This window comes from Canis lupus, chromosome 11, assembly GCF_011100685.1.
Source record: "Canis lupus familiaris isolate Mischka breed German Shepherd chromosome 11, alternate assembly UU_Cfam_GSD_1.0, whole genome shotgun sequence".
NCBI lineage: Eukaryota > Metazoa > Chordata > Mammalia > Carnivora > Canidae > Canis > Canis lupus.
In genome coordinates, this window is record NC_049232.1 from 65,913,194 (window position 1) to 66,046,363 (window position 133,170).

General features: G+C 39.2%; 1 protein-coding gene across 1 annotated transcript; it reads left to right on the forward strand.

Moving 5' to 3' along the window:
* The first annotated feature begins 634 nt into the window (after window positions 1–634).
* On the forward strand, window positions 635–90,385 carry MUSK (muscle associated receptor tyrosine kinase). The gene is made up of 16 exons (XM_038553299.1): window positions 635–936; window positions 10,115–10,241; window positions 14,903–15,054; window positions 20,099–20,226; window positions 21,734–21,875; window positions 41,179–41,208; window positions 48,027–48,151; window positions 58,196–58,355; window positions 68,329–68,335; window positions 74,223–74,486; window positions 79,477–79,652; window positions 80,321–80,344; window positions 86,068–86,269; window positions 86,787–86,978; window positions 88,152–88,300; window positions 89,604–90,385. Exons 1-16 carry the CDS (start codon window positions 858–860, stop codon window positions 90,383–90,385), a joined length of 2,739 nt encoding a protein of 912 aa, XP_038409227.1. The 5' UTR covers window positions 635–857.
* Window positions 90,386–133,170: the final 42,785 nt, after the last annotated feature.

Genomic DNA, 133,170 nt, shown 5'->3' on the forward strand with positions numbered 1-133,170 from the left:
CTGTGCAGAGAGGAGGAAAGCATTGCAAGCAGCAGAACAGCTTGAGCAATTCATGGAGAGAAGAGAGCTGCACCTCGGGAACTTACGACAGGTTTCTAATAGAGGCTTGGACTGTAACAGGTGAGGCGAAGGAGATGGGCAGCATCGGGCGAGGCCTCCTTGGTCGAATTAGAAAAGTCTGAGTAGGTTTATGTGGTGAGGAGCCACGGGAAGCTCTTGAGCAGGAGGGTTCATCTGAGAAGAGGTTAGAGGATAGCAAGCCCTAGGCGAGGACAGACAGGATGCTATCGCCATCGTGCCGAGAAGGTGAATGTCTGGAAAGGAGCCTGGGATCGCCTTAGATGAGTCGGCATCAATGGAGGGGAAGAAATCCAGGAATACGGAGTTGGTACCATGTGTAGGAATGGGGAGCGGGCTGGAAGTAGGCGGTGGGGTGAGACATGGGGAGGAGCCCAATTAGATAGACCCAGGTTCTGGCAGAAGGGCGGAGAGGTGGGGAACTGAATCAGATCAGGAAGCCTACACCTCAGGGAACACGGTGATGGTTGCAAAGGCATCTGGTATTGTCCTTCTGCCACTGTCTTAAAAGGGATTCTAAAGGGATTTTCTTTCCCTTGTTCCTCCAGCACTACACTTGCATTACTGGCCTAAGTGGATACTCACCAGCTGGCCGTGTCCATCACTACAGCCAAGTCGGAGAATTCCTGATTATACTTAGAGCCTGTGGAGCTGCTGACACAAACAGTCATTAGCAGACAACCCTTTTGTATCAAAGTATGCTTTAAAATGTAAACTGTGGGCGCATTTTCCTTGCATTGTCCAGAAGGAACTTTCTCCTGCCTGAGCCTGGATTAATCATGAGAGAGCTGGTCAACATTCCACTGGTACATATCCTTACTTTGGTTGCCTTCAGCGGGACTGAGAAACTTCCAAAAGGTTTGTTTCAGGAATCTTGTCTTCATGTTGCCTTGTCACAGTTCTAAGTGCATGTGTGTGTGTGCGTGTGTGTGCTCTGATCACGACTGCTTTGTGTTCTGGGGGCCTGAGTTCTACTTGGTGAAGTAGGGGTGCAATGTACGGAGAGGGAGAAAACTGTATAAATAAGCATCTGATTGATGGTCTCATTTCTACCGGTATCCCTCCCCCGCTTAAGTTCCGCAATACAAAGTTGAGCTGCACAGTGTGCATGAGGAGCTCTGGCTTGGAGGGAAACGTCAGCAGGTAGACTGCAAGTTATCAAGGTCCGTGCTGTTTATGTGTGTGTCAAACTTCAGGGTGGTCTAAACGGATGATGAAAACCTTTTCACGTTGGGGTTGCCGGGAATATAATCAACCCTACTCCCAGATGTCCACAGTGTTTGCTTCTGAACCAAAATCATTTCTATTTTCAGTTTCAGTTTTGCAAAATTTTTAGTATTTTAGGTCCTAAAAACCAGAATTACAGAGGGACTCGCACGATTTGCCTATATAATCAAAGGCTGAAGACAATGAGCTCTCAATAACGTTGAGGTTGGAGGCATGATTGGGCTTGGCAAGAGACTGTGAAAGTTTTTTTTCAGAGCCTTTGGAATGTACCGGAAATAACACCACCTCAGGGAAAGGAAAGGAACTTAAGAAACTGACAGACACCTGTTGCCGCAGCAAGAATGTCCACAGTGATATGGTTTCTGGCCAGTGTATTATGAAACTGAGGCTGGTGTATTTCAAATCAGGAAGAAAGACAGGAAAATATGTGAATTGTAAAGTGACTGAGGGCTTCTTTGAAATGTTTTTAAAGATCCAAGTAAGATGGAATGATATCAATTAAAGAGTCTTCAGATTAAATGTAGTAGAGTAAAAAAGAGTTCTGTGTTTCATGACACTTGGAATTAATTATTTTCCCTTTACGTTACCTTCCCAAAGAACCGAACATGTTTGTGTTGTGTAGATAAGTGAAGGTAGTGTCTGTATGTAGGTGGGCAATGTAGCTGGAGATATTGTGGTTCGCTAGAATTTCGGGAGTCACACGGGCAAGGCTGCTAATAAGATACAGCTTTCCTCACAAACAATCTGATTTCACAGTTTTATGTTGTTTTGTTTTCCTTTTCTATCTTACATTGGGCAGAGTGATATCTTCAGATGTACTTAAACGTTTAATTGCCAATTAATACTTTAGGGTATCTCCAGATAAAGAAGAATCTAGATCTTTTCAAACAGCTAATAATAGACAGAAAGACTTAACATTGGCTTCAGATTATTTTAATACTTCCTGGTCATACAACGGATGTCCGGGAAGATGGCACCTGAATGTTCACACTTATGGATTATGAGAAGTCTTATTTGCGCTATTCTAAACTACTAAGTTACATAAAAACAACATGGTTAAATGCTAAAATTTACTAAAATTCAATTTACTAAATTGCATAAAGAGCAAAACAATTGATTTTGATGGTTAACATCAGGATTCGGTGCATTAGAAAAAACCCCCAAAACCCACCCCTCTATATAAACAACTTCTAATTTATATTCTAGAAAGAAATGATTTATAGTTCCCAAACTTTATAGGTAAGGCCCTTAATTCAAATGCACACTATCTCTCTTTTGAAAAATTCAAAATATGGTGACATAAGGATAATAAAGCCAAACATCTTGGCTTTTAAATAAAATGATCAGATTGTCAATCCAACTTTGTTTGTTTACTGCTATAATTTCTTATAAAATGAAAATTTTAAAAGAATATTTTTGCCCAGTCCACTCTATTTATGGTAAAATATAAGCTAGTATGAACTTAACACCAACCTTAGCCAAGAACGCCAGGCCTAGTAGAATAAACATCCATTAAACTACACACACCAGCTCTGAGAATAGACATTTTCATAAAAACACAGTCCCTTAGAGTTCATGGAATATATCAGCACAAAACCCCCCAAAATATGCTATTATTTTAATACTACTAAAAGTAATAAAGATGTTCTACACAAACTATCTCATAGTTATTTTCTCTGTTCTTGACAGAGAATAAAAAGAATTTTTTAGATGAATACCTTTGTCCTAAGTCCTTTATCATGAACGGATCAAGGAATCTCCACAATACTGTGTTATGAAATAGACTGACAGATTTTAAATAGTGCAAGAGTATTTAGTGGATTCTTTTCTAACTGTCCACATATCATTTCCTCAATAAAATTAATTGTAGCTATTAATTGTAGCATTAATAGTTTGTTGTTTTCATTTTAGTTTGAGATTCCTAATGTTCAAAGACAAGGGGAAAAGACACTCGTTCTGACTCATTATGACTAGTGATACTTTCAGCGATGAGCTCAATATCATAACCCATAAGTAGGAGAGATTTACAAACCTTCATATATGAAAGTAACCAACGTTTCATTGAATACGCATCCAAACCACACACTTCCATAGTATTTAGTGCTTTATCAAGGAGTATGAAGTCTGCAGTGGGAGTTAAAATCTGTAGGAGTATAGGAGTTCAGGTAAGCAGCACTAAGTTTGTTTAATACGTACAAAGAACTCCTGTCCAAACTCCACTTTCTAAATTATTCCATTTACCCCCATCCCTAGAAGTTTCTGAGTCTAAGTGATTTCTCTTCAGATATATTTGAGTAACTTCCTCTTCTAAATCGTACGTATACAAAGATAGGATTCACAGATTCAACATATGACTAAGTCAGAGCAGGCACAGCTGTCATTGAAATCCGGGACACCGAGTCCTGGATGAATATTGACGTGCTTTGAAAGAGCAACTCATTGCGTGTTTGGGGAAACACAGTTGCTTTAAATATTATTGACCTTAAAGAACAGAAAAAAGGAGCAGAAGTGTCAAGATTTCTGTCACATTTCCAGAGCAGGAGGCAACGTCTCAGTGAAATAGGACTTAAGGTGTGGGGGAAAGGGACAAGAGAGGGGTGAGGACCAGCCCCAAAGGATGTGGCCCTATTCAGGAAAGTCAGCAAAGGAGCAGACCAGAGAATGCAGAAGAACAACATGGGTTGTGCTGAGGACCCAGCTGGGGTTTGGGAGTGAGACTTTGTCGTGGCCTTGATTTACACCACCATTTCACTGCATCTAACAATACCATTAGCACATAGGGGCAGCAAGGACAGCTGGCTGGATTAGTTCAAGGTTGGTGCTTCCCAGGGTCAGTGCAGCTAAAGGACTAGAGGGTATGGGAGCTGAGATTATATGGCAGCATGCCGGGCAGTCAAGGCTGAATAGCGAAGGCAGTGAAGTGAGGACATTTAAAGCCTGGAAGAGAATGTTAAGATCGAGTTCCTTTTCCTAGTCTCTAATGTCTTTCCGTGTGTCTTTAGGGACAGCACATGGTCTCCGTTAGCCTCTGTTTCCTTGTAAAACGACGAAGTGCACACTCGTGCTCAACGTATAATGCTATGTACCGTGCTAAGGACTGTCAGTGATTGGGGAAATACATGTTCACTCTTGGGTAACATGCCCATTTTAGATGGGTCTCTATGAGACCATGTCTTAACCCAAATGAATTCCCTCAGGAGAGGCAATTTCAGAGATTCTAACAGGCTACCAGCCTATGCCCCACACCAGTCTCGAAGGCAAAGACCAAAAGTGTGTTCTGTAACAAAGAATGAATGATACAGCATTAATAAGTGATTGAGATTATCGATGAAGTTTACAAACTCCAAAGGCATCATAATCAAAGAACTTACATTTTATTATATCAACAGGAGAGTGAATGTGTCAGTTTCTAAGCTAAGCCAAATGATGAGCAATACTGAATATCCTCTTTCTTTGGGGAATCTGAAAAAATTTCTAGCACCAGAGTGTTTTTTCATACTGAAAAAACAATACTGTATTTATGATATTAGGAAAAAAAACATGAATACATCCCAAGTCTGAGCTCTAATTTTATTAAAACAGAAAGAGGCAAATACACTTGGCTTCTTGGTTTTTTCAGTCATTTGGTCGTGTTAATCAACAACTATTCAATCAGAAGCTAGCACGTCAATGGCCATGCGGTAGAGCCCATAAAAGGGTAATGTCATGTCCTTCAAGTTAAGCTACTCTTTGGGTACAGGAAGTGTTGCGCTCATTTTCATGTATTTGTTATTCATGTGGTCCTTGGATTGAGGGAAGAAATAGTGCCCTAGTTTAAACAAACTCCAGCTGAGATGAAAGCTGGATAAGAGAATGAAAGTAAACATGAGACAATCTGCTGAGTCAACAGATATCATTAAATACAACAATGTGATTTTGTCACGATTTGAAAGTGGATTTGTTTGGATAATTTTCAAAATTTGAAAGATAGGCAAAGTGAACTTAACCAACTATATCCTGCCTATATAAGTTAATATTAATGTAAACCTTATTCTTCCCCTCTGTCTGTAACTAGTATTATGTTGAAGACATGGAATAGCTTAGAGTTAAAAGAGAAACTTTAAACCAAACTTCACTTTGACATTCAGTTCTAACACTTCATACTTTCATTATGTTTAGACAAGTTATTTAACCATTCTTAGCCTCCATTCCTTATCTGCGAGTGAGAATATAGTATCTGCCTTTATGTTTGTTGTGGTAAATGAGATAATGAATAAAAAGTATAATGCATGGCCCATGGCAGGTTCTTAATTTTGGATGCTAAAATTATTTTTTTTAATATTTTATTTATTTATTCATGAGAAACACAGAGAGAGAGAGGCAGATACACAGGCAGAGGGAAAAGCAGGTTCCCCACAGGGAGCCTGATGTGGGACTCGATCCCAAGACTCCGGGATCATGCCCTGACCCGTAGGTATATGCTCAACCACTAAGCCACCCAGGCGTCCCTAAAATTATTTTTAAAAAGAGTCAAACATGACACAAGACTGCCGTGCCACTGTACATAATGGGAAGGTGTTAATCTAATAAATTTCTTCATAACACCTCATGTATGTCTCCGTAAGCATCAGGACATTGTAACATTACTTCCTTCATCCTAACTGGTCTCTCAACAGTTTGTAAAAATATTAATAGTATGTCTGTTACCTCTGTCACTTTGAAAGTATCAAGTGAGAAGCTGATGAATCAAGTTTATTTTCTTGTAATAGATGGCCATGAAGAATGATTTTGAAAATACAAAATATAGAAAAGCTTAAAATAGAAAAAGTCATCCTGACTTCCAAGACTTTTAACATGTTGGTATATTTTTTTCCATTTTTTCCTAGGTATCATAAAAAACTGTTTATAAAATTCTGCTACCTGCCATTTCTACTCAACATGAATGCATGAGCATATTCTATATTATCTATACTCTTTAACATACCACTTACAGTGACTGTGTAAATAATGTCCTGTTTAGATAAGAGTTGCTGATACATGTTTAATATCCACCTCTCTGATACAAAAAAAAGGCCCTCATTTGTTGTATTTGTTGTATTTGTTGATTTCTGTACTGTAAATACTCCAACCACACCCAATTTCAAGCTAACGATGAATACTGAATTGAGAAGAGATGGGCAGTAGCATGCCTTTATATACTATTTCTACTGCACAGATACATTGACTGTAAATTACTCCAAGAGTGTAGATAACAGTAAAATATAGTAAAATAATTAGGAAGTAATAAATTTTGAGGATTAATACTCTTTGACATGATTTATTTAATTATTATTTTATTTTAATTTGTTAACTTGGGTCTTGTTAACACACAATGTTAGTGTTAGGTTCTGGTGTACAACACAGTGATTCAACTTTTCTATACGTTATGCTACAAGTGGAGCCACCAACTGTCACCTAAATTTATATAATTTAATTTTTACTAGTGGCTCTATTTAACAACTGTCTCACAAAATTCTTGAAAAATTAACACTTGGCTCTATCTAGCAAGCCAATACTAGCCAGCACTAGCAGAGCACAGTCAGAAAGCAGAACCGTATGCTGGAACTTCGTTCCACTGCAGCACAATTAGTACAATTTAGTACAATTAATCTGTTTTGCACAGTGAAAGTCATCTATGTGCCTTTCCACCTTGAGATTATTTCCTTGGGATAGATTCCCAGAAGTAAATATTAATAATAAGTTTGCAAGTCATCCAGAAACCAGCAGAACAACTGAGCTGTTCAGGCTCCCTTTTCTAAATTACCAAGTCAAATAACACACAGTGTTCCATATGGGCAAAGGTCAATTTTAAATGCTTCGCCTATATTCGTTTAATGAGTCCTCCTGACAAGCCTCTGTCGTGGTTTTATTATCATCTCCATCTACAGCTGACAATGCCGAGACACTAGCTGGGTGAGTTGGTGGATTGGGAAGTGATGGAACAAAGATTTAAACTCAAGCCCTGTGCTAGCACCTTCCACTGTCCGGCTGCTTAATGGTCCTTCCTTTCAAACAATGGAAGCATTCAGTATTATTAATTCAGCTTTGGGCCCATCATCATCCGCATCCCACAAGCTTAATACAATATCACTGTTTTTATTTCTTAACATCTCTATTCCTATAGAACTCGTAGCTTATTTTATCCATGGGAGCCTTAACACCTATGTAGAAAAGCTGTTATTTCACCTACAAATTCTGCTTTTTTATTTCAGCTATTCTCTTTCAACCTTTTAAAAAGTATATGCCTTTCATAAAGGCCTCAGAAACACAGTTCATTTAAACATCACATCAGTCAATGTGCCCATGTTAGGGATAGAAGAAGGTGTAAGACATGGTCCCTGGCTCCAAGTTCAAGGTTTTTTATAATTGAGTAATGGGAAAAAGACATAAACCAATCATCCTAACAGCGTCTGTGTGACAAGTGCTGTAAGAATGACATTTACAGCATGAGCTAAGGTTAAGGAAAAGGGCATTTGGCTCTGTCTAGCAAGTCTGGAAAATTGAGAGGAGATGCTGCTTTAACTGGATCTTAAGAAAAGAACAACATTAAAGAGGAAGATGTGGGCTAAGTGGGATGCTCCCAAAGGTACCATGTTCCCTTATTCTCAGCCCACAAATGTGTCTCTAAGTTTACTGAAAAAATAAGGTTCATTTAGACAGCGGATGCATGTTTCATGGCCAATGTGCCAGTTTGTTCCAGGTGTTTCATGAGGCTATCACCCTCTACCCTGCATCTAAAATATGGTTCACACTACTTACTTGGCCGTCCTGTGTGCCTTGCATTTTAACAAAAGCAAACATATAAATTTATTATCCAAGTCAGGTACTTGCAGAGTACAGAAAGCACTAGTAATAATTATGTCAGGATAGCAGGCACAACTATTATAGCTGATCATTTTATGTATCTACCCATCCTCATTATCTAGATTGTAGCAGAGATGGGTTTTACACATCTTGTTCCTTCTAGTCAACCTGGTGCTTGCTACATGGAAAACAGTAAATAGATCTCTGATAAATAATAACAATATAGTAATGATGATAATTATTATATTTTTAAAGATTTTATTTATTTATTCATGAGAGACACAGAGAGAGAGAGAGAGAGAGAGAGAGAGAGAGAGAGAGGCAGAGGGAGGAATAGGCTCCATGCAGGGAGCCTGACGTGGGACTCGATCCCAGGTCTCCAGGATCACACCCTGGGTTGAAGGCGGTGCTAAACCGCTGAGCCACCCGGGCTGCCTGATAATTATTTTAAATAAGATTATGCAACGCGGTAGATTTCTGGACTCACCCAAATACAAGTGTGGGCACTGGCCCACACCATCCAGCCCGTGAGATGCCCAGGACCCCACCTTGTTTGCTTCGGTGTATTCATAGGTTTCCTTAAGCATTAAAGAAGGGTGTATCCTACTACCAATAACTTCTCATCCTTCTTAAATTCTTTATCCTTCAAACTTTTATAATCCAAGTGACCCTCATTTCATGGGGGGGGGGGAGGAGGAAAAAAGTCACCGTGTCACAGCTTGTCCTCTTGTTGTCTTTCTTTTTGTAGAATAAACAAATACACACGCATGCGCACATAGAGGTACATACACACACAAACAAAACAATAACAAAACACAAAAACAAAAAACAAAACCAGCTTTGGGATATAACTCCCATACCACGCACTTCACCCATTTAAAGTATACAATTCACAGAGCTGTGCATTTATCATCAAAATCAAGCTTAGGAAATGTTCATTACACCTAAAAGAAATCCTGTGTCCTTTAGCCATTGATCACCCCCGATCCCTCCACCCTCTGTCCCAGTCCTAGGCAGTAACTAATGCATTTTCTGACTACAGATTGGCCCATGTGGGCATTTCACATAAATGGGATCATACAATATATTGTGCTTGTGATTGGCTTCTTTAACTTAGCTTATTATTTCCAAGGTCTATCCATGTTGTGGTATGTATTGGTACTTCATTCCTTTTTATTGTCAAATAATATTCCATTGTGTAGATATATCAATTTTGTTGACCCTTTAATCTTTTTTTGACACTTGGGTTGCTTCGACCATTTAGCTATTATGAATAACACTGCTATGAACGCAGTTGTGTAAGTATCTGAGGCCCTCCTATAATAGTTTGGGGTACATACCCAGCAGTAGAACTGTTGGATCATATGGTAATCCTAGGCTTAATTTTTTTGAGGTACTACCATACTGTTTTCAACGGTGGCTGCACCATTTCACATTCCCACTAGCAATGCACAAGGGTTCTAATTTTTCCACATCCTCGCCAAGATTTGTTGTGAATGTGGAGTGGATCTAATTGTGGTTTTGGTTTGCATTTCCTTAATGGCTAATGATATTGAGCATCTTTTCACATGCTTGTGTCTCCAACACAAATGAAATTCATATAAAATTTTTGAAGAAATGTCTGCTTGGATCCTTGCCCATTTGTTATTTGGGTTTTTTTTTTCTTTTTTATGTATTGAGTCTTTTTCTCATCTAATCACATGCAGATCTGATTCCTTTGTAAATCTGGGTAAGCTTAAACTGTAAAGTCTTTCGTTTGCAGGAGCCCCCTTTTCAAAGCACTCAGTGGGCTCTAGCACTGTGTCCATATGGACGTATATTATTATGAAATTTGGAAAAAATTGTTTTTAAACAATTGTTAAGACCTCTTTCCTTTCTGATTCCCTGAAGTCACACTTCCCTTCACATTGATTTGTGTTGGGTGGCCACAGAGGATTAGTGAACAGTATTCTAGAAGGTTCTCATCTGATTTCTCTTTTTCTTGTAGCTCCTGTCATCACTACTCCTCTAGAAACAGTGGATGCCTTAGTTGAAGAAGTGGCTACGTTCATGTGTGCAGTGGAATCCTATCCCCAGCCTGAAATTTCCTGGACCAGAAATAAAATTCTCATTAAGTAAGTGTTCTGCCTTTTTTCTGGTAAGAATGCCCACTGCTACCTTGCAATTTAACTGTGTCACAAATGTAATCACAGCTCTTTGGAATATAAAAGCTCAGCTTCTAGAATATGAAAAATGCCAAATCCCTCATTTTATAAATGTAAGATCTGAATATCAGTGAGGTTAAGAGAATTTCCCAAGGCAAAACAGAGATTTAATTGACTTGGAGACATCAGGGTTATTTCATGGACCCTGGGTTAGGACCCAGAGGAAATTTCAAGTAATTAGGAAACACCATGACATCCTAGGTCTGGGGGCATACGGCACATGTCTCAGGACATGCTGGGGAATTAATAGGGACCAGATTTATCTCCTCTATTTCTACTATCCCAGTAAAGTCTGTTGTCTAGAAACCTGACCTCTAGGTCACCATAATTTTGTCTTTTGAGCGTCAGAAGGGCCTCCTGATGTATAATGAGGCAGCCTCTCAAACAGATAAAATTCCCATTTGACATGAAAAGGTCATGCTATCTTTTCCTCATTTACAGTAGTTATCTGATCAAAAATACTCTTTAAAAAATCTGTAATGAAGGCAACCACTGGCTTCCCAGCAGGCAATATAGCTTGCATTAGGGCTGGAGTCCTTAAACTGGGATCCAAAGACAGAGGTCTGTGAACTTGCATGCAGAAAAATTATGCCATTATTTGCACCAAACGTTAATGAAATTTAGTGTTTCCTTCTATTATACATGTTGTAATGTGGGAAATCACCCTGTGCCATGGTCACCTTCAGGTTGTCTACCAGGCAAGTTATTCCAAAACTAGAATAGGAAGGCTCAAAATAAGGTGCTTGAAATAGTTTATCAAATCCATTTAGGGATCCCTGGGTGGCGCAGCGGTTTAGCGCCTGCCTTTGGCCCAGGGCGCGATCCTGGAGACCCGGGATCGAATCCCACGTCGGGCTCCCGGTGCATGGAGCCTGCTTCTCCCTCTGCCTATGTCTCTGCCTCTCTCTCTCTCTCTCTCTCTCTGTGACTATCATAAATAAAAAAAAAATCCATTTAAAATATATAGATAGAAATAAGGGGAGAGAAACGGGATAAGTTAATGTACTTAGGAACCTTGGTTCACCTCATGTTTATATGTCCAGTCTCTCTTGTGCCTCAGACATCCCCGCTGCAGTGTTCTTACAAGGACCCACGTGGTGGCTGAGCCCACAGACAGAAGGTACCTGAAGCTAATAACATATACTTTCTCTATTGGACAGATGCAAGCACACCTGGCCATGACTCTAGCTTGCCAAATAGCCAGTTGAACAGCCATGGATTTTAAGGGTTTTTCTTGGGTAGAGTGATGGGGTCATCCATAAAGGGACAATTTTTTTTTTGAGAGAGAGAGAGAGAAAGCGAGCAAGCAGGGAGGGGAAGAGGGAGAGAGAGAGAATCTCAAGCAGGTCCCATGCCCAGATGCAGAGCCTGATGTGGGGCTCACTCCCACAACCCCAAGATCATGACCTGAGCTGAAATCAAGAATCAGATGCCCAACTGACTGAGCCACCCAGGCACCCCAAGGGACATTTTATGTCACCAATGGGTGGTTGATTTAGGGACGACAGAGCTGTCAGTCTAGAGGCGGCATGATTATAGACTTGCCTTTCCATCCCTTTCCACTTGAAGCGATACTCTTCTCTGTTCCAACATATTTTTGATTTATTACATCAATCTTTGGCAGGCTGCTATTTTATTTACTGCCTATATTCAACACACCTTATCAGCTCTTCCTGTGTTTCACAAGTCACTCTCCAGTCTCCATTCAACACGAGTCATTGTGCCAATATCTCCTAAGCTATTGGCTTTATAATTTATATGCTTGATATTCATGAGTTTTCTCTTTTATATGTCTTTGTCTTCTATAACAAGATAAATAAAATAATCTCTTTAAATAATACAGAAAAACTTCATTGTAAATATGGACCATGAATAACAGTGGTCATTAAAGAACCTGTGAAGTTATCACAGAAGTTAGATAGCTCTGTATTACATTACAGTTGTTGCATATATCTTGACATATTTATACTCTTCCCTACTTTGAAATTATAATAGTTGTTAGATACTCAACATTCAGTATTCAAAGGTCAATGTTCAAAGACTACTCTCCCCATCACAGCCCTCCAACTAGTCTGGGAAGGAAGTTTGATGCCTGTATTGTAAATTGCTTTGAAAAATATGGCCCTATGTCCTCTCATGGTTTATCTCTCAATATTATAAGGAGATGAAGAAATGAACAGTGAGAGAGTTTTTAATTACACAAAGAAAAATCATTATAAGTCTACCTCAGAAAACCATAAATATAAGCTCAGCTAACTTGGCTTGTAACACTATGAATAAAATCACTTAATACATTTGAATCTTCCCTTTGTTATAAGGTAAAAATATTACAAATAAATAAGCAAGTGGAGCTATAGGTTTGATTAGTTAGTTGTTAGTCAAAGGATCTGTGAAATAGGAAAAAATGACATTTAGACAACATATTTGAGTGCTCTCTGAGGAATAATGAATAACTGGACACAGGAGAAACCTGACAAGCACTAGCTCAGCCTGGTGATAAAGGTCAATATCAACAGTGAGAAATGACATCGATAGCGTATCCTTTTTATGATGTGATGTGACACTCTGTTTTTGTGATCTTCTTCCCCAAAGCCACAAACCCACTTTTATTGTAATAAAAACATAAGGCAAATTCCAATAGAGGGACCTCCTACAAAATACTTAACAAGGACTCCTCAAAACTGTCAAGGTTATCAAACACAAGGAAAGTCCTAGAAATTATCACAGCCAAAAAGAGCCTAAGAAGATATGACAAATAAACGTAGTGTCCTGGATGAGACTATGGAACAGACAAAGACATCAGATAAAAACTAAACAAATCTGAATAAACAAAGACTTATATAAACTAGTTAATACTATATCAATATTGGCTCATTAATTTAACAAACGTACTGCACTAATCCAAGATGTTCACAACAGGGGAGACTGGATGAGGGAGGTATAGAGAAAGTACTATCTTTTCAATTTTTCTACAAATCTAAAACTGTTCTAAAAAAAATTCTGGTTTAAAAATTACTAATATTTGAGTGTTCCTCACAACCCATAAGCAATTTAGCAACAATGATGCAACAGCTTCTAAGTCTTGAAAATTTTCTATTTCACAGGGTGGTTGGACTCTTAGTCCACAAGTCCATCTGCAAAATATTCCAATGTTCATATTTTTCCATGAACACTTAAACCTGGTAAAACAAAACAAAATACAACAGAATTACATGAGAGTGAGTATCGTGGCTTGCCACAGTTATTTATTGTGATTTAGTAAACTACCCAGTGACTCCATTATTCTTAGTTACATTTGACCAAAATTTTTCCTCTTCAGGATCGGTGTATGATGGTAGTCACCTGTTGAGATTAGAACATCAAGAATCCACTTCCTTTTCCATTTTTCTTTTCACATGAGTTCCTTGTTTCTACTGTAACATATTACCAAAAACTTAGTGGCCTAAAACAATACAGATTCATTATCTTACAGATTGGGGGGGTCAGAAGTCTGAAATAGGTCTCCCTGGGCTAAAATCAAGGTATTGACAGGGCTGTATTCTTTCTGGTGGCACCAAAGAAATTCTTGCCTTTCCCAACTTAGAGAGGGCTACCTGCCTTCCTTGCTCCTTCCTCCACTTTCTATCACTTTGCCCTCTGCCACCACTGTGTCATCTCCTCTCATTTTTCAGCTTCCTTCTACCATCTTTTAATGGCTGTCATGATTACATTGGACCAATCTGGATAAGCTGTGATACTCTATTTTAAGATCCTTGGTATCTGTAAAATCCCTTTTGCCACATAAGATAACATATTCACAGGTTCTGGAGATTAATACGTGGATTTTGGGGGGGGGGGACATGTTTCGGCCTAATGCACATTTTGCATAAAGAATCTAAAAAAAAACAAAAACAAAAAAAAGAATCTTTATTTGGTCCTAAAACCCACTTTTATGTTGATGCTTCCCCTCAAATCTGTTTCCCTAATTCCCTTTTCAACTGATGGCATGTAATTTAATGAGATAATGTATATAAAACATCTACTTCTACAGTTTGAAGCTGTTCTGCTTCCTTATATATTACAAAAAAAAAAAACAGAACTATGCTTGACACTGGTTAGGCACTCAACAAATATTTGTTTAATAAATGAATACTCAGATAATTGTTAGTTGCTTCCAAAAATATTTAATTCTCCCTGCTGGTCACACATTTACGTGTGTGTGTTCATTCCCTGGCTGTTACTTTGCAATAATTATGGGGAGAAGACTCATATATCTTGGTAATCATAGACTTTCCTGAGTAAACTTCATGTTTGGTCTAATCGACAGACATCACCTTTTGAAAGCATTTTGGAGGGACTCAGTGATGCTTTGATTATTGGAGCATAGGGAAGATTAGAATGCATTGTTAGCATTATATTGCCAACTAAGGTTACTCTAGAATTCTGAACTCATTCAACTTTCCTTTTGCTTTTGATCAGCTTCCTCCATTGACAAGTCATCTTTTTTGATCAGTTTACCACAGCTGGAAAAAAAAAAAAAAAAAAGATCACACTGGGGTTCCTAACCTGCCATTGCTGTCTGTGACCTGCAGGCTCTTTGATACCCGGTACAGCATTCGAGAGAACGGACAGCTCCTCACCATCCTGAGTGTGGAAGACAGTGACGATGGCATCTACTGCTGCACCGCCAACAACGGCGTGGGGGGCGCCGCGGAGAGCTGCGGGGCTCTGCAAGTGAAGATGAGTGAGTGGGAGAGGGCCTCTGCTCGTGATGTTAAAAGGCTGGCTTGGTGCACCCTGGAGCAGGCAGTAAATAGGGCCTCCCGCACACCTGGAGGCTTAGCAGCCGGCTGAGTTCAAGTTCAAAACACAACCTTGCCGCAGTGAATTCTACACCTTGTATTCCTGTCCTCAACCACAGGCAAGCCCCTTAGTTCTCTAGCTTCTCCTGTTTTCTGGCCTGTCCACAGCTCCTTGTCTGCTGCCCCCTTGCCCTCTTGTCACCAGGGAACTTTCCTCTAAAATCTTCTCCCTGTACCTTTAAAACAGTTCCCTTACGACCAGGTGTGCTTTTTATCTCCAACCTCTTTGCAGACACTTCTGCTCTTTTGCCTTATTTGAAACTTGATGTTCTTGGATGACTTTTCAAACTTGAGTGGTTTATCTTCTTTATTGGAGGCTGCTTATTTTCCCCCCACTTTTCCTGTCTACAAGGCTAGCAAGGACTCCTCACCCCCCTTTCGGTCATTATTGCTGTGCAAAGCCTTTCCTCTCATGAGGGCATGTGCCATTCTACCATTCTCTTTCTATTCAAGTCACCTCCCCATTTTTAAGTCCCTCCCCCCTCATGCACACACACATATACAATATCTGCCAAAGACTTTGATTCCAGACTCATTATCTTTCTATCCAACCTAAGTCCAGGCACCATCCTAATGGATTATAACAACCATGAAACAGCCTCTACGCATTTCAACCTTTCAACTCCTGACCTCCACAAGTCCAGTGATATTTGCCTTTTTATCAGCCAACCCCATCAACGACCTTGTCACCCCTAGGAAATGGTCTGTGTTTAAAATCTTAAGCTCCGGGATCCCTGGGTGGTGCAGCGGTTTAGCGCCTGCCTTTGGCCCAGGGCGCGATCCTGGAGACCCCGGATCGAATCCCACATCGGGCTCCCGGTGCGTGGAGCCTGCTTCTCCCTCTGCCTGTGTCTCTGCCTCTCTCTCTCTCTCTCTGTGACTATCATAAATAAATACAAATTAAAAAAAAAATAAAATCTTAAGCTCCAGGATGTCATACTCTGAACATGGGCACTTCTATTTCTAGCTCTGTCCCATGAAGAAAACACTTTCCCACACTCATGATGTGCCTCCAGAGAGAAGGCTCTTAACTCCATCTGTCTCTTTCTCAGCTAAGAACAGAGTCCAGCTCTCTTGCTCCCCTACTCCCACCACACGGCCATCACCAGCATGCTCACATTCTCCTGCCCTGACTCCCCTGCTCTCCCTTCCACTGACCCCCCAAGTCAAGACTTACTCAGTTCTTGGTCCACTTGGTTTTCTCTCCTACCTGGTGTTCTATCATCAAGCACTCTTACCAGTACCCTGAAATCTCATGACCTCCTGTGCTAGAAGCACTATCTGCTTCCAAACTGTCCACCTGATAATAATGCAATCTTTATTTTCTTCTGACACCAGGCTGCTGATGGCAAAAATCGCATCAAAATCCATGTGGGTGCCATACCAATCAGCAGGGGCCAGTTCTACCTGGGAATTTTATTGCAAGCTTTGTGGTTATTCCTGATTGTCCTCACTGTTTATCTTTTATCTTTTATCTTTCTACTTTGTTGTCATTGTTTTACTGAAGGGAGTCATTTGCTGCTTCTTTTCAAAGCGTGAGCATGTGATCACATAAAATCTGAGGATGTATCTTCTGAATCATTGCATCGCTGGAAGTCTTTACTTTGCCTTTACTCCTAGATAACAATTTGTCTAGGTACAGATGAGAGTTTAAAAAGGCTCTTCCCTTAGCTTGTATTAAATAACTATTCATCTCACATGGCATTCCATGATTCAGCTGAGAAATCTTTTTCTTATTCCTGTAGGTAAGCCTAGTGTTTTTCTTAAAAATTATAGTACTTTCTCTTCATTTCTGGAATTCATAAATTTCTCAAACTCCCAAGAATATGTTAGGTGGGTTTTCTTTTATTATTCCTACTTAGTTTTAGGTGGGCCTTTTGAATTTAAAACCAACCTTTTTTTTTTTTTAATGAGATATACTCTTTTCTATTTCTCTTCTCTTCATTTTATCTCGTTCTTAAACTTTTAACAAATATTAGATCTCTTTCTTTTTCCATTTTTCATGACCTCAATATTTTCTCCTCATATTTTCTAGCTATCTATCCTGATATTCTTCCTTCTTGGAGATTTTTAAAATTTTTCCTTCCCTATCGCGAACTCACTCTTCAATATGACCATTCTATTTTTCTGCCCTTATACTGAGTACTTTGATCTTAAAAACCCATATTTTTAATTCCTGGGAATTACTTCTCTGCTCCTTTTTTTCCCCAGAGCAAACTCTGTGTGTTATATGATGCAGTATTTGCTCAAGTCCCTGTAAGGATATCACTATTGCATTTTTAAAATATAGTCTTCCTTTCCTTGCTTTATTTCTGTTTTCTCCATGATTAAGTTTTGGATTTCTTTTGTTTTGTCTTTTTTCATGTTCGTGTTTTTTTTTTCTCTCAATCATCTACTAATCTTTTATTTTTGATCACACTTATAAATGAAGTTGTAGATTCATTAGAATAGGAATGTTGAGGGGCTAATGGGGCATTGTGGGGAAGTTGATCTGGAGGTTTTGTGAGAAGGGGGTAGGGACATACCCACAAGAAAGCTTTCTTTTAGCATGTGGGGCAGTGAGGAAATCAAGTAAGGAAACTGGGATGTGCTCCTTTGCTAAATAATAAAGGCTTGATTCTGAAGGCAGAGCACATTTAAGTATTTCACTATTTTGTGGTTCTATCTTTCCTTTGAACATTTCTCATATTCTCTGTGGTACTAAATTTTCTTTATTATGGATTTATCCTAAATATTCTTCTCTTCTTTTCTCCACCTTCTCCTTAGGAAAGCTCACACAGTCATGTGGGTATATACTGGTATGGCCATCCCAGTTGCTAACATTTTAGAATGCTCCCACACCGCTTGGTAGAGACCTTCTTCCTGAGATCCCTAAGACCCTGGCCTCCATCACTACTCCAGTTACCCTAGGATCTCTCCCAGGAGCTCCCTCCTCCAAGTTCCTTTTGGTCCATCAACTAAGGGTTTCATGCTGGCATAGCACGATGCTTCTAGCATCCTGCTATAACATGATAAACAGCTCACATTAGCCAATGCTTGTGGCTCCACCTGAAGAGTGTTCCATTACAGTGGGGAATCCATGACTCAACATCAATGCTTAACTCATTCCCAGCTCACTTTATATTCAAGTTCCCATAAGAATTCTCTTCCCTCTCATCCAAAAGATGACCAAGGCTTCTATTTCACTGAAAAAGATGGGAGTTATTTGCTTTGAACAAAGGTTATCTTGGCAGAGGGATGAGTTCAAGGAACCCAAGGGAAGGAATAGGTAATGCTCTTTGACTAGGTCATAGGAATATCAATTCTTAAGCTAAGCTTTTGCCAGCAGTCATATGACAACCCAATCCACAATTGAGGTGCCTGGCCATCATCTAAATGTAGGTGTTCACTGATGTTGATTAGGAAAGTTATGAGCTTTAAGAAGGCAGGCCAAGTAACTAAGTTGATATTTTCCTATAACATGTTTAAAGCCTGTCATGGGGCAGCCTGGGTGGCTCAGTGGTTTAGCGTCACTTTTGGCCCAGGGCATGATCCTGGAGACCTGGGATCAAGTCCCGCATCCGGCTCCCTGCATGGAGCCTGCTTCTCCCTCTGCCTGTGTCTCTGCCTCTCCCTCTCTTTGTGTCTCTCATGAATAAATAAATAAAATATTTTTTAAAAGCCTGTCTTGTAATTTTGCCATAATCCAAGATCATACCAACTCTAAATGGCAATAAATGCCTAGATTAAACATCAAAAGACCATGCAGTCTTTGCAAATACCATTTCCAACCACCACTAACTCCTAGAAACACAATTAAAACAGGAGGGAAAAGTGCTTATGAAATAAGCTTTTTTTTTTTCATGCTTTTCTCCATCAAAGTAACACACTGATTATATAGCATATGACCTGAGGGAAATAAAATGTATCCATTTCTCAGTAGTCTCTCCTGAAAAGACAGTCCTCTGTTTTATATCTGTAACATGAGATCACTAAGGAAATGAATGTAGTTTTCATTATTATGAATGTTTCTAGTAAAATAATAGGCATCCTGAACTTGTCAATTCTTCTACACATTAGATTTAATAACTTGTTCTGAAAGTTTACTATCAGAGAATAAACAGTAGGTGGCATAAATTATTTCTTCTGATAGAATTAATTTAAGAGAGTTTCACAGAACAGTAAATTTAAAAGTTTGCCTCACAGAGTACAGTTACTCTAAATTGTATGACCAAATTTCTCCAATTACTAATATAATAATGTCGAGTTTGGGGGATCCCTGGGTGGCTCAGTGGTTCAGCACCTGCCTTCAGCCCAGGGCATGATCCTGGAGTCCCAGGATCGAGTCCCACGTCAGGCTCCCAACATGGAGCCTGCTTCTCCCTCTGCCTGTGTCTCTGCCTCTCTCTCTGTGTCTATCATGAATAAATTTTTAAAAAATCTTAAAAAAATAATGTCGAGTTTACTTTCTACAAATATACCTAATTCTTAATCACTAAAATTAAGAGTCAAAGTTAGATGAAACTAAAGGGAGAGGGAAAGCAAAATTCAGAATTATATTAAAAGTAGATAAAAAAAACTAATAAAAAATAAAAATAGATTAGAAATGTCCCTTCAAATGTTTTCGTGTTTTTTGGTATGAATTGAATACTGTTGAGTTGTTAAGGTAACAGTTTATTTTAATCAACTTTTTATTAACTATCTTTTAAAGTGAAGAATACTAGGACTTCAAACTCCTAATATGTTTCATGAATTTGTGGTTTTCAAATAAGATATGAATAAAACAGATAACCAAAACTTTGAAAAATGGTTTTTGTTTGATATCCCCTCAAAACCTGTCTTAGCATTTGGCATATCTTATAATGTAACAAACTATTCTTAGAGTGGATATTTAGACTTAATGCAGCCATATTGCCTTTTTAATTTTGAATTTTTGTTTCCCTTTAGAGCCGAAAATAACTCGTCCTCCCATAAACGTAAAAATAATAGAAGGATTAAAGGCAGTTCTCCCGTGTACTACAATGGGCAATCCTAAACCATCAGTGTCGTGGATTAAGGGGGACAGTGCTCTCAGGGTAAGTGATTATTATGAAAACATGTCTATACAACTAGTTTTCAAATACAACAAATCTTTGCAAAGTGAGTTACATGAACAAATTTCTAACATGAAAAATTTTCCCATATATAACATTTTAACCAACCTTAAATATTCCTGTTCCCATACATACAAACCGTAAGGCATTCCAGTTGGGACTGGTTAGAGAGAGAGAGAAAAAAAAAAAGAGAGATGGGAACCAGTAGTTCTTTTTAGGGATGAAAAAGGAAGCAAAACAAAAGCAAAGCTAGAATGTTTCTTTGTTGATCAGTTGGTTAGTGGAATTATTTTATTTTTTTAACATTGAAACTTTGAGACACAGGAGATGAAAAAGATGAAACTAAAATCCAGGTTTTAGACCCGACAAACAGTTTCTGGGAGGAGAGTTGACAAAAGAGGTTTGCTTTTCTTTCTTTTCTTTTTTTTTTTTTTTAACATTTTATTTATTTATTTGAGAGAGAGAAAGAGCAAGTGCAAGCAGAGAGAGGGGTGGAGGGAGAGGGAGAAACAGGCCCCCTGCTGAGCAGGGAGCCTGGCATAGGCCTCCATCCCAGGATCCTGGGATCATGACCTGAGCCAAAGGCAGGTGCTTAACCCACTAAGTCACCCAGGTGCCCAGAGAAAGGAGGTTTGGAAGAAAAGTAATGAGAACCTCTGGAGTGAAGTTACAGCACAGACATCAAGACTGGTGAAACTCTCCCTAGCAGAGTTTATCTCAGTCACAGAGCAGCCAAATTAAAAATCTATTATGTACATGCTTTTAATGCTTTTGTATCTCATACCTACATTTACTGGTAAATGATTACACTACATCATTGTTGTCACCTACTAAGTGTAAACTCAGGGAGGTTTTTCATTTTACTATGCTGAGAATATTCCACAGAGAAAATGTAGGTGTTGATACACGTCAATTAACTGAAATGAAGTATAATATCAATTAGCTTTATTTAAAATAAAACAAAAATGTTAAATTGTTTATGGTAATTATATAATTTCTGACTTTCCTTTTGTTATAAATATTGGTGGATTTCCTAAAATTAAAAATGCAGGAATTTTTGTATAATACTGAATTTAGAGTACTCAAAGGGAAAGCAATTGTGATGTTTTAACTTCCAACACCAAATTTATGTATTATTGGTAGAAATTTCTAATTTTTCAAAAGACATATATCCCCCTAAGGATACCATATAGAATGTTTTAACTCAAACAGACATGGATGTGACTTTTAGGAAATCAAATAAACGTTTGGTGTCCTCATGTGATGAAAGAAAATGAAAATAAACTCTTACAGAATCATTATTAAAATTAACTTAGGTAATCTTATACTGTCTCATTTAATATTGTGTATTATACCATCTAAATGCCAAATAAGTGTTCCAATGATATTTTTGATGATAGCAGCAATGATGATGACCTGATAAAGTAAGGCAAGTGATTTCTTGATAAAGCCATGGACATTTTAAAATTCCTGTCCCTATCCCTGGCAGGAAAATTCCCGCATCGCAGTTCTTGAATCTGGGAGTTTAAGGATTCATAATGTGCAAAAGGAAGATGCAGGACATTATCGATGCGTGGCAAAAAACAGCCTCGGGACGGCATATTCCAAATTGGTGAAGCTGGAAGTTGAGGGTAAGGAGTTGCATTCCTTCCCATTATGGTGCTATTGGAAGGGCCTCACATTCTACTGTGAAGGCTGGATATTAATTTGCAAAGGCAGAGATGTGGGTAGACCAGTTCCCTCAACTGTTCCCAGATACTAAACCATAAGGTCAAAACTCTGAAAAGAAAAACTGAAAAGAGAAAGAGGCATTTGCTACTATAATAGCTTATATTCCATCTATTGCCCACAATCACTGGCAATTTTGACAAACCCAGACTAAATTCAGACTAAAATACTAAAACAAGAGGATATCAGTTCAGAACTTATGTCTGGTTTGCACAATTCTCTCTTGCTTATAAATTTGAAAACCCTCATTTTACCTTTTTCAGCATATGGACATGACTTTTAAAAAGAGCAAAAGAAAAAAAAAGTAACTTTTCAGATTGTATTCCACCACACAGGGTTGAAAAAAATAAAATACTCAAAATGTATAACTAAAAATGCTCCTACTTCTCTGACTTACATTGCCAAAGTATTTTTTCATTCTTTAAAATGTTCTTTTAAAGCCAACCAATTCGGCAATTAGTTGTAAAGGTCTTCACTGAGAAATCAGAATCCAGATAGGACTAGGTGTTGTACCCATTTGATTGTCAGATCCTTCTTGACCTAAAATTACATCACATTTTGCTTAAAAATAGAAACTACCAGCATGCCTGTGCTCAGTGAGCAAACTGGGTACAAAACTCTTCCCAGCTCTTCCTGTAATATGCTGTAGAATTAATCTCTGGCTCCCAGTTTTCTCATCTGAAAAGTGGGATTTTTTATGAGTATTCAGTGAGGTAAGGTGTTGATATTATCTAGCTGAGTGGCTGGCCCTTTGTAAACACTCAATAAATGTTGACTATAAGAATCATCACCTGTTTTTCTGATTTTCTCTTTTCTGGTTGATAAAATATTTGGGCTTTCTTACACTGGCCCATATTATAGTTCAATTGAGATTTCAGGAGTTCCCCATAGCTTACTTTGATTCCATCCTACTCGCTTAAGCCCATATCTCTTCCTTCTCAGTCATACAGTGTTTTATTAGCTTCTTTTAGATTATTTTTATTTCCTAGCTAGGCCTTCCTCTCACAGTATTAATAATCTCATATCCCACATCTGCTTCTAATTGAGGTAACATCTTTATTACATCATTACATTGTTCATAAATCTCCACTAACTCCTCATGGAAAAGAATGAGGCTGATGGGAATAATGGCTGTCAGATGTAAAATATATATATATTTTCAGCATAGTTGCTATAATTTAGTATCTTCTACATTAGCAATGGCATTTAAAACTCAGTATGCAATAACCAGTTGATGTGACATATTCAGGGAAAAATAAACATAAAAACACAATCACACATTTAGACACTGACTAGCTGCCTGGATTCAGTGTTTCCTTGAGCTATACATGGAATAATACATAATGAATGTTATCCATTTGTATATAATATCATAAAGATTTTCCTCTTCAAGATTTAAATATAAGACCTATGTATTATAATATAGAATGCAGATTGATTAGGTCCCTATCCACATAGATGCTGAAATTATTTGCTTTAACACTGTCCCAGAGAAAATGAACACAAATCACAATTAGTTGGAGTCCAGTTACAGTTTTGTTTAGGCTTGTCATTTAATTCTGTGTCCCACCTATCACACCTATATCACACCTATCTATATCACACATGAATACAGTCTTCTTTCCTCTTAACACTAAACTGGTCATGCTCATTGCTTTAACAGTTAACGTAGAGAGAGGTTTTATTAAACTTGCTAGTATCAAGAGCTCATAATATTTAAAGTTACTCTAACAATAGGTAGGATGGCCATTATAGCACACATCTATTTCTACTCCATTTTAGTCCCTATTAAAGCAGCCAATATTTGTGAAAATTTGTGACACGCTTAGCATGGTGGCTGGTACATAATAAACATTTAATAAATGGCATCAAGTATAATTATTGCTATTATAGCATAAAAATTGTAGCAAATCTGTGTGGCTTGTCTTGAAGTTCTGAAAGATTGGCTTCCACTTAAAGAAATAGTTAAGGCATTTTCACAAGATATAATGCAGACATGATCTATTTAAAGGAAGGACCAAGTTAACCGACAATTCAGAACAGGTGAAAAACCAACTGAAAAGCAACTGGCACAATTCCGAATGTGTCTGTAAATATCTACTAACTGGGCAATAATGAGGGCTGAAGATAAAGCTGTGCCATAGTCACTGAGGCAGATGAGTATTTGTTATATATTGTGTCTGTCACTCTGAAAATTAGCTTGAGCAAATTAGAATGAGAACTCCATAATGTCATTCAGTGCTGGGCTACACATCCTGCACATGATCGTCATGGAACAGTTGTATAAAATCTTTAAAAACTAAAATAAAATCTTTAAAAGTGGGGAGGCGCCTAACTGTGTCAGTTAGTTAAGTGGCTGACTTCAGCTCAGGTCCTGATCTCGGGGTCCCGAGATCGAGTCCTACGTCTGGCTCCATGTTCAGCAGGGAGTCTGCTTCTTCCCTTCCTTCACCTTCTCCCGCTGCCTCTCCCCACTTCTCATGCCTGTGCTTTCTCCCCCCTCCTCTCAAATAGATAACTAAAATATTAAAAAAAGAAAAAGTAAAGTTGTTTGCCATTTCTAGCTTCTAAAAAAGGAGAGGCATACTAATTGTAGATCTGGTAGCGTGTTTTCGCTAAATCTTAGCTGCCGTAACAAACACGGAACAGTCTTCAACACAAAAGTTAAGCTCCCTCTAGAGACTGCCATCCTCAGGCTGCTGGATCTTTGGAGTGGCAACAGGAAGATATTCCGCTTTTCTGTCTTAACTTAAATGGTTCAAACAGTGACATATAAAATTACTAATGAAACCTTCTAACTCAAGCATAGCCAAACATGGATGTCCTTCCAAAAGGATGAGCAATGGCTAACATTTTTAAATGCTGTTTACATGGATCATTTTATTGAAACCTCACTAACAGTCAGTGAGGAACATCCTATCATGGCACCATAATAAGAAACTAAGGAACAGAGAGGACAACTAACTTAGGTGTCTAAGAGATTGAATAATGCTAAATACTGTGTGTTCTATTAAAGAACAGATGATCACATGTGACATTGCCAAGAGTAGTGACGGGAGGGGAAGCCAAGATTCTATAAATGACAGAGAATGGGAGCTGACAAAAAGAGACAGTGGGTGTCAGCAAATTTTTAGATAAATTTGGTAGAGAAAAGGGAAAAGTCAAGAAAGTGAGCAGTAGCTGGAGGTATATGGTATAGAGGTAAGGTTGCTTTGCAAGATTTCTCTTGTAACAAGATTAAAATGTTAAACAATAGTGAAAATGTTAAAATATGAATGAGAAGAGGCTCAGAGAAAAGGATATTTGAACATAAAAGAGAAGTAGGATGTTCAAGGGAATGTCATGCTTGAGAAAGCCAAAACAGTGTATTCAGGGGACAAGTAGAGTGATATATCCTATACAGAGGGTGACCATTTGTCCCAGTTTGCCCAGGATAGTTCTGGTTTACACCTGTTGTCCTGGAATAATTATTAATAGAGTCCTCCTTGTACCTTCGAAAGTATCCAGGCTTCCATGATAAATTATATGATCACTGTACTTAGGAAGAAGGAACTTCCTTCCTTGTAATAGGAAGGAGAAAGGGGAGGTATATTCTAGTATAAACGAGTTAATGAGCTTGGTAGATGGAATTTGAGAAAGCTCTGTTGGTTTCTATTTCCTTTGGGAAGTAGAAAGTAAGTTTATCTTCTGAAAATACTTCTGTAAAGGGAGGTAGAGGGCTGTGGAAGAGTGGAAAGGTTTTAAAATAGCTGTGGGGAATGGGAGAGATGACTCACAAGGGGAACTAGGATTGCTAGGTAACATTAAAGCTTTCATAGAGAATGGGACTGTGAATATGAATAACATCAATGTGCTTCATCGCAGAAAAAGTAGAAGTTCAGAAAAAGTAGAATGCCAAGTCCAAAGGCAAGATACATGCATTGTAGTTTGCCAGGAAGGAAAACAGGGAAGAGGATTTGAGAATAATTGCAAAAGAATGGTTGAAACAATTAATCAATATTTGTACCAAATATACAAATGTAGGATTAAACACTTATAGCTCCCACAAAATGACAGACAAGATAACATGAACATCTTCCTACTACAAACACCCAGAATTGCTGCGTTAGTCATACAACCCACAGAATAAAATTATATTTCCAGAGGCCATGAATAAATAGGAATTGAAAAAACAGCAGTAAGCTCATGAACTGGTTCTGTATTGTCCTGGAGGTAATGGCACAAGTGTCCATCTCTGTAACTTAGAATACCAGTATTAAGACTCTTAAGCAGATGGGAGACAATGTCTTGAGCCCCTGTTAAGGAAGGTTAGCATTGAGAACTTTCTATAAAGCTGAGAATCATAGAAGTGAAAAGATGGACCAGAAAAATTCCATCTGATGGTACAGAAAGACAATGCAGAGGCTTGTCTCTTCATGAATTCTAGGTGTGAGAAAGAAGAAAACAAGTTTTCCTAGGAATGAATCTATGTTCAATGCTCAGGACTATATCTCATGTAGGTTTGATATTAAATTCACACTGCCAGTACAGTCTGGGGCTCTCAAGCTGGAGAAATTAACATAAAAGTTGACCGCCAACGATTTAACAACAAAAAAACTTTTAAAAATACCTTACCTTACCTTACCTTACAGGATTTTCATGATAAAGTCTCAACCTCAGAGGATTCAACCTCAACACTGAGGATGAATTCACAATGCAAAATTATAACACCCATAGGAAACAAACTGCCATTAGTGAGAGTTAGCTGATATATTTATACAAAGGGATCAAAACCCAGGAAATTCAACTAACACAATATAATAGAGACTTGAAAATAAATATGTTTAAACAAATTAAAGACATAAAAGGAGAAAAAAAGAAAAATACATTAGAAGAAGAAAGGCAGTTCTGATAAATAATCGAATAATTTTGACAAATGAAAGACATGACTATAATTAAAATTCAATGGATGAATAAGGATATGTTAGAGATACTAAAAGTCATCTCAGAATTCAGTGCAGAGAGATGGGAAAGATAAAATTGAATTAAAGAAATAATTAAGTATGTGCATTACAAAAAGAAAGAATAGAGAAAATATGAGAGACTATACTCAGAAGCTTAATGACTGAGAACTTGCCAAAATTAATGAAAGACTTCAATCTTCAAGAACTAGATACACGAGTCTCAATCAGTAAAAACGAAGAGGAAGGACATAAATAGTTTTACACCCAGATTCACCATAATAAACACCACAGAGGTGATCTTAAATCATTGAAGAGAAAAGAGATTACTTATAAAGGACAACAACTAGGGTGATAGCAACAAAGAAAATCAAGACTTTCAACAATTCCTATTATTTGCTATAGTCTAATGGAGGTGTTTTCCTTTGTTCTTTGCATAAAACAAAATAAAATAAATTTGCACCAAAAGAACACTGATAAAAGTATGTGAAAAAAATCCCATGCAGCTATTAAGAATGCGATCAATCTATATCCTTTAACTTTTACAATTACACACCATATATGTGATTTGGGTCTGTTTTCCATCAATGAGCCTCAGTTTCATCATCTCTAAGAAAGAGGTTAAAAAAAACTAGCACCTACCTCTTAGGTTGTTGCAATGATTACATGAATTAATACAGGTACAGAGCAAACACTATATAATTATTTGCTGTATTATTATTCATTTAATAAGTACCTATGAAGTACTGACTTTGTACAAGGTTCTGTTCTATCTTGCTAGAAATATTAATTCATTAGAAATATCAGTGTGTTCACAAGTGAAAAAGAATGAAAGAATTTTTTTTTAAGAATTAAAGAATTATTTAAAGAATTAAGTAATTAAAGAATAGTATGTTTTATATATTCAATATTAGAGTGTATAAATTAAATGCTAATAGTCATCATCTCTCCATGTAGAATTACATAGGAGGTTAACACCTATCATACATTTTACATAGCTCTATACTTTATGAATTTTTATAGAGACTTTCATAATTAGAAAGAATACATGTATTTATGTTTTAGAAAAAACATCATTTCTTCCAAACATTATACTACTTTGATAAAGTGACATCAATCTTTCTGTTCATTGGTTTGACATACTATTTTTGCAGTTCTTCTGCTCTAGAACAAACTAAGGGATGAGAAGGTTTTGTCAAAGGCAACTGGTTCCGATGTTGATTAGATATTCACAACATTTAGCCATTGGCTGAAGAACTGAGGTTGAGGGTGAGGTCCTGAAGAACAGAACATGAAACATGCCAGTTCCTTAGGGAAGGAATCAATCCATAAAGACAGAAAGTTCGAGGCCTGCAGGAGGAAGGGAGCCCCTAGGATGGAATGGGAAGTAAAAGAGTTAAGAGGGCAGCATCTGCTAGTGGATTCTCCCTCTATTTGACTCTTCTTTCTTACTTATGGACAGACCTGGAATCTATGATTCCTTAGTGGCTCAGAGGATCCAACACTAAAATTCAATTTGGGTTCTGATTTCTCAGTGAGCATTTTCTACATGGGGTTGGGTGCTATTGACTCAAGGTAAACAAAAGTAAGTTCCCATGGGAAAGTGAAGCCCTACTCCTAGGTGGGGACTATACAGGTATACTAATTTAACATTGGTGGGAAAGTATCTATGGCTTCCCAAATTCCACGGTCACTTGAAATGCAGAAAAGAATTGTCCATCTCATAACTGTGGAGGCTCTTCCTTGGGAAAGTTCAGCCCCTATCTCATGTACCTCTGTGACAATGGCCTTTAGGATAGGTTTCATGGCAGGATGTGATGAGGGCAAGAGAAATCTCCATATCATATTCCATAGATTCTATAATGTTCATTTTTAAATATTTCACCATTTCTGAGGTGAATCCCAGAGACATTCATTTCTTACAATCACCATTGGCTCACTTTTTTTCTTTGCTGTGTATTTTAGTATCTCTGAAATTGAGATTTGTCTTACTGATCTTAAAGGCAATCACACTTGGTTTGTGGTTTCTACCCTCAAGCTGAGACCATTCCTTAGTTCCTTAGCCGTCTCCAAATACAAGAATGAATATATAATGATAAAACAAAAATAAAGCAATCATATGGGCTCATAAAGATTTCCTAATATTTAACTAGAAATATTCCTTCCTCTTGAGATGATTTTTTTAAATCAGTTCCTCACAGAGATGAAAGCATAATTTTCAGTGGCATGATTCCATGTAGTACCCCCAACCTCACCACCACCAATTATATTTGCTGCTTATTTGTTTTGTTAGGTTGAAAACACAGACTTAGAGACTCTTCAGTGCCCTCTAGAAGGTATTTTAAGTCAAGAGATAATCTTGTCTGTTTCTCCAATCTGCCTCATGTTCTACTTAGTTATGGAGTGTATCCAAAGAATGATCCATACGGTCTCTCTTATGTATCTTTACTGAAATGGTTTTCTCCAACTACTCTAAAGGCCAGGAAGTCAGACACTCAGGGGCACAGGGATGTGGCAAAGGAATGGGATGATGTGGATAGCAGGGCTGGAGTTTTTAAGGAGGGGCTGCATCATAGAGGCTTTAGATAACCTCTGAAGTACAAGATTCTGATTTTTTACTTTCCTGTTTCTGATCAGAGGAATATTCTCCCTTTAAAAAATCATGTTGAGGAATCCCTGGGTGGCTCAGCGGTTTAACGCCTGCCTTCAGCCCAGGGAGTGATCCTGGAGACCCAGGATCGAGTCCCACATCAGGCTCCCTGCATGGAGCCTGCTTCTCCTTCTGCCTGTGTCTCTACCTCTCTCTCTCTCTCTCTCTCTGTGTGTCTCTCATGAATAAATAAATCTTTAAAAAAACATGTTGAAAAACACTACACCACAGAAACTGAAGACTTTTTTTTAACTTTTAATTTTTTATTTTTTATTTATTTATGATAGTCACAGAGAGAGAGAGAGAGAGTCAGAGACACAGGCAGAGGGAGAAGCAGGCTCCATGCACCGGGAGCCCGACATGGGATTCGATCCCGGGTCTCCAGGATCGCGCCCTGGGCCAAAGGCAGGCGCTAAACCGCTGCGCCACCCAGGGATCCCCAAGACTTTTAATATGATATATATAATGTAATTCTTTTTTTTATAGCTGGAGTGGAGAGGTCATTGTTGAGTTTTTAAATCATTGGAAAAGATCTACTTAAAAAATTAGAAATATCTCATTTTCTTACATCCTTACATATTTCCCTTACACTCTTTGACTTAACTATTATGAAATGACATATTTGGAACTGAGTGTCAATTTTATTACATTCTGTGAATTTCACATTCAGACAAATTCTGCTTTGTATATAGAAACTGGTTGAGTGTAGAATACTTGAAACTCCATTCAAAATAGATGCACATTGGAATGTACTGGGTGCCCTGTCCAGTGCATTTTCTGTTATTACCTTCTTTACCCTTGGAAGTTTAAACCATGGAGGAGAAGATTAGACAGAAGAAGAGCTGGAACCAGGGGAGGGTTCTCTGTCAGCAATCACTAGTGGGAAGACGTGGCTTAGCACCAGGGCAAAGCTGTAGATGAGAGCCCTTGAAGCAGAACAAGACCAAGAACAGAACCCTTTGAGGTATAAGGTTATTGTAGGCTTCCCAAATATTTAAACAATACCTCATTTGCAGGAGGCCTCAAAAAAGCAGAACCCTGTCTCGGGCCTTTTGAGAGAGGCATTTTGGGGAGTGAGGAGGGAAGGTGAGCCACCTGGTGAATGTAAGTGGCCTCAGTGCATGAGCTTCTATGACTTGTCAAGGCCCTTGAGTGTTGTCAGTCTGTTTTTCTGCAGTCTGAAAGGCTTTTCCATGTATCCTTAGGGCTGATTTGGTTGATCAAAACCTTTTTCTGGAAGATTTTTTATAGATATATGCAGTATATCAGACAACAATTGAATCCCCAAAGATAAAAACAAATCATTATATATACACACATATATATACACACACATTTTATATATATACATTATATATGTATATATACACATAAACATATTTACATACATAAACACACACACACACACAATGTCCCAGAGGCAAATATCAGTAGATCTAACTATAAGAGATCAGCCCTGTTTTCAAAACTGTTAGACTTCTGGCTGCCCTCTTCCCTAGAGATCAGATTTCCTTATTGCATCTAGAAAAGTGGAAGCGATCATATAATGTTTACACAACATTTGATTTGCTTTTTCCTTTGTTTATGCCACAGCTCTTAATATGACAAATGCCACAGAGAGAGGTATTTAAAACCCAACGTGTGCTGTGCTCTCAGTGATTGCAGTTTTAATAAAATTTGCGGTGGTCCTGTTCCCGGCATCAATTCTACTTGCTTGATGCCACTAACAGGTTTGATTTGCTGTTATGAGTACATTGTGTATCTAAAAACCAAACCAAAGAAAAAGGCATAAGCCTTCGGTATCCCTGGAGGCTATGTGGGGGGGGAATTAAACCTGCATGATTAATAAGGTGCATGCTCTAAAAGAAGAGTACTATCCACTGATTTCAACTTTAAGGGCTGTTATGTTGCATTCCCATCTAAAAAGTTCCATAGCGCCTTCAAGAAACAATGGTACAGTGGTCCTTTAGTTGAAGAGTTGTCACTAAAGTTGTCTAAGGAAAGAAAAAGATATATAATGATTATTGCCCCCAAAATATAACTACCTCAAGTTAAAAAACAGGTATGCCCTCTTCAATTGCAGGTTTAAAGAAAAAAAGCTATGCCTCAAAGATTTGTCTTAAATTGTTTAATAATGTGGACATTATATTATTTGAAGTGAAAAGTTACTGTGACCCAAAATATGCATACTCTAATTAGAGTAAGCTTTGATTTTCATTTTTTAGGTATTAAAATGAGATGCACCAGTTCAAGCATACATACACAAAAAAGGAAACATTCTTTCTCTTTAATGCATTGATTCACAGAGACTCCTCTTACACTGTGCAGGATGGAACACCATGCCTTCCTTCGTTGGCCTTGATTTCAAAATATAACAACTTTGAATCATGTAAGGATATAATCGAAAGCTATTAGACTGCTGTGGCAATATGGAATTCAAATGCTATTACTTAAATTATTCCTTTCAGGAATCAAAAATATGACTTTCAAATTGTAATTAGTATGTTCACTGCCATGAATGATAAACTAGGCAAGACATGATTTTTAGAGGGAACTTAACGTACTGGCTAATAACATGGGCTCCTGAGTCTAGAGTAAACTCCTGAGTTCAGATCCTGGCTCTACCACTTGCGTAATGTCAGGTAGGTCACTTAGTCTCTTTGTGCCTCAGTTTCCCCACCTGTACAATGAGATTAATAATGCTCTGCGTCTCATCTCTTATAAAAAGGATAAACTGGGGCAGCCTGGGTAGCTCAGCGGTTTAGCACCGCCTTCAGCCCAGGTTGTGATCCTGGAGTCCCCGGGATTGAATCCCACGTCGGGCTCCCTGCAATGGAGCCTGCTTCTCCCTCTGCCTGTGTCTCTGCCTCTCTCGCACGCGCTCTGTGTTTCTCATGAATAAATAAATAAAATCTTTAGAAAAAAAAAAAAGGATAAACTGGGACGCCTGCATGGCTCAGTGGTTGAGCATCTGCCTTGGGCTCAGGGAGTGATCCTGGAGTCCTGGGATCGAGTCCCACATCAGGCTCCCTGCATGGAGCCTGCTTCTCCCTCTGCCTAGGTCTCTGCCTCTCTCTCTCTCTCTCTGTGTCTTTCATGAGTAAATAAATAAAATCTTTAAAAAAACTTTTTAAAAAAATTAAAAGGATAAACGAAGATAACATATTTAAAGCTCTTACAGGACTGTACAGTCATTCAGATAACAGTTACCAGTATTAGTTCTAGGACTAATGTAATGTCTGTGCAGCAGAAGCAATGATTTAAAAACACTTGCAGAGAGAGAATCACAGCTCTTTATTCCGTGTGTCATCTTTATCTTTGAGGTAGAAGCAATCGAGTTCAATGACAAAAAAAAAGTATATGTTTCTTTAAAAGAGAGTTGATTTTTATTAACTTTGGTTCCATCAGAAGAGTAATCATAGGTTTTCAATCTGAAATTGCAATTCTATCCCTCATTCTACAGAACAGGAAATTTGAGACTAGAAAAGACGGCGCTTTGTCCAAGTTAGCAAGGAGCTCAGAATTCTCAGTTCCCAGGCCAGGACATCTTCCATTACCCCGTTCTTGAGTTTTCCCTTTCTCTGTGTTTATGTTTCATAGGCCAGCACGCTGCAGAGCTCACATGCTTTAGCATCAGATAGATCTGGGTGCTAATCCTGACCCTGCCACTTGCTAGTTATGTAAGGTCGGATATTTTAACTCAACCTTTGCAAGTTATTTCCTCATTTGTGAAATGGGGGTGGTATTACTTAGAGCGTAGATTTTTTGAAATGGACTAAGCCTGCATATATACCGTGTCTACACGGAGGCTCCTTGATAAAGACTGGTTGTTGTTGCCTGTTGTTTACATTATTTACATTCTACCCAAGAGAATAGCGTTGGTTAAGGCTCTCAGATTTCATAAATAGAATGTCAACATTACCAACTGCTCCTCTTGTTTCCAAAGAACATAAATCTATCCTCAATCAACAATGCTTTATACCTGCATGCTTGGTACTTGTTAGAGATTATAACTTTGGTTTGGCCCCACTGGCACAAGTCAGTGGGGGAGAAAGCTGATCTAAGAAGCTGTATGAAGATGTGCCTTTACTGGCAAACTGGAAGGGGGCTATTTAGAGTCAACCTGTACAAAAAATATGGTATACACAATAGGAAATCAAACGAACCTTAGTGCACATCCTGAACTTACTACATATTTTACTCACTACAGAAATAGCCCTTTGCCTAAAAATCTTGTTGAAAATGTCAATCATTCCATCACTCACTGCATTAAGGTAAATCATAAGTGAGAAATTGCTTTAAAAATCTAGCGCCTATGGGTGGTGGGAAGGTGATCTCTCCTGAAAAAGTGGCCTTTTGTTTCCCTTCTTATAGCAAGAATGGTGTGCTTTATTTTTACTTTGTTTTTTTGCCCTACCTGGCATGTATTTCAGAATCCAAGTCATAGTATCTATTACACTAAACCAACCAGAAGTCTCCTTTTCCCTGATACTAATGGGTTTGTTATTTCATTTAATTTGCTGTCACATCATTGATTATATTCACTTCAAAACTTCTTTGGAAAGAGATGGAAATAACAAAGTTGATGGATTAATATAATTCTTCCTCCAAGGCGGTGATTCTCAAACTTCAATGCACATTAAAAGCCTCTGCAAATCTTATTAAAAGTTATAGCTCTAGGATGCATTCCTCATAGATTCAGATCTGATAGGTCTGTGTTAGGGCCTTTTAACAACTTCCCAAATGACTTTTACCTGAGTAGACTACGAACCCACACATTTAGAAACATTGACTTGAGGATTTCTACTTGGAAGGTCTTTATTGGGATCCCTGGGTGGCGCAGCGGTTTGGCGCCTGCCTTTGGCCCAGGGCGCGATCCTGGAGACCCGGGATCGAATCCCACGTCAGGCTCCCGGTGCATGGAGCCTGCTTCTCCCTCTGCCTGCATCTCTGCCTTCTCTCTCTCTCTGTGACTATCATAAATAAATAAAAAAAAAAAAATTAAAAAAAAAAAAGGAAGGTCTTTATTCCAGGCAAAGCTTAAACATTTAAGGAAAAAGTTAGCTTATCCATAATTCGTAGGTTAAAAATTAGAAGAAGCTTCAAATTTATTCACTTGTTGAGTGCCTACTGCATTTCATAGAATGAGGTTATTCCCAAGGATACAGAGATAAAAAACATGACTTATTTCTTGAAAAGTTTTCAATTCAGTGAGGAAAGTAAGATGAGCATGCAACAAGTAATTATAAAGATTAAAGTTCAATTATTTGCAATGATAGAAGTTTGTGTAGGATACACACAACAGGACAGGGGATATGGTGGGAGATCAGGGAAAGCTTCAGAGACGTGAGGTCCAACAAGGCTTTGATTGATGAACAGCAGCCCCTGTTACAGATCATATCACAGTGATTGGGTGGGAGGAGCAGATTTATCATGAGAGCTCAGGTTGCTATGGAGTCAGGGAGTAAAAGACGGACTAGAGATTATGAGACAGTATCTATTCGGGTGCCCTAAAAACCAGAATGGGCTGCAATTTGACTCACAGACTAACACTGAGATTATAACATGTGGTATTCTTTCTTAGACATAGTTTTCAAATGTCATCTCGTTCACATGGGGACCTACAGTTTGGAGTCCTGTGGTCCTATCTGGGCATCTGGAACTCCATCTCAAAGACCACAGCCATGTTCTCAGGCCAAGCCACTTGAGACAATCAGGGTACTATGGTGCCACTTATGCCTAAGGTTATGGCTCCTGTTTCTTTTTCCAGCTAAAATTTCTGGTGAGCTAAAATAACAATAATAATAATATTTTAAAAACAAAAAACATTCTTGGGGCACCTGGGTGGGTCAGTGGTTAAGCATCTGTCTTTGGCTCAGGTCGTGATCCCAGGGTCCCACACTGGGCTCCCCGCAGGGAGCCTGCTTCTCCCTCTGCCTATGTTGCTACCTCTCTCTGTGTGTCTCTCATGAATAAATAAATAAAATATTTAAAAATAAATAAATTCTTATTTTTCATAAACCTTACTTTCTTTGATTGCTGTCACAGCTCAAGTATCTTTATTTTCATGAGATTAGGTCCAAAATGTTATTTAAAAGTAAATTAAGATTTTGATAAATGTACTATATTTATATAATATGTTAGCATTAGAGGAACTTGGGTGAAGGGTACTTGGAGACCCTCTATATTATCTTTGCAACTCTTCTGGAACCCTAAAGTTATCTCAAAATTAAAACCTTCAAAAAGGTTAACCAAAAAAGGCTTCTGTCCTGGCAATTAAGCAGCTTCACATCTCTTCCCATTAAAACCAAAATATACACTGTTTTAAAGAAGGAGAAACATGAATCACAACTGAAGTCCAATTTCTTCATTGGCTTATGCTTAAACTTCTAATACATTTTCAGAATCATTTCAACAAAAATATTCTTAATCGTTGTTCTCTCTACATCTAGTACTGAACTAAAACCAAGTTAACTTTGTGTGGCTCTTATCTGATTTACTTGATAAACACTTCTTGCGCGTAGTCATTATTCACCATCCATATTTACAAGCTAGGAAAATGTTATTATCTCAAAGGCCACAGAAACGTTCCCAGCCCAAGCCACTTTAGAGAATCGTGATGACACGGAGCCAGGCCAGCCTTACTTTGAAGATGCGAAGGAAGGCTGTTTGTGAGGGTGCTGTGTATATTTTCTAAAGGAGCTTGCATTCTGATTCCTTCAGAGATGGAGCCACAGTGGATAAACCTCATGCATTGCTCTGCTTCAAAGGAAGCAGAAATGTAAACAGTGGCAGCACACTAGGGTCGGGTTTCTTTGCTTTAGCTACCAAGAAGTCAGCAAAGAAAATCCAGGTATTTACTTAAGTTTATTATTATTATTGTCACATGCTCTTCTTTTTTTTTTAATTTTTATTTATTTATGATAGTCACACACACACACACACACACACACACACACACACACACAGAGGCAGAGACATAGGCAGAGGGATAAGCAGGCTCCATGCACCGGGAGCCCGATGTGGGACTTGATCCCGGGTCTCCAGGATCGCGCCCTGGGCCAAAGGCAGGCACTAAACCGCTGCGCCACCCAGGGATCCCGTCACATGCTCTTCTGATGATTGGAAAACAAAAGGAGAATGTATTCAGAAACAGAGTACCACAGAGTCTCAATATGATTACTTTTCAACAATCCTCTAAGCCAATTCTTTTCAAGTAAATAATAAAACAACTAAAATGACTCTTTTTTTGCTGCCTGTGGTGCTTATCTTCTACTAGGCATTTCCAACGCATTAATATTTTTTGAAAATTTTATTTATTTATTCATGAGAGACACACAGAGAGGCAGAGACATAGGCAGAGGGAGAAGCAGGCTCCCTGCAGGGAGCCCGATGTGGGACTCGATCCCAGACCCTGGGATCACGACCTGAGCCAAAGGCAGGCGCTCAACCGCTGAGCCACTGAGGCATCCCTTTTTTTTAAAAAAGATTTTATTTATTCAATGCAATAACTCTTAAAATGCAATGCTAGATGAGACAAATGTAGCCTATTTAAGAATGGATTCAAATAATCTAGCACCCATGTTTTAATAATAAGGTCTGAACAATGGACTTCTCTTTCTACAGAATGCTGCCTCTCTTCTCAGATAAGTGAGGAATGGACTTAAGGACTTAAGTACGCTTTCAACACCTACAAAAGGGGTACTCAGCACGATCAATATCTGGAATGTAGCTTGCTAAGGCAGACTGAAATTTAAAAATAAAATAAACCCACTCTCTTCAAAGGCAGTTGGAGAAACAGCTTTCATCAGTCAGGAAGATACCATGCGCTAGAAATAGCTCTGAAAAAAAAAATAAATGAAAGAAAGAAAGAGCTAGAAGATCTGGCTTCAAAATTAGCCTCCAGTCCTTTCTAGCTGTGTGTTAGTTGCTATATTAACTGCTTTGTGCAAATCATTTAAAAATGAAAAAGTCCTAGAATGGTGTTCTGACAGTACCAGATGATCAGAGATTTCTTTAATGTTTTGCCTACAAAGAAAATTATAAACAATGCCAACCTACAAAGAGCAAGAATGTGCAAGAACAGCTTCCATTGAGACTTTGGCCTAGGTGGCCAGATCTCTGTTATCTTCTTGGCTCTCCTAACTCTTTCAGTCTGAAGAATGGGAGAGATCCCACAGTTATGCCTGTTTTCTCTTCTAGTCTGTTTCTTTCTCTCCACAAAATCTACGTGACCTACATGGTCTTCCTAAATAAGTTCATTTCAGCCAGGGAACTTTGATGGCTTTCCCTCTTCCTACATGATAGATTTCCCCTTCCAAATTTTTTCTCCAATCAACTAATACAGTGAATTGAGTAGGAAAAACTTAATTTATCTTTCTTAGAATCAAAGCATATTCTCACACACACACACAAACACTCACATTCAAAATTGAAGAGCAAGTATAAAAACAAGTGGTAGGTATTCATGATTCTCAATGGAATATGACCTCACTGTATTTTTATATAAATGCACATAAAAATGTATGCAAATTTCTAGTCATAGAAGTAGAATATTAGAGTCTTACTATTCTGTGACTTTGTGAGACTCTCTATGTGTGTGTCAGTTTTAGTTCTGGGGTAAATTAAGATAAGAAGGTAAGGTAAGAAAGTTCAAAAGTGAGCAATCAGCATGGTAAACTGGGGCTATAGCAAGCTTGGAAAAATGAAAATATTTGAAGGCCTTCTTTTTTTTGTCCAGTGGTTAGGAGTAGAAACTAAGCCTTGTGGGTATTAATTCTAAGGAGACTGATTTTGGTTTGATTTAAAATATATTCCTTTTTTTAAACAGTATTTTAAATAGGTTGCTATGATAGTACTGAGTTCCCCATAAATCAAAGTATTCAAGAAAACGATACAGATACCATTTAACTCGGATGTTGATTATATCTCAGAATACTCCAACAGAGATTATCTCTTTTAAATGTCTTATTGAGCAATTCCAGGACAGTAGAAAAGGAAAATGAATTGCTACCCAACTCCTTTTTGAAGTATCTTCTTTTTTCTATAAGAGACTGTGCCAAACTTTAGGGGTTAAAGGAAACATAACAAAAGTAAATATGCTATACTGCTCCCTGCCTCCACCCCCTCAACAGAGATTCCACATCAGTTTGGAAGATGAGACTGATGCATAACACATAGAGCAATTAAATGGGAATAAAGACCATAGAGCCAAATATTTAAAAGTTGATAGGTGGTAAAACAGTAAGTTCTGAAGTCAAGAGGGATCATAGGCTAAGCAAGCAGGATACGTGGAAAAAACTAGAACTATAGACTGACTCAGAATGACCAATAATCTAATACACCGAATGGGTGTACTAAAGTTTAAATAGGTTTTGCAGATTATTCTTGCATCATTTTCTCTAATTTAAAGTAATCTTAATTGTGTGTGTATGTGGTATACATGTGTATAAATCTATAAGCAACTGTAAATACATATGTACAGAGCTGTATATCTGCACTTGTGCCTAGAAAGAAACTTTGAGAGTCTCTATATGAAGATATAATTTCTGGTAGAACTTTGACCCTCCTCCTAGGAAAATGGCAGATCTTGGACAATCTCTCATCTCTCGAGTCAGTTCTGTAGATCTGCAGTGGAGAAAATGGGTGCATTCTTTCAAAACTTCACATTGCTCCCAATTCCAAAGAAATCAAGCAAAATGAACAGCAGTAATAACAATAGTTACAAAGTGAAAGGTAGCAAAGGGAAGTCAGCACGGTCTTCATGGTACACTCTCAAGGGTGGTCCAGTCAAAGACCACTGGAGCAAAAGTAAAAGGAGACTCAGAATGTACCTGCACTTGCTCCAGAACCCAAAAAAGAATATTGTAAGAGAAAAAACAAAAATTATAATTTTTTTTTAAAAAACGAAGAAATAGGATTCTCAAAATGTATGGAGGCCTTTTAACTTGGGTGGAAAAAATTGGGGCAACGACAGCAGCCAGGGAATGAAGACACTTAATATTCCCATAGGAGTCCCATACCCATCTCAGTCACTCATAGATAGTTACTTGGCTGATGGAAAACAAAAATAGTAAGATCTGGAAATAAGTACAACTGCGTTAGGGAGCTAGGAAAACATGCCCAGCCTAAAGGCGTCCAAATGCAATTTTTCATTTGGGCTAATCTGGTCCAAACATGGACCTCCGTGTTATTTTTCCTGATTAATGTCTGTGTTGGAAACCAGGGAACTCGGCAGTTTCAAGTGTCCACATGACCAGTTTTCAGTATGAAAAATACCAGGCACTGTTGGGGGTGTTGTAAAAAATGATTTTCTTTGTGTAGGTACATTTCTAACTCTCCTTTTAACCATAAATGTATTCAAATATAACAACTTTCATGTAGTCTTTGACCTTCAAAAAATAAAACAGGAATGTGCCACGGACTTGGTTGGTGGAGATAGGGAACATTTAGTCAGTACAATTTAAAAGGGAAATTATAAGTTCGCTTACATTTAAGAGGGTTGAGCATTAAGTGCAAAATGAGGATTTCTTACTATGAAGCACCTTAGAAGGGGGAATTGATGTCTGGAGGGGCATTTCTGGCTCTGACCCTGCAGCAAGGCTCTGAATCTCAGATTCCTCGTCTGGAAAATGGGCTGAATAATATCAGTTATGTTTAATCACAGGTATATGATCAGGGTTAAAGGAGATAATGTGTGCAAATATCCATAACCTGGGAAGAACTATGCAAATACATCCTTAGCATTCAAAGTCGTTAACAATAGCATAGTTATTTTATACTTATAAACAAATGCTACAGTCAGCTTGTCTAAATTGACATAAATAAACTTTCAGGAAAGAGAAACAGAGCTCCATGTGGGATCTACATCTGATACAGTTATTATATTAAACATTTTGGAACAATCAATTTGATGGTTGTCTCTTTTCTAGGATTTAAAAAAAATCACAAATTCTCGATTCTGCACACACCGCATAGACATTTTTACATTTTCCTTTGGAGCCTGCTTCACTGGTAGTTTCCTGCAAGATAGTGATTTGCTCCTCTCTGCTCTGGGAGCAGCCTTAGGGAGTGGGTAAGAGGAGAGAATCTCTGTTGGTGGTAGGCTCTGTTCTGCAGAAACCCCCTAATCCTCTGTTTACCACAACATGAGTCTATTGCCATAGAAATGATAGTTGAGATCCCAGAGTCAACCTCACTGACTTCACAGCAGGACCTTGTAAAAGGAGAAGCCATGCTAACAAAGGGAAAACACAATTTATCAGAATAGTAGGCAGCCTGTTGCCTTGAAAGAAAGGGGGATTGTCAACATTCAAATAAAAATGCATGAATGAGCTATGCTGTTGGGTATGCTGTAGTTGATTATCTGTGTCGTACTGCCCGACTAAAAGTAGTCATTTGAAATTTTATGTCATTTAATAGTTTGCTTGAAGAGGTCAGGAATTTCCCTTGATTGCACTTGTTTCTTATTGAAATAAGAAACAAGCAGATTCTAATTAATCTTGTTGTGCAACTGATGTTTCTGTGGTCAAAGATTTTCCCTTTTCATGATGTGTTGTTTTTGTTTGTATGTTTGTTGTGTGTGTTGTGTGTGTTTTGTCTTGTTTCTATTAATAGAAGAAAGTGAACCTGAACAAGATACTAAAGGTATTTTTTTTCTTTCTGCCCTTCTTTTTAAATATATGGTTCTATTCAATTGTTTATTTTTTGCTGACCTTATAGACAATTCTAGGTGCCTATTTTTTTATTTTTATTTATTTTATTTTATTTTATTTTATTTTATTTTAATTTTATTTTATTTTATTTTATTTTATTATTTTTAGGAAATAACAAATGATGGACCAGGAATATTGTCAGCATTTGACTGAGTGTTATTAGATAGGCTGCTTTGTTTTATAATGTACTTATTGACCACTTACTTTTATTAAGTAAACTCTGAAAATGCAAACAAAATGACATAAATCAGCTTGAGACTATAAATCTCACACTGGTTGTAACAGAAAGTTACCTTTTGACTGAAAGCCTTTTTGGCGGAAGGGGATGTAGTGGGAAGGGAAGGTGTTACAAGTTTTGGAGAAATGTAAAAATGTCAAGATGCCAGCTTAGGTTCTTATTGTTATTATTCCAAGAAGACAAGTATTATGAAACTGCTTGAAACAAAATCAAATCAATCAAATTTAAATTAATTTTAATTGTAGATATATACATCTATTTAGTGGAATATGTTTAGAAGAAAGTAGATGGATTTGTTTGGGGGGAAAAATTCTACTTTGTAGAATAAGAGTTTTTCTTCCAAGTGAGCACCTTCTATCTTGATTAAGATTCAAGCTTTGTGTTGTTCTAACCTAAACTTTTATGTATTTTGGATAAGATTCACAAGTTCTCATATGATACCATTTGGCTCTAGAAATAAACTTTAGGCTGATAGTAATTGAAACAGCACCTCCTTAGGATCTCAAATAAGGTATTTGAAATGCTTTTCTATTTCCAAACATCAGGCTGTATACAATCAAACTTAGATAAAATCATTTCACCTGCTCCTGTGTGATTCTTTTTTTTTTTTTTTTTTTTATTTGCTTTCACTTCATTTCCAGCAGTCACTGCTGGTTAGAATCAAGTAACCTTTAAAAAATCTCCTTAAGGCACACTAGAATTAAATGAAGAAAGGGAAAAAATGACAGAAAATAAAATCCATGTGAGCTCATTGTGTCCTTTGAAATAATTGCTCAGGAACAGAATTTATAAGGGATTTAAGTATTCCTCTGGTCCTACCAAGAAAGGAGAGGCAATTCATCTCAAGCCAAACTGCTTGTGCATTTCGAGACTTCATTTGGGTCCCCTGCCCTAGGCTTTCCATTGCACCATCCGGGCAATTTCAGACTGAGTAATAGCTCTATCTCCCTATTACAAATTCAAATTATACCTTAAAATGACAATCAGTAATAAGATTTATTATGTATCTGAAAGTGCTTTGGAAAATGGAAAGAGAAAGGGAAGGAGGGAGGGATGAATGAGAATGAGAACATAATATGGTTATGTTTTTATATAGGATTTTGGAATCACTGGCTGCTTACGCCCAGTTTTGAAAGTATGATTCTCAATCTGCAGTTAGTGCTGTAGATTTACGCACAAGAAATTAAAGCCCCAAACTCATGAATGAATACCACAACAGAAAATCCAGGGATAAACAGATCGCCTATGTCTATTTCCCATGATGCAGATGAACAGTAATTTGCTTGCCCCCACAAGAAAGCAAGTGGGATAGGGCTTACAGCAAATTGGAGAATAATGGATAAGACTATAGAAAGAAGAGTTGCACCGTGTTTTTTCTTAAAATCCATACCAAAACAGTTGTAAACATTCTCTAAATTACTAAGTAATGCTGTACCTCTTCTATTAAGCAACTAGTTTAGGTAACAAAAACACTTTTATACTGTTTTTGGATGCAAATAAAATGCAAGATAGGGATATTCAGTGGATATTTTACTTGATATGAAATATACCACATTACTTTTAAAATGGATGACCTAAAGTGCATTGTCAGTTTGGGGCTACCACCAAAATAATGGGAGTGTATTACTGCATGACATCTAAGTTTATTATTACCAGCGCATTATTATCCATGAAAGTCAGCATTCGTTTTTAATTGCAACTGGCCTTACTGTTTTTCAACGTTTGATAAATACGGTGGAATTTTTTCATCCCTCCTTCACCTCTTCTGCTTGAAGCTAGTAACAAATACAGATGGGTATAAAAATATCAGTTTTATTGCTGATAAAGCTGGATTGAAAAATAAAACTTTCTACTTTTCCATCCAAGAATTAGACTAACATCTGTCTCCTCATCCTTCTCAGCCCCTCCCCGCTCTTTAACCTTTCACCCTAAGTTGTAAGACAGAGAAGCCCTGAGCTGGGATGGTTACTGCACCTTAACCCCATACCCTTCTTGTTTGAGGGTAGCTGGGAGACTGATGGTCCCATGGGAGCTGTGATACTCATAACAGACAAGTCCCTTTCTCCAATATCACCAAGCAGAAGAGTCATTCATTCATTGATTCATTCACTGATTCAACAAATATTTATTGAATGGCTGCTATGTACCATGCAGAGCTCTATCTACTTATCAATTGGCCTGTGTTAGTGAACAAAGCAAGCTCTGCCCTTATGGTGCTTACATTCCAGAGGAGGAGACTGCCAACAAACAAACAAGTCAATAGTTATGACCTGGTGATAAGTGCTATGAAGAAACACAAACAAGGGTAAGGGACTGTGTTGAGAAACATTTTGATAAGGAGACATCTGTGACCTTCTTTGGGGGTGGGGAGGGGGAAACCGGCAGGAAGGGTGGAAGACATCTTTCAATACTGGAAAAAGGAGACAAGTTCTATTTTATCTTTTGGCAAGAATGTGGGTGCGCAAAAAACAGCTTCCCTTTTATTCCTGGCCTTTTTCCCCTCTTAACCCACTAGACTTAACAATGCATGTGGAGAAGCGGGAGCTGGTTAATTGAATAAAGAGCACTGAGGGGACACAAGCTACCCACATGGGGTCAGCAAGGAGCTCCCTCAGCATCCCAGCTCCCACTTTGGGGAAGTGAAACCCATGGGTTCACTGTGATTGAAGGCGTAGTTTCAACACACCCACAGAAAGGAAATGGAATCACAAGATTTATTATTTACAAATCCCAGAAGCCAGGGTCTCAGGAACATCCTGTGAGCCCAGGGAAGGGCAGTCCTCTGACCCAGGTCACAGAGAAGAGAGTGGGACAGCAAGAAGCTATACTTACAAGGTTATTGGGACAGAAGATACTCACTTTTTTAGGGCTTCCCTCTAAGTGATCATTTTAAAAGGTGCCCAGGAAAAGCAAAGTGGGGATTTATGACAGACATCTGAAACTCAAGTCCCTATCTAAATGTCTAGATTCTGGGTGTGGTAAGGTTATCATATTTTAGAATGCTGAGGCAGCAACTCAGGAAAACAAAGTTGTTTTTTTCAAAAGTTGTTTTTCTCAACACACAATGAAATATACCCTGGCTCAGAGGAGGGTATATCTATCTGCTCTTTTGGAGGAGGAGACCAGAAGTTTATCAGCACCATCACACCTTCATGAAGCCACTGAAAATGCCAATCCCGCTCTTTTTTGTACCATCCTGTGCCCCACTGGACCCCCTAGAAGGTTCTGATATGGGACAGAGCATTATATTAAGTAAATTCACTACAAGGCCATGTTGACTCTATCTTATTTACCATCTCACATTATGCTTAGCTATGTTGTGCAATATAGATCATCAAAAGTTTGCGGTGAGCCCAAATGATATTCTAAATAATATAATACCAGCCAAAAGTAAAAAAAAAAAAAAAGCTGTAAATTAGAACAAAATAAATCCTCCCTTATTACTGCATTTCCAGGAAGAATTTACAGTCCCTAAGTGAAAACTTTTGTCTCTATAAATTAAAGCAGAAGTATCTAGATTTCATTCTTATCCATCTTTTTATTTTGCTCTTTAGCCAGACGGCTCTCATTCAGGTTCAAGGGTACAGAGTTACCTGCAGTAGCTGCTGGTTACACTTTTCTAGTACCTATGGGATTGAGATAATCCCACTCTCAATCTCTCAAGGATCCTGCTTTTTTCAGAATCTGAGAGGTAATTCGATCCATAAAATGATGAATACAGTAGTTTCACACTCAAAAAATGTAAGACACACAAGCATAACCTCAACCCCAAAAAGCTATTTCAACCAAATGATGAACATGGACTCAGATATGTTGTACAATCTATGTCTCTACTATTATAGTCAGAAAACATTAGAAAAGAAGCAAATATCGGAGAGCACCCTTGCTAGGATGCCTTCTTTGGGGGTGGGAAGGGGGAAACTGGCAGGAAGGGTGGAAGACATCTTTCAATACTGGAAAAAGGGGAAAGTTCTATTTTTATCTTTTGGCAAGAATGTGGGTGCGCAAAAAACAGCTTCCCTTTTATTCCTGGCCTTTTCCCCCTCTTAACCCACTAGACTTAACAATGCAGTGGATGCCAGCCAGTCTGTTGTCAAGAGTACACAACCTGTGAGTTTGGACTGAGTTGGGAGAAATCTCCCATCGGGTGGTCAGATGGGTCACCGTGTGTCACTGCGGTACATCCGGAAGAAGTGTGCACTGCCTCCAAGCTGGCTGGTCTTGAGAAATTTAGTATTTCCAGGGAGGACAGCCTGTCACTTAATCTTGATTGACACTTGATCCTTCCGAGTCATTCATTATGCAACTTTTTAATTTCCTATTTCACCTTGGAGTCCTGCTTTTCTGGAACTTCAGTAGAGGTACAGACTTCACGCCTTCTTTTAAGGTGACATGTTTATCCCTGACTACCAGGACTGGCTCCATAACCTGTGGGCCAGGTGCAAATGACAATGATTTTAATCCAAAAATCGCTAGTAAGTTCAAGACACAGACAGCAGATAATTAAACCAAGCATGGGGCACTCGTAGCAACGTGCCCCATGAAACCCCACAGGGTCACTCACTTTTCCAGCCAACTCTGCTGATCACTATGGCTACTGCCACTCATTGTGCTATGGAATCTTTCAGGCTCTATAACTCACCTGGTAGGGAAAATTTTCCCCACATTTCGTTTCAATTTAGGATTATCCCTCATAGAATTTTGATCTAAAACTATGGTAGATATTTCTGAGGCTTTTAGGATTGCTGCCTCTGCCAAATGTTCCTCCTCAGAGCCTTACTTGCCTTCAGTTTCAGAGTTTTCTAAAACTTGATACTATTTGAATGGCAGAAGAAGTGTAGGTCTCATCACATGTTCTCTGGAGCTGTGGAGTAGGCTCCACAGCAATATTTTAAAATGTTATTGTAAGATTTCCAATCTTACAGAAAAGTAGGTACAGTAATATAGTGAACTCCCATGTTCCCATTACCCACTAGCAACAACGATCAACAGTCTACTGATTTTGTTTCTTTGATTCTACTGCTATTTTATTGCTGTTGGTTTCTTTTAAAGCAAATCCCAGACATAGATTCAATCAACCAATACGTACCTTAGTGTAGGGATTTTTTAAAAAAATACAATTGCATTATCATTTTTATTATTCCACCCATCCGCAATTAGCACTAATTTCTTAGTACCATTTACTATCAGGACTGCACAGTTTTAATCCAATTATCTCAAAATATCTTTCTTCATCTAATCTATTGAGTAAGAATCCAAATAACATCCACACATTGCATATGAGTTTATGCCTCCTAAGTCTTTTTGACTCTATAATATTTCTCTTTTTCTTTATCCCCTGATACAAGTTATTTATTGAGAAAATTATAATTTGTCCTATTGAATTGTCTATATTCTGAATTTGAATGAGTTGTATCCCTGTAACGTTGCTTAACATGTTCCTTAACCTCTATGTTTTGTCAGATGGGAATTAGACTACACGATTTATTAAAAGCAGTCTCAGTTTTGTTTCAGGGGTCAGATTCAGCTGTATTTTAAACATTTGATGCCTTTTTTAACCACCTGTTCCCTTAAAGATGGAGCCTTCCTTGCTTTTCCTTTCTTCTGGCTTTTGTGCCTAACATTGTATTTCTAACATGCTCTTCTAGATTCCATCTCTTACAGTCCTCAATATCAAAAAGTTGGGAGTTGAATTAATCTGAACCTGCAAATCTAAAATTAGAATCTGCAAAAAGGATTCAGTTGTCAAATCATATCTTCCTCAGATGTTCTCTTCATTAATCAGTAGGGATTCAGTCTCAGAATAGAATATTAATGATCTATTCTCCTGCTCACACTTGGCCTAAAATATTTCTTTCTTTTTTGGCACAATGTGCTCATTTCATTCTCTAAAACATTTGACAAATTTTGTGTGTCCTCCCACTGTGATATAGTTGAAGATATAAATCATTCATTAATTATTTAATTAATTCAATTAAATACTATTACTTTGGTCAGGCACTCTTCTGAACAAAACAAACTAGGTTTTTGGTTGCTGAAAACTCACAATCTACAGAGGGGGAGAGGGGCAGACAATAGACAAATAAAAAATAACTTATGATAGTGGTAAGATATGTAAAGGCAATAAAACAGGATGACGAAAAAGTGAATGGAAGCAGGCTATACCTTATGTTGGGTGGTCAAGGAAGGCCTTTCTGAGGAAATTCCACTTAACCAGAGACTGGATGATACAATGAATGTGCCACATGAAGATCTGGGATGAGTGCTCTAGGCCGAGGGAAAGCATAGACAAGCTCCTAAAGAAGGAAGAAGCTTGGACAGTGGTGAGAAACGTAGAGTTATAGCATTAAGTGGCTTAGAAGCCACAGTATGGCATTTGGTCTTACCTTAATATAGAGGGAACATAGAAGGAGTTTACACAGGAGAACACAATTTGATCTGCATTTTTAAAAGACCACTCCAGTTTGAGCATTCCCTTTAGGAGTCACTCACCACTTCTGTTTTCCTAACAGTTTTTGCCAGAATCCTGAGGGCTCCTGAATCCCACAATGTCACATTTGGCTCCTTTGTGACCCTGCGCTGTACAGCAACAGGCATCCCTGTGCCCACCATCAGCTGGATTGAAAACGGAAATGCTGTGAGTGCCATCTGTACGGGGACTTGTCTGGGGAAGACTCAGTGGAGAGGAATTTCAGGATAGACCACATAAGTGTGAAGTTGCCTTGATCTCTGTTACTGATCCCACCTGCACCTCCATTTTTCAAAGTCTTTCAGGATTTTCATCCTAGAAGTCATTGCCCTAAAAATTATACTCCATGGGTTTGCCTCTTTCCTTGTATCGTAGAGTAGAAAAATCAAAAAAAAAATTTATGCTTTTATATAAAAGTGAAGAGGTAAAATTCCTTCCCACACAGGTAAAATAATTTTCACAAAACTCATCAGCATAAAAATTAGTTCACTGGAACTAGAGGTACTTTGATGAAAAACAATCCAGAATTAGAACCCGTAACTGTCAGTTTAATATCCTTTAATTCATTTTTATACTGATAATAATAACATATATTAAGTGATACTGTGTACCAGGCTCTGTTCTAAGCACTTTACATATAAATGTTCATTTACTCATTCTACAAATATCTACTGAGAATCTCCCAGGTATCAGGCAATATTTTAGACATTATGGATACAGGAACAAATAAAACAAGTAAACTAAGTCAGTCAGAGAAAGACAAATACCCTATTATTTCACTCATATGTGGAATTTAAGAAACAAAACAGATGAACATAGGGAAAGGAAAGGAAAAATAAAATAAGATAAAAATTGAGAGGGAGGCATATCATAAGAGACAGTGAACTCTAGGAAACAAACTGAGGGTTGCTGGAGGGGAGATGGGGGCAGGAAGGGACAAGAGGGTGAAGGGTATTAAGGAGGGCACTAGATGTAACAATCACTGAGCATATATGCAACTGGTGAATCACTAAATTCTACCTCTGAAACTAATAAAATAAAAAAATAAAGTCATATTTTCAAAAAGAAAAACTAAAAAAAAAAAAAAAAAAAAAGTGAAGTTCCCTGCCTCAAAGAGCTTACATTATGACAGGGAAAGACAAACAAAATAAAACAAATAGCAGAATATTCTATGCAGACAGTGTCGAATACTATGGAGAAAAATAATGCAGGAAAATGAGACAGAATATGCAACCTTAGGAGAAAGATTCCATTTTCAATAGAGTGGTCAAGGAAGCCTCATTTAGATGAAGACATTTGAGCTAAGATGTGAAGACTGAGGATGAGACTATGTCAATAATCATGGGAAGAAAACTGGGGAGAGTCAGATAAACTTGCAGAAAGTATGTCAAAGGAGGGATCCCTGGGTGGCGCAGCGGTTTGGCGCCTGCCTTTGGCCCAGGGCGCGATCCTGGAGACCCGGGATCGAATCCCACGTCGGGCTCCCAGTGCATGGAGCCTGCTTCTCCCTCTGCCTATGTCTCTGCCCCTCTCTCTCTCTCTCTCTCTGTGACTATCATAAATAAATAAAAAATAAACAAATATATTAAAAAAAAGAAAGTATGTCAAAGGAATAGCAAGTAGTCAATGTGACTGGAGGTGAGTGAGCAAAGAGGAAAGAAATAAGGGGTGTAATTTAGGAATCATGGATCATATAAGCTCATGTAGGGCATTGAAAGAACTTTGGCTTTTGAGTGAGATGGGATGCCATTTTAGGTGTCTTTCTGTTACCTGTTTTCCTGCTGACTCTTGTTCATTGTGCTTTGTTTCCTTGTGTGCCTAGTTATCTTTGACTAAGTGCTGTTCACTATTTAGGGGAGAGGAAGCCAGGAATTAATTTGAAGTCTAGATAAAGGTACCTTTCTCCAGAAAGAATTTTTTGTTTATTTCTGCCAAGGACCGGAAGCAACTACTTATCTTGGACCATCTTAAACCTAATTCAAGGTTTGAGGCTTCTTGGTTATCCCAGATAATTATCCCAGCCTGCAATTCTACATGGGCTATTTCACTTGTAGTTATTATTGACACCTCCCTGATACTTGATTCTTTGAGACATTAGTTTCTTGTATCTCTTATTAGACTCCTAACCCTTATGAAACCCAGAGTTTTGATTTCTCTCTCCTCACTCCTCAAAGGAAACACATTTTTCTGGGTTGGAAAAATGTCTTAAGGAGAATGAAAGTTTCTAAGTTTGTTATATTTTTAAAAGTATCTTTCCAGAATTTTAATTTTTTTCAGTGTGAGAGCTGGTTTGATAACCCAGCTTACCAATATCGGAAATAAGAATCTATCATGAATTATCATAATTATATTTTATAGATTTTAATCACTTCATGTTTGGTTTGCATTCAGTCTCTAGTTTCTGATATTCTTTATGAGGTTAAAGATATTTATTTTAATCTTAATCTAACAAATGTTTTTAACATAAATATGTTGTAAACTCAATGAAATGCCTTGTCATTATTTTAACTTTGTGATGAACATGTCATTTTTCACTTTAAATTGGAAAGTTTTTTCATTCTTTAAACACATTGCTCTTTTTTTGTTTGTTTAATTGTGTGGTTTCAAATTTGCTGTAATTTCTTTAGGATTATTGCATATATTTTCAAAAATGGAAATAGCCTAGTTTTTAAGAACTCTCCTGCTCAGGTTTTGTTAACAATATTATGCCAGCCCTACAGAATCAATTGGTAAATTGATGTATTTTCTTTCGACACAGAATTTAAAGGGAAGAACTTGAGATGCAAATCTCTCTTAAACTCAGGGACATTTTCCTCTATTGTATCCTTAACAATTGTTTTTCTCTTCTCTACATTTTATCTCTGCAGAGCGTAAGATTAGAAAGAATGTAGTTGTAATAGAAATTCATTAGACTTCTAGTAAATAAATTTATTTTAAACCCACAATCTTTCTAATCTTTATGCTCTGCATATTTTTGTGGAGAGATACATAATCTGTCAACTTTTTCTCAGGCTCTAGTGCTTAACATAAATGTCCCCCACAAACACCCATGAAAGAGGCTCTAGCCCATAGATAGATGCCTCAGCCTAGTGCTATATGCACTCCTAATAGTTCATAACGTTCTTCCACTACTCTACTCACTCTCTCAAAGTCTGCCCCTACTTACAGCCTTGTTATCTGAACTCTGGAATTTTCCATGACTTTATAGGGAGATGTATCCATTCTCCTCTCAGTGAAATTTAGGTTTCAGCGACTTGGTTGATACTAATTTTTCTATGAAGCCAGTCACATCTCTTTGTATCTTCCAGAAATTGCTGAGTATTTCTGGCCCTTTGATTATGATACCCTTCTGCCCTTCTATAGATTTATTTTTCTTAATTTTAGGCTTGATTTATCTTTTGGGATTTGGGGGTAGAAAAAGGAGAGTTAAACATATGGGCTGAGATTATCTTTGTAAACCGGGTGCTGAGCAAGCATGACTTGCAAGCAATATGACCTCATTTAATATCTTCTTTTTTCTTCGAAGTTTCTTCAGCAGGGTAAGTTCTTTTCTCACCATAAAGTCCTGCCCCAAGCAGGTTCTGTGACTTTCCCAGTTGCTTTTAGGTGATTTTACATTACTAACACCATCCCAATTTAGTAATTCTAAGTACCTAACCCTAAGTAATGACCAAAGTTTCCAACTGCAATTCACAAATGGGAACTTTCTCTTTCTCCCTTTCTTTCCTTTCCTTTCCTTTCCTTTCAGATTTAAAAAAAACAAAACAAAACAAAACAAAAAAAACTCCCCACTCAACGTGGGGCTCAAACTCACTACCCTGAGATCAATTATTGCACACTCTACAGAGAGAGCCAGCCTCCCTTTCTTAAAACTACAGATTGCATGCCACCTGCCTTCCACAACAGTCCTGCGGTTGGCTTCTTCTCTCACACTCATTCACTCTTCCTCTACTTCCTAACTGCTATTTAAGACTCCTACAGGTTTAGGGTTGGAAGAAGGGAGGAGCAGTAATTGAAATGGAAAAGTTCTAATTTAACTGACACTGTTTTCGGCTGGTTTTCCACCACTGTTCCAGACAAGTATTTAAAATGACTCTTTCCATCATGGACACATTCATGATTCTTCAGAAATCAAGGCCTATTCAAGATGACCTTAGTGACTCCTTTTCCTCAGAGCAGCCATCTTCCTCTTAGCTTCCAGTTTGTTAGTTGATGAGAAGTCTTTCTGTTGGGATCCCATCAATGTCTCAAAAATACCTTTGGGGAAGATTGAAAATAATTCCAAACCAGATCTTCTATAAAACCTGTATATCCACAGTGATCCAGATCACTGAGCAGAGCTGCCCCTCTTTGCTCCTTCCGTTGGAGCTGCTAGGCAGCCTGGCTCTGCCCTTCAGACTTTACAGGTGGGTATCAGATACATCTCTGCTGTGTCAACAAATTGCAAGTGTGTCAGAGTCCCCAAGACCACCTTCAAATTTGATGATTCACTAGAAGGATTCAGAGAACTCAGAAAAGCCATTATTCTTATGGTTATTGTTTATTACAGTGAAAGGACACAGACTAAACTCAGTAGTGGGCAATCAGTTGTTCTCTCCATGTGGAGTCCCATGGAGAGCTCCTAATTCTCCCAGCAATGATGTCAACATGTATGGTGTCTTGTAAGGAAGCTCAGCCAGCCATGGTGTCCAGAGTTTTTCCTGAGGGTCAGTTACAAAAGCATGGAGGTTTCACATGACTGACCTTAGTTAGCCTCTGACCTTTCCAAAGGTCAAACTGATACAGTATAGCCTAGAGTCCCTGCTGAACAAATAGAGCTATTCACCATAATTTGCACTGTAACACAAACTATCTGGCATGGCTCATGGTCTCAGATATACAAAGACCCTCTTATGAGGCAGGATTTTCCAAGGGATGAGAGGTTATCTCTTAGAAGCAAGTCAAAGGCCAGTCCTTTCTTTCAAATGTTCAGGGTCTGAGCATCTTGAGTCTACTTTAACGTTAACCCTTTACTACACGGCAGGGGACATATGCCAACCCTTCAGGTGGTCCTACTGAAGATCCTCTTTCATACCTTAAGGAGATGGGGTGCTTTTTGAACCAGTCCAGTGGGTGGAGTGAGGATGGTTCTCACTACAACTCAAACCTTGATGAATCATCTAAGGGATTCTCAATTATTTTCATTTTTCATGTCCTCCAGTATGGTCTCTCTCCAACTTTTTGGGATCTTGGTTTCAAGGTCCACATGTTGTCATATTACAATATATTAACATTTAAAAGCATTTTAAAGTCAAAGGAACGTTGTAAATGAGGAGAAAAAAAGAAACAGAAGGAAAGAAAGGAAGGAAGGGAAAGTGCAGTCTGAGACAAGACATGGGAAGGGAAGGAGGGCAAGGAGAGAAGTGTGTGGGAAACAAAGCACATCCCTGTGTGAAATTCTGGTGGATGTTGTTAACACCAGGAAAAAGATGCCAAATTCTAAGCCCACCTCAACTAATGAAGAGTGTTATTCTGCAATAGCAGCCACTTTAGGGCTTAAATTCATTTATTATTTTTGTTTTCACTATTATTTTTGCTAAAGGGGTCTTTTTCCTGATACATGCACAAAACTGTTTTCGCAAAAATTATGTTTAAAACTAATTTAGCTTGTCTAAATTGCCTACTATCCATCTCTTCAAAATATAGTCAGTAAGGAAAATAATGTCACTCTATGAGCTTGCTACTTGAGGTATGATAAATAAGAACAGGTGAAGGGTTAGCAGACATAAGCAAGAAATGACTCTCTTCAGCAAATATAATTGTAGGGAAGCTCACTCACCTCTCAGACACTGATTTTCTCATGTTTGTAATGACAGAAGTGTCAGGTGGCTGGAGAAAATGATCCCTAATATGACATCAGGGGTACGTTCTCCAATGCTGTTAAGTTACAATCAAGAAACTAGTAGTTCCTATTCTTCTCTAGCTCTCTAATTAAACTTCAAGTGTCATTTAAAATTCAAATCTTATTTGGCAGTTGGTTTTGTGGCTCTCCTGTGGAAGCTGCTGGTGTTGTCTTTGGCCTCTCAAGGTAGTGTAAAGTTATGTCCTAAGAAAGCAGGTGGACTGATGATAGGACTTTACTGATTTGACTTCCTCTGTGAAAACAGGAATAAAGAAAATGGAAAGACACATGCTTTTAAAAAAAATTCAATGTTTTCAGAGGCTCACATGAGTGTAGAACTGGAAGATGCAAGATTAGTCTCTGTTGGAGTTGAGAAGTAATAAAAAAAAGTCAGATAATTTGAATTAGTTTTGGTCTTATTGAGAGCCCAACTTAATCATTCAAGATGTGATTCGCAAAAAGCAGGAAGTAAAATAGACCCATTGCTTCAGATTCTAAAAGAGGAACTAATAGTGACTTTCAGGAAGAAAGCAAAAGTACATCTGTGGTTCTCATGGCCAGAGAGAGGGTTGCTCTTACAGCCAACTTTTGTTCATGGTGCTACTACCCACGTCCAAATAGAAACTGAGATGATCTTGCTTGTGCTGACACAAATTACAGGAAATGGAGGCAATCTCAGGCATTTAATAACCAAGCAGCAAACCAGAAAAGTCTATTGAGAACAGGGAAGGGCCCACAGCCCTGGTATTATTTTGGGTGGACTGAACAAACATGAATGCAGAGCTGGGAGCTAATTGGCACAGAATAAAACAGAGTTTGAACTGTAGCTCTTCACTAACTACAAATCAGTGAACTAATTTCACTAACACACTAGTCAGAATAATGGGAATTCTAAAGGATGTGGCGGCTCCTTTCCTCCCTGCCTCTATGAATCCATCAATAACCTGAAACCCTGAGCAGTTAGAAGAGAAAGGCTAGCCATGTGTCCCAAAGCAATCAAGAATTATTTTGTTTTCTTCCTACGGAAATGTCATTCATTTCTCATGAAAATTTGTAGTCTGAGATGAATTTCAGAATAAGTAGTAATATTCCTTTCGTTTCATAATATTGAAAGTAGTAGTTTCATGTGGATAGAACAGAGATTACTTTTCTAAAAGAAAATAAACTTGTATTTTGATGACCAGGTTTATGTCAAGTTACATTGATGATATCTCCATTATTTTGGCATTCAAATAAAAAATGTAGAATTACATGTCTCTCTTGTTTTTCCAATAAATACACTTCCTAAAATATTTTAAAAGTTGAATCACTTTAATTTGCTAAAAGAATTTCATAAAACAATGAAATTATCTGTGTCGGAGATTGTGCTTTTGAATTTTCTTAAAGGGAGGCTTTTATTTTATACACATTTTTTAAGAGGTAGTATTTTGGGTTCAAAGTATATGAACTTTGGAGTTATCTTATTAGCTGTGTAAATGAAAATAATTACATATATCAACTGGGATATATCATATGGAATATTGTAGCAGCCAGATTGAAAGAGGTCACTATGGTGATGTTGATCAGAAACAATATGGAAAATTTTCTCAGTCTGTTATCCCTTTTTTAGGATGTGTAGACAGACATTATTATATCTCCCTAAACATGGACCCTTCTGGGCCATACCCTACAGCTCCATGAGGTATTCTCAGCAAGCTGGAACTACATGTAAGACCAAGCCATCGAAGCCAGAATACCTTTCAGAGGTCTTCCTGCACCAAGGTCAAGTCATGAAGTTACGACATTATCCATAACTTCGAGGAAATTCTCTCAAACCAGCATCATTAATGTATTGATGATATATAAAAATATTCCACAGGTCAATACTAGTTTGCTGCTTTCAAAAAGCTTTGCCACACATTATCTCAAGTGTAAACATATTTGCATATGCATATTTATGATCAAGTTTCCTATTTGCCTCTTCATGAGGTCACTGTCTCAGAAAGAGAACCCCACATACAGAGCAGAGACCTGTTTATCCATCTCCTTCAGGTCAGTATGTCTGAGTGACTTGGAGAAAATCACATGTTTACTGTAAATACCAGCTATCGTCATCTCAATTAAGTACTCAGTTTTGCCTCAGCACACCTTGCTCAAAACTCAGTAATAATTGGAAACTTAGGGACAAAAAAGAGATCAGAATGGAGGGCAAAGGGTTGTTTTTATTTTGAGGCCATCAAAAAATACTTAACGGTTGGTCAGGATGATCCATGAAGAAAGAAAAACAAATTCAAACTATGACTAACAAGGCTTGCTGTGCATGAGTCACAAACTGAATCAGGCAAAGCCTCTGGAAACAGGAGGAAAAGCCTTTAGGAGCCACATCATAACTGAGCAATGAGCCTTGTAACCTGTTGGTCTCCTTGCTGAACTATTTCCATACCTGGCTGAAGTCCAGGAGAAGAGAGGCCAGCCAGTTTAAAACTCATCCTCTTTCCCACCAAGAATGTTCTCAGGGACCTTGAGGAGGAGTTTAAGGAATGACTTTCTTAGGTGTGAACATGAAAATAGTGCTAGTTCAGTCAACTCTGGGGGATGACTCGTTCCCAACTTGTCTCCAAGGCCTGTGCGCTGACCTCCTTTCTGAAGGGGGGATTAACCTCGTGAAGGAGCAGGGGCGGGGGGGAAGTAATTGTTCTGTAGATTTCACTTCTACAAACTGGGAAGGGGTTATATTTATAAATGAAATACCCCAATAGCATAAAGCGTGTTGATTGAGCACAGACGTTTGAGGCCTGTAGCCTTTTTCTCCATTGTTGCTCTGTTGCTAAAATTCAGAGAGCAAAATTGTATTTCAAGTTACTCCATCTTCTCTATCTAACTTGGAGATTCAAATCCATAAGACGTTGCGCTTCCGCTAAATATGATAATGATGCATCCTATCTTAATTCCCAACTGAGTCTGTCTCTTAAAGATATTTTTTTCTCTGCCTTGTCAATTTCTCACAAAGTTCTAGCTATTTATCCGGGGAATCTGCCATAAGACTTGATCTGACTTAAATTGATACTCACCTGGAATTTTTATCATAAGGATTGAATCCAGTAGTACAGAGAAGGAATACAAAGACAAAGAAGCTAATTGGACCAACTTCCCTGCTTAATAACTACAGAGAGAGCTTGGATCCAAAGCCAGCCAGCCACCTGGCAGCAAAAAAAGGAAGCTGGTTTCCCCCCAGGGTTTCCCCTCCCCCTTGTTAGTCTAACTGTTGAAACAGGCAAAATAGCAAAATAACTGGTTCTAATTTTCTTATTTCCAGCCCTGTTCCCTACCATGGGACAAAGAGAGAGAGCTTTCAAGGCCACTCCTCCGAGATGAGGCCAAGGTGAATCATGGCCTGATTCCTTGGTTGTCTTTCCATTCAAATTTCCCTCAGAGACAGAACATAAAGACTCCTAACTAAACTGGCATCTTCCCCTCATACAAACAGTGACGATTAAAGAATAATTATCATAACAAGGGTACAGATTCTAACTCTGCAACCTCATAGAAAGTGCTGGGCAACTGTCTTTCTCACAGAGCTGAAAAGGTGATGACTAATGAGCACTTACATATATTAACCCGCCAGTTGGGGACCAATACTGCATTGATATCCTGGCGCTTCAAAGACATTTGCTTTTCTGATTTAAATAGTATGGCATGGTGTATGTCATGCCTCGGAAACAGAATTGGTTTTTATAACCTTTTCATAACCATCTATCTATCTGGTGTGCATTTGTGGGGAACTGAATAGGAGTTAACAATTATGTAATGCTCACAAGTCTGTGGGTCGACAGGGTGGTTTTGCTGATCTGGGCCATGATTTCATGATCTTGGCTGATCTAGTTCCTAAGACTGGCACATTGACTGGGGGCTAGTTGATCCAGAATGGCCTCGCTTGTATATCTAGTGGTTGTTCTTGGCTCTCAGCTGGGGCAGTGCAGAAAACTGGGCCATGTGTGCCTCCTCCTCTAGCAGGCTAGCTCTGGGTTGGTCATAGGAGGTCATGGGTTCCAAGAGCAACAAGAAAGTAAGCCACAATGTGCAAGAATTTTACGAGTCTGTTTCTGATTTTCTCCGACAAGTACAAGGCCAAGTTTAGATTCAAAGCACAGAGAGAGATGCTACCTCTTGGGGGAAGAGCTACGTTACAAGGTCACAGGCATAGAGAAAGAAAAGGTTTTGGCTATTTTTGCGATCTACCACATGTCTTTTGATCATAATTTTGATGCTGTCTCTTCCAAGTCAACTGATGCAGTATATCAGGAAGTCCTTGACCTAATTTTATCTGTTTTTTTTTCCCTCTACTCCATCAGGTTTCTTCTGGGTCCATTCAAGAAAGTGTGAAAGACCGAGTGATTGACTCAAGACTGCAGCTGTTCATTACTAAGCCAGGACTCTTCACATGCATAGCTACTAATAAGCATGGAGAGAAATTCAGCACCGCAAAGGCTGCAGCCACCATCAGCATAGCAGGTAGGATGGATTTTCGTAATCACATTGCTCCAAGAGGAGAGAGTTGGCACTATTCCGTATCTCATTTGGGGCAAAATCTTTTTTCTTTTATTTCTTACTTTAGTCCCCTTTGGGCAATTTCTTTCTCCTTGGAGGGCACTCCAGAGGTTGATCTAGATAATTGATCTTGAGTGATTTATTGCCTCAGAAATGAAATCCTCTGATAACTCTCCACATGATGGGTAACAAGCATCCAGGAGTTCATTTCTCTTCCATCTCATTTCTTTTCTTTCCCTCCCTTTCTTCTTCTTTATTACCTTCCTCCTGCCTTTCTTCCTTTTTTTCTGTTTTGCCTTTTCTTTTCTTTCCTTCCTCTCTCTTTCTTTCCTCTTCATCTCTCTCTCTCTCTTTTTTTTTTTCTTTTGTGGGGCTAATCACACTTTTCAGGGCTCTCAAAGAGTAACTTGGCAGATCCTTCACACGGTTGTGCCAATTTCTGCATGGCTATTTCTTGAGGGCATTTTTACTTATGAGTATTTGATCTACTTTGTGGTCTTTCCCTTTCCTGTTTCATGAAAATGATAGCAGGACTTACAGGTGTTTTCAAGGAAAAGAGCTGACATACAGATTTCTAGGATATTTTGTTGAGTTATAAAGGTTTATTTTTAAAATGTAAATGCCCCAAAGGCTCCTGAGAACATTTGTGGAATTCCTAAAGATGGAAATAATCCCTGTATCAGGAAATGCCAGGCATGTTATACTCCTAATGTGTCTACTTCCCAAGGGTCAGCAGAGATGCTTGGCCTCACATGTAAGGCAAGCACTGCTAGAACCTGTGCTCAAAGCCAGCTCTCCAGATCCTGCTATTTCTTATTACCATGGCACTTCTTTGATCTTCCATGATGGGGAAATTCCTGGTAATGTTTGTGATTTTAATATGACATGAATAGAGACCACAGAGAGATATACAGGGAGCGCTGGACAAGGCTGGCCTTCTAAAGCATGCCTAGGAAGGAAGGAGAAAATTCTAAAACCAAGGATTCCTTCTGCCTTCCTCTCCAGAGTAAAATCTGCTTATAGCACCTTGAGCTAGCATATCAATTATTCTAGAATTTCCACTGATGGGAAATCATTTCTCCTAGAGAATGATGAGAATTCTAAAAATGAATTTGACTCAATTTAACAAACAATAATAAAACAATTATTGCTTATACAGTATCTTGTTGTTTGTAAAATATTCTTATTTATTAAGCATTTATTAAACACTAGATTCAGGCCATCATTATGTAGACTAAAGGATGCAAACTTAAGTAACAAATGGGATAATTAACAATGGAGTCCCTGCCTTTTGGGGACTCTCAATCTAGAAAGGAAGTCAGCCAGCCATATATATTACGATGCAGACTAGGTTCTACTGCAGAAGCACAGACAAAGAAAACAGCAAATTGGTTGGCAAAGCTTAGAGCATGATGGAGACTGGGAGCAAGATAGAGAATGGGAAGAAAGGCTTGAAATGTGGGCTCTCGGGATCCCTGGGTGGCGCAGTGGTTTGGCACCTGCCTTTGGCCCAGGGTGCAATCCTGGAGACCCGGGATCAAATCCCATGTCAGGCTCCTGGTGCATGGAGCCTGCTTCTCCCTCTGCCTATGTCTCTGCCTCTCTTTCTCTCTCTGTGACTATCATAAATAAATTAATTAATTAATTAAAAAAAAAAAGAAATGTGGGCTCTGGCCAGGTTATGAATAGCCTGAATAGGTTGATGTATTCTTCAATTACTGGGAAGTCATCTAATTATTTTAGAGGAGATTAGTAATATCAGAGATACCATTGACAAATTAACAGATGTTGGGTGTAAAATATTGGGAGATATGGCACACAGTCAGGAGGCTATTCAAAGAATCTAGAAAAGTAATGAAGGTCTGAAAGACAACTGCAATAATTGGTACAGAGAGAAGAGGAGAGATACAGAAGACCTATTAGGATAAAAAATGATAGGATTTGAGGGGTGCCTAGGTGGCTCTGTCAGTTAAATAACCAACTCTTGATTTTAGCTCAGGTCACGATCTCAGTGTTGTAAGATTGAGCCCTGTGGGATCTCAGGGTTGTGGGATTCTCTCTTTCTCTCTCCTCCCTCTGCCCCTTCCCCCTCTTCTCTCCCCTAAAAACAAACAAACAAACAAACAAACAAACCCAAGAGGATTTGAATGTGCTAGAATGTAGCAGTGTAGTAGAACGAGTTAATAGTGTAGTAGATGTAAGAGCTTAAGAAAGGTGTCTAGGACAAATAGTAATTTATAAAACAAAACAAAATAAAAATATAAGAACATGAGGAGGTCCAGGAGATTAAAAAAATAATTAAAATTATAATGCCTTTGAATAACCTGGAATTAGTCTCAATATCTTATGTTTTATTTGATATTTGATCAAGAACCAACATTAAGTAAATAAATAAATAAATAGCAATTTACAGTACCTATCCTCTATCCATCCATTTATATCATGTGCATGTGTGGAGGGGGGGGAGGGAGGGAGAGAGAGAGAGAAAGAGAGAAATATTTACATATGAATACTCAAATCCAAGAAAATAAACTGATTTAATCTACTTTAACCTATGCCTTTTCAGGGTGAAAGAGAAAAATTAGTGTTGCTAATCTTAAGAGCATTTCATTTGAGGTAATTAATTCAGTCATTCACATATTAATTCTCTGCTGGGGCTCTTCCTAGATGGCGGGGGGAAAAGGGACTTGGAACCAGGCAGTAGTGCCCCTCTGGAACAAACCTCTACCCCATTCTCTAGTGAAGTCTATAGCTGGAGATCTTGGGATCTCATCTCTTGGCTTTGTTAGGATGTAGAAGACCCTCTCCCCTCTGGCTGGCTCAGCACCATTGAAGCTCCTCCTGTAACAGCACAGTCCTCTCCATCTTTGTCACATCCTTCATCAAGCCCCTCTCTAGAGTCTACTTTCCAACCTTTGGAACTAGGTCACCCTGTCTCTCCCTATGAAGCCAGGCCTGTTGAGTTCTAATTCAGCTCCTTCTTTATCCCTGTGGGGCCTAAAGTAACTTCTGGATCACTTGCATGTTATACAAAATCCAAGAGAGATTTAGACCTATTGACCCAGTTCCGTTGTCTACCCAACCATGTCATGCTACCATTTTTACACTAATGTGGCCATTTTATATCAGAGTAAGGGATGCCTAATAAGGTTCCTTGCTTCTAGAGTTCCAAATAAGAAGTAGAGAAAAGTCCCCCTGCTTTGGCTTTTTCCTTTATTTATATCTCTCTTCGAGGATTTTGGTCTACAGCAAGGACTCTATAAAATGTATATCTGAATTCTTAATTCCTCTACCTTCCTCCTTTCCATAACACACCAAGCTGGAGACAATCCCTTTAGCACAGCAACTTTCAGGGTCTACCATCTTAAGTACAAAGATGAGTATGAAGGCAGTACTATGGAAATAAGTAAGGAGAACTAATATAATGGGTATATCTTCATCACACCAAGGCAGACTCATTGCACAGACATGATCTTTAAGATGCTAAAATGACTACAAAGCATGATTACCGCCATATTGTATACAGCAACTTCACCCCTTCATCCCTGACCTGGCTGATCCAACTCTATTAACAAATGGAATATACCTGATGAGAGCCTGATCCGACTGCATTAATAAATGGAATATACCAACAGAGAAGGCTAAAATACTAAAACACTAATGGTGTCTTCTGGTGGTAGAAAGAACCTTCAGTTGTGGCAAGCAGCATAGAAGATAAATGGAGAAATGGTCTTGGGCATCAATGCTGAGAGAAGACCAGAGTGAGGACGGAGGTAATCAGCAATGGTAGGCTGGGGGAGAACAGCAGTAGCATTTGTATGGGGAAAAAGATGGTAGAAGCAATGCATGGACTGGTATATAGCGGCAGAGGACTTGAAATCTCTTGCAGCAGCAGAGTTGAATGCAGATGAGGAGCAGTGACCTCAGTAAGTGTAATGGTCATGTTGACTGGAACCAGCAATGACTTGACTTTAGCCAATGGGCCTGGCAGTGCACGTTTAGCAAGTGTTAGGTGCTGTATGTTAACCAATAAGTGTGAATCCTTCTGCACTGCAGGGAAAAAAAATGTTACTAAGATGAGTAAAGAGAGACTCCCTTAAGGAGCTAATTCATAAAAAGCTACAGTATCCTTTTGTTCATCCCCTGATCTGCTTTTCCTGTTGTATCTCATGGACTATGAGGCCTGAAGCTCCTCTAGTTTTCCTAAAATTTCCCCAGGCAGATCTAATGAGAGTGTCTCATGAGTGCAGTGGAATAAGACCTCTGAACCCCATAAGACATCTGCCATTTTCTCTTCCTCTCCTTGACCCCATTCTTTTCCATTAAATCTACTAGATGCCTCAAAATGTTCGCAGTGTTATCAATGAGGAAACTGCCTCCCAATCCTGAGGTGCTCCCTTAGGTAATATTCCAGGAAAGTGAAGCCACATTGGTGAAAATAAGATCCATGGAGCCACTTAATTCAGAATCATTTTAAAGAACCATGGTCTTATGCTCCCCAGACCTCCCAGAGCTTGAATGTGGCATCCGCTTTCTCCAGTCCTGCTTTCAGCCCCTTTCTCCTTTGGCCTCTGATGGCCTCAGAGGTCCAGAGTTTTGAGTCAGGCGTGGTGACTCCTCTTGACATTCTGGCAATGCTTCCTTACCCCAAACTCTCCTTTCTCTCATTTCAGCCATTCCCATCCTCCCCTAGTGTTCTGTAGTCAACAGCCTCCTTTGTCACATTCTCTGTTTCCCTTTGAAGCTTTTCCTCCATCGGTTTATTTACTCATCCCAGCAGGAAAACTGGAAATGGAAAAATCTGGTCTAGTGTTTAGGATTATCTCTAATGATATTTCTAGTGTTTGAAGGAATATAAAAAATAAAGATCAGTCTTCATTTTCCCACAACTCTTCCATGTGTATGCCCCAATCCTTATGCATTGTTTGAGAAATGTGATATACTTCTTTCTGACTCATTTACATTTGCTGTTAGTCATCAAAAGGAGTCAGGAAAATTTTGGAACCTCTCCCTATGAACCAGGAAGTTGCATTTCCTTCCAGCCACAACCTTGAAAGGCTCAAGTTGCAATTTAAAATCACCAGGATGCTGGGTATTTGGCCAGGTGCCTTCTCTTTGTCATTAGAACCCTCGGCTCTGTGACAGAGACCAACAAGACAGCCCACGATCCCTATACTGAGCACAACTCTGAAAGAGCCAGATGCCACCAAATAGGCACTGATACTAAATCTACCAAACATTTAAAGAATTATACCAATTCTTCTCAAACTCTTCCAAAAACTGAACAGGGGGGAACATTCCCAAACTCATTTTATGAGGCCAGCATTACTCTGATATCAAAGCCAGATAAAGACATGACAAGAAAAGAAAACCACTTTCCCTGATGAACACTGATGCAAAAATTCTCAACAAAATTTTAGCAAGTCAAATTCAACATCATATAAAAGAGGACTTATCATGATCAAGTGGGATTGATCCCTGGGATGCAAGGATGGTTCAACATACACAGATAAATGTGATACACCACATTAACAGAATGAAAGATAAAAATCACATGATCACCTCAATAGATGCAGAAAAGCATTTGAAAAAATGCAATATCCTTTCACGATAAAAATGCTCAACAAACTGGGTTTAGAAGGAACATTCCTCAACACAATAAAAGCTATATATGACCAACCCACAGCCAACATTATACTCAATGGTGATCTTCCTCTAAGATCAGGAACAAGAAAAGGATGCCTACTCTCTCTACTCCTATTTTTTTTGAAGGTTTCAAATGTACTTTATTTCTTAAATCATGCCATATTTTAGTGGGTGGGTGCACAGTGCTTTCACTTGGCATCAATTATGAGTTGGTTTTGAAACAATTCATTATTACACCAGCTGGGATTACTGATCCCTCCATTCCTTTGGGGTGACTCTGCCAACAGGGGGCCAACAGAGTGCCTACTCTCACTACTCCTATTCAACATAGTACTAGAAGTCCTAGCCAGAGCAATTAGGCAATAAAAAGAAATAAAAGCCATCCAAATTGAAAAGGAAGAAGTAAAATTGTCTGTTTGCAGATGATATGATCTTTATATAGGAAAATCCTAAAGACTCTACCAAAAAAACATTAGAATGAATCAACAAAACCAGTAAAGTTGCAGCATACAAAATCAACATACAGAAATCAGTTGTATTTTTATACACTAACAACAAAACATTGGAAAAAGAAATAAAGAAAACCATTCCACTTACAATAGCATCAAAAATAATAAGATACTTAGGAATAAGTTTCACTGTGAAGGTAAAAGATCTGTATGCTGAAAACAAAAAGATTTTGATGAAAGAAATTGAAGACACAAATAAATGAAAAGATACCATGTTTCATGGATCACAAGAATTAATATTGCTAAAATTCCCGTATCACTCAAAGCAAGCTACGGATTCAATGCAATACCTATTAATATTTCCATGGCATTTTTCATAGAAATAGAGCAAACCATCTTAAAATGTGTATGGGACCACAAAAATTGTGAACAACCAAAGCAATCCTGAGAATGAAGAATAAAGCTAGAGACATCACACTTCCTGATTTCAAACTATATTATAAAACTATAAGTAAGAATCAAAATAGTATGGAATTGGCATGAAAACAGATTCATACACCAATGAAACTGGATCAAGTCCCTCATGAGGCTCCCCGTGGGCAGCCTGCTTCTTCCTCTGCCTGTGTCTCTACCTCTCTGTGTCTCTCATGAATAAATAAATAAAATATTAAAAAAAGAAACCATCAACAAAATGGAAAGGTTTCCTATGAAATGGGGGAAAGATAGTCTCAAATCACATATCTGAGAAGGAGTTAATATCCAAAATATATAAAGAGCTCATACAACTCAACAGCAAAAAAGCAACCTAGTGTTTTCAGAAAAACATACAGAGAATCTGAGCAGAAATTTTTCCAAAGAAGACATAAACAGATGGCCAGCAGGTACATGAAAAGATGCTCAACATCACTAATTATCAGGCAAATCAAAACCACAATGAGATACTACCTTACACATGTTTGAATGACTATCAAAAAAAAAAAAAAAAAGATGAGTTAAGTGTGATGCAGAGAAAATAAGATCCTTGTGCACTGTGGTGGGGATGTAAATTGGTTCAGCCACTATGGAAAACAGTATGGAAGTTTCTCAAGAAATTAAAAACAAACAAACAAAAAAAAGAAATTAAAAACAGAGGTACTATATGATCCAGCAATTCCACTTCTGGATATTTAGCCAAAGGAAATGAAAACAGGATATTGAAGAAGTATCTACATCATCATGTTTGTTGCAGCATTATTCACAATTTGTCAAAACAGCAGATAAGTTATAAGATATGGAAACAACCTAACTTTCTGTCGATAAACAAAAGGATAAATATGTGATATATGTATTTATAAAATATCTCAACGTATATCTCATAGTGCCTCATGTATACATACAATGTGATATCATTCAACCATGATGAAGAAGGAAATCTGGCCATTTGTACATGGATGAAACTTGAGGGCATTATAGTATGTGAGAGAAGTCAGAGAAAGACAGAGATGTAGGTTATCACTTCTACATGGTATCTGAAAAGTCTTACTCATAGAAAGAGTACAGTGGTCGTTACCCCGAGCTGGGTGGTAGGGGAAATGAAGAGATGTTGGTCAAAGGGTACAAACTTCCAGTTATATGATGAATAAGTTCCGGGAATCTTTGCACATATGATAATTATACTGTACTATACTTGAAAGTTGCCATGAGAATAGATCTTAAATGTTCTCACCACAAAAAAGAAATGGTAATTATGTGACATGATGGAGGTGTTAGCTAATGGTAAGGTGGTAATTATTTTGCATTATATAAGTGTATACCTTAAACTTACACAACGTTATAATTAGATCTGAGTAAAACTGGCCAAAAAAAAAAAAAAAACAACAAAAAACAACAACAACAAAAAAAACAGACAAAGGGATTCAGTAGAGGAAAAGTTTGTATTTCCTATTCTTGGTGGCATTAATAGTCCTTCCTGGAAGGCTGAGGTTCAGAGACCCGTCTATCCTTACCCAGTCTTACCAGTACAGGAATGAGCTGTGTTCCCATCCTTCTTCTAACGTAAGCCACTCCTCACTCTACCAACACCCCCACCACCTGCAATACTCCTTCTTCAGACTGACCTCAGGATCTGGGGCTTCCGGTCGCTAAATTCAAAACTCAAATGAATATATGTAGCATAACCAAAATTGGGCGTAGGGAGAAATCTGATGTGATAGCATGGGAGTTCCCCACCCCTCCAATGGACCACGTATTTATATTACACGTATTTAAGTGCTGACATTTCACACTTTATCAAAAAAAAAAAGAGAGAGAGAGAGAGAAGTTTGAATTCTATTTTCACAATCGATATAGCTGATTGAATGTACTACCCTGTTTCATGGCCCCTCTCATGTCTGATAGTCACACTCCTTCCAGTGTCTTTCCAGTGTTCTTCCCAATTATGAGACACAGGGGGTGAGGTGGGGGGGCTGGATCAGAAGCACACGACCACCTTTGCCACTCAGTGCTTCAGCCAGGAGATGTAGCGTGCTCTTACCAACAAACCAGACACCGTCCCCTGGTGTTTCATGGCGGCTTTATCTAGTTTCAAATTGATTAAAGGTATTTGTTTTTGTTTTAAATGAAAGGGAAAAGAATAAATGAGTAACAGCCAGTAGCCACACTAAATTGCTACCAGCTGTTCTGCAGTTAGGCAGAAGAGGCAAGCATTCTTTTCACAATCAGGCAGCTTTCTCACATTAAAGTTACTGTGTGTTTTAGAAGACAGCCAAGGTTTTACTGACTTTTCCAGATACTTTTAAGGACACTACACGTATTGATGACTGCTGGAAATTTCTGGAATCTTAAAAAATCTTGAGATCAAAGCACTTGCTTATAATGGCAACATTCTTGGACCTTCCCCTGCTCCCCACCCTCCCTCCAAAAGGAAATGCGACTGGAGGAATTTCTGTAAGAAACCCATGGAAGCCCTCTGATTCTCTTACTATTCTTGACACATCCAAGCACCCTTAAATTAGTTTCCTTTTTCTTTCCTTCCTCATCCTTGAAATAGAAGCCTATCTAAGCTTATTATCTCCTCCCAAATACTGTGGCTGGGTTCTCTTTGGCATTGGCAAGATCTTCAGGGCCTTGGGTCCTCCTTTCACAGCTTAAATTGAGGGCTCTTTCATATGCATAACCTTGGCCTCCCGGTATTTCAGCAGGGTTCTCTGCTCAGCTGCTATTAGAACCTGCCTTTGCCCCTCCAAATTACCATTTTCTCTAGAAGAATTTCCTGATGTCTCCTTTTCCTTTTTCTAAAGATCTTATTTATTCATTCATGAGACAGAGAGAGAGGCAGAGACATAGGCAGAAGCAGACTTCCTATGGGGAGCCCGATGTGGAACTCCAGCCCAGGACCCCAAGATCATGACCTGAGCCAAAGGCAGATGTTCAACCACCGAGCCACCCAGGTGCCCCCTGATGTCTCCTTTACTATCTGTACGGTGGTAGAACTGTCTTGTGGCTTGGGTCCTGTAGGTGCTTTATAGAGGTTGGTTTCTCATCTTTAGGCTTGTTTTTGTAATACTGAGTCCCTTGGTGGCTAATGGAGGGGAATTTGGAGTGATGACTCTGCCTGGGCTGATGATGCCACGGTGGTGGACCCAGAGTGAAAAGAATATAGCTCCTGGGACTCTCAGTTTTCTCTTAATTTCCTCCAAATCTGCCTGTTAATGCAGTGTCTGGCCTAATTGAAGAGAACTTTCCAGAAACTTAGTGCTATCAAAGCTATCTCTTGCAAATCTTAAGATCAAAATATACTAACTTTTGTTTCTTTTCCCCCTTTTCATGTGATTTCCTGTGGGAACTTCCTTTCCTGTTAATAGAATGGAGGTAAGATATATCACTGCCACATCGAGGTTTTGTTGTGTTTTTTGTTTGACCTGCTATTATTGCTATTTGCTAAGTACTGTAAAACTTTCAGAATCCTTCTAATTTCTAATCCTTTTAATACTCTTATGAGATGATAATGAAAATGAAGATAGGTAACAACTATTATATATTTAGTGTTTATCAGACACCGTGCTAAGAGCTTTACATGCATTATTTAGATTTATCCTCAGGACATCCCTATGAAACAGATACTACTATTATCCTGATTGTACAGAAAAGAAACTAAGAGAATTTCTTTGAGCTGGAGAGTTCCAGTGACTTGCACAAACATTAAGTGATAGACTTAGAAATTACTATTCTTATTTTTTAAAGAATACCTTTTTTTAAAGATTTTTTTTATTTATTTATCCATGAGAGACACAGAGAGAGAGGCAGAGACACAGGCAGAGGGAGAAGCAGGACCCTGGGATCACAACCTGAAAGACAGATGCCCAACCACTGAGCCACCCAGGCATCCCTGGACTTGGAAATTAAACCCAGACCTGACTCCCCAATTCTCCCTCATAGCTTTATCTTGCAGATAAGAAAGTGTGACCTTGTAATATAACATTTTGCAATGTACAGTGTTTTATTTTCAGGAAAATTGACTTTCATAAAAATTCTATGAAGCTTCATAACTGTTTTTTATCTAATTTTACAAATAACAAAACTAAGATTCAGAATGATTAATTAATAATAGTAATAATAATAACAGCTAAGTTCTGTGGTACATTTACGATCACCACTTTTCTCATATTAACATTACAGTGACTTTATGGGGCCAGACCTATTATGATCCCTCTTTTTTAATATGAGGAACCTGATGCAATAGGAGTTGCCCAGACCACATAGCTTGTAAACCATAAACCCTCAATCTGAGCTCAGGTAGACAGACTCAAGAACTTAGGTTTGATAACTACCACACTAACCCAGATAGCATGATAACTCAGCAGGACCAAGAATTCCAACTACTGATTCTAATTCCGTGGAATTATTATATTCTTAATAATGCTTATTAAAATCATGCTAAATAAAAATGCAGGATACAAAAATGCTTTTACAGAATAATTCTAAATAAACTGTATATATAACCATATGTGTATACACTATATTTAGTATATATGACACTGTATATATTATGCTTACATATAGACTGATTTAACTGACATGTGCACAAATATATACAGTGTTTATATATTTGGCTAATATAATTTTCAAATTTTTGAAATTAAAATTTTCTTCTTTACATCATTTTTTACATCTTTATTTTACACAAAAACTAGGTGCTAATTTTAGTCAGAAGAACTACAACAGGTGTTTTTCAAAGGAAACCATATCCATTTTAGAAAAATGACATTTGATCTATGTCTTAGAGTAGGGGTTAGCAAACCCTTTTTCTGTAAAGGGCCAGATAGTAAATAGATTTGGCTTCGTGGCCATACAGTCTCTGTTGCAACTGCTCAGCTCTGCTGTTGCAGGACTAGAGCAACCACAGACACTTCATAAATGCTTGAACGTGGCTCTGTTCCAATAAAATGTTACTTATGGACACTGACATTTAAATTTCATATAATTTTCACTTCTTTTGATTTTTTTCAATCCCTTAAAAATGTAAACACCATTCTTAGCTCATGTGCAGTATAAAAAAAACAGGCAGAGGGCCTGTGGATTATATTTGCTGCCCACTGCCTTAGAAAACGAACCATCTACAAAGACACTAGGCATGAAAGAATAAAATAATTCCAGTTTGCTCTAGAGAATGGAAGTGGGGTAGAACCCTGTCATCACACTTGTTGAGAAAGTACAGTTGCTGTAGGCAGTTGCTATATAAGGAAAGTTCCTTTATCCACAGGTGGTATGTTCCAAGACCCACGGTAGATACCTGAAACCCTGGGTGGTACTGAACTCTACATATATTATGGTTTTTTCCTATATATCCATATCTATGATAAACGTTTTTTAAAAGATTTTATTTATTTATTCATTCATGATAGACAGAGAGAGAGAGAGAGAGAGAGAGGCAGAGGGCAGAGAAGCAGGCTCCATGCCGGGAGCCTGATGCGGGACTCGATTCCGGAACTCTAGGATCACGCCCTGGGCCAAAGGCAGGTGCTGAACCACAGAGACACCCAGGGATCCCTTATGAAAAAGTTTAATTTATAAATTAGGCATAGTAAGAGACTGACGACAGTAATAATGCAATAGAACGATGATAGTGATATACTGTAATAAAGTTATGAATGTGGTCTCTCAAAATATCCTACTGTACTGTACTCACCCCTCTTGTCATGATTTGAGATGATCAAATGCTAATGAGATGACACAAAACGAGGTGAGTGATAAGACAGTGTGAGGCTACCTGTGATCTTCTGATGCTACGTCAGGAGGCGCATCTGCCTCTGGACTGTGGTTGACTGAGAACAACTGACACGAGAGAGAGGGAAACCATGGATAAGGAGGAAATTCTGTGCCAGGAGACAGGAATAGCTCTCAGGTGTGCCACCTCTCAGGAGGTTGGGGAAAGATGTGGGAGTTTCCACTGGAGGAGTGGGATTGCTTTAACCCAAACTAGCCTCAGCTGGTCTTCTAGATAAGTCCTTGTTTCTATGGGACAGCTCATAGAAACTGCAAGATCACATTTAAAAATCCTCTATTGGGGGGCACCTGGGTGGCTCAGTGGTTGAGCGTCTGCCTTTGGCTCAGGTCGTGATCCTGGGGTCCTGGGATTGAGTCCCTGCAGGGAGCCTGCTTCTCCCTCTGCCTGTGTCTCTGCCTCTCTCTGTGTCTCTCATGAATAAATAAAGAAAATATTTAAAAAATAAAAAATAAAAATGCTTTATTGTATGTGGTTCATGTCTGTTAAAGCAGAGAGAAATAAAAGATATAGTGAGAATCCTTCAAATATTCAATTTGACCAAGGAGAGTTGTCTGTTACACGTTAGAGGGACTTGAGATCATATATCCATTGTTGCCTCTAAAGAGAAAAACTTTACAGAAAGGGAGGTCAGCCAGGTTTCATTTGTCAGGAGGCAAGAGAGGGACTGGCTCGATGCGCAATATGAACTAGCATTTTTGGAGCTTGTCCGGCAGACCATTCCAAAATAACCAGCATTCTGTGAACAGATCCCTGTGACCTCTGCCCCACTGTTTCGAAGGACCAACAGGACCAGCTGCTTCTGGTGTTGCTCCAATGGCGGTTCCAAGAGCTATGAGCAGAGGAACAGAACTTCAGTTGGACAGGTCTCATTCAAAAGATAGCAAAAGACATCAGTGGAAATTCTTTGCATTCATCTTGTCTCCCCTATTTTTGCTGTGACCCTCATTTAAATTTTTTAAGGGATAGGGTTAGGAGGATGAGGCACAATGGCCTTACATGCCTCCATGTCTTGCCTCTAAAATTTGACCAATCCAAAAAAAAAAAATTAGAGGTGTATAAATCTGCAAAAGTGGAGAGGAAAGGGAAGTGGTTTAAACTCTGAAAGTGTGACTGGGCAGTCTGTATATATGTATATGTGTGTGCGTGTATATATGCGTGTGTGTATGTAATACGTATGTATTTGATCCTGTATCTCCTTTACCTTGTAGAGCTGATCTTAGCATAGCTACATTTCCAAAGCTAAGTCTTTTAAGGCTCCTAGGAACATCACAGAGGCATAGAAAATTAGTAAGAACCATACACTTTATGTTTTATGTCTTTCCTCAGCATGCAGAGGGTTTCCCCAGGCTACTTCTCTGCAGGCTGGCAGAAAGAACCAAAATTATAAGGTCTCATTTCTATTCAAAACCAATTCTGCTTTTTTTTTCTTTTCTTTTTTTACATTATACAGCTAATAAATAAATGAGGACCCAGTACTAGCAGGCCAAAGATTGTTGTTGTTTCAAAGATTTTTCCTGGGCTCCTATTAAGAAAGGCAGTAGACATACACAGAGAGGGACTGATTATTAATTGTCAATAATCCTTATTTTTGAGGCTATTTTTATTAATTTTTCTTCTATGTTTTCTGGATTTTCTTTTTTGCTTGTATAATTAAAGGAACGATCACGAATGCTGTTTGATTTCAATAATACTTATGAAAAAATAAAGACAGAGTCAGTTGATGGTTGATACATGAGAGCAGAACCTGAGTGAGTAATTCTCAGCTCAGAGGCACTTGGGGAAATAGTTAACTTACATGATGCGGTTTTTGTGTTAAGTGAAAAGAATCCTACCTGCTTTTATCTATCCCCCTTTTATATTAATATGTGAGACCATTTAGTAAACCAGTTTGAAGTACTTCTTGTTATTAGGTATTATTCTTCAGTTTTTTAAAGCACAACATTCTTACCTCTCTTGAACTTTCTTAATACTATCACAGACCAGGTTTCCCTGAGAAGCTGGAAAACTATTTTTCTGGGTGTTTGCTCAACCCTACCTGGCCCAAGTTTTCATGAGAGCTTTGTTTTTTCTTATTCAAGTCCTTCATTTTAAAAAATGAACTACAAACTATAAGTAATACAATAAGATCTGTTTTGGCTAACAGTAAAAGGCTAGTCTGAATTAGAGAAAGATTCTATATTATAAAACATCATTTCAAAGTCTGGTATTTCTTGGAAGTTCATGGATTCACTGGAATGAGCTGTATGTTGTTTAACAGATTTGCTTTGAACACCAGTCAGTCATGGTTTCTAATTCAGATATCAATTGTTCAAATTTAAATGGAGTCTCTTCACAATTTAAAAATTTCCCACAAATTCCAATTTGTTTAATTTTCTTACCTTATAAGTCCTTTATATAAAGATAATGAAATGTGAAATTCCAACAACTGTACAAATGTACGTAAGAATACAACTTAGTTTTTTTGTCATTGTTAACAATATAGATCTGATGGAAGGCATAAGAATATGTTGAGACCATCACAGTGCCTACACATAATTAGTGCTCAATAAATATTTGTCAGGTGAGCATAGGAGTTATTATAATTCCCAGCATTCCATTAGGGGACAGTGGATATGTGCAGAGAGTACCAGCAGTATTTTCCATTCTCCCTCTCATTCTCTTCAGTTGCTATAGCCGATAAGCTTTTAATCTTATTTTTGTGCTAGCACCATGCAATTTAGGTTTCTTCCTCATATAGTATCCATTAACACATAATCTGAGTTGAGATTAATTACTAACATCACTCAACAGATTAGGACCTCAGCACTCTGAGGGACCAGATGACTTGCCCCAAGCCATGTGATGAGAAAACAGCAAAACTGAAGATCTGTTTTGCTCCTCTGAGAGCCTGATCCCAAGCCTCCTCCTCCCTATGTGGCTTTCTTTTTAGTCTTTAATGAAACGCTGGGAAGATGTGTGAGTGAGAGAATCTGGGTATGGAAGGTATCGCAAAGATGTATGTGTTCTACAAAATTCAGGAACTTAACTATCACGACATATAAATAAACTACATCCACCACGACTGTTATGCTCAGTCATTTGTTAATCGTCACCGTGCGTATGTTCTTTAGATGTATTTTACTTGCTGACATCAGCCCCATTCGTAAGGAGCAAATGAAGTGGCTTAACCCAGGATAGTTAAATTCTATTTATAATGTGAAATGATAAAAAATACTCCAATCTACCCAGTCCTTGATTGTTCTCAAAGCTTTCCACATCCCTTATCCCATATGATGATCCTTCTAATAACTCTCCAGAGTAGCTGGAGGGTGACAGAATTATAGCTGGAAAGCTGGGAAGATTATAGCACAATCTTCTCCTATTTCTGTGACAACACAGAGGTGGAAATCGAAAAAATAAAAAAAAATACAAGCTAGACTGAATGCTAAGGAATAGCATGGGATGGAGAACGCTGTTCATTTCTTGTTTCAGTAAGCTACAGAAAGACAACAAAGGCTACTGCGCCCAGTACAGAGGGGAGGTATGTAATGCTGTCCTGGCCAAAGACGCTCTTGTTTTCTTCAACAACTCCTACGCAGACCCTGAGGAGGCCCAAGAACTGCTGGTTCACACCGCCTGGAATGAACTGAAGGCAGTGAGCCCATTTTGCCGGCCGGCTGCTGAGGCTTTGCTGTGTAATCACATCTTCCAAGGCTGCAACCCTGGGGTAGTGCCCACGCCTACACCTATTTGCAGGTAAAATAAAAGAAGAAACAGATGGGAAAATTCTCTTGAAGGCAAACAGGAAGAGCTTTTCAAAAGAGGTTGTCATGTGCTACGATAAAGGCAAAAGGTGGCTTTTGTCCAAAACAGAAAATAATTAATTGGACAGAATTCCTACCATGTAAATCACTGATGACATCCTATAATCCGAGGGCTCTGAGCTTCTAGAAAATGTCATAAAAGCTATCATACTCTACTTGTTATTGTTTGCATTATCATATTCATAAATATTCTAGCTTTCTAGGAAATTTTTTAAAAATCCTTAAAAAAAAAAAAGGCCTAAACAAACATGGACCTCAATAGTAAGCAAAAATAGAGAAAAGGCCCATTTCAAATGTTTTAGCACTATCTGCCCATGATTATGAGACCCTGGTGAGCATTTCAGAATATTACTTTCTATAATATGCATATTATTTTAAGATACATTCCACCTGATGTTCTAATTTAAATACTAACATTCTTTCTCACGGTGGTAGTGGTGATGGTGGTAGTAAATAGTGATTTCCTTAAAACCCCCATACTCTTTAAACATGGAAATTCATAAATCAACGTTTGATAGAACTATTTTGCCTTTATTTACTTCTTATGTAGGAAAGACAGGAATCAAACTGGCTTTTGAGCCAAATAGAACAAAGTTGAAATACTATTTGTACTGCTTTCTAGATACATGTGATCTTGGCTAACCTTCAGTTTCCTCATCTGCAAAACAGAGAGGATTAAAGGATAAATTGTTCCCGTGGAATATGTTAGAAACCAGACAGATACTGTTTTCTTCTGAAGAAAACACATGAAATCTACCAGCACAGCACATTTCCACCTCTGTTTTGATAAAACCAGAAACTATTTAAATATTGATATAATTGTAGGGCAGTGAGGTCATTAAAACAGAATGCTCTATTCCTCAACACACTGCAAATTTTGAGGGTTTGGAGAAATTGTAAGAGGAATATAGTTTGTTTGTTCCTTCACCCAAGAAGATTATATTTTTATCACACAGGACATCTAAGTATCTCTTGAGAAGCAACCAGAATTAAAATTGATCGCAACTTTGTATACTAGCACAAAATAAATTTACTGAGTAACTTTCCAACATGTATATCCCTAGGCCAGTTTACATGCAAGAGCCACAGATGTTGTTTTTAAGATTGAGAATAATTTACCTCTTTTGGTCTTTTTAGGGAAAAAAATCCCTTTCAATGAGATTTCAAATTTATTAGAATAGTATAATCATCTCCTAAATCTTTAAGTCAATGGTAGCATAAAGAGATTTCTTTCCTAATTCCAATTGTTATTTCAATAGTACTTGTTATCTGAAAATTGTTTCTATTTTTTTAAATCCTTGTGGTTGAACATTTCATTCACAATGAAAATATATAGTCTAAAATTTTAGTCTAAAATATAGTCAGAAAATATAGTCTAAAAATTTTCACGTTAATATCATATTGAGGTCTTCTTTTGTCTGACATATAATTGTAAAATAAATTAGACACTTAAAAAAAGACTCTCTACTTTTAAGCTACAAAATTCAAATTTATTATGTAGATATTACTATAAACAGTAATTAAATTGTCCAATGCTTTCTGCCCCTAAGGAAGTTTCATCTATTTGATTCAATAATTTGGTAGTGATACAGTAAACCTTTTCACAGGAAGTGTTTATTCTAAGGATGCTTCCTTCCAGTTCTGGCATCTTCTGCTTTTTGCACCAACAGCATTCAACTAAAATTGAACTTATTGTTAATAACTAGTAAGTCTGCTCTTCAGAGATTCTCATTTTATGCTTCCTTGCTGTTTTGGTAATGGCTTTTATGATAGCTTTTGTTTGCCTTATCCTTCCAAGGGGTTCAAAGGTGTTCAACCAATTTGCATTTCTAGTTATTTCTAGTTTTTTTGTGAGATTTTTAAAAGCATTTTATTATTCATGGTTTTCTTCTCTTCTTCTTCTTCTTCTTCTTCTTCTTCTTCTTCTTCTTTTGGTTTCAGGAGTAGAATTCTATGATTCATTATTTACATACAACACTCATCACAAGTGCCCTCCTTAATCCCCATCACGGATCTAGCCCATCCCCCACCCACCTCCCTCCATCACCCCTCAGTTTGTTCTCGATCTTTTTAAGAGATTCTTATGGTTTGTTTCCCTTTTTATTTCCCCCCTCCCATATGTTCACCTGTTTCTTAAATTCCACATACACTCATGGTTTTCTAATCATAAATAGTAATTAAATAATTTGTGCAACTTTCCATGAATGACAAAGAATTTCTTTTATTCAACAAATATTTATTGAGCTTCTACTGGTCTCCAAGCACTATGCTAGGGCATTTGTTCATGAGGCTTACATTCTAGCAGAAGAAGAAAATGAGCAAGAGATATAATAAATAAATAACTTCTATATTACCTTAGGAGGTCTCTTGTATCATCAGAAAAGAAAAAATGAACACTAGGTTAAGGGAGATCAGGAGTGCCAAGGATGGCAGATAAGTTGTGATTTTAAAAACATGGTGTTGAAGGTAGGCCTAATTAAGTATAATTTGACTGAATACACTTGATCTTTAAATTTTATCTGGAATTGTAAATCAGGTTAGTATTATTCAACTGTTTTCTCTGCCAATGTTCAATTTTTAGACCATTATTTTAGCTTTTATATTTGATAACATAATCATATATACAACTACCTGATACAGACCTCTTATGTATCCTTGATGCTCACTTTCATTCATATCATAGAAAATCTTTGTTTTTATTAAATTCATCTCTTGTTCAGCTAGAGTAAGTATTTTTTTTAGAAGATTGTATGTAAAAAACTCTTTACCATAATCTTGTGTGTTTGTGTTTTTCTTTTGTGTGGGGGGGTGGTTTTAACTATTTAAGTCTTGTGTTACATTCAGTTTTCCTCAAAATCTTATGCCCTCTTAATTGTTTTTTGGCTGTGTTGCCATGAAGAACATATAGAGCAATCCCGAATCTTGTTCCTTTATAGGGAATATTTTTCTCTTGCCAAATGGTAGGGGGATTTTTTTTTAATCTTTGAGATTCAAATATTTGTGAAATTCATCTGGGAGTAATTCTATTTTAATTATTTTCTTTCTTATCAATAATATAATGTGCCTTAATGATCAGGTTTACATCCTATCTGTCCTAAGAATGTTTTCTTTTAGTATATCTTCGAGTATTTTCTTTTTCTTTTTTTTTTTTTTTTTACATGTTCTAGTTTTCTTATTGGGAAACATTATCTGTACTCTGGATTTCTTGCTGGCTCTTCCTCCTCAGCTGTCTCTGCACACAACAGTTTCACTGTTCCTTCTTTCTCTCTGCATTCAGTTCAGACTTGCCAAATTCTCCTCTGTTATTTGTCCAATGTCTTGCAGTCCATTTCCTTACAAATTTTAATGACAATTTTAAGTCGTTTGGTGTCACTTTCACTTCTTTGTGGTCTTTATTTTCTTCGGTTACTACTATGTTCAAGTTAACTTGGTCTTCAGTTTATTTTCCATTTCATCCTTATTTTTTTTCCTTGTGAAAAACTCTTCTATAGAGGTCATCTTTAATACATGTCAATGAAACAAAGCAAAACAAATAAAAATTTTTCTAATGTGTTCTTCTGTTTAGAGCAAAAAAAATAACTCTCCAGGGTATTGGCTTCCTCCACGTAATGTGGGCTACAGAATTTTTTTCACCTGCCACGAATTATTTTTGCCCAGTTTAACAGTGCTGTCTGAATGCAGAAAGTTGTGTTTGTGTGACCCACAGGTGGGACCCAGCATAAGGAACAGCAAACTAAGCAATGCTCCTCTGGTTCTTCAAGTTCTCAGAAGCCTGGAAAGCCTCATTGCTCTCCTTTCCATTACAGACACTTCAAGAATTCTAAATCCTATTGTTGTTCCCAGGACCTCATTGTATCCCATCACATTCATATGCACGGCCCTTTCATTCCACACATGTTCAGTTGGTGCACATTGACAGGTGGTTGCCCAGAAAAGTGGCAGTGTAGGCATGAGTATTTTTAAAAGACACCATTGTGACATATATATGTATATGTATACACACATATACATATACACACGCACACATAATTTCCTCCTCTCTGAATCCTGTAGATACTGAAGGGGCAATATTGTTAGTAACTCTAATTTCTTTAATAATCTTTCCTTTTATTTTTAATCCCAAACATCTTAATTTGGAGTTAACCAGGTTTCTCCGATGTAGTCTATCCTATTTTCTATAGGATGAGCTTAAACAAAATATACAAAAAATATACACAAAATTCTAATTAGTCCAACTAGTCTTTCTTCAGCCTCTTCACTCATAATAAAACACATGGATGAACATAACATTTCATATTTAAATAGATTAAATTACTCTGGCTTTTTCAGATGGAAGCACACACAACAATGGGATAGCGGCAGCTTCCCCAAGGCTTAGGTGGGTAAGGACCCAAAAGCCCTCCTGTAACCTGCCAGAAAGGTGGCGCTCTTCTGTTCTGGTGGACAACACATGGAGAGGCACCAACTGTGCCCTTCAGTCCTTTGCCCAGTAGCCTTGAGATTATAGGGAAATCTCTCAGGCTGGAAACTGATTGACGATGATCTATGACTTTTATTACGTGTGTTTCTTAAACTCTATATAATTTGTTTCTGTCACTCTGATTTATTTTAACATGAATTTGAGAGAATGCATACTAGGGATGCCTAATCTGTTACTTTTTGAACTTCAAAATTCTTTTCCCCCAGGAACATGAACTAGGCTTTCAAAACAAAACACGATAGCATTTCATCTCAGGGATAATATGCTATATTTCATAAAGTCGCACGTTATTTACAATGAAAGGATCCTTTCAAAAACACTTTTGCAAGAACAGACAATGTACTCTAATGATGTTTTGAAAATACAGAATCTAGGCTCTGCCACAAATTTGGCCTTAATATGCTATGATTCATCAAGTTTCGTTCTCCATAAAATATTTTAGAGAGTACTGCCTGGCAGTAAAGGAGCTTTTCTGTGCAAAAGAATGGCTGGCAATGGAAGAAAAGGCTCACAGAGGACTCTACCGATCTGGGATGCACCTGCTCTCCGTGCCAGAATGCAACAAGCTCCCCAGCATGCACTGGGACCCCACGGCCTGCACCAGACTGCCATATTTAGGTAACAGAGTTCTCTCAAGACTTCAGAGGTTAAAACAAATATACTATTTTGAAGAAACTAAGTTGTGAACTTAAATCTCCTAATATTTCTAGGCATTTCTAAATTATTTTTTTGAGTTCTGCCCTTTTTAGATACCTAATCACAGAATCCTACCACCTATCCTAATTGCACAAATTAGCATTAGGGTTTAATTTCATTTGTTCAAAAAGAAATTAAGGAGCACTTTTAACTGCTGCTTAAGATCTTATTTCATAAGGGGATCTGATGAGAGCTTGTAACATCTTTTGGAATGTGCAGAGAACTGGCTAAGAAACCTCCTATTATGTCAGATGAGTGGAATAAAAGAATAAAGTCCCCCTTCTTAGCCGACAAAGCAGATTTCCAAGCATGCAAAAATAAGCCACATGGTTGAAAATGCTGATCTCACAAAACAAAGCTGAGTTGCTGCATGTTGTTTAATGAACTTCATTTGTAAGGAACTATGTTGTTAGCCCTAATAGCTGGTTTAACTTCAATGACACAATCCTTTCTCATTCGAATGCAAAGAATGTTTTCTGGTTGTATACTGAAAAACTGAAAGAGAACTTGCATTTCTTAGCACTCTCTCACAGAATATGTGAGGTATCTGGATGCTCATTTAAAACAAATTTTTATCCTTTCCCCCTCAGATTATAAAAAAGAAAACTTAACAAGTAAGTAATTTTGTTTGTGCCCTTCAACCCTTATGTGTATGTAATTGGATTCGTGCATGCGTATTTACACTCCTACTTCATGATGTCCAGAACAGAATGTACGGCCCCTCTCAAAGGTTTTTTGCTATGCTTACTGGCGTAAAACGTGAGGAAGATCATCAGAGATCTCAGCTTACAGCTTCTAATTAGGCCATGAAGAGCACCATATTTACTGAACGAAACAAATATCCATTATCCCAAGGTTATAAGTTGTTTTCATGGCTACAAAATCAGCCAAACTGAAAATGTCCCCTTTTGATTTCACATTTTTGTTTTTATATCATCTAATTATTTACAGATGAAAACAAATTTTATTTCTTCATTGAACCAATTTGTGATCTTCACTTGTGACAACAGATCTTTCTTTTGGAAGATGGGTGCTTTTAAGATAGCTAATTTCCAGTAGAAAGTTTACAGGGTCAAATCAAACGGTTTTATAAGCAGGTGCCTCAAAATCCCTAGAAAAGAATTCAAGAAGGTTGCTTCCAAAGAGACATCCTAGACACAAAGTTGGATGAGATGATGCTTTAACCTACCAGAATGGAGAAATTCAGAATGAAATTAGGAAACCTTTCATTTCAATTAACTTCCTCTGATTTGAGTGTTCTAAGGCTTAAATCATAATCATTTCCTGTGATCTATCTTATGGGCCTAATTGCCTCAGCACCTGGATAAGAGCCAGGTCTTGATTTTACCAGCTTCCTTCAAGGACTAAGACTTACAGTATTAAAAAGAAAGAATGCTACTGGTCCCACTTGAATGGCTCAGTGTTAATAAACAAGAGAGGTATGGAAACCCTAAAAATCTATTATTTCAGAAGCCTGTCAAATTGTTATTTCCAAATTGAAGGAATGAAAAAGAAATGGTTCAATTCTTTGTCATATAAGCAGCTAAAGTTTAGTTTGATTAGACTTCTAACTGGTGACTGTGGTCTTTGTTATCCTTTGATTGTTTACTCATTCATCCATTCAAGCATTCATTGGGGGGGTCTCCTGTGGAGAACGTCAGTCCTACATTAGACAGGAACAGGAACACACACACACACACACACACACACACACACACACACCAATTTCTGCCTTGTATACTGATTCTAAAACATGTGAGCAGCATAAATCAGCTACAATAAGCCAGTTTCCTGCCCTCAAAAACCTAGTTTTATGCTATCTTTGGTACCTGTAAGAAAATGAACAGCAAATGTCGTCAACGGATCATTGCACCTGACCATGTCATGGGGAATGTCTAAAAGTGTGCTCCCTGGTTAAATGCAATTATTATTGAAGAAGTTGGCTTGAGTTTTTCAGATAGGCTAATATGTTAAGCAAAGAAGGCATGGAGTGTATAAAGCCCTCAAGTATTTCCTAAAGAGTTTCTTGATTTCTGAGTAAACTCTAAAAGATATTACCAGTTCGCTTTGAAGGGTGATGGAAAAATTTTTTTCTTTTTTTTGCTTGAACGTACACAGAATTTCAGTAGTTTTCACTTTTATAACTTTTTTGGAAGTGAAATATCTTTTTGAGCTTGTAATGCCTTCATGCTATTTGTCTCTTTAGCAGGCATTTCACTATTCCTGAATTCAGTAGGGCTGTATATACTTTATGCTTGTCCTCAGACGTGTTTGTGGGTGACACAGTCTCTGTATCCCAGATCTTCAGATTAGCTTTCTTTCACCTGTATAGTTGAAAGCTCTGTTAGCTGGATACATTCATGAAAGACATTTCTCCTCTTTCAGGAATCTATAGATGTGACTTCACTCTTTTCTAGCTTCTAGTTTTGAAAATGACTGGTCATCTACTATAAGCCGGATTGCTTTCTCCTATAAGCAATTCGTGGCTTCTGTTTAGAAAGAAACTGAGGTTTTTCTCTTTATATCCCTGTCACCTGCATGGTGGAAATCCTATAAAATGGTGTGTTACTGAACACCTATTTCCAACTCTGCATTCAGGACTTTGAAATCAGTCGTGGAAGTCAGGCTGCAGGCAGACGATCTTTCTAAAGCAAAAAGCAGATCGTGCTACTCCAATGACGCTAATCCATCCGATGATTCTCTCCATTTACTGCACAGCAAAGTCCAAATTACCTCCCATGGCATGTAAGGCCTTTTATGACCCAGGCCTGATATCTGCAGCCTTGTCTATACACACTCCCCAAGTCAGCACTGAAACCTGTAGTTGCACTTTCAGGAAAGCACTACAACTGTTTGAGTTGGACCCTGATAAACGCTGGTCCTTCTTTATGAAATACTACCTCCCTTCCCACCCCCAAACTCCCACTCCACCCACACACTTACACCTTCAACTGGTTATTCCCGATTCATCCCTTACATTTAACTTAAAATTATTTACTCTAAAAACCTACCTAGTAAGCCTTGACCTGGGCCCCAGGATGTTCACAAGCATATCAGTCTTCTAACACTTCTTACATTCTATGATAATTATGGGCTTCCTAATTGTTTCCCAGCGAAATACTTTAACACAAAAACTTGTCATGTCTACCACAGTATCCTTGATACCCAACACCAATATGAACTTAACGAATATATTAATGTATGGATGAATGAGTGAATAAAAATTCCCCTGGCAATCAAATGGAAAGGGTAGAGATAAAACTGATGACAGAAGAAAAAGACAAAAAGAAGGAGATCCAGATTGATCATTTGAGTTTAAAGAGATAGCCGATGTCGCTCTAGGGAAGGCCACAGCAAACAGATCAGAAGCAATAAACAAGGAATAGCAAAGCTATCCAGAAAGGAAGATATCATAAAATTCATAAAACAAAATTATTATTCAAACAATGCCAATTTTTTTGCGTTTTGAAAATAAATCTTACTAAGTCATCATGGATTATTCCCTAAATATGTCTGATTTTTTTTTTAAAAAAAAAGATTTATTTGTTTGGGGGAGGGGGTGGAGACAGAGAGGGAGAGAGAGAGAGAGAGAATCCCAAGCAGACCTCCCACTGAGCATGGAGTCCAACACGGGGCTCAATCTCATGATCTGAGCCACAATCTTGAGTCAGAAACTTAACCAACTGAGTCACCCAGGTGCCGCAGGTCTGATATTTTTGATTAAAATATTACCCTTATATTTACTAATGAGATTATACTACCAATTTCACAAATTACATTATATTCCCTCACGGGTAAATATGGTTTGAACTGCCCTGCAAAATCCAGATATAAAAACAGTCACCTCTTCCTGTCTTTCAATGATTGCTCCTACTTTATTATTAGCAGGAAGTTCAGCTTTCCAATTTAAGCCCCCCACCCCACCCATCTTGGATTGATTAAAAAAAAAAAAAAAAAAAAAAAACCTTCAGATGACTCAGTCCAAAGAAAGTCCGTTCAGCTTTCAAGCCAAACGTAAAGGAACCTGGGAAGTCAAAGTCCACCGTTGCTGTGATACCTGATGAGATGTGCTATTATTGCTGCTGTATGAATGCACTGCTGTGCTTTTCTTCCAGTTTCAGTGCCTGAGCTGATGGTCTTCCTGCCACAGCAGTGACCAAACTTGGTCTCCATGGGCTCTGAAACCACGTGCTACCCACTGGTGCTCAGGCCACAGAAACTGTGTCCACCCCTACATTAAGAAGTCATATATGGGCACCCCCTGAAATGTCTGCTTTTACAAGTGTCCCATTTCAAATAGTTTTAGGCATCTACTGCAATACAAGTTTTCTTTTGACTTTGTGATCTGTTACTATTCATATATTTCCTTTTTTTAAAATATATTTCCTTATATCAACCACATAATTCTTTTACTATGTTGTAGCCAATTGGTAACATTTCATATAGGATTTTTGAAACCTACGTTCCTTAACTAGGTATGCACTTGTCTTTTGTGCTAATATTGCCAGGTTGTATTATTAATATTATAACTTTCTAAAATAGTTTGGTAGATTTTTCTCATATTGGAACATTTTATAAAATCTGGAAATTTTATCTCTTCTCGAGACCAAAAGAATGTATCCATAATTCTGTAAGAGTGACTTTTAAATTTCCTGGTTGACTACCTTCAGATTTTCTGATTTTTCAAATTTGGTAATACGGCCCTATCATTTTTCTAAAGATTAAAAAAATGTAACTGCATAATTACGTTACTGCATTTTTATTTCGATCTGTCATAACTCTTTTACCATTCCTAATTTCGTATGTTTGTGCCTTTCTTGTCTTTTAAAAATTAAAATTCCACTGATTAGACCACTTTATAAATATAAGATCAACTATTGACCTATTTTTAAAATCTAGCATTTGTGGTATGTGTAATTCTAACTTATTAATTTCTGCTTGTACATGGCTGTTACTTTCTCATCTATTTTTCTGTTCTCTGTAGTTTTGTTTCTTTTTCGAAGTCTTGAGTTAAATGTCTAGCTCATTCACTTTCATCCTTTTTATCTAATGAAAAGAGATAATTCTATGAGTTTACCACTGAGCACGGCTTTGGCCAAAGTTCATATACTCTATCAGAAGGTCGTTTTCTAATCTGTCACTATGGCTACTTTTTACTTTTTGAGTGAAAAGTTATTGAATTTTTTCTTTTTTTTTTTGATGTCCTGTTGGATTTTACTTAGTCTACTGTTAATTGCATTTTAGTCAAAGAATTAATCAGTGTAATTTCTGCTTTTGAAATTAGAGATTTCCTTCCGTGCCATGACAAAAGACCATGTCTGCCAATATTCCACAAATATTTGAAACCAGGGTTTATTCCCTCTGTGTAGGGTTCAAAGTACACTGTCTGCTATTAGAACATTCTTGTCAATTATATTATCAAGGTACTCTGTATCCATGCTTTTGTCTTTACTCAGTCAATTAAAAGAATATAAAATATATATTAATAAGTTTGTTTTAATAGGTATACAGTGGACTTTGCACTCTACAGAGTGACATGAACATGGCATCTTTTGGTTTCCAGGGTAATGAAGATTTTACCTTGTTTTCATATTGCAGTGACCTTTTTAATAGGACTTTGGCAGGAGTTCAATTTTTATTTTTACTTTATTTTTGTTTTCTTAAAGATTTTATCTATCTCTTCATGAGAGACAAAGAGAGAGCGAGGCAGAGACACAGGCAGAGGGAGAAGCAGGCTCCCCGTTCCCCGATGTGGAACTCAATCCCAGGACCCCGGGATCACGACCTGAGCCAAAGGCAGACGCTCAACCACTGAGTCACCTAGGCACCTCAGGGGTTCAATTTTTAGATGAACCAACTTCTCATTTGTGTCCTAATATTTCCACTCTTCATCTTTTCTATTATTTTTGTTTTGTTTGTAAATCAAAAGTAAATGTGTAAAAAGCTCAGCTTTAGACAATCCTGACTCCAAATGCAATTTCATGAAATTATTTAATAACTTCATAATGTCTGTAACTGTTGTCAGGTCATAAACAACATGATACAGTGTAAAGATCACTAGCCCAGGATCTGCATTTGTCTTAGAAAGGAATAGTTCCTTTCTCTGGGCCTCATCCTTAAACTTCTGTAAGTTGCTTTTACTTACAACTGGATCTCTGGGTTCTTACACTTGGACTTTATAGATATATAGCCAGGGAGAACCTGACACATGAAACCATATTCTTAAAATTAAATTCAGTTGACTAAATTTGCTTGAGTTCAGCGAAGATTGCTTGAATGCAAAGATTGCTTCTTGAAAGTTTAAGAATGAATGAAAAGAACTCTGGTTTACTTACAGCATTCCCACCCATGACGTCCTCAAAGCCGAGTGTGGACATTCCAGACTTGCCTTCCTCTTCTTCCTCCTCCTTCTCTGTCTCACCTACGTACTCCATGACTGTAATAATCTCCATCATGTCCAGCTCTGCTATATTTGTACTTCTTACTGTAACTACTTTTTATTGCTGCCGAAGACGAAAACAATGGAAAAATAAGAAAAGGTGAGATTCTCATTTAAGCTGACCACATGTAGTAAGTAGCATTTTAAAACCTACAAATTGAATATTGGGGACAGGAGGAGGAATTTTTAGAACACTGCTCATCTCTTTATGACATCAGTTACCATGCTTTAAGATTAAGTGCCCCACCACAATCTTTAAAAATATCAATAACAAAAAAAAAATATCAATAACTTTTTGCCTGGATCACATGTCCTAAAGTTAATTTTTCACAGCAGATAACATCTAAACAGTAATTTGGAAGAATATGGCTATTCCTGTTCCCAGCTGCCCCCACCTCTTGGTCCTACTGCCATGCTAGATTGGATAGGAACAAAATTCCTAAGAAAAGGTGACTTCTGATTCCCAGATCAAATGAAATATCTCTTGCTCTAAAACTGAAGGGTCTTTGGCTGCCTTAGAATAATTTGTTTTGTTTCCTCCTAACATCGTACCCCTGTAAAACCCAAGCCTGAGTACAAAGATCCCACCTGATTGGTCTTCCCTGTCTTACCTACAGAGAATCGGCAGCAGTAACCCTCACTACTCTTCCTTCTGAGCTCTTGCTAGACAGACTTCATCCCAACCCCATGTACCAGAGGATGCCACTCCTTCTGAATCCCAAATTGCTCAGCCTGGAGTATCCGAGGAATAACATCGAATATGTGAGAGATATTGGAGAGGGAGCATTTGGAAGGGTCTTTCAAGCAAGGTAAAGTTACCCATGTGAAAAATCTTTCCACCGAAATACGTATTATCTGAAAAGTTACCAGACCACTGCCTTGATGCCTATGCTGTATGTATGATAATTATTATCAAATAATTCTTCACATCATTAACCCCAGTTTACTGACCACTATACTTTGAATCTTAATAATTTTTCCTCCCTGATGAAAAATAGGGCTGGACAGAAGGAGAGAATCTTCGTTTGTGTAGTGTTCAAACTACATGCGATTAGCAAAGTTTAAGGAGATTCCTTTTTCAGAAAATAATTTTATCATACATTTTAATCATAATTTCTTGCTTTGTTTTTGGCAAATAATTGTAAATTTTACTTCTCTTCCATTTTCTATGCTATATTCTCCACTTTGTTTAAAATTTACTTTGAACTAGTATTTCTACTGAAGGATTCAGAGCCTCACATGTGTAGATATGAAATAGATGTCCACAGAACGGCAAAACAGAAATGGGGGGAAAATAACACAAAAATGCCAGAAAACAAGGAGCTCAAGGAAAGAGTCATATAAGGGCCAATGCTAGCTAGCCTGTTTATTTCCTCTGTGTGAAGTGGAAGGAAATACCCTTTCTGCATGGATGTGGCTCACAGACACACAGTTGGGCCAGAGAACATGGACTTGGTTTTTAATCACCAACCGTCGCATTGTCCTGGTGTTCTTGGGCAGGACACAACCTTACCACCACTCGTAGTGGCCCTGGTACGGAGGTTACATGTAGGATTAATGAAAATCCTACACAAGTATTTCTGGGGAACCAAATAAATATATGCAAGGCATCATTTTAGGCTTCAGAAGGAAATAAAGATGAGTAAGCCATGGTCCCTGCCTTCGAGGAATTTAGATTCTGGCCAGAGATTAAGGGTTTAGGACAGTAATGATCATCTCATTGGGTCTGTGTACTTTAGAATTCCTGAAATGTACGAAGAATGCATTTTTAAAACCATCTGTGTTGAACATAGCCCCACTGATTTTGATTCACTGGAATCAAGGAGTTTTAAGTACAATCTACTATTGGTATCTTTCTTTGATTCCATGGCTTTGGGAAAGGCTGCACTAGTGGAGGGAATGTGTATGGATGTGGGTGGATTCATGTGGGCACGTATGATGTTCTTGATCTTTGATTTCTTTCTAAATAAATGTATCTCTAGGGCTCCGGGCTTACTTCCCTATGAACCTTTCACCATGGTGGCAGTGAAGATGCTCAAAGAAGAAGCCTCAGCAGACATGCAAGCTGACTTCCAGAGGGAGGCAGCCCTCATGGCAGAGTTTGATAACCCCAACATTGTGAAACTCTTAGGTATGGAACTAGAGGTGGCGAAATGTATTGCATCCCCAAAACAGAGTCTTTCCAAGTTCCCCTCCTTCCTCCCGCTCTTGTGCTTTTTCCCTTCACTTCTTCATCAGAAAGACACCTCTGTTCCTTCCCATGTAATATTTTCTGCACCGGGGAGTGGAACACTGCATGGAATAAGCTCAATTCAAAAATTTGGTTTTTTAAAAACTTCTCAGAAAAATATGCTGTCATTTCTTTAATCTTCTCTCTAGCATCTATACATACACTGATTGCCAAATCCCTGGAATTAAAAACCGACCCCCACACTTGATGCGATGAGCACCGGGTGTTATTCTATATGTTGGCAAATTGGACACCAATAAAAAATAAATTTAAAAATAAAAAAAACAAAAACAAAAACAAAAAACCCAGCCCCCAGATCAATAGGCCAAGATAATTAGCATTCACTATTTCTCTTCCTTTTTGAACGGAGACTTCTAATTTTTGCCTGAAACAACGATAACAGATCTGATCATCTATTTTCCCAGCACCGTGAAATTGTGCCCAAATGATCTAATCTTTCAAGGTATCCCATTTCCCTCTCGAAGATAGCAACAATCTAAGATTTGCAAATAGCAAGAATTTAAGATTCTCGCGCCGGGATGTCCTCCTGGCACTAAATCCGAGGCTCTATTCATAATATTAACTTTTTTTTTTTTTTTTGTCTTTCTGGAACGAATATTGTAAATCCTAAATTTTGCAATGTTTTACCGAGTGCTTCACCTAAGATCCCGGATTGTTTGCCATGCTTTCCGCGTTTCAGACCGCATCTTCCTTATCACCCTTCTCTGCAGAAGTAGCAGAAACCCAGAGCATCGCAGGCTCAAGGCAGCCCCCCCTCTCCATTCACTAGATCGCTCCCCAAACCTTTCTTGAGCGCTGGCCAGTGCCAGACACCTGGGAGAGGGGAGGGGAGGGGATTTACAAAAGGATAAGACGCGATTTCTGCTTTCAAAGAGCTAACAGGTTGCAAGGACGGTCGTCACAGGCTGGCAGGGGGCAGGCCACCGAGAGGCGGGAAAGGCGGCGGGTGGTGGGGAGCGCAGGAGGGGGAGAGGCGAATGGGAGACGCCCCGCCCACACACTCACCCCGGGACAAACGGGGTGAGGGCCGGGCTGCGATGCTGTCAGCAGAAATCCGGGCGCCCCCCCCCCCCCCCGCCCAGGTGAGGGTTCCCGACCTGGCCAGGTGCGGTCGGGGGGCTCCGGCCGGAGGGCCCGCTGCCCCCCCGCCCCCCCAACGAGGCCGCGCTCTCTCGGGTTGCAGGCGTGTGCGCCGTCGGGAAGCCCATGTGCCTGCTCTTCGAGTACATGGCCTACGGCGACCTCAACGAGTTCCTCCGCAGCCGGTCCCCGCACGCGGCGCCGCGCAGCCCCGGGCCCCCGCCCGCCCCGGGCCGCCCCCCGCCGCCGCCGCCGCCGCCGCCGCTGTCGTGCGCGCAGCAGCTGGGCATCGCGCGGCAGGTGGCGGCCGGCATGGCCTACCTGGCCGAGCGCAAGTTCGTGCACCGCGACCTGGCCACGCGCAACTGCCTGGTGGGCGACGGCATGGTGGTCAAGATCGCCGACTTCGGCCTGTCCAGGAACATCTACTCGGCCGACTACTACAAGGCCAACGAAAACGACGCCATCCCCATCCGCTGGATGCCCCCCGAGTCCATCTTCTACAACCGCTACACCACCGAGTCGGACGTGTGGGCCTACGGCGTGGTGCTCTGGGAGATCTTCTCCTACGGCCTGCAGCCCTACTACGGCCTGGCGCACGAGGAGGTCATCCGCTACGTGCGCGCCGGCCGCACCCTGGCCCGGCCCGCCCGCTGCCCGCTCGAGCTCTACAACCTCATGCGCCTGTGCTGGAGCCCGCTGCCCGCCGACCGGCCCGGCTTCCCCGGCATCCACCGCATCCTGCAGCGCATGTGCGACGCGGCCGACGCCGCGGACCGGGCCCGGGGGGCGGAGGCCGAGGCTGAGGCCGAGGCCCAGGGGGGCGCGGGGGGCGCGGGGGGCGCGGGGGCCGGGGGGGCCGAGGGCGCCGAGGGGAGCGCCTGAGGCCGGGGGAGGGGGGCGCAGAAACTCGCAGAGCCCCGCAGCCCTGTCCCCCACCCCCACAGCCCTGCACCCCACACCCTACCCCTCCACCCCATCCCCATCACTCCACCCCCACATCCCTAGCCCTCCACCCCCGTATTCCACCCCCACCCCCGTATCCCCCAACACCACCCCTACAACCCCACCCCACATCCCTAGCCCTCCACCCCCACATCCCTATCCCCCACCCCACCTTCGACACCACCCCTACAACCCCACCCCACATCCCACCCCCACCTACACATCCCTAGCCTTCCATCCCCACATCCCACCACCACCCCCATATTCACCACCACCACCTCATCCCCATCACTCCCCTCTACCTCCACATCCCTATCCTCCACCCCCGGATCTCCCAACACCACCCCTATATCCCCCCACCCCCATCCCACATCCCAGCCCTCCATCCCCACATCCCTGCCCCCCACCCCTGCATCCCCTGATACCACCCCTACAACCCCCCACCCCCACCCGCACAGCCCTACCCCTCCACCACCCCCATCCCTCCACCCCACATCCCCAACACCCCCATTCCTACCCTTCCACCCCCATCCCGTCCCCCATCCCCCCACTACTTCCCCCCACCCCTGGGGCCCCAGATGGGAAGCCACGTTAGCAGACACGCGAGCTCGCAGCCCCTGGTGTCCCCACGACGGCACAGGCGGCGCAGACCGCCCCGGGGACCCACCCGGGACCCACCCACCCAAAGTCAAGCTCGGAAAGGCAGACGGAGGGTGCGGTTCCGCCAAGCATGCCACGCCCCTGGGTCCCCGGAACTCCGGGCCGCAGACTCCTGGGTCCCCGACCTGCGGCGTCGGATCCAGAGCTTCGTGTTTCAGTTACCTCCTGGCCGTGGTGAGAGCCTGTGACTTTCCGGAGACCTGCAGGGACGGTGCAGCGCTGCGAAGGGAAAACCATTCATTGTCTCCCCACCTGAAGACGGGTGCTGGGGTCTAGTTTTCTTTTTTTTTTTTTTAATTGAATTTTAAAAACACACATTTATGCATAATTTTATATTTGTTTGCATTCTACAGAGTTGTGCTTATACCTTACAGATAGGGGGCTTCTAAGGAATAAAATGAGAAATCAGTAAGGCTATGTTCTTACTGTGATTCCAGTTTCCTTCCCTGTCTTGGTGCTGCTTCTCCTGTGGAAGATTTTCCTTCGTGTGCGCTTGTCATAAATTTAATCTGCTTCTTTTATTCCTACAGGTTTTCTGAAAAAAAAAAAATGTTTCTGTCTCACTGATTTTTTTTTCTTTGAAATTTTTATTGGTATCTTTTCCTTTGCTTTAATTTTATCTCTTTCCCTTTCCAGGACTTTTTGTCCTTTTCTGGTTATGTAACTTTTTTTTTTTCTTTTTACCTCATATATACAATGAGGAACCTGGCAGACATAACTTTTAGAGTAACATGTACACTGCTATGTATATATAATCTTTGCAGAGTAATACCATTTTCTTCTATACTTGCTTCTGAAGCTACGCATATCAAATTTGTCATCCATTAATTTATTGCCACAGTCTATTAAATCTCTTAATCCACAGTTTACGAGATGTCACAAATCGGTCTTGTGGCTCCGAGTTATTTGAAGCTTGATGTTTTTGTGCATTCTGACATTTTCTACTGCTAGAAACCAATTCCATGCACAGTAGAGTTAATATAGTGTTGTTTTTTGACTTTTTGCAGGGCTATTAACCCAATCTTGTTACATTTTGATTCTTAAAAAAGAAAAAACAAAAAATCCTCTCTGGAACTCAGGTCCCTGGTGCACTATTTTTCAAAGGACCTCCACATGATACATCTTTTTCTAAGGTCAACGTGAATAATATGAATTTATTTCTGAAATGGCATGAACCCAAATTCTCCTGAAAAGCAAATAAACAGGGAAGGGAAAATTACAATCTACTGTAGACCAACTTACTTTAATTCAAAGTAATTGGGGGTTAGGACAATGGAGAAATGGTCTAAATTCCTAAAAGCAGATTTTCAACCGTCTGCTCGAAGAATCCACCTGAAATCTCCAAATGGGCCTTCATGCGACAATACCTCATCTTTGCTCGAAAACCTGCCATTTCTTGTTCCTAGCCCCTCCAGGCAACCAAGACAAAAACATAGGGATTACCCTGGACTTTGCCTTCTCCTTGCCCCCTGACATTCAATCCATTTCACTTTCTAAAACCCTCCTGCTCGTATCCTTTTGCTCTTGAGTCAATGGCCCATTAAACTCAGACTCTATCACAACCTTCCTTCCATTTAGGGCCCCAGCAGATTCCATGGCTTCGACAATATGAGGACATGCTTATTCACAGTTCCCATTCATCCAGAGAAAAGTCACAATTTAGGACTGAGACCCAGAGAGGTGCTTTAGATGAAAATTCTTGATTGTAAGTCCACAATTAAGACAATCATGCAAAGGGCTCGTTGGAGAATAAGGTTGCAGCATGTGCCCAAGACAAAAGGCTGAGAGGCCAACAGAGCAGAAAAGCGAGAGAGGGCCAGGATCCCGCGTGGATCTTTCGTGTCGATATCCATGGCATACTGTATGTGGTTCACACGTGTGTGTCATAGAGGCTCTGCAAACTTCTAAAATGTCTTTAGGTTTCCCCAGCTGTGAAAGTTTTATTATATATATAAAAAAAGACACGTGGCTTGTGCTGCAGGAATCATGCTGCCCCTCACAGCCACGTGTCCATAGCCTTTCTACCATCTGCCAGTTTGAGCGCCTCTGGTTTTCTTCCTACCGCTGAAAAACTGCCCTTTACCTTTCCAGGCTCTTCCTCACAGCTTCCAGAGCCTCATGGATTCTCTGTGTGTTTTTTAGGCTCTGATAATCAAGATCACAAAGCAAATAAATCATAAAGATAGCAGGAAATTGAGTAAGCCAGTCAATAATATGGAAACCACTCAATCTTATTAAATACTTAGAGTAACTGAAAACTAAAACAAGCAGAAATCCCATTATAATATGGGAGGAAGAAAAATAATACTATCAGCCAGTATTGACTGACTGTTTACCGTATATACTCTGAGGCCTCTAAACAGATTAATTGTAATTGTACAATATCCCTGTGATGTCAGTACTATCGCTATGCCCATTTTTAGGTGAAGACACAGGCAAAGGGAGATTGTGTAATTGACCCAAGCACACAGAGCAATAGAGCCTAGTTCGTGACCAAAAGAGGCTGAGCTCGCAGTCACCATACTGTGATGCTTCCTATGAGTATAGACGGCACAAGGGAATCTAGATGGCTCTGTGGAGGGGGTTTGTAATCTCCATGTGACGTGCATCAAAGCACACACTATACGCCTTATGCTGTTAACTTCCTCTCTAAGTCTTGAACAGCAAACAACAGAAGAATATTCTGAAGTTGCAGATTTAACCAAAAAGGTAAAAATAAATGGCATGTTTATTTTTTTGTTGTTGTTGGTTCTAAGTACGTTTTCAAGTTATGTAAGGTTATTTCCTCCACAGTCACAGTAAGGTTCTGTATCTCAGGAACAGACCCATTACTTACCAGTACCATTTTCTTTGTTAAATATAGATCCTTCCCACTGTAAAATCACTGTATAAATTCACAAGGAGAGACGAGAGAAACACAGTACCATTGTTACCAGGTGCTGGAACAGGCACCAACAAGCCATTTTGGGTGGTTCAATATCAAATGTGACAAGAGCACCAGAGCGTTCCATGTGGCACCAAAAGAACACATTCCCTTGGTTTGTGATAAAGCAGAAAAAGAACACTTCTTTCCACATCGCAGTATTCTATAAACTGTTCCATGTCCTTAACTATTCTTCTAAAAGTCCAATTTAATTTCTGAATGATACTCCAATTTATGGCTATACCATAATGTAGTGAATTTAGTTTTGAACATTTGAGTTTTTTCTAATTTTCACTATTATGAACAATATTGTAATGGTCATCCTCATTTGCACATGTCCATCATTAACTCTTCATGGAAATTCTGAGAAAGGGAATGTCTAGGCCAAATGGCATGCATGGCATTAAGGCTTCTGTTAATGTATTATCATGTTATCTAGAAATATTGTTCCTATCTGCGTTGTACAAGTGATCTCATAGCCCTAAACATTTGCTGTCACAGAGAATTCTCTAATTTTTAGAAGACTTGTCTATTTGGTGATAGAAAAAGATTATCTCATTTTGATTTTATTTTTTAAATTACTAGCGAGGTTGAATTTTTCTTGCTCCTAGGTCATTTATGGTTTTTATTTTGGAAATCATCTATAGCCCGTTTTTCTGCTGTGTTGTTCATTTTTCTGACTTGCAAGAGTCATTTTATGAAAGGAATATTAAACCTTTGTCATACTTTAAACAAAAGGGAAAATATATGCATACTTGTACCTTAAAATAGCATTTACTTTTTGTATTGCAAAAGCAATACTTGTTTTTTTTCAATACTTGCTATTTTAAACAAAAAATAATAAGCAATATACACTATAATATACAATGTACAATAGAGAAAATGAAAAAAATACCAACCAGTGGTAACTAATTAACATCATGATAAATACTGTTCCAATTTTTTTCAGATAGGTGCATAGGTAGGTAGGTAAAAAGATAAATGATAGCTAGATAGATATGTAGGAATAGAGAATCATTTTTAAATTAAAACAAGATCATACTATTATTTTGAGCTTTGGTTTTTCACTGAATGTATCATAAACATCTTCCATTTCAACAAGTATTCATGTGCAACATCACTTTTGATGGCTGAATAATATTCTATCATATGGACCTATAATATTTAATTATTATTCCATTGTTGGACATCTATTTTTATTTTTCATTATAAATACAATATTTTAATTATTAATCTTATTGCTAAATTTTGTGAATATTTATCTCAAGTGATTAGCTCTAACTTCTAGAGGTATAATTTCTAGATCAAAGGAGATATATGTATATACTTTTAATGCTTTTTAATATATTGACAAATTATCTTCCAGAACTGTTTTATCAATATATACATCTTCCAACTAGATGAGAAAGTGAGCCTGTTTCTTTCAAATTGTCCAGTATTAAGCAATTTAATAGTTGCCAGTATAATAGCTTAAAATCTTTATTTTGTAGCTGATGCTTACATTTCTTTAAATGAAATAAGGTTGAATATTTTTTTATTGTTTTGGGGACAATTGATTTACTCTGTGACTTGCTTCCTATTATTTTTCTATTGGGTATATCTTTCTTATTGCTTTGTAAAAGCACTTTATATATTAAGGAGTTTAATTTTGTCATACATGTTTCAACCACTCGTATCACATCAAAAATATATACCTCTATTTGTCTTTTACTATAAGAATTTATTAACTGGGAAAGAATGTTGAATTTTCCATCTATTGGGATGATTATGGCTTTTTCCTTCATTGGTCTGTTAATAAGTAGAAATGTATGAATTGATTTCCAAATGTTAAAATATCTCTATGTTCTGGGAATAAACTCTCTTTGGATGTGTCACATCAATCTTTTAATTTACTACCAAGCCTGTTTTGTTGACATTTATTTGCATCAGTATTTATAAGCTCATAAAATTAAATGTTTATCATTTTCTTCCTTGTTAGAATTTGGTATCAGCATTACGATAGTTTCAAAAACTTACGAGTTTCTTCCTCTATGATCCTGGTTAATTTTAAGATAATGGTTACTTAGTAATAACAATACACACACCTATTTTCTAAGAACACTCCTAAGAAGGGTACAAATAAAAAATAAAAGATCCCCTCTTCTGATTTATCTGTAGTCCTGGCCTAAGTGCAAACAACTTTACCCATTTCTGGTTTCAGTTCTTTTAGTGATTATCACTGCAGAATAAATATGCTTACCTTCTAACAAATAAGCTTTCTGAATCGATCAGTCGGAAAAGGAATGCAGTATCTCCCTTCATAAAAGATGGCCAGTTCAAAACACCTTTACTCAAACTCAAGTTTCTGAGATATGTTGATTAACTTATTATCAGTTATATTATTTTCATTTTACTTTTAAAAATACACTTAAAGATCCACCACTGATTCTGGACTATGTAAGAAACAGCTCCCACACTTCCACTGCCTTTTCCTTTCCTTCTGCACGCGGTCAGCTGTGCACCTGTTTCTATGCAGTCCAGTGTCTATGATATTTGCATTTGGGTCTGCAACAAATTAAGATTTAGCATTGAAAATAGGTTGATTCTAATCATGAAAACAATAAAAGCAATATCTACAATAATGTGATTATGTGTAAATATGTGTTGCCAAAGAAATAATGATATTCAATTATTTTAATTTTATATTTCAATATCCATTAATTCTTCCATTTCCTCTATCTACTGGATAAAATATTTAAATATCACAAAATTTTATGTGCTCTTTTGTTCTTTATATTATTTTTTTTTTCCTCCTTTCTTCTAGCCTCTCCTCTCTCTCGTGGTTTTGCTTTCCACAAATGTCTGGTGATCATTGATTGAACACACATAATTACAAGTGGAGAGTTATTCTGATTCATATTGGTAGCAAGAGTGGGCTTCCTCTGCAGATCTGTTGGTCTGTTTATGCAGCAGGCCTCTCTTTAATGGGGTGACCCCCTATAGGCTCTGAGGATGTGGCTCGTGGGGAGGCCACAAGCAGGCCGAGTTACAGCTCCCACACTTGCCAATGTAAGTGATGAAAAGCCTCTACTCTGAGGAGAGAATATTTCAGTATATTTCATTTCTGGGGCCAGCTGGTTTCCCTTTACCCCTTTTATCCCCTGTGAGAGTCTAAGCTTCTTCCCATATTCTACTGTGCCTCTCTACCTAGATTCAAAACTCACACCAAGGGCTTCTCCCAGGCAAATCTTCCAATCTACTCAGAGAGCATTTCATGGGGCTCCAGGGCTCCAGCTGGTGGTGAAGCCTCTCAGTCCACCTGTTCTGTATGCAAGCCTCTCGCTCACCACCCTGATTGACAACCCACAGCCCATCCTTGCTCGCTGTATCTGCTGACTCAGAGCCTGGAGTCTTTACTCTAGTGATCTCACTTCCCACCTCCCCTGACAGCTGGCTCAACTGTACTGCACGCTGCGGTTTACTGTTTCCTGTGCTGTGTTATTTATGAATTAAGAATATGAGATACCTTCCCGCCTACCAAATATTTGTCAAAGTGATGGCACTTAGGTTGGTTTCAGCAGGTGCCTGCAGCTGTATTCTTATTCATGTACATTTACTGTCACATCAGTGATATTTGGGGATGAACGAAAAGGGTTCAGGTCTACCATTGCGATCAAGAAGCCTTTCTGGAATGAGGTTAATAGCTCAGAAATCACCTGCTCCTCCTTCATCTTCTTTGTTGGATTTTTCTTTCCTCCCTCTTTGCCCAGCCTCTGAATATTGGAACATGCCACAGCCCGATCCTTGGGCAGCATCTCTCCCTCATCTGTACTCTCCCCTAGTGATCTCATCCAGCCCTCACATGCGAGGCTATAAATACCACAATATGTTGAAATTTTTATCTTTAGTTCCATCCTCTCTCCCCAGCTTCATACTCCTATTTCTAACTACTTGTTATAAATGAGCTTTAAATCCTTAGTGTCCCTCCCTCCCTGCTCTGTCTCTGGGCTTGATCTAGGATCAAAGCTGAAAACTGCTCCACGGTCTATGATACTGCCTTTCGTGTCAGGGAGGAGTCTCAGAGGCCCTCCAGAATGAGTGCACACTCGGTGTCCCAGTGCTGAGGATCTCAAGAGGGCAGACCTGGCCTGTTTTAATGATCTCCAACATCCTCACCTGTTCCCATTACGGCTGGCAGAAATGCACCAGCTTCTTTTTTTCTTTTTTTTAATTTTTATTTATGATAGTCACACACACACGCAGAGAGAGAGAGAGAGAGAGAGGGGCAGAGACACAGGCAGAGGGATAAGCAGGCTCCATGCACCGGGAGCCCGATGTGGGATTCGATCCCAGGTCTCCAGGATCGCGCCCTGGGCCAAAGGCAGGCGCCAAACCGCTGCGCCACCCAGGGATCCCTGCACCAGTTTCTTGTATGAACCTGTCACCCAAAAAAAAAAAAAAAAGAAAAAAAAGAACCTGTCACCCTCTCTGATTTGCAGCACCGATGTGCAACTTTCCTTTTTAAGTGGTGTGTGTGTCGGTCTGTGGGGATTCAGGAGAAGACCACTTGACACTGTACTCAATTCACCTTTTTTTTTTTTTTTTCCAATTCACCTCTTTAGCCACAGTCCACCTTCCTGTGGGAAGGATCTGCCTATGCTTAGCAACTCCCATCCTTACAGCAAATGTATTTCAGGCCACTATTCTTTTATTTCAGATTTACTCAAGTAGCACTCTTCCCAAGATGCACTGATAAACCTTAACTTTGGTACAGATCACTGTATTCATAAGTAGTTTTTGGTATATTATTTCAGTATATTATGTAATTATAAACAGAAAACATTAGCATCTGGATATTTGCCTTACCTTCTAAAAGATCATGTCATCTCAGTATAAAGCAAAACAAAGGTGAAGGAAAATGATTGCATGACTTCTAAACCTTTACATGCCTTCCTTCGTGAGTCCCTCCTAATTAAAAACTTCTAAGAGATTCACAGAGGCTGCATTTTTTCTTATAAGCTTCGGCATCATACCTGTAATTACACAAGTCACCATCATTACTCTTCTCTCAAACCACAGCCTCTGGAAAGTATATGCCATATTTAGAGTTGTGTCCTTAAGAAGAGGAACCACCTGCACTATCTAAGGTTATGTCAGAGAGATGTTAACCACAAAAAAACCCTGGACTTAGATAGACACTATCATTTTCTGGGTGTGCTCTTAACTATTTAGAGCTGTGATTAAAATTAGAAGTGTTGGCGTGACACCACTTTCTTTTTTAGCAATGTTAGCACCATGGTAGTGAGTATGATGCTCCTTATTTCAGTCGATGCTTTATGGAAGTATGGACCAAACATATGATTTGATGTCAACTCCATTTTGCCACCTTGCTTTTTAAAATTATTAGGATGTGTTACATTTGAGGATCTTAAGAGAGTCCGTTAAATGTCATGTATTCACTCACTTTATCTTTATTCTTTTAAGACACTCATTGAGTCTCTTAATGATCTGGGAAGGAGACTCTCAAGATAATCCTGTCCTGTATCATTCTGTTCAGGTCACTTTGTTCATGGTAGCCTGAAAAAAAAAGAATCACCCCAATTTCAGTCTATTTCCCAAGTCTTTCGGAAAGGATAGGCAATGAAGAATAAAACCACTGAAGAAGCAAGACCTACAAAGGAGTGACATTGAAAGAGCAAAGAATCATGAGTAAATTCAGTTTCTAAGAAGGCAAAGGAGACAAGAAATGCATAAGAAGTCACAGTTTTTTAAGATAATTTTTAATAATAAGCCTCTAATATTTTAAGGAAAACATACTTATCTCATGGCTGACAAATCTAGTTTCCAATTATGAGATCAGTTTTGCAAAGCTTTATGGAAACAATTTTTAATATTAAAGTACTTATGACAATTTTGGAAGGAAATATGTATTTACTCATCCAGTGTTAGAGAAATTTGGAGAAAATTCAGTTTTCCTGATGAAAGACCTCTTACTGCAGTAAATGTGAATTTATCTGGCACTTGCCCAGAACTTCTCATTACTAGGTAAATCATTGCATCTGCAACACAATCAGCAAGATGATTCCAAGGCACCACAGCTCTAAAGGAAGAATCATGTATCCTCTGCCGTGAATATTTTACACTTAGATGCTGCACTTGAAAAATCCACATGTATAGGGGGACCCAGGTGGCTCAGTCAGTTAAACATCCTTCTCCTGGTTTCAGCCCAGGTCCTGATCTCAGGGTCATGAGATCAAGCCCCACATCAGGCTCCACACTCATTGTGGAGTCTACTTGAGATTCTCTCTCCCTTTCCCCATCTTGTTCATGCTCTCTCAAATCTCTCTAAAATAAATAAATGAATATTTAAAAAAAAAATCTACACTTCTATTTTTCCTCCAAGATTGCCTTGTTATTTAGTAACTTGCCAGTGTTCCATTAATAATCAATTTGGAATATATTTTTATATTTTAAATATGAACATTCACAATATTTTAATGGCTGTATAATAAGCCATTGTATACATGTGACATAAGCATTATCTAGACAGTCGATAGAGTGGTGGGAGCCGTGGACCCAGGCACTAATTCAAATCCCAGCAACTGACTAAATCCCTCTGTGCTTCAGTTGTCCTCATTTAGAAAATGAGAATGATAATAACACTTCATTTAGGTTGTTGGAAGGATTAAATGGGTTAATATGTGGACAAAGGTTAGGAAATGCCTAATCCACAGTAACTCCTTCCCAGGGTTTTGCTATAAAATTGTCCAATTTTTACTGTGATATAGAAAGCTGCCATAAACCAGCCTATAGCTAGATCATTGCTCATCTCTTTTCCCTATTTCCTAAGGAAACAATAATAGAACTAAAATATTGGGTCAGACTCAATAAAAATTTTTAGGAATTTTAATGTATATTGCAAAATTACTCTCCAGATATTTTGCAACAGTTTATACAACCAATAGCACTGTGTGAAAGTATCCATTTCTCATACTCTGGCTAGCTGAGACTGCCATCAAATTTTAATATTTAGCCTGTTTGGTAAGGGAGAAAATTTGTGTCCTTGCTTTGATTTTTTTTAAAAATTCCCAGAGATATCATGGATTTTTCACATATTTAAAAAAAAATTTTTTTGTCATTTTGTGAATTGTCAAGTATATTCCCTAATTTCTTTCCCACTGATTGTCCTTCATCTGTTCAGTTCTGGTTTTTTGGAATCCCTCTAAGAATGCATGTCACCAGATGGCCCTTCATATTCAGTATCTTTACTATCACTATATTAATTTTATATAATTTCCCTCTGAGTTGGAATAAATGCCTTAATTGATTTTCTAATGCATTACATCATTTATCTAAAGGATCCAATCCATTTTTTTACTGTTTCCATTGCATTCATTTTTATTTAATTATTTTAATAGGTAATATAGTCACTTGAGTCAAAATCCAAAGGTTATAAAAATCTTTACAGCAGACTTCCACTTCCAGGAAGACAGAGTAGATGTGCTCTTCCCTGTACCTCCCACTAAATACCTCTAAAACTCATGAACATCGTGTACAAAACCAACATAAAGAGATTATAAAGGAGAGAAGAAGGCAGATCAGCTGAGACAGACCCAAGGTCTAGGGGGGCCTAGTTTTGCTTTTTGCTACAAATAACTCAGACTTGGAGCTGAAAAAGTTGGCAGCCCAGAAACACTAATGGACATACACCAAAAAACAAAACAAAACAAAAAACCAAAATCCCTAAATAAAGCCTGTTCTTTTTATTAGCCAAAGGACCAGGAAAAGGGCAGCCTAGCAAGACAGAAAATGTTTAAACAAAAACTGTTCTACTTCAGCCAAACACCGCAGCAAAACTGACCTCACCCCTCCCCAGGCCAGCAAAACCCAAGTGGAGGCCCGAACTTGCACCTTCACCGGTTCATAAGGAGGCAATCCCGCCCAGTCCAAGTGATGTCAGAAAAGTCTGAGTCGCTGGGAGCTAAGGCTTTCATCCCCACTGGGTTCTAAATGTATGTAGAGGAAGTAGGAAGGGAATTATACTATAAACAGGGGAGGCTAGACAGATGGAGGAGGTGGCAAAGCTTCTACACTTCATTTGATCTGGTGGGTGGTTGGCACCAAGAGACTCTAAGTTGCATACATACAATGTCATACCTAGAGCAACGAGAGCGAAGCTATACGAAGAGATATACTTAAGAACATTGTAAGAAAAAATAAAAAGTCATAATTAAAACTTAAAAAAGAATGTTATAGATAAATCAAAATGGGATTTTAGAAATTGTTCAGTTAGGGAAGTCAGGAAAAAGAAAACAGAAACAAACAAAAAAACCAACAAACGGAAAGCAACAAATGGCGCGGAAGACTTGAGCCCTAACATATTAATAACTACACGAAGTGTTATTTTTTTTTTTTTATTGCACGAAGTGTTATTATTGTGGAATCTTAAATGTTCTGATGAGCTTCCAGTTCAAGATGAGAGAGGGAGCTTGCTTCCCCACCCGGGCCTCAGATTTTGATACATTTCTGGAAGCCAGAAAGTAGATGGAGTCACGTGGACAGAATATAGAACAGAGCAAACAAGAGAATGACACAGCGGAAGTAGAAAGCAGTTTTCTTGGCTAAACCCTTGAGAAGCTAAACAGAGACTATTCCCTGAGATCTACTAACTGAAATGTTACCAGCTGGCAGGAGGGGGACTCCACACCCTACGGATGGTGATTGTGCGATTGGCAGGACCTGGGCCTTCTCAGTGACTATTTTGACCCCCACACCTAATAACCGATCTCCTTTTCAGCCATTCTTTCTTCCAACCCATCTATGAAAGTCTTATTCATTTAGCCAATGGTCACTGACTAGCTACTAAATGCTGGGCACCGTTGTAGCTATGGAGAAACCAGAGTGAAGAAGACGGACAAGGTCTGGGATGTGCTGGATTTTGAGTTCTGGTGGAGAACAAGCAAAAGCATGAAAACAAAGATTTAAACAAGATAACTTCAAATAGCAATGGGCGCTGTGAGGCCAAGACGTTGCACAAACTAGTGTATTTGCTTCCACTTGCTCACCAGAAAGAAACTCATTAGCAATTCTGCTGCTACCATACCAAGGGCTGTCCATGCTGTGCCCACCCCCAAGGGACAGGGTGCTTGCTGCTGTCACTGAGGGACCTGAGCCCAGGATCCCATCCCTAGAGGATGCACTCCAAGGTCACTGTTTGAAGTCAGGTTTCCTGGTAGCCAAGCCTGAGGTGAGGATGCCTGTGCCAGTGATTTGTTGAGGGAGTGTTCTTCGGGGAAGTCCTTAGGGAGGGAGGGAAGCAGGATTGGGCAAAGCGGTGGTTTCATCTAAAGTGTAGCTCAGCTTGACCTCACTGGGAGTTCTTGAGCATGAATTATATCACACAGGTTGTCTTACCCGGAGGAAAAAGAGACTGAACTGGTAATGCCTGTGCTCTGGCCAGCCTCTGGCAAGGGGTTAGGGCAGGGGCAGTGGGGAGGGGGTTGTAGCAGGTAACTTTTCAGTCAGCACCATTTAAGATAGTTCCTGTCATTGGAGGACGGTCCCCTAGAGAAGGGTGTTGGGTTGCAGCTGGGGATGGATTTCTGGGCCTGGGAAAGAGGAGGTGAGTGGAGCTTTAAAGCATCTACTATACCACTATCATCTTCAGCTCTGCCATTCTGGGTTAAAGGAGTCCACAGACTTCTGTGGGTTGAAGGCCTTTTTCTAACTGCTTCTTGAACAGTCTTCCATCATGAGCTATCAACCCAGATTCACCTATTCCTACCTTACAAAAAAAAAAAATCCTCAAAGTTTCTAACTTGTAGCTAATAACCTTCCTCAGTTTCCATTGCTAATACAGAGTTCCCTCTCACTGGATTTTTTTTCAATGGATTCCATCAAAATATGGAACAGGGGAAGGCATGAAGGGGCTAAACGGTATGCTGAAATCACTGTCTTGAATTCAACATCTGAGTTCCTTGACTCTCTGAAATTTTCAGCTTCAAAACATTCCTCATTATCGGGTGTATTTCTTGTGGCTGCAATCCACATCAGAACCATGGTACATCAGCCTTTTATGTGGACCACCTCCCATAGGACTGCTAGCAGATATGGCATAAATTCTGGTAACAGCATCCATCGTTTTTGGTTGGTCCAGGACCCTGCCTTCTTTTTTTTTTTTTTTTTTTTTTTTTGGTCAAAGCAACAGCTGAACTTCAAGGAAAGAACAGATTCTCCAAATTCAATCTGAGCTGCCTACCAAAGAAATGAGATGGAAACCCCATGTTCCATCTTTTCTCTAGATGACACTAACAGCACACATTTATACATTTTTTTTCATTAATTAAATCTTCCTCCCTGCAGGAAAGCTACTACTGATTCCTGGTCAGGGGGGGGCTGTACATTTTCCCAGGCTTTTGGAGCCCTCAAAGTGTCACAAATGCTGAGAAGAGACAAGGAAAGAGGAAGGAGAAGAGGCAGGGAGATAATCTTCTGTCTTCTTTACTATTTACAAATCATAGCATGTCCCTGATTTCTGTCATGGGTGCAGGCTGGGTTCTCAGCACTTATGAAATCAAGTTTTTCCCATAGCTCTGATGAAGAATATTCCTGGAGGTCTATGCCTCCAATGTGCTGGAAATGAGAAAGGGAAATTATCCCATTGGAAATTTGGTAAACCATAATTCTTCCCGTTGTCAAGGATTTCACATCTTTGCTCACACTTGGGAAAGTTCTCAAAGCTGATCTGGATAGGGTGGGGGGAGCCAATCTGACAATGTTTCACAAACACCACAAAAGGACTTGCTCAGCAAGGAAAATTCTAAGCTTGCCATTGTAATGTAATGTAATCTATCAACTGGCACCAGTGAGTCTCACTCATCATGAATAATCCATAGCACAGACCAGTACCAACAATAGACCTGGGCAGGAAGGGGCCCTGACTTAGGCCCCACAATTAAGAGGCCCTCACTCTGGTCCTTCTCCAGCAATAACTCTATTTATGTGATGAGAGGTCTCAAGGAGCCACAGAGACATGCCTACCTAGGGCCTGTCCAGCTCCTCGTAAACCATGTTAGAGTAGCAGGTACCCTAGAATTTCAGCACTGTCACGGACCTTTCCTGAGTCCCTCTACCCCAGAGTGGACTGTTCTGGTATGCATACCTCTCTGCTGGGGGGCCGTTGGTCAAGGGGCACTGCAAAAGCATCTGTGGCAAAGGAAACAAAGCCCTTAAAACTGGGAACAAGATCGAGAGGGAAACTATCTTAAATATTTCTAAGTTTTCCAGCAGCAAAATGAAAATAAGAAGTAATATTTCAATAAACCACCATGTGGGCAGTATTTGAGTTGTTATACATTTCGCATTATTTGCATATTTTAAATTGCAATATAAAAAATTCATCGTATATGTGCCTCTCTTTCCTTGAGATGAATTTCGACTAGCAGCAACAGGAGATATCGCTTGCAGGGCCTGGCTTAGTTAAGCAAATGTAGAATGAGGTCATTCATTTCAAGGCTGAAAGGCAAAGGAGAACCTCTTGCCACTAGATGGAGTTTGCTTTTCCCAGAGACACCTTAATACATATACCCTGAAGTGGGCCAGACTAATTTCCAGAAAGCCAATGGTTTCCTGGAGGAAATTCAACTCCTGATGCTGAGATTCAAAGTTAGAGAACTTGTCAGAATGGATTGTGCTGGTCTGACCAAGTTCTGCTCACAAAGAATAGCAGAGCCCCACAAAAGCACTAACCAGAAGAAAGGGGAAGCGTGTGGGATGTGCCGGAGCTCAACACAGGGGTATGAAACGCGGTAGGGGAGAGGCTGGTTCTTTAACAGCATGAGGGTGAAGTGACAAGCACCTCTGGACCAGTGACCCATGCCAAGGCTTGTCGGTCTAAACCCACAGCACAGGGATGCATGTGGACTAGCAAAGACATCACCGCAACAGGGCACAAGCGGAATCAGATGTCTGACAGCGACAATTACAGCAGTAGGTCTGATGGACTGATTCATCCAGTTCCTGGATTCCTCTGGAATGTTACGGCAGAGCCGGTCTCCTTTGACTGAGGTCCTTCCTTGGACAATTGAGGATATAGAAGGAGAGAACTCAAGAGGAAGACTTTGTGAGTGTTTAAATTGGCAACTGGAAAAATAAGAAACGTGAACACATTTGTATCTCAGTCTGGAGAAATAGGTCATTCAATACACTATCAGAGTCACGGATTTATCCACACCATAGTACAGAGTAGATGGAAGCTTTTTTACTGCTTCTTCATGTATTCCCACCTGCTGCATAGAGAGGAAACCTATGTTTTTATTGACCACAATAAACTTGGTCCCCTAACTTTATTTTTTTATTTATTTAATTTAATTAATTAATTTATTTATTTATTTATTTATGTGAGATTGGGGGGCGGGCAGAGACATGGGCAGAGGGAGAAGCAGGCTCCATTCAAGGAGCCCGACGTGAGACTCGATCCCAGGACTCCAGGACCATGCCCTGGACCGAAGGCAGATGCCAAACCACGGAGCCACCCAGGGATCCCCAGTCCCCTAACATTATTTAAACAGTCCTTTAGGAACTCCATCATCTCATCTGAAATTCTCTGGCTCTCAGATGGATTCACTCATCCTCGGTCCCTTTCCAGGATGGGATCTGGGTAAGCAGCAAAGCATTCTGGCTTCATGGAAGTAAGTAAAGGGAGCCCAAGGTTACATACAGTGTCCCTAGATCCTTACTGGTCCCTACAGAAGAAAGCTTTTCTGTGGGTCTCCTGCACTGATGACCTCTGAGACACACACAACTGGTTACATACTAGTATATACAACTGAGACCATGGTGTAAGCTACATGGCCTCATCCCAGACTTTCTACCTTATACCAGTTGTAAACCAAAAACAAAACAACAACAAAACCCTCAACTGAAATAAAAGAGTTCAATTGGAAATAGTTCAAATATTGGAAAATACTGAGGGTGTGAGATTATCCGCATCCGTGTTACAATGAGAATGTACGTATATAAAGGATTAATTAGTGTCCTGTATGTTCTTTTTTTTCCTCAGTGTGTACTGGTTCATTGGAGTTAATAAATTCCAAACCAAGCCAAAATGTTTCCTATTTAAGTTCTAGGAATTGTAATCATATGCCTTTCATGATTCAGTGGGCAAACAAAATTCCAGCCAGAGATAAATTGCCAGTGTTCTGGGCGAAAGAAAGGCACACTATTATGAACACCATTAGCACCATTTACAAGGACATTGTAAGCAGTCAGGATTTTCTTCTCATTTCCCCAAGCCAAAAAAAAAAAAAAAAAAGGCTCCCACCAACACTTCAAGGCAAAGAGATGAAAGAATTGGTCATCCTCCCTAAGTCTTAAATCTTAAAGCTGGGGGTAAGTAACTAGAGGTTTGTGCTGTTGGATAACCTCTGGCTGCTGACCAGGGTGCAGGGTGGGCAAGCTGCCTGAAGTACTTGTGAGCCCAGAATCTCTTGGGCAGAATCATTGGCGTGAGAACAGTGTATCTTCAGGAAATTTCTTTGCTGGGGCAGGTGGCTTGGTTGGGAGGAAGGAGAGGAGGGGGAGGGAGAGGCCAAAGGGTTTACTTTACTTGAGATTTTTTTTCAGCAGAGAGATTTCAAAATAATCGTTATTCATGTCTAAATGTGTCTTCCCCAGACAGATTAAAGACATTTCCAAGAGCCATAGAGCAGTTTTAAGGGAAAGACTGTTCAGTTTAAATTAGATTAAGCCTGAAACTGCTTTGCATGATCTGGCCCTGGAACAACTAGCACCAAAAGGCAACTGAGAGTGGGCTTTATGAGAATGTGCCTTTTGAAAAGAAATCCTTAAAATTAATATCCATTTTTTTGTCACAAAGGAAAAATTGAGCCACAAAGTGCTATAAATGATAGAAAATGGACAATGGTAATATAAATCAGTTTGCTTATATCCCTTAACTTGAGGATTTCATGTTTGGATATCTTAATTTGGGAAGGGTTTATGGTGAGGTGGTAAAGGTTTAGGTGAGCTTCCAGTTCAAGACAAAAGAGGAAACACGTGTGTCTCTCTCACTATCCAGGGCCTCAGTGGACAAGAGATTTGATAAACTTCTGGAAGATAGAAAGGAGACAGCATCATGTTGACAGATAACATGAGAGACAAGAGAATGACACAGTGAGGATAGAAGCCACTCGCCTTGGCTAACCCCTTGAGAGGCTCTGGCCAGGCAGAGGCAGGTACAAAGAAAGGGACAGAAAAATAGAAGTCTCTTTCTGCCAAGGCAACAGCTGCTCCTCTCAGCCATTTGCTCCTTCCCCAGATGCCTGGCCATGCAGAAGGATGGGTGGCACCAGCATGGAGCCTCCAACAAAAACTAGAGGCTATTCTCTAAAATAGCCACATCTAAATATGGATAGAATCAAGGTTGCCCCTGTGGATACTGATACCGCAGAGTAAAGTGATCCTCATTTAGGTATTTGCCTGCTTTTATTCTCTAAATTAAAGTCTGCCAAGTACACCCAAACTGCCAGCAGCTCTCCCATGCAGGGGAGAGGCCAGTTGGAAGAAAGACGGATTGGAAAAGCTCACAGCTGTACCATCTGTTAATCAACCCAATCCTTCACAAGAGGGAACAGAGATCCAGGCATCAGCAGACATCTGAGACAAATCACAGCACTGGTGAGAGGGACCAAGATGAGCATATTCTAAAAAAATAATGACCCCTAAGGAAAAACCAAAACAAAAAAAAGCCACATTTCACAGAACCAAGAAAATCTAGGGGAAAAAAAATATTCCAATTTGTATCCTCCAAGAAGTTTAAGAAGATCCCAAGAGACTGCATCCAAAACTAGAAGAGCAGGTGGCTGTGCACATGGAGAGCAAAACAGCAAGTTTTTAAAAATGTGACTATCTTGGCTAAAAGAGAAAAGTTAAAGACAATATGGTTGACTGACTACAGTAATGAACCCATTTTTTATTTCACCTCTGACTTTATCCATCTCCTCCGCTATTTAACAGTGTGGTACCTCCCCTCTTGGTCTCTGGGTTTGTCCACGCAAATTCCTTCACCAGTATTGCTAGCAAATGTGGCAAAATCTGGAAAAACGTGTTCCCTTCCTTCCACTTCCACCATCGCCTGAACCAGGATTCTGGAAGTACCTAGAGGAGAGCACCAGCCGGCAGCGTGCCAGCCCTGAGACACACTGTGGGGCCCAGGAGACATCAAAATCGCCTATTAGGGATCCCTGGGTGGCGCAGCGGTTTGGCGCCTGCCTTTGGCCCAGGGCGCGATCCTGGAGACCCGGGATCGAATCCCACGTCGGGCTCCCAGTGCATGGAGCCTGCTTCTCCCTCTGCCTGTGTCTCTGCCTCTCTCTCTCTCTCTCTCTGTGACTATCATAAAAAAAAAAAAAAATTGCCTATTAGCGTCTCAGCTAATGCTTCCCCTCAGGGAGGCTTCCCTTAACCCCCCCATCTAAGGAGCCCCTCCTTAGCAGTTAGAGCCACCCCCCTTTATCCACGGGAGATGCATTCCAAGGACCCCCGTGGATGTTTGAACTGGGGATTGTACTGATCCCTACAAATAGTGTTTTTCCTAAACATACATGCCTATGATAAAGCTGAATTTATAAAATAGGTGCAGTAAGGGATTGACAACAACAACTAATAATAAAACAGAACAATTATAACAATATGCTTGTAGTAAAAGTTATGTGAATGCGTTCTCTCTCCCTCAAAATATCTTAGTGTCCTGTACTCACCTTTCCTAGGTGATGTGAGATGACATGCGCAGGAGAAGGGACCAAGGGAGGTGAACGATGCAGGTGTCCTGACGTACAGTTAGGCTGCTATTGGCCATCTGATGATTCATCAGAAGCAGGTGTATCTGCTTCCCAGCCCCAGCTGACGTGGTAACTAAAACTGCTGAAAGGGAACCCACAGATAAGGGCGGGACCCCTGTACCTCATTAGGTTTATCCTGCCTTCACAGCACCCATCACTACTAAACCATCACGTCTACATCTTTGCATTCATGGTGATGGTCTGTTCTCTCCACTTGAATGTAAATGCCACCAGACTAGTTGTCCATCATAGTCCATCAAAGTCACTTGTGTTTCTCAGGCATCTACAACAATGCCTTGCACTCAGCAGGACAGCGGTAAGTATTGGTTGAGTAAGTTTTAAAAATGAATGAATGGGTTGGCAGAATGAATGAATGAATGAACTGGAAAGAAGACTGGTTATTAGGAGTGATCATTAAAATATTTACCAACTGATGTGACCCAGGCACTGAGAGATTAGAAAGGTCGCCATCCAAGGAAGGCCTCCCTCTTGCTAGATGAGTAACACTTCAGTTAGTGCATCTGGGGAAGACCCGGAGGATCCTGGAAGTATTTTAATTTTTTAACAACTGGGTTGGCCCCTGGTGCCTACCATTTGAGGACCACTCTGCTGGTTAGGACAACCATGCAATGGGCAATAGTAACAGAGTCCCGTAAACTGGACAAATCCAGCAAGGGACTCATTTTTGAGTGCTCAGTAGTACCACTTTAGTGCCCCCACACCACACATTGCTATGGTTGGACTTCATATCTGTGCATCCACGACTCTGTAAAAAGAGCTTGAATGTCAAACTCTCAGGCATCCTTCTGGCTTCATGGGATTGAAGTCATTTAAGGAAAAAGAATGAGATCACTTACACTTCTTAAAAACTCCGGGACTCTCTGAGCTTCCCACCAGCCCCACTCACATTTCTCTGAAGTCAGTGAGGCACCACTTCTGCTTGCCAACAAAGAGCTGCCCTCTCTTATTTCCCAATGCCCCCCTCCACCGCCCCCCAGGCTTGGCCAAAATAATCTTTCCCAGACAGGGACATTCAGAAGGAATAGAAGTCTCCAGAAATGGGAGGAAGGGGTAGGGGCGGGGGGAATCCCACAGAAAAGGCCCTGGCAGTGCTTAGTTAATGAATTCCACATTTGGCTAGGAACCAGCAGCTGACACACATATGAGACGATCAGGAGAGAATGTGTACTGGAGAGTTCACCAAAACAAAAACAAAAAAAAATTTTTTTTTTTTTAATTTCAGGCTATGGAGAAGAACACCAGTTGAAAGAATAAAGTAGTTAATTTTCCCTACAAAATAATCTGTTCACTACAGATGGCAAGTTAACGACTGACCAAACTAATCGACGTCATAAAATTTCACTTGTTTGGTTGAAAAAAGGAGGCCTGCTAATCAGAGCCAATGTTTAAAGAGAGAAATGAGTTTATTTCTCTACATGGCCTTTTAGTGAACAAATAAGGGTAAGTACTAATAGTCCTCTGGAAAACCTATTGAGAATGCATGAGAACAGTTTTAATGACTTCAAATTGTTCTATCCAGTTGCTTCTAGCATACATAAAAATAGATTATTATCATGGTATTAAGTGTCCGGTCTGGTTTCTCAGAGATATTTTCCCCCATACATGTTAACATTTAAGACATCAGCCCATGCCATGATATGGTGATTAAAACCACAAATAAGTTGGACATCAATTAATGAATTTTTCCATTTTTAGAAAAACAGAAGCATTATCCCAGAAAGGCATGAAAGAGTTGCAAGTACACAGCTCTTAACCCTGCCTCCTGCTGCCAAGGAGCTGTTAAATATTTGTAAATAGAAAGCAACCATAGAAGAAAGGCTTTCGAATTAATGAGTTTCTCAGGAAACGTCCAACTTGAAAGATATTCTTTTCCCTGCCTAAAGCTGAAAAAGTCTCCAAACCCTCTCCCACTATAGTTTCGGGAATTTTTTAAATGGTTTTCCAGAACCACTAATAATTCAAGAGGTGACTAACAGGATATATCCCAGTGACATGGTGTCCAGAGAAGACCAGCGTGGTAGTGATCACTCCACATTCAGAGTTTCACCTAATAATAAGAACTGGTAACTAACCATAGAGACATATCATAGATAAGCCTATGGAGAGAAAGGGGAATGGAGTAAGGTTAGTTTTAAAAAAGTACTACTCTTCATTCTATAGTTTGGATGACTCATTGTTTTATAAACTCCCAAGCTGAGTCACTTCATTATCATAAGCCAAGAAAGATGAAATGAGAGACTAGGCTGGCTTGCGTCCTTACTATCTTAGGGCAGAGACTGGCAGCCCCAAACCAGAATGATGCCTGAACAGGTCCTATTTCTCTTTCAAGTAGACCCCACACCAAAACTGGCACAAAGTCACTTACACGCTTACCCAAATTATAGAGAGGGCCAGTAATTTTTGAGAGTCAATGTGCAATAAAAAAAATTATTTAAAAAATCCCTTATCTCCATGATGAAGTAGGAATTCAGGCAGTTTATCTAGTGATACAATGTCAGATATAGCTTATTACTAAGGCAGTTGGAACAAAGCTTGAGACCAAGGTCAGACCGAAAAAGACAGAATGGTGAAACATCAATGTTGAGTAAAAGATGAGGACAGAGTCTAAAATTAAGAGGTCAGTACACCAAGTGGCCATTGAGGAAGCTTAAACACCATGGGCAAAAGGCACATTCAAGATCAAGGACATAGAATTTGGAGAAGTGGATAGGTGTCAGAAGCGCCACACAGTACCTCTGAGAGCCCAACTCCATGGCAAGAACAAACATGAATTACAAGCAAGTACAGGTAAGAAGAGGAAGAGATGCATGGAGCGGGGGGCAACAGGGGAGTCAAGACCTGAGTCCTTAATGCCCCATGTATCCTGGTTCTTACACTGTTTTGGGTTTTTTAAAGATTTTATTTATCTATTTGAGAAAGAGAGCACAAGTGGGAAGGATAGGGAGAAGCAGGCTCCCCGCTGAGCAGGGAGCCCCATGTGGGGCTCTATCCCAGGACCCTGAGATCATGACCTGAGCCAAAGGCAGCTGCTTAAATGACTGAGACCAGGCACCCCAAGTTCTTATGCTGTTTTAAGGCCCAACTGCAACTCTACCTTCAAACTGCCTGTGATGATGCCATAGTCTTAAAAAAAAAAAAAAAAAAAAAAAAAGGATGAAGTTTCTTATAAGTCAATTCAAGTTGCTGCCTGTTACTTACAACAGAGGAATTTAATTAACATAGCACATGTGCATTATAAAGATCTCGAAGTATATTGCCAAGTTGTTCTCCTGTGAGTTCGTAGGGACTCATTTATACAACAACAGGGTCTTGTTTTTCTCCACTCCTATTAACTCTGGATATTTCCATTCTTCCAAATCTTTACAGATTCTCTTTCATGTTCTAATGGCTGGCATAGTCAGAAATAGCTTCTGAACACCATGGCTTTGCCACAAAAATATAGAAGGAATGGATAGCAGGAAAAGACGCAGAGAACAAGTGCTCCCATTGATATAAATTTGTGTTCTCTTCCATTGGGAAGATCATGAGATCATCTGCGGCTAAATACAGGGTAGTAAGATCATGCCAAACAAGGGAATCTTGGAAAGAATGGCAGAAGCGTGGGTGAATGTGTGCTGCATCACAGTCTGGGAGGAATCAAACACAGAACACACCTCTTGATCTCAAGAAAACTGCCCAACCCATAAGGATTTCTTCTTCTCATGATCCCACCCAGATGATCCTTCAAAAGCATACCTAATCCACCATACTGTACTAATGATAACTGCACAATAAGGCAAGATGTAGTGTAACTATTAGAAAGGAGGAAGCACCATCATTTTATAGATAAAACCAATAGCCTGAGTATGAGTAACTGAAGATTATAAGAATTTATGAAAGAGTTCAGGAAGGTAGTTAAAAATTAAACATGTACAAATCAATATATTCCAGATAAAGCTAGCTAAAATCTACAATGCACATTATATCACTCTCAACCACAAACAATAGAAAATATCTGGGGACTGTCATGAAAATAAATCTGTAAGATCAATATCAAGAGCAGCCACAACAAAAAGCTGGATATAAGGACTGCTTAAGGGGAGAGACATAGGTTTCAAGATGGGACTATTTAATACTCTAAGATGTAAGTTATCTCCTGAATTCAATCAAAATTCAATGAAGATATATTTAGAACTTAGCAAAAACACTCATCTGGAAGAAAAATTCACGAGGTTTATAAAATGTTGGACTCAGGGGCACTTATCCAAAAACATTAAAGATTATCCTCAAGCAGTAATCAAAAAAGGGTGGCATTGGCCATAGAATAGAATAGAAAAAAAAAAATCAAATAAAAATAACAATGTGAGGCAGAGACACATGTGACCTGCCCACTGCCCTGGGTGCCCTAGAATCCTGCTATAGCCACAGATCAATAAAGACAGGAGACTAGGAAAAAATTTTAAAAAAAAAATTTTTTTAAACAGACAAAAATATATATGAGTATTTGGCTTATGATAAAGGTTACATTTTAAATCAGTGGGAAGAGAATGGATTAATTAATGAACTATACTTGGGAAAAAATAAAGTTAGAACCATTATGCATCTATCACATTCAGTTGCAAAAACCCAGTATCTTCTCCAACTAGTTGAAGCAGAAAGGAATTTATTGCATAGTACTAAGTTGCTTACAGAATCACTAAGAGGACTGGAAAAAAATAGGCTATCGGCTGAATTTCCAGGAATGACTCCAAATTGGTGGTCCAAATTGCTGAGTTGTTTCTACAGTTGCTGGATCTACATACTGCTTTCACTAATTTCTGTATCACTGAAATGGAGGTTATATACTCCATCTCTCTCCCCATTCAACTTACTGGCAAAGTAAAGTCTTTTTTTTTTTTTTCCCCCCAAAGTCAAGTCTTGCATCATTACACTCAGTTCACAAAATCTAAATCACATCAGTAATGTTCTTTACCCGACTGTGTGGGAGCTGCAGGTTTTAGCTTTCCTGCATGTGCAACGCAAGAAGGTACATTAGATCAGTTCACACAAACCAAAATAACCCTCAGATAAATTATACATAGAGAGCTGAATTAGAGTAAAACAAAAATATCAATATTTGTAAGTATTCAGACTAATTTTAAATTATAGCCACATTTTGCGAATTATCCTTACACATTGGGTTATATGCATTAATAGATATATTACATGTAATATACATATTTAATTTATAATACATAATGAAACACATATGTACACATATTTATCTGGGACAGAGAGAGAGAATGAGCCAGAAGCAAAAAGACTATGTCAAAATGATAGCAATGACTATCTCAGAACAATGGAATTGTGAGTTCATCTTATTTCTTTCTTCTTGCTTATAATTTCTTAAATGGATGAATAATAACATAATATCTCCTTTATTACAAGAGAAGGTTAATTTTAGAAAAAAAAAAACCCGAAAACAACTATAATTCAGAATAAAGATTTTCAAAATCCTAAGTAAAATATTTACTAACAAATATTTTAAATAAAAGTTAACCCTTCCTGGGAATTTTCTCCAAGATACTGTTCTTAGTGCTTTAATTGTATTGATATTCAGGTATTCTTTATAACATCCCAAGAGGTAAATAACCATTGTTATTTTCATTTTACACCGGGGAAACCTAAGATGCAGGAAAGGTTAAGTGACAATGCCTGAGGTGGCGCAGCGGGGAGGTGGAGTTGCTGGGAAAGGCAATCCTACTAGAGAACCCAAGCTCTCACTTGCAACACAAAATACTGTTATAATTATTAATATTATCAGCTAACGTAAACTGGGTATCAACGTACCATACAATTCAGCCATTTAAAATGTATTATTCAGGGCACCTGGGTGGCCCAGTTGGTTAAGCATCTGACTCTTGATTTCACCTCAGGTCATGATCTTGGGGTGGTGAGATCAAGCCCAGCATCAGGCGCCTCACTCAGTGGGGAGTCTGGTTAGGATTTTCTCTCTCTCCCTCCCTCTGCTCCTTCCTGCCATTCATTCATTCATTCTCTCTCTCTCTCTCTCTCTCTCTCTCATTCAAAATAAGTAAATAGATCTTTTAAAAAACAAAATGTACTACTCTATGGCTTTTTAGTATATTCACAGAGGTGTGTATCCATCACAATTAATTTTGGAACATTTTCATCACCCCAAAAAGAAATTCCACTCCTCCTAGCTGTCACCACCCACCCCTGCTAGGCATCCTAGGCATCATACAAATACTTCACTGGCATAATCTATCTATCCTGATAATAGCCCTATAGGGTAGGAGCTCATATCCTCACTGTAAAGATGAGGAAACAGAGGCACAGGGAGGTTAAGAAATGTGTGTAAGTTTATACAACTAGTAAATAGGGGAACCGAGACTTAAGTTCAGGCAGTCTGCCTCCAAAACACTTCTCTTAACTACTGTGTTATCCCACCATCAACATGGTCTATCACAAAAAGGAAAACTTATGGGACACCTGGGTCGCTCAGTTGGTTAAATGTCTACTTTCGGCTCAGGTCATGATCTCAGGGTCCTGGGATCAAACCCTGTATCAGGCTCCCTGCTCAGGAGGGAGTCTGCTTCTCCTTCTATCCTCCCCCCCCACAACCCAGCTCATGCTCTCTCATGCTCTTGCAAGCACGCTCTCAAATAAATAAATAAAACTCTTTTTAAAAAAAATGAAAACGTATGGCCAAGTGAGAATTATTCCAGGAGTTTAAAAATGGTTCGATTTAAATAAATGTAGTAATTTGATACAGGTTTTTAATTATAGTTTTAAAAAAAATCATGTGTCGAAAGCATTCAGGAACATTCAATGTCTATTTCTAGAGGGAAAAAAAGGTAACAAAAAGACAGGTGAAAAGCCCTAAAGGATAGAAGGATGCTGACACACCTACCTCAAATAGCGATAGTACATGACAGGGACACAGATGAAAGCTTACCTGAAAAACAAAGACAAACACATGCCTATTGTTGCTACCCTAACCTGATTTTACTCTGGCACTTTCAACCCATGCAATAAGTCAGTAAAAAAGGAAGGGAAAAAAAAAGATTTAAAAAAACAAAAAAAGAAAATGCAAAGTAATTATTTCTCTGTAATAGAGTACATAAATAGGAAAATACTAGAAGATCAGCTTCAAATCATTTTCAGCAATACAACGTTCCAGTAATCTAATAAACTGATTGAGAGACTGTGAAAAATGGAACAACAAGATAAAGGTGTGAGGGAGGAGCCAGGGGAGGGGGTGAGAGCCCAAACCCGTCTCTGAGGCCCCACAGCCCCCATAAACTGGAAATCATTAAGTCTTGCTTCAGCTCCCAAGAATGCATACCCGTTAGGATTCTTTACATTCTTTTCCCTTGCCTATTTTGCCTGGAAAAATACTTGAAACCACAATGTTGGACAGATAGTTTATTTTTGTGTGTCAGTATTTTAACTGGCAGGAAAAAGGAGAGGACTTTTCATGGATCCTTAGGTTGCGGTGATTTGACACTTTATTACTTACAGGATTTATTGCCCACGTGGAAAAAGGAAGAACTTCCTCAAAAGGGAGGGTGGAAAAGCTAAGGACCAACATATTGTATCCCCTCCTTCCTTGACCGGGGCGTCAAAACCTCCAGTCGCATGGAATAAAAAGAAAGAGCCCCAGAGTCTTTTCATGTCCTCGAGGCTGTATGGAAATTACAGAGTGGACAGTCGCAGAGCATGGCCCAGGCTGCTGGGGTCACCGGGGACCAAGGCCGAAGGGGATCCTCAGTTTTGCGGATGCAGGAGCCCAAGTGTGTCTGCTCTACCAGGGCCTAAAGGGATATCTGAGAGCTGTAGCTTAACAAATTTACCAGGTACTTTTTTTCTACAACATTCTTTTATGCATCTTTACCCCCCTCCCACCCTCCAAGACTCTGGTGGTGAAGAAGTCCAGACATTAGTTTCTCTTTAGAATTGGATCAGTAGCTGAGAGGTACCAGAGGTAAACGGATGCGGGACAGAACCCCGGTCTGAACCCTGGATTACGCACGTAAGGACTGTGCCTGACCTTGGTTGAACCACGCAAACCATCATTCACCTGAAGTCAGCCTCCTCGATGTCGCCTTTAACCTGCTGGTCCCAAGTCCAATAGACCTTTTTTTATTAAAACCTCACTTAACCTCTTTATGGCTTTGGTGCCTGCTGATTACCCTTCTTCGTTGGGCTTGCAGAACACCACCCTTCTGGGTTTCCTCCCACCTGGCAGGTGGATGATTCTTCTCCTTATTCTTTAGCTCACTCCTTGCATCTAGGCTCTGACTTCAGTACTTAATTATTTGGTACTTCAGTTTTTTGGGTTTAAATCCCTTTCCCTGGGTGGCCTCATCCAAACCTAGAGTCAAGATCCAGACCTTTCTCCTGAGACCCAGAACTCTACAACGGGCCCTCCCCCCTGGAACAAGCCATAGAGACCAAAGAGTGATAGACTCCAAACCGGGCTACACATCTATCTCACCCCACCCTCACCCCCACCCCAACCAGAAAACGAGCTCCTCGTGTGAACTTGATACTATTAGTCTGTGCATCACCCTTTGAGAAGCAAAGCTTCTTTTCAGTTCCAACAACTAGATCAAGTTTTGTGGATTCTTTTACCCCCCCTTTGTTCTCGCCTCTGCTGCTTTCATTTAAGATCTTATGACATCACCTTCCATGGCCTCTCTACTCTCTCTACTGGTCTCCCTGACACCTTTCTGGACCATACCAGTATTTCCTACATTCTTCTCCTGGAATGACCTTTATCAAAGACAAGTCTGAGACTCTGGGCACTCCATGGCCCCAAATTGTGAAAGCTCCTTTGCTTTGTACGCAAGGCCCTTCGTGGCCTGGACTCATGCAATTTAAGGCCTTCATCTTCAGTCACCTTCCCCCATTCCTCAATCAATTACTTCCATTTTCCCCCCAATACATCCTGCTGCTCCATGTATCCTTGCCTTCCCCCTTCCCTTCTTTCTGCTGGCATGTCCTTCCAAACCCCTAAGCTTACTCCCCCTCGAGCATCCAAGGAGCAGTTCATTGGTCACTTTTACAGGAAGTCTTCCTTTATCCTCAGTGTGGCCAGGTGTATTAGTGGCCGCAATTCTGTGCCACTCCCTGCATTTCCGTTTTTGCCATGGCCTTATCCTGAGCAAAGTACACTCACCCACACTTTAACTTTGAGATTGGCCTTGTGCCTTGCTCTGGCCCCTAACACAGAAGCACAGAATGATAAGGTGCCAGTTCCAAGTTCCTTACATAAACTTCTGACATCACCATGAGGAGAACACATGATCCTCCCCCACCACTGCCGCCACCCACCCCCAGAAATAACATAAGACACTCACTGAGTACACCTTCTCCAGGGTTGAAGTTGATCCAGCTTTGACTAGCTCCCCCTTAGAAGACTCACAGGCATGTGGGATAAAGGCTTATTGGCTCAGTGGTTGCCTGGCAGGTGGCACCCTGTCGATAAAGGATGCAGCCAACGTGGGTTATTTGTCCCTTCTCTGCCCTCCCGTTGCATCCCTGCATGTTGCCACCCAGTTTCTCTCCAAGGCAAATGAGAAAGCAAAGCTGGCGTGTGTTCCTGCTGCTAATAATACTAAGCAGATCACAAACTTCAGTCATGGGGGGGGGGGGGGACTCTCCATTCTAATAAAGTCGTTTTTAATGGCAAGAACACTATTCCCAGCACTATTCCCCCAAATAAATAAAGCTAGAGCACTTTCCTTTAGGTTACTCTCTAACCAAAACAAGTTTACCCTTGACTTTTACAAGACTGATGCCGACACATTTATGTGAACCTTTTTGTACAGATGGCCATCATGTGAAGAAACAGGTTTTTCTGCCAGGAACAAGCTAACCTAAGTTATTTGAGGAGCCCAGCTCTCTTGAAGTCTGGAGGGGCTTTAAAAACTTTGAGGAAAAAAATACTTTTATGTTTCCAATGCTTTTATCTGAGGTTTTCTTTGTCACCAGCAAAGGTGCTGGGCATTGGGCCCTGTTGGGGTTTCAATATTCCAAAAGCTGAGGTTTTGTGAGGGTGGTGGTAGGTCAGAGATGTGTCTGTGAGAGCAGAAACCTGAAAGGCACGGTCTTGGGCTATGGTCTAAGTTCATCACTGAAACTGGATGACCAGGCAGGTAGAAAAACCCCTTTGTGACTCTGGAGAAAGGCAAGTTGGGTGCCCACGTCCTATATTCACGAAAAGTACCTCTGCACCTGCTCAGAGAGCTATGCGGGCCCCAGGCACAGGGGAGGCCCCTGCTGGCCCCAACATCTATTGTAAAATGTTTCCCGTGGTCGCACAGAAATTCTGTATTTCAAATATTTCTGTATTTCATAATTCTTTTGTGTTGTATCTCTCGACAAGCCTTGTGATACTTGTGCAGAGATATTAAAAGTGCTGATTGTGTGTATGACTTAGGCGTGTGGGACATGCTTCTGATAGGATGGCAACCGAAAAACAGAAAACAAAATTGTTAAAAAAAAATTTGTTTGCACTCCGTTCTTATAATACATGTTCCTAGAAAAGCCTGGAAAAAAAAAGACCTGCCAAAAATGGTGGTTAAGTGAAATTGAGTGATTTTTTGAAGTGTTTCTATTTTTTAAAATACTCAGTGTAGAAAGGGAGCTCTGAGACGAGGACAATAAATGTCTCGTATAAAATAACATCGACAAATAAAACCTGGAAGTTGAAAAAGAAAGGTTTCTCAGTGAGCACTGAACCAGAACAAAGCAGTACGTGAACCCCCCTGGTGTCTCCCCCAGAGAGATAATCCTATCTTGGGCTCCACTACTCATTCCAGTCTGCACGGCCCCTTCTCCAACTGGGCTGGAGATAAATGACTCACTCTTTGGCTCTCGGTTTCTAGACTCCACACAGACTACCGTCCTTCCAATACATTACAATTGAGAAAATTACTGTTTACTTCAATTATATGCCAGTTATATATTCATGCTTGGGTTTTCTGGATTAAACACGGGACGTACCTTGGTCTTTTGCTGAAGGCCTTGAAACAGTTCAGCAGCAGAGGTGTTCCACTTCTTTATGGAGTGTTTACATACATAAAATAGAAGGTTCATTTTCATTTCACCTTCAGAGGATAAATTCTGAGGCCTCATCTCCAAAGCCAAGGCCGCCTCTGCTTGATGGCCCCACACTCTACAGCCTGTTCCAGTGAGTGAAAGAAGCTGGTCCCAATCCTGTTTATAGTAACCCTTCCCGCGCTTGAGGTTAAAACTGCCCGCCCACCAGCTTTTATTCAAAGGAACTCACCTGCTCTGTTTGACTTTACCTCTGAACTTCTGTTGTCCAGGAAAGAAGTGAATTTTTTCTGGATACTTGTGAAAATCTCTCCACTTGACTATCTCCCCACTGGAATTTAGTTGAAGATTTCTAAAAAGGATTTGCGATGTTGGTGCAAATATCCCCAGCACTGCCTGTAACTGTAAAGCAAAAGGCAGGGTCGGGGGTGGGAGGAGGAAGCAAGTGAAGATGGGTTTTCTATCATCAATTTATTGCATGAGGTGTCACAGGGGCACCTGGAGTGGCTCAGTCGGTTAAGCATCTGACTTTGGATCAGGTCATGATCTTGGGGTCCTGGCATCGAACCCTGCATCTGACTTCCTGCTCAGTAGGGAGTCTGCTGCTCCCTCTGACCCTTCCTCCCCACCCCTTCCCTGCTCATACACACACACACTCTCTCTCTCAAATAAATAATAAATAAAATTATTTAAAAAGATTTTATTTTTTTATTTATTCATGAGAGACAGACAGAGAGAGAGAGAGAGAGGCAGAGACACAGGCAGAGGGAGAAGCAGGCTCCATGCAGGGAGCCTGACATGGGACTCGATCCCAGGTCTCCAGGATCACACCCTGGGCTGAAGGCAGTGCTAAACCGCTGGGCCACCTGGGCTGCCCATAAAATCTTTTTAAAAATAAGAAATCACAAAGACATATAATGCTATGTAGTAAATATTAATACAGTTTCTTCCTACCATAGAGCCAGAGAGGCCAGAGTCAAATGTTCATGTGCTAAGGCTTGGAGACCCATTTTAAGAAAGAGCCAAAATTCTGAATTTTGGATTAAGAATAGGCAGTATAGGGATATGGGAGCAAAGATGAAAGCTGTGACCATTATGAATCTTGGGCAGCAGTGCTTCTGGGTGATGTCACATTCAAAGACACGCAGTCAAAACAGCCAAAAATAATAATTTCTTTTGAAAAAAATCCATCTTAAACATGCAATTCAAAAACCATTAAATGGTACCCAATTTGAAACCCTTGTCTTCCCTCTGACTTACACGAAGAGCAGGTTTGTATCTTTTCCCCCCATCTCCTCCCCCTTCCTGCATCCTTTCACGGTTTCTAGGAGCAGTGGAGGCAGAGAAAAGTGCTCTCAGAGCAATGGAGGGGAATAACCAAGGCGGTAAAAGAGCTTTCTCATGTGGAAGGTGGGATGCTAAAACAATTTCCATAAATTAATCACTGTCGACTACGTCTCCCTGCCTCTCTGGTCAAAATTTGCCCCCCAACACATAGACACACACACACACACACACACACACACACACACCACATTCCTATGTTACATGGGGATCCCAGAAGCTCTTTTTATTTACAATCTAGATTCCCCCCTCTCTTCTACTGGGGTTATCTGAAGCCCTTGGATGTCTTTCAAGTCAGCAACTGTAGATCCCCTTTACTGAACTTAACTCTGACAGATGGACAAATTTCTTTCCTTTTTAAAGATTTTATTTATTTATTTGAGAAAGATGGGGGGGGTACGAGCAGAGGCAAAGGGAGAGGGGGAAGCAGACTCCCCCCTGAGCAAGGAGCCCAACATGGGGCTCCATCCCAGGACCCCGGGATCATGACCTGAGCCAAAGTCAGATGTTTTAACCAACTGAGTCAGCCAGGTACCCCTGGGTAGGAAAATTCCTGAGAAGCAAACACAATCAATTGAGAATTTAATCAAATGTCACCCCTGGAGCTCTGTCTCAGGTGTTTGGCATGGAAGTTGTATCTCTGGTAACAATCCTCCTGGTTGCAGACTACCAGCAGATGGCCCTCTTCCCCTCGACCTGAACAAAGGTGTCTCGACCCCAGCTGGGGTCTGTGACCAGAGGGGGAATGAGTCTTAGTGTGTGGACAGAGCCTCTCCGTGAGGAATGAGAGATGCAAATCAGAGTCAGAACTTGGCTGTCTTGGAGATTCCCACTGGAATCCACCAGGTGCGCTGCCTTTAAGGAGTGGTCGGTCATGTGTGCAGGCACACTTCAGTCCTCGCCTTAAGTTTTGAATGTCATGAAGAAATCCTGTGCCCCCAAAGCTTTAGATGTTGACTCTTTTCCTCCTTAACCCTATGCTTCACCAAAGTGAGATTCATACGAGGTCTTCAGAGTAACTATGAAGTGAATGTTGTGTCATAACTCCTGATTGTAAATTGAAACTGCATGAGTTCCAGAATCTCCATCCATTTACCATACCCAGAGAAAAGCTTGTTCACAGACCCCCCCTGTCAATGGTAACTGGTCAGGTTGAGCCTTACTGGGGACACCAAAAAGTAGCACAAGTATTGCTAGAAGGCTCAGATGAGCTCCAGTACTGATCAAGATGAAATAAATTTAATTTTTTTTAAATTATATTAAATTTTAAAAAGATATCAAAAGCACTTTGCCATAGAGAGGATCACTAGCTTAGTACTGAGCTCTTCTTAGAAAAACAGAGTTGACTAACATAGGAAAAGTATTTTTGAAAAATCACAGTGTGTATTGTCAGGGCAATTTAATTGACTTTAGGGATGCATAACACTTCCTTAGGGTGCTATGGAAAAACCTACAGTCAGAAAACAAAAAGGAGTTCCTGTGGGGGAAAAAAAGGTGATTTATGTAATTTTTTTAGAAGATTTTATTTATTCATGAGAGACACACAGAGAGAGGCAGAGACATAGGCAGAGGGAGAAGCAGGCTCCGTGCAGGGAGCCCGATGCAGGACTCGATCCCAGGACCCTGGGATCACATCCTGAGCAGAAGGCAGATGCTCAACCACTGAGCCACCAGATGCCCCTGATTTATGTAATTTAAAAATAAATAATAGAAGCCAAAAATAGTAGGATGAACATTGGACTGCTGAAAACAAGTTAGAACAGCACCCCAAGAATTCACTTGCATATTCAATAAATATTACCTAAGTCCCTCTTCTGTTGTCCATTCTCGCTCACATGAAGACATTGGGGACAAAACAAGAGGCAAACCAATCCCTGCTCACAATGGGCTTTCATTTTAGTGAGAATTATTCAAGAATTTGGAGCAAAAGAGACATTGATATAAATGATAAGATAATGGCCAGTAATATGTATAATCGATGAAGCTGATCCTACATCTTCATAATTAAGTCTTCCAGAAAGAGACCAGAGAGCAAATGAAAAAAAAAAAAAAAGGTAATAGAAAATCTTTTCTCTGAACTGACTGGTTTACATTGCAAGAACTCACTGAGTCCTGATGAGAAAAGTTAAAGAAGCATTGAATTATATTGATAGCAAATTTTAAGTATTTAAGTTTAAAAGCACTATTAGAGGTAACAAGGACCACTTTGCATTATGGTAGGAGATTTAATTCACTAGGAAAACAATTTTAAACATAAGTACTCCAAATAAAATAGCCTCAAAATATGTGAAGTAAAAATTCATAGATCCTCCAAGGAAAAAACGACAAATGGCACCGTCAAAGTAGATCTCAGGATGTCTGTCTCAGTTGTTAACAGGAAAAACAGAAAAACAGCAAAATAACAACAGGTGCCAAAATGCAATCAGTATGCTTGATCTAATGGAAACATCCAATTTTGCTTCCAGCCATTACTAAATATTAGGTCTTCTCAAGCATGCAAGAGACGTTTAGGGGAAAAATACCGAGTTAGAGACTTCTGATTTCTGAATTCCAAGATTAAATGCTACACTCTGAGAATGTGCCAGACTGGCACCATTTATCACTCCTGCAACATTCAACACTAAAGACAATTGAGCAATGTTAAAAATTTCTTAAGAAAAAGATTATTACCCAAGAACTATATACTGGGCCAAAAAATGTTCATGTGAGAGGAAAACTGAAACATGTTTCCCCACATATAAGCAGTCACAAAATATGCTTTTTAGACAAAAAAAATCATGCATGGAGGCCAAAAGAAAAATGATTCTGGGGGGCCTGGATGGCTCAGTCGGTAAAGCATCTGGGATGGAGCCCCTCTCATGGAGCTCCCTGTTTCTCCCTCTGCTCTTCCCCCCTGCTCAGATCTCTCTCACTCTCTCTGTCAAATAAATAAAATCCTTTAAAAAAAAAAAAAGAAAGAAAAATGATTCAGCATAAAGAGTAAAGAAAGAGGAAGATATGGCACAAAAAAATCCTAACTGGCAAAATAATCAGCAGAGCAATCTAAGGACTTACTGGCATATGTTAGTAAAGATCCTCCAAAGAGAAATTGCATTATGGAAAAAGGATCTGAAAATTAAATATGCCAATTTTTAAGATATATGAAGAATTTTTTGGAGGAAAGGGTAGGAAGGAAGTAAAACTGATAAATTTCTGAACTTGAAAAAGGGAAATACACAGAGGTGTTCTTTTTTATTGATAGAAGCTAAGCTATTTTCGGAAAATACTTCTTTAACTTAATTTATTATTTTCAGGTGACAGCAGCGTGCTTCGTCTTGTGATGCTAATAAGGTAGCAGCCTCTCAGACGTACAGCCAGGTTGGATTTCTCACAGGTTTCTCACCTGGTTTCAAATCCTATCCCACCGGGTTCATTTCACTTAATTCCAATTCCTCTCTCCAGGGGCAAACACTCCCATTTTTCTAAATTCTTTTTCATAAGTTTCAGGTCTGCAGCAGGCAGTTCAAGAGCCCAGGATGCAGACTCGGCAGGAACCAGGTGCTGCGCAGGATGCAGACACCAATGTGCCCCTGAAAATATGTTTAAATGTGTATCTTGGAAGAAATTGAAAAAATAATTTCAAGATGGAAAATTAGGACAAAGAAATTAAAGATACACAAAGGCATAATAAGGGAAAAAAGAGAATAAGCTTAGTAACTCTACCATACATATTGTGGAATAAATAGTAAAGCAAAATCAAGCTTTTGGCTGTTGATAAGCTACATAACTGAAACAAAATAATAGGGAACCAGAAGATGAAAACACAAAGACTTTCTTCTTCGAAAAAACAAAGGTACATCTCCACTTCCTATCATACTCAAATTGCAGTGAGATTGAATAAACACTGAAAAAAAAAAGAAACACAAAAAATAAATAGAACAAAAGTCAAATACATTTATAAAATGGAAGGGGACAAAGCATTTCTAATTTTGTCGTAAAATTCAGGAAACATAAATGAAAATAATATAGAATTAGGGGAAAATGAAGAACTTTTATGTGGCCAAACACATTGTATTCAAAGCTAGGGAAAACATTCACCATATATAAGAAAAACAAGGGGCCATTATAACAAATAAAAACATTCCAAATTAAAGTGACCAAGAACTCATTAAAAAAATAGAAAAAGAGTATGCAAAGAAAAATAATACACTTATGAAAAAACTCTCAATCTCACCAAAAAAAAAATCAAAATTAAAATAAAGAAGAAGAATAAAGACATACCAGTTTGGCTAAGAATCAAAAGATTGCTCAGTACCAATATTGATGAAAGCATAAGGAAATGGACTAATAACTAAAAATCTTCAAGGTCACCCAAGAAGTAGCATCAAAAATTGAACACGAAGAGTTGCTGTATAGGCAATTTCACTTCTAGAAATTTATCTTAGGGAAGTAATTAGACAAGTGCACAAAGATACATGATTTTTATCTCAGCATTTTTTTTGAGGGAAAAATTATAAACACTTTAATGTTCACCCAGCTTTATTTTAATTACAGTACATGCATGCCTTGGAATATCATGCAGCAATTTAAAAGTTGAGATATATGTGTATACAAATGTCCAGAATAAGGGGAGAAAAAAACAAATTAAGACAGGATTTCTATGCCAGGATCCAGTTTCTGCATGGTATAGTTAAAATTTATAGTTACATCCTGGAGGGATAAAAATGTGACTTTATTTTGTTATAACTGAATTCAATCTTTTGAGGTCTAGTTTCAATTATTTCAAAACATAGTTTATTGAAGTTTAATTCAGTCTCCTCTGGGAAATTCCTCCTTGTTCCATTTTTTTCCTTTATTTTATCTCAGAAACTTCTCCCTTGAGACATCTGGCTAGAGAAGGAAGCTCCAGGATACGCTGGACAGAAGAGGTGTGGTCTGAGAGTCACAAGGATTGCAGGCTGGTCCCACCTGGTGTCAGAGGACTGGACCTCGGGGTCTGCCCAGGGGTAGCGGGTCCTGTCTTGCTCTTGTGTGTTTGCAGCAGGCATTGCTGCTGTCTATAATTCCTGGCACGTCCTTATGCCACAAGCTCATGCACGTTCTTTCTCCTTTCAAGAGAAAGAACCTGTTTCCACCACCAGGGCTTTCAGCATTTGTTCAAAACAACGTTTTTTTGTTTTTTTTTTTTTAGGGGATGAGAGTGCTAGGTGGTCGTTATTTATTTTTTTTTTAGAAGAAATCTTGATTCTCATAGAGAAAGAAAATGAAAACACGGCAAAGATTTAGTTTCACTCATTAATTAATAAGGGAAGCAGTAATGTTGCAACCCAGTTCAAAGAATTCAAAGACCAGGATCTGGAATTCTTCCCATCAGTGTTGAGCTGGAGTAGGACAACTGCCACCAGGAGGCTCCAAACTACAGTTGGGAGGGGATGGTGTTGGGCCCACACAGGCAACCCCAGAAATCTCAGAAGGTCACTGCTTCCAGTTTGCCTTAATCATCTCATTGACCTTTAAATAATGTGCCACCGGGTTTAACGTGATTAAATCTACCAGACTTCACTGATTGTATTATTGAGAGGGTTTACTATATTTGGTTGAATAATTTCTTGTTTCTCTAAAATCTAAACTTACTCATCAAAACTAGTGCAAACAGGTGACGACTTTCTTTTCTGTAGTGCCTTTCTGTGCATCATTTTATTGTAAATCAGTTTCGTTTTCTACATTTTCCATTATATTATGGCTACAGAATTACATAGGTTTTTTTTTTTATTATGAATTAGGTGGATTGCATTATCTAAGAATCTCGTTCCATGATAATAATTTTTAAACAGAAAACTGTCAGTAAAGGTAGGTATTGGCTCTGCAGAGTCTTGAGTGCCACTGCATTGCATCATTCTGCTTCCTTCTTGAGACTTGTGCTATGGGCATTAAGGAGAGAAAATATTTCCAGTGGAGACGGTGACATTTGGGCTTCAGTTGGGTTTGTCTTCCCCATAATGGTGAGCCGTAGGAGTCTTCCTATAAATGGCCTGCTTGGGGCTGATGCCTCATTAAAATAGATGATACTTGAAGTTTATAGCCCATTTCTGTTCCAATATATGTGTATAAATTAATGCAGTGAACACCGAGGGTACTTCTTAATGAGTATTATTTCCCACAGCACTTCCAAAACTAAAAATATGTTTAGTTATCTGCATAATTCTATACTCTGAATATATCATTCCTTTCATTATTATTCTGTTTGAAAAGGTAATTTCAATTTTACATGACGGATTTTTTAAAATTTATTTTAGAGATAGAAGGAGCATGCATGAGCAGATGTTGGAGGAGAAGGAGAAAGAGAGAGAAAGAATCTTCAAGCAGACTCCCTGCTGAGCCCAAGTTCAATGCAGGGCTGGATCCCAGGACCCTGGATCATGACCTGAGCTGAAATCAAGAACTGGCCTCTTAACTGACTGAGCCACCCAGGCGCCCCTACATGATGAATTAATCTTTAAATTAAAATTAAAATTAAAAGTTAAATTAAATTGAATACATGCTTCCAAATCTGAATTTAGCATTCAGGGTAAATTCACATCTTTAAAATGTTTTGTGGGGTGCCTGGGTGGCTCAGTCGATTGAGCCCCCAACTCTTGATTTTGGCTCAAGTCATGATCTCATGAGAATGAGCCCCACGTGAGGCTCCACTATCAGTGGGGAGTCTGCTTGAGATTCTCTCCCTCTACACATTCTCTCTCTCTCTCTCTCTCTCAAATCTTAAAAAAAATTTTAAAGACTTAAAAAATAAAAATGTTTTGTATGTGAGTGGAGCATTTAACTCACATGTCACAAAATAAGGCCAGGCTATTAAGTAAAATTAACAAAAATAGAATCAAGAATTAAATTCAAATAGAAGAAGGTAGTAGGATGAATAACACAACCCAATAGCTATTGCTTGGAAAATACTAATGACAACCTCTACCAAAGACATAAAGGAAATAGTAATGCAGCAATAGTAAGAAGGGAATATAATTAATAGAAAAGTGGTATCTTTTACATTTTTTAAAAAATTTTTTAATTTATTTATGATAGTTACAGAGAGAGAGAGAGGCAGAGACATAGACAGAGGGAGAAGCAGGCTCCATGCACTGGGAGCCCGATGTGGGATTCGATCCCGGGTCTCCAGGATCGTGCCCTGGGCCAAAGGCAGGTGCTAAACCACTGCGCCACCCAGGGATCCCTTTTTTACATTTTTAACAGATTTGTACTTTTTAAAAAAATGAAAGTTGCTAGTTCTACTAGACCAGATTGAGCAATCATTATTTTTTTAATATTATTGAGGATTTTAGAGGGATATCACCAATAAATGTCTAAAGTATATCAAGTATTGCCCCCAAAAGTGATATCTTTTATTTTTTTTTTCTTTTTTTCTTTTTTTTTTTTAGAGAGAGAGAGAGAGAGAGGCAGAGACACAGGCAGAGGGAGAAGCAGGCTCCATGCACCGGGAGCCCGACGTGGGATTCGATCCCGGGTCTCCAGGATCGCGCCCTGGGCCAAAGGCAGGCGCCAAACTGCTGCGCCACCCAGGGATCCCTGATATCTTTTAATAAGACAAACATTAACATACATTCAGTCCTGTGCTTCAGGAATAAACAGACCTCCTTGTAGAAATCCCAGACATAGCCACTACCAAACACATCTGCAAATGAACTCCTATTCTTCATCTTACCCTCACCCCAAATCTGTTCCTTCTCTAAGTTTTCCTATCTCAGTAAATGGCACCACTACCATGCAGTGGTTAAGTCGGAGACAAGAGAACATTATTATTCATTTCCCCTTGCAACACAGTCCATCACATTACTAAATCCTGACTGCTTCCATCTCTTACATCTAAAATATTCCCACTTTTGTCCATCTTTACTGCCAACAGCCTAGTCTAAGCGAATATCACTTTTCACATTAGTGCATCCTGCTGACCTCCTTCCATCCACATGTACCCCCCCCTCTCAACTATTACACAGTCAGTAAGCTTTTGAATCAACACAGCCCATCACTTCTCTCCCTGCCTTGAAACCCTTGGGTGGCTCCCTGCCCTTTACTCAAAAGAAAAACTCAGCACAAATTACAGGATTCCACTCGACATAGTTCCTAATAATCATCTTACTCTGCTCCCCTTTTTCATGCTCCATGTACGTAATCTTTCAGGTTGAGGGCATGCCTTAAAACTTTTATGCATGATGTTCCATCAACCTTTCCTGCCCTCTTTTTCGTAGATGATGTCTACAGTCCTCGGCTGTGAACTTTATTTTTTATTTTATTTTATTTTATTTTATTTTATTTTATTTTATTTATTTATTTATTTATTTATTTATTTATTTATTTATTTATTTATTGGCTGTGAAGTTTAAAGGGATTTTCTCAGGGAAACCTTGCTTGGGCTTCATCCCCACTCTCAGACAAGGTAAAGCCCCCTTCCCATCATATCCATCTCACTTGTAATCATCATTCTCCCAATGGCTTCTCTCCCTTCTGGATTATAAACTCTGTGAGGACGTGCTACAACCTCCCTGTTGACCACACTTTCTCAAATATGTGCCATAATGTTTAACCCAGCACATGCTTAATAGGTGCTTCCCTGGGAAGCAAAAAAAATTTTAAAGGAATTCAGAACATGTAAGATGAAGTATGATCCTATTTTTGAAATGTTCAACGTTAAGTAGAGATACTATGACATGATCCAATGAATACGTAACTAGAAATACATTCAGCTGTGAATAACAGAACCCTGAAAAACAAATCAGGGCTTTCATTTTTTTTCTTACATCCTGAAAACTCTTAAGGTAGGGAGTCCAGAGCCTGTGCAGCAGTCACAGATAAAAATTTAAGAGCTGTCAGCTTACAGATGTTTTTAAGATCATGGAACTGGATGACAGTGTCTAGTAAAAGATAGGAAAGGAAGAGAAGAGGCACAGGACTGAGTTTTGGGGGATCCCAGCCGAAGAAATTATTCAATAATAGATTCCAGTAACACCAAAGAAGTGACAATGCGACATTTCCAAAGCTGGCGTCATAAATGTGATGCCCCGCTGGTGAAGACTTAACAGCGAAAGAAAAACAGTATTGGAAATTGAAGGCAAAGGGATCCTTTTAAAACAGGAGCAGAACGTTTAGAAACACTGACACCTACATCACAGGAAGTAGAACATGGACCAGTGAACTGCGTGGTTTAAGAAAGACGTTTCCAGGTAAAGTGTTGGAGATTTTGCTTGTCTTCCTTTTGTCATTTATAGTAAATGACAACAAGGGACAGATGAGCTAAAGAAAGGACTGTTAAATATAAAGGAGCCAGAATTGTTTGAAAGTGTCAATTTCTAAAAATGGCAAATGATGCCAGGCTTCCGGCATAGAAGAAATTGAGGGCACAGTCAGGAGAACATGATCGAACAATGAAGCTCAGCTTGTGACTATAAAATATTTTCCTCAGATATCAGAAAGATCTAAGTTGGTGTCTCCAAGGACCGTCTGAACAGCAGGGCTTCTAAAAAAAAAAAAAAACAAAAACAAAACAAACAAACAAAAAAAACACTGAAAAAAGTGGTATCTCTGCTATAAACTCCCATCGATGTGCAGAGTTTTTATGTGGAAAGTTTTCAGTTCCTTTGGGTGAATATCAAGGAGAGTGACTGCTGGGTCCTATGCTGAGATTAAGTTTAGTTTTGTAAGAAACCACCAATTTGTCTTCCCAAGTGGCTGCACCATTTTGTGTTCCTGCCAGCAATGCGTGAGAGTTGTGATGACTCCATAGCCTTACCAGAATGTGATATTGTCAGTATTGTGGATTTTTGCCATTCTAACGGGTGTGTGGTGGTCTCTCATTTCTCTTTTACTGTGGAATTCCCTAATGGCAGAAAATCGTATCTTTTCATATGCTTGTGTGCTACCTACAGAACTTCTTTTGTGAGGTGCCAGTTCAGGTCTTTACCCCACTTTTAAATTGGACTAATTTATTGTTGAATTTTAGGAGTTCTTTGCATATTTTGGATGACAGTGCTTTATCAGATATATCTTTTGCAAATATTTTCTCCCAGTCTGTGGCTTATTTTTTCATGCTCTTGTGTCTTTTATAGAGCAGATGTTTTTAATATTAATGAGGGCTAGTTTACCCATTATTTCTTTCATGGGTCATGCGTTTGGTGTTGTGTCTAAAAAAAAATCATTGCTGCACCCAAGGTCATCTAGAGTTACTTCTCTTCTAACGTCTAGGAGTTTAAGTTTTGTGTTTGACATTTAAATCTTTGATCCATTTTGAGTTCATTCTTAGGAGGGGTATAAAGTCTGCCTGTGTCTAGATTCAGGTTTTTGCCTGTGTATATACTGTAGGACTCTAAATGGGTATGATTTTTTTTTTTTTGGAATGTATTTTGGTATCCTCTACCAAAGTTAAAAAATTTAAATGTATCTTCCTTATGACCTAGAAAAGATTAGAATCATAATATTCATCAAAATTTAATACTATTTGTCAACGTAAGTTAGGTTATGTGGCAGTAACAAATGAACCGCAAAAGCCCACCGTAGACACAGCAAGTGTTTATTTCTTGATCATGCTGTACGTTGGGTATGAATTGGCAGGGGTTTTTCTCTGCCTCATCAGTCAAGGTCTCAGGCTGATGGGGACCTCAGTCTTTTCATGTTCATGTCTCCATGTTTGGCTTTCGGCGAAAAGATCTGGAGAGTAGCACAAGGGCTTTTTAGTTTCTTGGCCTAGAAATGACATTTGTCGCATCCACTCATATAGTCCGCTGGCCATTAGTCACAAGGACTTGCCTAGCAGGTAGGTAGTTTTCCAAGAGCCTTGGAAGGAGGGGGAAATAAAATATAGATAAGCTCTAAAAATGTCTACTTCAATTACACGTTAAGGTAGATACATATTTACCAACCTTGGAGATTATATA

Excerpts from the sequence above, each read along its gene's own strand:
- MUSK (XM_038553299.1), top strand. The coding sequence starts at position 858 with ATGAGAGAGCTGGTCAACATTCCACTGGTACATATCCTTACTTTGGTT. Across the intron at positions 10,242-14,902 it reads AGAAATAAAATTCTCATTAA|GCTCTTTGATACCCGGTACA; the intron begins GTAAGTGTTCTG and ends TGTGACCTGCAG. Across the intron at positions 79,653-80,320 it reads CACCAGACTGCCATATTTAG|ATTATAAAAAAGAAAACTTA; the intron begins GTAACAGAGTTC and ends TTTCCCCCTCAG.